The following is a 144,179-nucleotide window of genomic DNA, read 5'->3' as shown; positions in this document are numbered from 1 at the left end:
AAGCGTTTGACACAATTCCCCACACACGGCTAATGTGTAAGGTAAAGTCTATTGGCTTGGAAAGATCGGTTTGTAATTGGATAGAAAATTGGCTTAAAGATAGAATTCAGAGAGTAGTGGTTAATGATTCTTACTCTGAATGGTCTAAAGTTATCAGTGGTGTACCCCAAGGTTCAGTGTTGGGACCCTTACTTTTTAATATTTTTATAAATGATATAGGGTCTGGGATTAAAAGTAGCATTTCAGTCTTTGCAGGTGACACCAAGCTTTGCAGGGGAATAACTTCTTTACAGGATGTCTCCAACTTACAAGCTGACCTCAATGCACTGTTTCATTGGGCAACTATGTGGCAAACGAGGTTTAATGTTGATAAATGTAAAGTTATGCACTTGGGGGCTAACAATATGCATGCATCATACATACTAGGTGGAGTAGAACTGGGGGAATCCATAGTGGAGAAGGATCTGGGTGTTCTGGTAGATCATAAGCTTAATAATAGCATGCAATGCCAAGCTGCTGTTTCCAAAGCAAGCAAAGTCCTTTCTTGTTTTAACAGAGGCATGGACTCCAGAGAGAAAACTATAATTTTGCCCCTGTATAAATCATTAGTAAGACCTCATCTGGAATATGCAGTTCAGTTTTGGGCACCAGTTCTTAAAAAGGATATTGGGGAACTGGAGAAAGTGCAGAGAAGGGCAACCAAACTGATAAGAGGCATGGAGGACCTCAGCTATCAGAAAAGATTAGAGGAACTGAATTTATTCTCTCTTGAGAAGAGGAGATTAAGGGGGGATATGATCAACACGTAGAAATACATAAGGGTCCCATATAGTGAACTTGGTGTTCATTTGTTCACTTTAAAGGTCAACACAGAGGACAAGGGGGCACTCTTTACATCTAGAGGAAAACAGATTTCGTCTCCAAATACGGAAAGGTTTCTTCACCGTAAGAGCTGTGAAAATGTGGAATAGACTCCCTCCAGAGGTGGTTTTGGCTAGCTCACTAGATTGCTTTAAAAAAGACCTGGATTCTTTCCTAGGTGTACATAATATAAATGGGTACTAACATTTTTTTTTAGGTAAAGTTGATCCAGGGAATATCCGATTGCCTCTCGGGGGATCAGGAAGGAATTTTTTTTAGCTGCTGTAGCAAATTGGATCATGTTTTGCTGGGGGTTTTTTTTGCCTTCCTCTGGATCAACAGCGGGTATAGGATTGTGTTTATGGGATTGTATGGTTGGGTTTTCAATACTGTTTTTTTGGTTGAACCGGATGGAGTTGTGTCTTTTTTCAACCTGACTAACTATGTAACTATGTAAATTTGAGAAGGTATGGTACCCATGGGTCACCAATTTCCTACCCCCTAACTTTGATTCCACTTTGCTGCTTCCCTGAGCACTTTTAAGTACTCATCATATAACCTCTGACATCGCCTGTCTGGGCTCCAGTAACCCCCCCCCCAGGGACATCCACCTGCTTCCTCCTTTCCCCTTTTCTCCCCCTCTTCCTTACTTCCCTTCCTTCTTCCTCAAAGCTCTCCCTCCATGTCTACTCACACTCACCGCCTATTCCTCGCTACCTAACCTTATGACCTTATGTCTTCTTTAGCCTTGTTGAGAACTACAATTCCCACATAGAAATTGTAGGACTGTGGGACCTCGCGCTTATGGTGTATATAATCTTTGTGATTAAAGTGCTAAAGTTTTGTGCAAAAATAATAATTTAAGCTGCTTGCTGCAGTGAAAAGTTCTAGACGCGTTTCGCTGTAAGACACAGCGTCATCTGTAGCACTACAGATGACGCTGTGTCTTACAGCGAAACGCGTCTAGCGATTGGTCGAGCGGACAACCACATGATTTCCGGCTGGTGGAACGCACGCTGCGGGAGCAGCTAACTACCGCGCCGTGCTTTGTATTCTTGCATGTCTTTTAACTATGTTTGTGAGTATACCCCTGTTGTTTACCTCAATAAATTCCCTGATAAAACGATCTTCACCATGATCAGTTTTCTTTTAGAAGGATACTCGGGACTTATCAATGCATTTGAGGATCTTTCCAGCAACAATCTTCCCATATACATCGAAGAAGCTGTGTGCAAAGCCTTACCAGCATTTCATGCCTGCTATTAACCACTTGGTGGTAAGTAGATAACCAAAGGGGGTAACCCCGCATACAGCACGGATCAAGCACTCAAGCACCTTATTATTTCGGGAGGATTGATATATGGACATTTATATTTTGTTGAAGCACTTTATATGAATTTTTATGAATTTTCTTACCAATTATTGATTATATGAATTTAAGCATATTTGCACAATTATTTTAAAGCAGCACTGCAATCACTGACTATCAATTCCCACATAGAGCCTGACTTTTTTCACTATGTTTGTGGGCCAAAGCACAAGGGTGGCATTATGTCATTTTTGTAAGCTCTGTCTCAAAAATTACATGCTTTTAATTGTACTTTGTTTTAGGTTATCAATAAAATATTTGATAAAGGAAAACTGCAAGCAGATATCCTACAGAATGACCTGGACAAAATAGCAGAGTGGGTGTCAGGGAACTACCAATATCCTGCAGGTTCTGTCGCCTACTCGCACCTGAGGAAGGTGTTTCACTTGTGCGTGTAGCTGGCACAGATCGACCACGCCCTCAGCTTGCAACAGGAGCTCCACCAGCAGCACCACGACCGGGGGCCACGTCCCTTATTTGACGTTCTCCTCATATTTCTCAAATTTAGGATCTTGCCCTAAATGGGTGTTTTTTGCATAGCAGAATAGAACAACAGTATGTAAAGGGTGTATCTCACAATGACAGATGCAGCAAGGGCTATAAAATTGTGGATTTTAGCCCAAAAAGGGTGTTTTTAAAAACCCAGAAAATTATAGCTATATAGCTTAAAATGCACACTGAATAATGCGGCAGAGGCCCCAGATGGAGGGTATTGCCAAAAATTGGTGTTTTTTCAAAGCCTGAAAATTCTTGAAGTATTTCAAGCTTGTTCTTATCACAGATGCACCAAGCAAGGGCTGTAAAAACTGAATTTTTTTTAAGATCTTACCGTAAAATTCCTTTCTCTGAGTCCTCTGACAGTCGCCGCCCTCTCATTCAGTCTTCACCAATGGATATTGACCTCTTATCCATAGGAGCAAGCTAGGCATAAGACTTCTTAGAAACAAAGCAATTTACATAGACACACCTGTAGGGGGCTGTCCCACTGGTCCAATACCCCCCTGCTATCAGCATTCCCAACTCAGTTTGGTAGCAAGCAGTTAAAGTCAAAAAGAACCCCACTAGAGGGGCGGGGACGGCGACTGTCAGAGGACTCATAGAAAGGAATTTTATGGTAAGATCTTACAAAAATTCAGTTTTCTCTTACGTCCTCTGACAGTTGCCGCCCACTCATTCAGTCTTCACCAATGGGATGTCCCAAAGCAGTGTAGACATGAGGGGTGGGAAGCGCAACCGTCACAAAGGCAACGCAGCACCCACGTCAGAAGGTAAAAAAAGGTAAAAACTCTGGGTAACAGAAAAGCTCAACTGGAGCAAACAACCCAGAAAACAAATAAACAAAAGGGGAAAACAACCCCAACAGACAGGGACAGGCAACGTCCTGACCCCATCAAGGTACTGCCGCACACAGAACTTTGAGGCCAAAGGAGACATCTGCTGATGCCAAAACATCAAGTTTGTAGAATTTGCAAAAGGGGTGCACGGACGACCAAGTCGCTCCCTTGCACACCTGGGCCACCGAAGCCTGATGTCGGAAAGCCCAGGCCGCACTCACCGCCCTGGTAGAGTGTGCCTTGACAGGGAAGGGCGGAACCCGTTCCATAATAGAATAGGCCTGGACAATCGTCTGTCTGATCCATTTTGAAATGGTTGCCGCAGACGCAGCCATACCCTTCCGAGGGCCCTCGGGAAGGACAAAGAGAGAATCCGACTTCCTGAAGGATTCAGTAGACGACAGGTACACCCTGATCGCCCGGACTACATCCAAGGAATGCAAAGCAAACTCCTTAGGATTCTTAGGATTCGCACACAGCGAAGGCAAGACAATATCCTCATTAAGGTGAAAATCTGAAACCACCTTAGGAAGGAAAGTTTTGCAAGACCCCCTTATCCCTATGAACCACCAGGTAAGGGGAGCGGCAGGACAGAGCCGCCAACTCCGACACTCTGCAGGCAGATGTGATCACCACCAGAAAGTCAACTTTTCGTGACAGCACAGGCAGAGGAATCTCCCTGATGTTCTTAAAGGGAGGACGTTGCAAAACGGACAGGACCAAATTCAGGTCCCAAGGAGGCGCTCTCCTAGGAGGAGCCAAATGACGCACCCCCTGAATAAAGGTGCGTATCAAAAAGTTTGACGCCAAGGGGTGCTGGTCCACACCAGTTTGCAGGAAGGCCAGTACCCTCGCCACTGAAAAGGAGTGAGGATGGATGCCCCTGGACTCACACCAGGCAAAATAAGCCTTCCAGGTACGGTAATAGATCTTACCGGACGAGGCCTTCCTAGCCTTAAGCAGGGTAGGAATGACCGCTGATGAGACACCTCGATCTCTCAAGACCTGGCTTTCAACAGCCACGCCGTTAAAGGCAGCGACTGTAAAGCAAGATGGAAGATCGGCCCCTGAGACAGCAGATCATCCCGTAGTGGGAGCCGCCAAGGAGGCTCGACGACCAGTTGCATGATGTCTGCGTACCAAGACCGGCGCAGCCAGTCTGGGGCCACTAGAATCACCAACCTTGGTTCCTAGACCAACCTGCGCAGGAACCTGGACAACAACTGAATCGGGGGGAAGGCACAAATCAGACGACACCGATTCCAAGGCACCACCAGTGCGTCTGAGGCGTCTGCCAGAGGATCGCGTGTTCTTGCCACAAACCTTCTTACCTTGTTGTTTAGCCAGGATGCGAACAGATCCACACCCGGGGACCCCCATCTCGCACACAGCATCTGAAACACCTCCAGGTGTAGGGACCATTCCCCCTGGTCCAGGGTCTGGTGGGTCAGATATTTGGCCTGCCAATTCTCCACACGTGTGTCTCGGCCCAAGACAGAATCTTGGTCACTTCCTGGGCCGCCCGGGCACTCCTGGTGCCCCCTTGGTGATTGATGTAAGCCACCGCAGTGGCGTTGTCCGTCTGCACCCGCACAGGGCGGCCCCGAAGAGGATCCAACCAACGGAGCAAGCACAGTCTGATCGCTCGCAGCTCCAAGATGTTTATCGGCAGGGAGGATTCCTGCTCCGACCAAGTGCCCCGGGCAGACAGAGTGCCCAGAACGCCACCCCAGCCCGACAGGCTGGCATCCCTGGTGATCACCGTCCACAACAACGGCCGGAAAGACTTCCCCTCCGTCAGAGCCGGAGACTGGAGCCACCACAGAAGATACTCTCTGGTCTGGCGACTCAAAGATATCCTCTTTTCCAAGGATTGAGGATGCCTGTCCCACCTGGACAGGATCTCTGCTTGGAGAGATCATGTGTGGAACTGTGCAAGCGGTATCGCCTCGAAGGCTGACACCATCAATCCCAGGGACCGCATGCAGGTCCTGAGTGACAAGGATTCGCTGTCCCTGAGGGACCTGACCTCGTTCTGCAGAGTCCGGAGCTTGTCCTCCGGCAGAAACACTCTTGCTTGGGCGGAGTCCAGGACCATCCCCAAGTAAGGAAGGCGAACAGAAGGAGACAAAGTCGACTTCTGGACGTTGATGGTCCACCCGAATTCCTGGAGCGTCTGAACCGTAGTGGACAGATCGCGTAGCAGGCTCTGACTGGCACTCGACCTTAACAGGAGATCGTCCAGATAACCCAAGATCGCAACTCCCTGCGCCCGTAACAGGGCTAGAACAGGAGCCAGCACCTTGGTAAACACCCTTGGAGCCGAAGCGAGACTGAAAGGTAACGCCACAAACCGATAGTGTTCCTCCGCAATTGCGAATCGGAGGTACCTCTGATGACCCTCGAAGATGGGGATGTGTAAATACGCATCCTTGAGGTAGATGGAAGCCAGAAAATCTCCCGGGCTCAGGGAGGCTACCACCGAACAGAGGGAATCCATGAGGAATTTTTGAACCCGCACAAAGCGGTTCAGAGCTTTTAAGTCCAGAATTGGACGTACCTTACCCTCCTTTCTGGGCACAGTGAACAGATTTGAGTAAAACCCCTGAAATCTGTCCCGATGCGGCACCGGGACTATCACCCCCTGGGCGAGAAGATCCTGAACCACTCGATGAAGATCTTGCAAAAGATCTGGGGTCAAATGAAGATTTGAGGGAAAGAACCTGTCCACTGGCCGTGAAAGGAATTCGATCTTGTAACCTGATCGAATGATTTCCTGAACCCACCTGTCCGGAATCCAGAGCAGCCAAGGTTCGAGAAAACCGCGCAGACGTCCCCCCACCCCTGGAATGGGTGAGGGTGTCCCTTCAGGTCGAGGCGGACTGAGCCGCCGCGCCAGCTTGGGCGGCTTTTGACTTGTCCGCCCAAGGCTTCCTCTGGCCACCATGGGCTTTGAAGGGTTTCCCCTTGTCCTGTGCTTTGAAGGCACAAAAGGAACCCTGATTTGGTTTAAAGGAAGGGCCCCGCTTACCACAGAAAAACTTACCCTTGGGATTCTGAGGCAGCAGAGTGCTCTTGCCCCCAGTGACCCCTTTAACCAATTAGTCCAGGGAGTCCACAAAAAGACGAGTCCCCGCATAAGGGATGTCAGACACCGTCTTCCTGGAAATCTGGTCAGCCGACCAGCTCTTCAGCCATACCAAGCGACGGGTAAGCACCGCGACACCATATAGTCGTGTGGCTAAAGGGACCTCACCCAAGGCCGCGTCACACAGGTACAGAACAGCCTGAATAATCTGGTCCACCATCTCCAAAGTAGTAGGAGGTGCGGAATCAGCCACGAGGGTGCGTCTGATCACCTTGGCCTAATCTACCACAACCTGAGACACCATCATGGAGGCGAAAATAGGTTTCAGCAAAGAACCCGCCACCATATAGGAGTGGCGAGCGAGAGATTCCATCCGCCTATCCGTGGGGTCCCGGAACACTGGAGAATCCTCCGTGGGTACAAGAGTGGCCCTGTTCAAGCTGGACACCGTTTGATCCACCTTAAGGGCCATGGACCAGCGCAAATCCGTAGGAGACGCAAAAGGATAACGAAGTTGAAACCGTTTCGGTACCACAAAGTTGCGCTTCAAATTGCGCCACTGTTCGTTCCCTGTTTCGTGAAGCTCAGCGGGACAAGGAAACACCTGTGCCGCTTTCTAGGTTCTACGGGTCCCAAAGGAGGACCGCTTACCCGGAGGGTTAGGCTCATCCTCCAAATGTAGTGTATCTTTTACAGCGGTAATAAGCACAGACATAGCAGCGCGTTCTCTGGCCGTCCTGGGGGGGGGAATCATCCCCCTCTTCGTCCTCCGCCTCCCCTTCAGACTGGGAGGATTGAGACCCTTCAAAGGGCACACTGTCTATGGCAACCATGTCAGACTCTGAATCAGAGGAGTGAGAAAACCTAGGCCTTTTTCTAGAATCCCGGTCAGCCATCAACAGATCCACTTTGGACGCTAAAGTCGCAAGTGCATCAGTAATTGCAGATGATTCAGATGTACCTGAATCATCCACCAAAGCTGGGGGGAATTTGCTGTCCTGGGACTCCATAAAAACTTTTATGGCGCTGGCCCTTTAAATCACAATAGCGGCAATCCCACCGCAATGCACTGCTAATAGGGACTAGACTGACAAACGGCTCGGGCAGGAATAGAACTGATAGCCAAGAGATATTCCCCCCCAAAAAAACAGCAAGAACAGACCCCCAGGATTGTTACCACACTGGCTGACGATCTCTCTGTATGAGGAAAGGAAGTGATGTCACACCGCTAGAGGCTAAACAGGACTCAGGCTAAGGGAAAATGGTTGCCCATAGGAATCAATGGGAGGCTCCGGGAAAATGGCCGCCGAACACACGTATATGCCACACACAAGATGGCGTCCGAAGGGCGCGATACACTAGCAAGGAAAATGGCTGCTGAAGTGCCCAAAGTGAAGCCAAAGCAGCCGACCACACCCAAAATGGCGGTCCCGTGGTTTTTCACCGCTGTGGATCGCCTACACATGTCTGTACCCAGCATTGCCACAATAGTGTCACCGAGGTTAGGGAACCCAACAACCCCCCCACAGAGCGTCCTGGACGCGGTAGAGCCCCCGCAGGGACCGGGAGTAATGCGAGCCCCAGACACACAGACATGAGGGGATAACACAGACCTAACAGACTGCCATCCCCAGACAGAGGCCCCACACAGAATGTACTCACCGTTCCACGATGGCGTGGGCGCCTCTCTGCGGTGGGAAGCCTCCCACCCCAGGTGGTGGGGGTGACGTCAGCCAAAAAACAGGACTCTAGCAACGCACGGAACCGCGGTTGAGACGTCCAAGCGAGGTGGCTACCTCGCGGGCTTTCATCCCTGAGGACAGGGACAGGTCGTTTGCAAGGCCAGGGCGTACGCATAGCCTGCTAAAAGCTCGATGGCGGGCTGGGATTCCATAAGGTCCTCTGTCCTGGGACACCAGGATGACCAGTCCGACTCCCAGCTCCGCAAACACCATCGTCTTCCGAAGATCCGACTAACTAACCCAGGAATAAATAAAAAGCTAGTAGGGCAAGAAAACGCTTTTGTATAAAATAAAGTAATAAAAAACAGAAGAAAGGCTGAGACCGTAGCCCCAGCACAGGGATAGCCTATCTTACTCCTAACTACTGTAGGCAGAAGACAAACTGGGTTGGGAATGCTAATAGCAGGGGGGTATTGGACCAGTGGGACAGCCCCCTACAGGTGTGTCTATGTAAATTGCTTTGTTTCTAAGAAGTCTTATGCCTAGCTTGCTCCTATGGATAAGAGGTCAATATCCATTGGTGAAGACTGAATGAGTGGGCGGCGACTGTCAGAGGACGTAAGAGAAATTGTGTATTTTGCCCACAAAGGGTGTTTTTCTACTAACACAATATGACAGCAGTACATAACTCTTGAATTCTACACGTACAGATGCAGCAAGGGTTGTATAATTGTGGATTTTTGCCCAAAAAGGGTTTTTTCAAAAACCCAGAAAATTATAGCTATATAGCTTAAAATGCACACTGAATAATGCTGCAGAGGCCCCAGATGGAGGGTATTGCCAAAAAAGGGTGTCAAAAATGTCACAAAAGCACATATGCAGTGCTGGTGCACTGAGCTTGCATAAAATAGAGACTGGGTCACATGCTGCACTGGCCAATCACAGCCATGCCATTAGTAGGCATGGCTGTGATGGCTTCTAAGGGAACACAAGTTAATCGTTTGTTGATTGGCTGCCCTGCAGCTTTTTTCAACACACCATTAAATTGCCGAACACCGAACTCGATACCGAACATACAGTAACATGTTCGGGTTCGGGTCCGGGTACTAAAAACCCTAAAGTCCGGTACGAACTTTACAGTTCGGGTTCGCTCAACCCTACTTGTGGATACAGACCCAACTAGAAGCACACATGAGCGCTTCCTGGAATCTAGCAGAATTGAATTGCACTACATTTAGATAAAGATAATCTTTGTTTTTTGGTGTACTGTACTAAAGTTGTCATGTTTTTTGGATAGCATTAGAATTTCACAAATCCACTTAATTTAAATATTGCTCTTAAAGCTTATTAGCAACCTACCTCCATGGCTGTACTGTAGCCCTTGTTCTAACAATTCATTATCTGAATCCCAGAAGTCAGTGGTCTTATATCTATCACACACAGCTGATTCATGTTGTCCAGGTGTATCATGATGTTCAGGTGAAATCACTGCATCCATTGATGTAACATCAAGAGAGATCTTTGCAGACATTTGTTTACAGGCGCTCAGTGCTGAAACACATAAAACTAAAGAACTGATTTATTCGGAGACATAAAATCCGATTTAAAATATGGGACTAATAAAATCATTAAATATAAGATTATCCATTTTCCTTTCAATAGGGGATGATCTAATGTACACCTTGTGAGAACTGCATGTATGGATGGTGTATAGGAGGAGGTGATGGGGGGAGAACTCATAGCTCCCAACTGTCCCTGGTTTCTAGGGACTGTCCCTCATTTGGACCCTCTGCCCCTCTTTCCTCGATTTGTCCCTAATTTTTGTCTAATCTATATAGCTATATATATACAATGCCCTATTTATTTACTTTAAAAAGTGTTTCTCTGTGCTAAAGCTTTCATCCACTTACTAAATTGCTGCATTTGTGAATTTCACAGGCCAATATAAAGGAATAGTAGTGGTAAAAAAAGAACTTGTGGGTTTAACACATCATTTTTTTGTACAATTCTTCTTTAGGCTACATTCACAACTATGCAGTTTGCTTTTGAGCGTTTCTGCAGTGTTGTTTGCATTTTTACCACAATTTTGCCACATTTTTGCTGCGATTTGCGTTTTTTATGCTTTTTTATTGTCAAATTTGTAGTTGAGCAGATTAAAAAATGCAAATTGCACCAAAATCGAGATATAAACGCACCTTATGCTTTTCTGCAGCTTCGCCATTAAAATCTATTGAACCAAAAAAGCAAAAAAAAAAGCTCTGTTTAAAAAAGTTATGTATGGATGATGTATTGGGGGGGGGGGGGGGGATGAGAACTGCGTGTATGGATGGTGTATGGGGAAGGGGTGTTAAGAACTGTATGGGAGGGGATGAGAACTGCATGTATTGATGGTATATGGGGGGGAGGGGGGGTGTTGTTGAGAACCGTATGTATGGATGGTGTATTGGGGGGATGAGAACTGTATGTATGAATGGTGTATGGGGGGGTGAACTTTATGTTGTATGGTTGGGGAGAACTGTAAGTATGGGTTATGTATGGTGGGAGGAGAACTATATGTATGGACGCTGCATAGGGGAGTGAGAACTTTTGTTATGTGGTGGGGGAGAACTGTATGTATGGATGTTGTACAAGGGGGGGGGGGGTGAGAGCTTTATTTATGTTAAATGGTGGAGGGAGAACTGTATGTATGGATGCTGTATGTATGGATGTATGGACGCAGCATGGGGGGGGGGGGGGACTTATTTATGTTGAATGGTGGGGGGAGAACTGTATGGATGGGGAGGGTGAGAACTTTATGTTGTACGGTGGGGGGAGAACTGTATGTACAGTAAGAATGCTGGGGGGGGGGACTGTGTGTTGGGATGCTGTATGGGGGGGAGTGAGAACATTATGTTGTACAGTGGGAGGAGAACTGTATGTATATATGCTGCATGGGGGGCGGGGGGCTTTATTTATGTTGTATGGTGGGGAGAGAACTGTATGTATTAATGCTGTAAGGGGGGTGAGAACTTTTTTATGTTGTACAGTGGGGGGAGAACTGTATGTATGGATGCTCCATGGGGGGGGGGGCAATTCTTTATTAATCTTGTATGGTGGGGGGAGAACTAAGTATGGATGTTGTATGGGGGGGGGGTGAGAACTTTATGTTGTATGGTGGGGAGAGAACTTCACGTATTGATGTTGTAAAGGGGGGGGGGTGAGAACTTTATGTTGTAATGTTGTATGGGGGGGGGAAACTGTATGTATGGATGCTGTATGGGGGGGGGGAGCAACCTTATTTATGTTGTAAGGTGAGATGAGAACTGTAAGTATGGATGCGTTTTTATGCTTTTTTTATTGTGAAATTTGTTGTTGAGCAGATTAAAAAATGCAAATTGCACCAATATCGCGATAGAAACGCACCTTATGCTTTTCTGCAGCTTCGCCATTAAAATCTATTGAACCAAAAAAAAAAGCACTGTTTAAAAAAGTTATATATGGATTATGTATGGGGGGGAGGTGAGATTTGTATGGATTGTGTATGGAGGGGGGGGGGTTGAGAACTGTTTATATGTATAGTGTATGGGGGGGGGGTGAGAACTGCATGTATGGATGGTGTATGGGGAAGGGGGTGGGTTGTTGAGAACTGTATGTATGGATGGTGTACTGGAGGTGGGGGGGTGTTGGGAACTGTATAGATGGTGTATGGGGGGGGAGAAGGGGGTGTTGAGAACTGTATGGATGGTGTATGGGGCGGGGGACGACGACTGAGAACTGCATGTATGGATGGTGTATGGGGGGAGAACTTCATGTTGTATGGTGGGAGGAGAGCGATATGTATAGACGCTGCATAGGGGAGTGAGAATTCTTTGTTATGTGGTGGGGGGAGAACTGTATGGATGTATGTTGTACAAGGGGGGTGAGAACTTTATTTATGTTGTATGTGGGGGGGGGGACTGTATGTATGATGTATGAATGCTGTATGATGGGGGGGGTAAGAACTTTATGTTGTATGGTGAGGGGGGGGCTGTATGTATGAATGCTGTATGTGGGGGGAGGGGACTGTATGTTTGGATGCTGTATGGGGGGGGGGGAGTGAGAACATTATTTTGTATGGTGGGAGGAGAACTGTATGTACAGTATATATGCTGCATGGGGGCGGGCTTTATGTTGTATGGTGGGGGGGAACTGGATGTTGGTAATGGGGGGTAAGAACTTTATGTTGTATGGTGGGGAGGGAACTGTATGTATTAATGCTGTAAGAGGGGGGTGAGAACTTTATTTATGTTGTACAGTGTGGGGAGAACTGTATATATGGATGCTGCATGGGGGGTGGGGGGGGGTAATTTTATTAATGTTGTATGGCGGGGGGAGAACTGTAAGTATGGATGTTGTATGGGGGGGTGGGTGAGAACTTTATGTTGTATGGTGGGGGAGAACTTTATATACTGATGTAGTATGGGGGGGGTGAGAACTTTATGTTGTAATGTTGTATATAGTTACATAGTTAGTGAGATTGAAAAAAGACATCAGTCCATCCAGCTCAACCTATGATGTGTGTGTGTTTGCTTTTTACCGTACATTGTATACCCCTGTATGTTGTGGTCTCTAAGGTGCCCATCTAATAGTTTTTTGAAACTATCAATGCTCCCTGCTGATACGACTGCTTGTGGAAGAGAATTCCACATCCTTACCGCTCTTACAGTGAAGAACCCCTTACGCACTTTAAGGATTAAACCGCCTTTCCTCTAGTTTTAGTGAGTGGCCACGTGTCTTATTGTATTCCCTTACTCTGAATAGTTTGTTCCTTATGCTAGGGTCGCCAGTACAGTATTTGTACATTGATATCATATCCCCCCTCAATCGTCTTCTCCAGAGAGAATAGGTTCAGTGCTTGTAGTCTTTCCTCATAGTTGATGTCCTCCATTCCCCTAATTATTTTTGTTGCCCTTCTCTGGACTCTCTCCAGTTCCAGCCCATCCTTCCTGAGGACCGGTGCCCAGAACCGGACAGCATACTCCAGATGTGGCCGGACCAGAGTTTTGTAGAGTGGGAGAATAATCTCTTTATTTCTGGAGTGAATCCCCTTTTTTATACATCCCAGTATTCTGTTGGCTTTGCTTGCAGCGGCTTGGCATTGCATGCCACTGCCAAGCCTGTTGTCTACCAGTACCCCCAAGTCTTTTTCCATCCTAGACTCACCCAGAGGTTCCCCCCCTAGTGAGTAGCTTGCTTTCTGGTTTCTGGCCCCCAAGTGCATTACCTTACATTTTTCAACATTAAACCTCATCTGCCATGTAGTTGCCCACCCCGTTATTTTGTTCAGGTCTGCTTGTAAGGTTTCCACATCCTGCATAGAAGATATTGGCATGCCTAGTTTAGTATCATCCGCAAATACTGAGATTGTACTAGGTATCCCCTCCTCTAGATCATTTATGAATAAATTAAACAGGATTGGTCCCAGGACAGAACCCTGGGGGACCCCACTTTCCACACCCGCCCAATCCGAGTACTCCCCATTAATCATCACCCTCTGGACTCTCCCCTGGAGCCAGTTCTCTATCCAGGTACTCACCTTATGGTCCATACCTACCTTCCTTAGTTTGTACAGTAAGGGTTTGTGGGGAACGGTGTCAAAGGCCTTTGCAAAGTTCAGATACACCACATCCACAGGCTTACCTTTGTCTAGGTGGCAGCTCACTTCATCGTAGAAGGTTAATAGATTGGTTTGGCAAGAACGATTTTTCATGAATCCATGCTGATTACTACCAATAATACCGTTTTCATTACTAAAGTCTTGTATGTGGTCCCTTAACATCCCCTCCAAAATCTTGCAGACTACTGATGTTAGGCTGACCGGCCTATAGTTACCCGGGATACATCTCGGCCCCTTTTTAAATATTGGTACCACGTTGGCTTTTTTCCAATCAGCTGGCACCATACCCGTCAGTAAACTATCCTTAAAGATCAAGAATAATGGTCTGGCAATCACCTGGCTGAACTCTTTCAGAACCCTCGGGTGCAAGCCATCCGGTCCCGGTGATTTATTTATGTTAAGTTTCTCTAGTTTAGTTTTAAGTCTATCTTTTGTTAGCCATGGCGGTATTTCCTAAAGGTGTGTTGTATGGTGTATGGGGGGGACTGAGAACTGTATGTATGGATGCTGTATGGGTGGGGGAAGAACTTTATGTTGTATGGTGGGGGGAGAACTGTAAGTATGGATTTTTTATGGGGGCTGAGAACTTTATGTTGTATGGTGGGAGGAGAACGATATGTATAGACGCTGCATAGGTATGGGGGGGGGTAAGAACTTTATTTATGTTGTATGGTGGGGGGGGGGCTGTATGTATGAATGCTGTATGTGGGGGGGGGGGCTGTATGTTTGGATGCTGTATGGGGGGGGGGAGTGAGAACATTATTTTGCATGGTGGGAGAAGAACTGTATGTACAGTATATATTAGGGATGTAACGATATTGAAGATATCGCGATATCGTATCGTCGTGGTCGTCTCGATATCGTCGTGGTCGTGTCTCGATATCGTCGTGGTTGGGTTACAATATTAAAAGGACAGGTGTCCGTCAAAAAGCAAGAGGAATAAACACAGTCTCGCGGAACAAATCATTGTTAACTACATAGACCAGAGTTTAACCACTTTAGGACCGCGCGCGGTAATACTACTGCGGCAGTGCGGCACGATACCGCTCAGCCACGTAGTATTAACGTCATGCGCGATCGCGGCTCCAGAGCGCGCTCCCGAGCGCCGCGGGTCCCGATACCGATGGCATTCGGTAGGGAACCGATCAATCACCAGATACTGACCAATGATTTTTGGTCAGTGTCTGTAGATCGGTCCCCACCAATGGCAATCTGTCCCCTGTCTGTGTAATGTAAACACAGACAGGGGAAGTGATGTCACTGTCCCTCCTGAAGTCCTTTCGGTTCCAGGAGAGAGACAGAGACACACCAAAAACGTGAGTTTCCACCAACACTACACTGACACACCTCACATAGGCACATTTAACCCCTTCATCACCTCTGATCACCCCCTGATCACCCCCAAACCCCTCACAGTGAACACTATATACAGTGGTATACAGATATTTTACTGATCACTGTATAAGTGTCACTTGTGAGCGTAGTTTGCGCCTGCGTTAGGCCCAAATAGGGTTAGGGTACCCGCCACCTATCCCCTAATAAAGTTTTTACCCCTTGATCAGCCCCAGTTAACCCCTTCACTACCTATTACTCTGTGCACTAAATACAGTATATAGGTAAATACTGATCACTGTATTTAGTGTCACTAGTGACCCTAATTTGCGCTTGCGCTAAGCCCATATAGGGTTAGGGCACCCGCCACCTATTCCCTAATAAACTTTTAACCGCTTGATCTTCCCCAGTTAACCCCTTCACTCCATATAAAACAGTGCACTAATATATACAGTATATCAGATAACTACTGATCACTGTATTTAGTGTCACTGGTGACCCTAATTTGCGCTTGCGCTAGGCCCGAATAGGTTTAGGCCACCCGCCATCTATCCTCTATAAAGGTTTAACCCCTTGATCTCCCCCAGTTTAACCCCTTCACTTCCCTGTCACAGTGTTGGGTAGTGAGGAGTAAAATCAAAAATTTACGCCATTAGAAAACCTAAAGATGGAGATTGATTTTCGGGGTCCCGTACACAGCTAGGCTCCCAAAAAGTCTCACATATGTGGTATCCCTGTACTCAGGAGAAGCAGCAGAATATATTTTGGGGTGTAATTACACATATACCCATGGCATGTGTGAGAAATTTATCTTTTAGTGACAACTTTGTGTTAAAAAAAAATTTTTTTTTTTTTATTCATTTTTCAAACACCTGTGACAAAAAAATTAAATATTCAATGAGCTCAACATGCCTCTCAGAACATTCCTTAGGATGTCTTCTTTCCAAAAAGTGGTAATTTGGGGGGGTCTTGTACTGCCCTGCCATTTTAGCACTTCATGAATTGAGATAGGCAGTCAGAAATTAAAGCTGCGTAAAATTTCAGTATTTACACCATAGTTTGTAGACGCTATAACTTTTGCGCAAACCAATAAAAATACGCTCATTGATTTTTTTTTTGTCAAAGACATGTTGCTAAATATATTTTGGCCAAAAAAAATGACATAAATTGAGTATTGCAGGAGATAGTCAGGAGGTAGGCTGGAAGGTGGAAAAAGAAAGAAAAGGTAAGATTTGTTTTCTCTCCTCTTTAAAATGGCAGACTTGGTTCAGTGCAGGAATTGTTGTGCATTTATTTCATGTTCCACTCTTTGGAGATTCGGATGCTGTCAGATCTGTAGGCAATTCTCCTTACTGCAGCAGGAAATTGCATTTTTGAAATCAGAGATATTTAAATTATCTGTTAAACAAACTCCAGCTGGGACTGCTGCAATGCCACTGCCACAGAGGACCCCCAGAAATGGCAGATGGGTTACTGCAGGTTCTGGAAGACTTAGAGTGGTGGATAGAAGACATGTCCCACAGTCGGTGGTTCTCCAAAATTCATTTGCAGCACTCTCAGAATGTAAGGACAACATGGATATGGTCTCAAGCACAGAGGGTGAGAAACCATCGACTCCTATGTCTAATGTATGCAAGACTGCAGCCAAGGACAAAAAAGATAAAGTGAAGTCTCAAAGGAAGCAGCTGTTGCTGGGTGATTCAGTCATAAGAAGTGTGGAGCTTAAAGCAGGGCTTGACAAATTTGCTATGAATCTAGGAGCCAGCTAAAAAAGTTAGGAGCCAGGTTTTTTTTTGGTAGCGTGGGTTGTCAGGGCAAGTAATTTGCGTCCCCTAACTAACTTACAGCAGAGCGGTCAGTCAATAACTCCAATGTAACGCATTACGTCAAGGTTATGGGCTGGCCAGAAAGAATGACATTAAAAACCTGATATAGGGGAAACTCCTTTTTATGTGAATGCATCATGACTGCGGCATGTAAAATACCCTCATCTGCTACCTATTGTAGCTTAAGGGTGGCTGTTGGTGGGTGGCAAAAACATGTCTTTACAGCACATTTTTACCACCCAAACTGCACATCAAAATAAAGCCTTTGTAACATTTAAATAAAACACAGAAAAGGATGAAAGAAGTATCCCAGCGCTGCTGATCTTCTGTTGCCTCTTTGCAGCTACTTCCTGCCTGTGTGTGTGTCACCCTGTGGTGATTGTTGATAATAAACAGGGCTTTATCACAGGGCTTTATCAGAGGACATTAAAAGATAATTTTAAAGCATGCCAGCCTCATCTCCCCTCCTCCACCTCACAGCACACTTAAACAACTTTGCACTATGAGAACAGCGGCTCAGTGTGTCACAGCATGGACACAAAACACACACACAGGCAGCCCCGTGCTCTATCCTCCACCACAACTCTCCCCCCTCCCTCACCGTAGTGACAGTCTGCCTGCAGGGTCAGGTAAAGGCCACACAGGCTGCCGGGTCCCCCTCCTCCTCCTCACTCTTCTCCAAGGTCTGAACTACTGTGCGCTCTGGGGGGAGGAAGGCCAGCCTGATAAGGACGCTATGGACAGCATAGGAGAGCTCAGAGAGCAGCCATTCCGGACCTTACTCTGGCAGAGGAGAGGAGGCCAGCCCCCTCCCCTCATGTTACTCACAGCCGGACTTCAGATTACTGCACGGCTCCAGGGAAAACACGGAGACCAGGGAGGGGGGAGAGCGAAGCATCAGCTGCCTGACACTCTGAGCTACGTGTCCGGGCAGTCAGTCAGAGAGTGGGCTGGCGGCAAATCAGGAGCCAGGACGCGGTTTCTGGTCGCCATGGCGACCTGGCGACCGGGGTTTGTCGAACACTGGCTTAAAGAAAATGGTTTTGTGAGATGTCTCCCTGGTGCTACTGCTAGGCGAGATAGAAGACGTATTATTAATATTGTTAAGCAAGCAAAGCAGGAAGGGGACGTGGACGTTCTTGTCCATCTAGGGACAAATGACCTGGCTTGCAATGAAGTGTCAGAGGTGAAAAAATCTTTTATCACACTTGGAAATGACATACAGGATTTTGCATCCACCATCTCATTTTCTGAAGTTCTGCCTGTGCATAATGTTCAGAATGATAGGCAGAGGCGCATAAAGGAGTTCAACATATGGCTTAGTAAATGGTGTCAAGAGCAAGGATTTGGCTTTGTTTCTCATGATAGCTCTACTTGGAATAGAAAGGAACTGTACAAAAAAGATGGTTTGCATCTTTCTCTCAAAGGAACAAATATACTTAGTGAACAACTCCAAGAATTTGCGAAAGAGTATTTAAACTAGGAAGGGGGGGCAAAAGAGTGAAAATACAAGAGTCCAATTGCCCCCCGAAACAATGCCAGAACAGGTCAGAAGCACAGAGGTTAAGAAATGATAAGCTCAGAGTCCTGTCTACAAATGCTCGCAGTTTAGGTAAAAAAATCAATGTACTTGGGTCAATAATGGCATCTGAGAATGTAGATTTAGTGGCTGTTACGGAGACATGGTTTAATGAAAGAAATGACTGGGACATAACCATACCAGGATACTCTTTATACAGAAGAGACAGAGAAGGCAAGAAAGGAGGAGGAGTGGCCCTGTATGTGAAAGATAGCATTAAATCTAACCTAATACAAGTTGGTGAGGCCAACATAGAGTCAGTTTGGGTTACGTTGCAGTTTGCTAATCATGCAGTAACTCGTGTAGGTGTGATATATAGACCACCTGGTCAAGTTAAAGAACTAGATGATCTACTAGTTGAAGAAATAGCTAAAATGACAATGAAAGGAGAAGTTATCATTATGGGAGATTTCAATCTTCCAGATATAAACTGGAAAACAAAATAGCAAGTTCTACCAGGAGTACAGATATTCTAAATTCCCTACTGGGGTTGTCTCTGCAACAAGTGGTTGAGGAGCCAACCCGGAGGGAGGCCATTTTGGATTTGGTATTCACAAATGGGGATTCGGTATATGATGTCATTGTAGGCGAAACCTTGGGATCTAGTGATCACCAGTCAGTGTGGTTTAATATAAGAACTGTGAAAGAATCACACCACACAAAAACAAAAGTTTTAGATTTTAGAAAAACAGACTTTTCAAAAATGAAATTAGTCATAAATGAGTCCTTATCAGACTGGAACGGATTACATGGAGTCCAGGAGAAATGGGACTACTTAAAAGGTGCACTATTGAAGGCAACAGAAAATTGCATTAGACTTGTCAGTAAAAGCAAAAAAAGGAAGAGACCACTGTGGTACTCAGCAGAAGTGGCCCAAATCATTAAAAATAAAAAGCTAGCATTTTGTAATTATAAAAAAACCCAGAGCAATGAAGATAAGGAAATCTACAAGATTAGGCAGAAAAAGGCCAAGCAAGTTATAAGAACTTCTAAAGCGCAGGCAGAAGAAAAACTAGCTCAGTCTATGAAAAAGGGGGATAAGACATTCTTCAGATATATAAATGAAAAAAGGAAATTAAAACAAGGAATAACTAAATTAAAAACAAAGGACGGAAGGTATGTAGAAGAGAATAAAGGGCTAGCCGACTGCCTTAATGAATACTTCTGTTCAGTTTTTACAGAAGAAAAAGAAGGAGAAGGACCTCCACTTGAAAGGATGACTAATGAATCGTTTGATGCATGTGTCTTTACAGAGGAAGACGTTCTAAGATTGCTGTCTAAAGTGAAGACAAATAAGTCACAGGGTCCTGATGAGATACACCCAAAATTATTAAAAGAGCTTAGTGGTGAGCTGGCAAAACCATTAACAGATTTATTTAACCAATCATTAGTAACAGGAGTCGTCCCGGAAGATTGGAAATTGGCAAATGTCGTGCCCATTCACAAAAAAGGTAGTAGGGAGGAATCGAGCAACTATAGACCAGTGAGTCTGACATCAATAGTAGGCAAATTCATGGAAACCCTATTAAAGGATAGAATTGTGGAACATCTTAAATCCCATGGATTGCAAGATGAAAAACAACATGGGTTTACTTCAGGGAGATCATGTCAAACAAATCTTATAGATTTTTTTGACTGGGTGACTAAAATAATAGACGGTGGAGGTGCAGTAGACATTGCATATCTAGATTTTAGTAAGGCTTTTGACACTGTCCCACATAGAAGACTTATCAATAAACTACAGTCATTGAACATGGACTCCCATATTGTTGAGTGGATTAGGCAGTGGCTGAGTGACAGACAACAGAGGGTTGTAGTCAATGGAGAACATTCAGAACAAGGTCATGTTGCCAGTGGGGTACCTCAGGGATCTGTACTGGGACCAATTTTGTTTAATATCTTCATAAGTGATATTGCAAAAGGCCTCGATGGTAAGGTTTGTCTTTTTGCTGATGACACAAAGATATGTAACAGGGGTGATGTTCCTGGAGGGAAACGCCAAATGGAAAAGGATTTAGGAAAACTAGAAGAATGGTCAGAACTCTGGCAACTGAAATTTAATGTGGATAAGTGCAAGATAATGCACCTGGGGCGTAAAAACCCAAGGGCAGAATATAGAATATTTGACACAGTCCTGACCTCAGTATCTGAGGAAAGGGATTTAGGAGTAATTATTTCAGAAGACTTAAAGGTGGAGGACAATGTAATAGAGCAGCACGAAATGCCAGCAGAATGCTTGGATGTATAGGGAGAGGTATAAGCAGTAGAAAGAGAGAAGTGCTTATGCCGCTGTACAGAACACTGGTGAGACCTCACTTGGAGTATTGTGCGCAGTACTGGAGGCCATATCTCCAGAAGGATATAGATACTCTAGAGAGAGTTCAGAGAAGAGCTACTAAACTAGTACATGGATTACAGGAAAAAACTTACCAGGAAAGGTTAAAGGACCTTAACATGTATAGCTTGGAAGAAAGAAGAGACAGAGGGGATATGATAGAAACTTTTAAATACATAAAGGGAATCAACTCGGTAAAGGAGGAGAGCATATTTAAAAGAAGAAATACTACCACAAGAGGACACCGTTTTAAACTAGAGGGGCAAAGGTTTAAAAGTAATATGAGGAAGTATTACTTTACTGAGAGAGTAGTGGATGCATGGAATAACCTTCCTACAGAAGTGGTAGCTGCAAATACAGTGAAGGAGTTTAAGCATGCATGGGATAGGCATAAGGCTATCCTTCATATAAGATAGGGCCAAGGACTATTCATAGGATTCAGATATATTGGGCAGACTAGATGGGCCAAATGGTTCTTATCTGCCGACACATTCTATGTTTCTATGTTTCTATGAGTATATTGGATATTTTTTAAAAGACAAAGTTGAAAATGTCATTTTTTTTGCAAAATTTTTGCTCTTTTTTTATTAATATCGCAAAAAATAAAAAGCGCAGAGGTGATCAAATACCACCAAAAGAAAGCTCTGTTTGTGGGAAAAAAAAGGACGTAAATTTTGTTTGGGTACCACATTGCATGACCGCACAATTGTCAGTTAAAGTCGCACAGTGCCGAAGCACAAAAAGTGGTCTGGACGGAAGACAGCAAAATCCTCCGGTGGTAAAGTGGTTAAGGATTTTTTTTACTGTTTTTTTTTTTTTTTTCCTTGCAATGTAGATATTTTGATCTTTCTGATGAAAAACGTGAACATAAGCTAAATGATAGGTCAGTGTTTTTTTTAAAGGCTTTTTGACTGACTATTTTATTTAACCACTTGCCGACTGCCTAACGCCGATCTACGTCGGCAGTCAGCCCCTCACAGGCAAAGTGACGTAGGGCTACGTCACTAGCTTGTGAGGGTCTAGGGAGCGAGCGCGCGCCCCCGGAGGCGCGCTCCCGCTCCTGCGTGGTCACGGACCCCCCCACGCGTGTGACCAGCGGACCCGATGTCCGCCGGTCACTCGGCGATCGGAGAGGGAGAGGGAGAAAGGCAGGCAGCTTGTGTAAACAAGCCACCTGTCATTCTCCTCGGTGTAAAGACACTGATCACACGGATCTACTATGTAGATCCGTTGATCAGTGTCCTTACAGCTGAAGCCACAGCCAATCACAGTAGAAAGCACGCCCCTAGGGACACACATAGCCCCTCCCTCCCAAATAAAGTTAACCCCTTCACTACCAGTGTATTTTTACAGTAACAGTGCATATATATAGCACTGATTACTGTAGAAATGTCACTGGTAACCCCAAAAGTGTCAAAAATGTCAGTCAGGGGTCCGATCTGTCCGCCACAATGTCGCAGTCCCGAAAAAAAAAAAAAAATTGCAGATCGCCGCCATTACGCGTTAAAAAAAAAAACAACAAAAATGACAAAAATCTTTCCCTTTGTTAGTAAACGCGATAACTTTTGCGCAAACCAATCAAAATACGCTTTTTGCGATTTTTTTTACCAAACATATGTAGCATAAAACAAATTGGCCGAAAATGTTAAAAAATTTTGATTTTTACATTTTTTTTGGGGGGAATTTCATATAAAAAAATGTGAAAAATATTGCTATTTTTGCAAAATTGACGCTATTTTTTTGTTTATAGCGCGTGATCAAAAATCGCACAGGTGATCAAATACCACCAAAAGAAAGCTCTGTTTGTGGGAAAAAAAGGACGCCAAATTTGTTTAGGTACAGCGTCGCACGTCCGCGCAATTGTCCGTTAAAGTCACGCAGTGCCGAATCGCAAAATACCCCCTGGTCGGAATGGGGTAAAATCTTCCGGGGCTTAAGTGGTTAAGTTATGTTCCTAAATACCAGTTTTAAAAGGCTGCCTTTATTTGCCTTGCACATTTAAACCTGACTTAACTTGATCTTTGTTTTCACTTAAAGGGAATTGCCTATTGTTTGTTTACAATTGTTCTAGCTGCTTCTTAACTTGAACATTGCACAGAAGAATCAGTTATGCAACCAAATATTACTATACAGAATATTGATGTTCCTGACTACAACTTGCACTTTAAAAGCACTATGTGATCAGTGTTTTATGTTGTCATGGATCCATAAATACAACAATAATTTGCCTGTTGACTGGCAAAAGCAGAATAAATGTCGGTATTTTTTCGCTATTATCATCACAAACACTATCATGAGCTATTTAACAATACCATGAGCTTTTCCACAATATCGCAATAAATATCGTACCGTGAGGTCAATATCGAAATTGTATCGTACCGTGAGATTTTGATATCGTTACATCCCTAGTATATATGCTGCATGGGGGGGCTTTATTTATGTTGTATGGTGGGGAGGGAACTGTATGTATTAATGCTGTAAGAGGGGGGTGAGAACTTTATTTATGTTGTACAGTGTGGGGAGAACTGTATGTATGGATGCTGCATGGGGGGAGGGGGGGTAATTTTATTAATGTTGTATGGCGGGAGGAGAACTGTAAGTATGGATGTTGTATGGGGGGGGGGGGGAGTGAGAGCATTATTTTGTATGGTGGGAGGAGAACTGTATGTACAGTATATATGCTGCATGGGGGGGGGGGGGGGCTTTATTTATGTTGTATGGTGGAAGAGAACTGGATGTTGGTAATGGGGGGTAAGAACTTTATTTATGTTGTACAGTGTGGGGAGAACTGTATGTATGGATGCTCCATGGGGGGTGGGGGGGTAACTGTATTAATGTTGTATGGCGGGGGGAGAACTGTAAGTATGGATGTTGTATGGGGGGGGTGGGTGAGCACTTTATGTTGCATGGTGGGGGAGAACTTTATATATCGATGTAGTATAGGGGGGGGTGAGAACTTTATGTTGTAATGTTGTATGGTGGGGGGGGGGGACTGTATCTATGGATGCTGTATGGGTGGGGGGAGGGGGAAGAACGTTATGTTGTAAGGTGGGATGAGAACTGCAGTGTTAATTTCGTCAATGAAAATGTTTGTCAGAATTGTTATCAGCGGCATTCTTGCAGTGATGAAAACGAGATGAAAAGTACATCACATTGTTGTCCAGTGGTGAAAACTATGACGAAAATCAATTCCGTTTTCGTTAACGAACAAAAAGGAAAGTAAAATGTGAGGCAGAAACGTTTACCCGCGTAAACGAACATCCAGTTTCCACAGAGCTCCATCTGCTTCCGCTCCGAGCAAGAAAGCGACTGTGCAACGAGCATTACAGGCCTCCACCCACTGTGAATGTGTACATTACAATTACAGGCCTGAGGCCTCCCCTCAGACCACAGTCCGTCCAGAGCACTATGCATTACAGGCCTCCTCTGACCACCAGCATCCAGGGAACTGTGCACTACAAGTCATCCCTCAAACCTGAGACCACCATCCAGCACTGAAGCATTAAAGGCCTCCTCTGACCACCAGCATCCAGAGCACTGTGCATGCATTATAGGCCATTCCAGTCAGGCCTAAGACCACCATCCTACACTGTGCAGCATTAGGCCTCCTCTGACCACCTGCATCTAGAGCAGTGTGCATTACAGGTCATCCCTCAGACCAGCACTGTGCCGCATTACAGGCCTCTCAGACCACCGTCCAGAGCACTGTGTGCATTACAAGCCTCCTCAGACTATTGTCCAGAGCACTGTGTGCAATGCATTACAGGCCTCCTCTTCAGACTGTCCGTGTCCAGAGCACTGTGTGCATTAAAGGCCTCCTCAGACCACCGTCCAGAGCACTGTGTGCATTACAAGCCTCCTCAGACTATCGTCCAGAGCACTGTGTGCAATGCATTACAGGCCTCCTCTTCAGACAGTCCGTGTCCAGAGCACTGTGTGCATTACAGGCCTCCTCAGGCAGACCACCATTCAGAGCACTGTGCAGCATTACAGGCCTCCTTAAACTGTCCAGAGTGGCTAAATCTGTATCTGTGAGTTTGTTAAAACCTTAATTCCATAAATAATAACATGATATTAGATTTTTTTACTCCAGGAGTTTAGAAATTTGGAAATTCTATAGAAATGCTTGAATAATGCATTACAATTTAACTAAACACATTAGGTTTTAGTTGACTAAAATTATTTTATTCAAAATGTACTAGAGATTTTAGTCGACTAAAATACGACTAGGACTAAAACAATTGCAGATGCCTAAAATTGGACTAAAAGGGAAATTTAGTCAAAAGTCTATAACTAAATCAAAATTTGATGCCAAAATAACACTGCATGTATGGGGGGGGGGCTCTTTTATGTTGTAAGGGTGGGGGATAACTGTATGTATGGATGTTATGTGATGAGGGAGGGGGTGGGGACTGTATGGGGTGGGTAAGAGAAGATATGGTGGGGGTAAAAACTATGTGCATGGATGGTATATTGGGGGGGGGGGGTAGTTAAGAATCGTATATGTAATGCCATACTTGTGTTGGCTGCTAACTTTCTGAAGTATTGATCATCCTGCACCAATTCAGCCCCCCTCCCCCACCAACCTGCTGAATGTATGAGAGTCGGGGAGAATGTAATCTCTGCACTAGGTCCAAGGTCCATGCAGGCTGGGCAATATGAAGGAGGGTTCCAGGCAGGGAAGACATTTATTTATTGATAGATCAAACTGGATCTTTAGCTCTCCAGAATGTTTGCACTGACAAGTTGCATTTTTTTTTATGTATGTTTGAGAAGTGCAAACAAATATGTACAGTATATACCTTGTGCTCTCAGCCTGTCCTGTACCTTTATCAATTGCATTGTTCCCAGCTATGTCAGTGGACTACAAACCATCTCCCCCTCTGTTATGGCAAAAAAGAGAGGGAAGTGTTCTGTAGTTCTAACCCGCTTTCTGTCCTGAGGGGCCTAACACTTCCCTCTCTGTGGACACAGTGCTGTGAGTGAGCGTTGTCACTAGAGGACAGGGCCTGGCAGAATTACCTGATGAAAATAAAAGAAAAAAGCCTTAAAAATAGAACAAATGCAATCGAAAGCATCTATGGACTGCAATATCCGGTATAACATTTTTGTTTTGGGGTTTAGAAATGCTGTACACCTCCAGACCCTAAAAAAATTACCTCAGATAAGGACACCCAGCAACTTCTCTCTGTAGGCCTCAGCCCTGTCTGCTACACAGTGTTTTTTTTTTTCTTTTTTCAATCATCTTACAACTTTATTTATCATGAAATGACAACAAGCAGGGAGAGCAATCCTTTGTTTTACCAGTTAGTTACCAACATTTCAAAAACAATTGGTTATTGCACTTTGTGCTGAAGAAATGTAACCAAAATGCTGATTGTCAATTAGTAAGAAACACTTCTTAACCCTTTCACTGCCAAAGCTGTATTCATCCCCCCCACACACACATTAAAAATAAATGCACATTTTAGTTCTGAAGATTATTTAAAACACAGAAAACATTATGTAGCACTGCCCCCTTGGGAGCTGCTGAGAATGGATTCCCCCGGATTACCCATAGAAACAGTCTGTGAAATCTTAGTACTTTAACCACTTGCCGACCGCTCACATTGAGCGTACTGCGGCAAGTGGCACGATCCCGTCCAGTGATGTAGACCTACGTCGGGCGCGATCACGGCTCTCAGAGCGTGCTCCCGCGCGCCGCGGGAGCCGATCCTGGTCTGATTCGGCAGAGAACCAATCAGTCACCAGATACAGACCAATGATTTTTGGTCTGGATCTGGTGATTGGTTCCAGCCAATGGCATCGTGTCCCCTGCCTGTGTAATGTAAACACAGGCAGGGGAAGTGATGTAACTGTCCCTGCTGGAGCCCTTTCGGTTCCAGGAGAAGACAGAGACACATCAAAAACGTGAGTTCCACCAAGCAGCACACTAACACTATCACACATAGGCACATTTAACCCCTTGATCACCCCTGATCACCCCCAAACCCCTCACAGTGAACACTATATACAGTGGTATACAGATCTTTTACTGATCACTGTATAATGTGTGTATGTCACTTGTGAGCCTAATTTGCGCTTGTGTTAGGCCCAAATAGGGTTAGGGCACCCGCCATCTATCCCCTAATAAAGTTTTAACCCCTTGATCTCCCCCAGTTAACCCCTTCACTGCCCTGTCACAGTGTTCACTATATACAGTGATTACCGATCACTGTATTAGTGTCACGGGTGACATGACTTAGGCTAGTTAGCGTCAGGGTCCCACTACACCACCGTTATTTAGCTTCAGTTACAGTCAAGTACACTAACACACATACACACACACACACACACACACACCTCCATTACTAGTATAGTGTTTGAACAGATCAATATCTGATCTGATCAGAACTATACTAGCATCCCCATAGTTTAGTGTTCCCAAAACGCAGTGTTTGCACAATCAACACTGATTCCTGCCAGCACCTGCGTTTAGCCCCCCTGCCCAGCCCACCCTACCCAGGCAAGTGTAGTAATCAATAGATTACTGTCACTTCCAAAAAACACAAATCACACAAAACTGCTGCGTTAGCAGAGTCAGGCCTGATCTCTGCTAGCAATAGCAGTTTTTTTTTTGTAGCGACCAAATAGTCCTTGACAACCAGGTGCTTTTTTACCTGTTAGTCACACTACTGTACCGGTAAATTTAGTTGATAAAATGTCCAAACGTTGGTACAGTAGTGCAGAGGCCTACAGTATATTGACCATGTCACATAGTAGGTGAGGTTGAATAAAGATAATAGTCCATCCAGTTCAACCTGTGTAGGTGTGTGTGGCCGTAATCATCTCACATACCCCTGAATGTTCTGATCTTTGAGATGTATGTCTAAGAGTCTTTTGAAAGCCACCATACTTCCCGCAGAAACCACCTCTTGTGGTAGAGAATTCCACAATCATGTAGCCCTAACAGTAAAGAACCCCCCACGTTGCCTGAGGTTAAAACGCTTCTCCTCTAATCGCATTGTATGCCCTCGAGTCCTCATGCAATCCCTCCGATTGAATAGCTTTTTTTCTATGCCGAGATCACCATTGAGATATTTATAAATTGCTATCATGTCCCCTCTCAGGCGTCTCTTCTCCAGGGAGAATAAATCAATCAATCATAATTAAGGTCCTCCAATCCCCTAATTAGTTTAGTTGCCCTTCTCTGGACTCTCTCCAGCTCCAACACATCCCTCCTGAGAACTGGCGACCAGAACTGGACAGAATTCTCCAGATGCGGTCGGACCAGAGTTTTATAAAGTGGAAGTATTATAGTCTTATCTCTGGAATTCATCCCTTTCTTTATGCATGCTAATATTCTGCTGGCTTTTGCAGCTGCCGCTTGACATTGCATGCTATTGCCTAGTCTATCCTCTACCAAGACTCCCAGATCTTTTTCCATTTTTGATTTCCCCAAGGGTTCCCCCCTAACGTGTATTGTGCTTTTATGTTTTTAGTCCCCATGTGCAAAACCTTACACTTCTCCACATTAAACCTCATTTGCCAAGTCGTTGCCCACTCCGTTATTTTGTCCAGGTCATTCTGTAGGATATCTGCTTCATACTGTGCAGTTATTGCCCTGCCCAATTTTGTGTCATCTGCAAAAACTGATATAGAACTACTGATCCCGTCCTCAATGCTGTTTATGAATAAATTGAACAAGGTTGGTCCCAGGACTGAGCCTTGGGGGACCCCGCTTACCACCTCAGACCAGTCTGAGTATGCGCTGTTTATTACCACCCTTTGGACACGCCCTTTTAGCCAGTTCCCTATCCAAGAGCAAACCCTGCGGTCGATGCCTGCAGACCTTATTTTATAAATTAAGCGCTTGTGGGGAACTGTATCAAAAGCCTTAGCAAAATCCAGGTACACCACATCCACTGGTCTCCCCCTATCTAGCTCACAGCTCCCCTCCTCGTAGAATGTTAAGAGATTGGTTTGAAAAGAATGCCCATTTGTAAGCCCGTGCTGATTACTGCTGATGATGTTGTTTTCTTTAGCAAACTCCCTTATCATCCCCTCCAGAAGTTTACATACTATCGATGTTAGACTAACAGGCCTATAATTTCCTGGGACATGCCTCTGCCCTTTTTTGAATATCGGTATCACGTTAGCTTTCCTCCAATCCCCTGGTACATTTCCTGTCATAATACTGTCAGCAAAGATCAGGAACAGTGGTCTAGATATAATCTTACTGAGTTCTTTGAGTACTCTCGGATGCACGCCATCCGGGCCTGGTGATTTATTTGTGTTAATTTTATCCAGTCTTTCCCTGATCTTACCCTCTGTTAGCCATAGCGGCAAGTCCTGTGTATTGTAAAATAAATCCGCAAACAACTCCGCAAATCAAACCAAGGCGCACACCGGATTATTAGAGTGGATCCTTTGCCCTTAGGAGTAAAGACCCTAAAACAATAAACAATAATGCCACTACTTGAAAGTGGAATATGTAAAAAGTATATCTCTGTTCCTGCTCTAATAGCAGCAATGCTGGATAATAGTAGCGCAAAAAGGTGATACAAAACAAAAAACTTTGCATCAAGCCAAATGTTGGTCAATTAGCAAATACATACTACACATGTAAAAGTCCATAAAATCAATACAGTGTTGAGTACCAAATTGTGAAACTAATGCTTGGAGCCAAAGATGGTCAGTGGTCTTTAAAGGGCTACACCGTCACACATCATCCTCCACCGTGTGCGCAAATAGAGAAAGTGGCAACTCACCAGCTTTCCATGCCTGTCCACTTACATGGATCAGACTCACCCAGCTTTTCACAAATGATGATAATCAATCGCTATGAATCGCAGCTCTCTCCTATATCCTCAGCTCCTCAAATGCTCATAGGGGTAGAGAAAGAAATGTTGTCCATAGCGTGATACCGCCTCAAACATAATGTTTATTTAAAATAAAAGTGCACTCACATGTGATAAAATCAAATCAGCATATCGTAACAGCAGCTTGGTGTAGCCCAGCGCTCCACAGGTAGCTCCACGCCGACCAGATGGACACCTCCGGGTCACTCCTCACTGTCTATAGTCTGCAGTGGATGCCGTCTAGCAACTCCCGATGCGTTTCGTCCCTTCCGGACTACAGCACGGCATCTCCACTAATATTCTGCTCCGCTGCCACTCCGCCAATGACAGGAGGGCGCTGGGCAGTCCTAACAAGTAACAGCTGCTAGGGATCTCTCATTAGTCCGTCTCCACAGCGGGGAACTTCCAACTGTGCTCGTAATCAAGGACACTCCAAACTCCCGTAGGCCGGTAGATTCACTCAACAGTGTATACTGCAATCCACACATAGCGTGTATCATACCACTTGCAATTGATGAGAATTAAAATTACAGTGTTCACTGAAACAAGACCGATGTCCATTTGTGTCATTAACCCTTTATGTGCTATACCTAATCCGCCCATTATAGTGATTAAATACACCAAAATCACAGGCTATCTCTATTTTAGAGTAGGTAATGCAACATCCATCTAATTTTATGAATTCATCGATCCCAGAAGCTGTCCTTGCTTAAAGGTACAATCAATAGTATTACAATGACTATACATAAATATATATAAAATATTACAAATCAAAACAGCTCAACTAATTGAGTCAGACTGTATAAAAAATACAATAAAACGCAATGCAAATTACACTAAAAATTACAATAAAAATGACTGTAAAAATTAATGCAAACACTATAGCTTCATTAACAGCAAGAAATTGCAGCAAAAGTTGCCACACATGTTAATAAAACAAAAAATACCAAAAGTGCTCGCTCAGAACAATTAATATTATATATATATATATATATATATATATATATATATATATATATATATATATATCCTGCAAGGATAACGTAAACAACCTTGTAGGTTTAAAGCATCCAAATAATCTGTTCAAGCATTGTTGATAAAACAATTCAAGTCCAGTTCGATGTTTAACCCCAGGGGATCCAAAGATTGGGTCAGGAATATCCACTTGGTCTCCCATTTTGATAACTCCCTGACCCAATTGGCACCTCTCCAAGATGGGGTCACCCGCTCAATTCCCCAAAATTGGAGGCCCCGAGGGTCCCTCTGGTGGAACTGTCTAAAGTAGCTGACACATTGTGTTCCTTTTTGCCTTTTATAATATTACTACTAACCATATAGTCGTGGTCAGTGTAACCCTCCTTTTCCTGTGTAAAGACTGACGAGAAAAAAGCGTTCAGCACAGTTGCTTTTTCAGTGTCCTCTGTAACCATCCTCCCATCATCATTAATTATGGGTGCAATATGCTCTGCCCTAGCTTTTTTGCTGTTGATATATTTAAAGAATGTCAGATGAGAGCGATGGGGAAGCCTCACTGGCAGAATCAGGGTCAGTATACAAACCTGATGACAGCAGCAGCTCCCTGACAGTTAGCTCCGGCAACAGAGAGGTCCCTGCTAAGGTCAGGCGTACCCGACCCCATTCTGGAGTTGCTGAGATGCAAGAACCGGATGTTTCTCGTATGCAGCAGAGTGCCAGTACTAGTGCCGCTCACACTTCTGGTAATCTGGCAAGCACGAGCGGCCTAGTACACCCTGCACCTAGTACAACCAGCACTGCAGTATCACTTGGTGACGTGGCGAGTCCCATAAGTGCAGTTGAAGCTGGTGCGGTGGCTAGCATGAGTAGTGGCCCACAGCCACCGCATATTAGAAGACAGGCCTGTAGAGCCCATAGTGTCCTCCCTGAAGCGCTGGCATTTCCTAATTGGCAGCCCACAGATTCCACAGTGCCATTACTTCCCCATTCACTGCCCAACACGGAATCCAAGTAGAAACAGCTGGTTTTAATCCCATTAACTTTTTTGAGCTGTTTTTCACTGAAGATCTTTTCAGATCTATTGTGGATCAATCAAATTTATATGCACAACAATTCATCGCCGCCAACCCAAATTCACCCCTTGCCAGACCGTTCGCCTGGAATCCTATTATGATTCCCAAATTTAAAATCTTTCTGGGCCTTTCTCTCAACACGGGCATTACAAAAAAGAATGAATTGCGGTTATATTGGTCCACTGACCCAATTCATCAAATGCACGTGTTCTCTGCTGCTATGTCCAGGGCTCGATACGAACAAATATTTTGGTTCATGCATTTCAGCGACAATGAACTCTGTTGTCCTCGGGGAGACCCTGAACATGATCGGCTCCACAAAATTTGGCCCCTCATAGACCACTTCAATCGGCGGTTTGCAGCCTTGTTTACCCCCCAACAAGATGTCTGCGTTGACGAGTCCCTGATTAAGTTTACTGGCCGACTTGCTATCAAACAGTATCTCCCCAGCAAGCGTGCCAGATACGGGGTCAAGTTGTATAAGCTGTGTAACAGGGCCACAGGCTATACAGTTAGTTTCCATGTCTACGAGGGAAAAGATAGCTCTGTGGAGCCCCCCGACTGCCCAGACTACATAGGGAGCAGCGGCAAGATAGTTTGGGACTTGGTGTCACCCTTATTCGGAAAGGGGTACCACTTGTACGTGGACAATTTTTATTTAAGCGTGCCACTTTTTAGACACCTCTTTCAATTGCAAATTGGCCCTTGTGGCACCGTGCGATCTAATCGCCGGGGCTTCCCTCAACGGCTAGTAAATGCCCCACTGAGCTTGGGGGAGAGAGCCTGCTTGAGTTGCGATGAATTGCTTGCAGTGAAGTGGAGGGACAAACGGAACGTTTTCGTTCTGTCCTCCATTCACCCAGACACGGCAGTTGAAAATTACTACGGTCACCGGTGTTGTTGTTGAGAAGCCCCTCTGTGTCCACAACTATAACCGTAAAATGGGAGGGGTGGACTTCAACGACCAGATGATGGGACCGTACTTAATTGCCCGTAAGGCCAGACGCTGGTACAAAAAAAATGTCTGTATACCTATTTCAGTTGGCTATTTACAACGCTTTTGTCTTTTACAAAGCGTCTGCCGAAAACATTATCCTTCTTTCAATTCCAAGAAGAGATAATCAGAGCCCTTCTGTATCCAGCTGGTGCTCCTGCCCAAATTCCCCAACCAGATGCAGTGAGCCGGCTGCATGAGAGGCATTTTCGGGAATTCCTCCCGAGTACCCCTAACCAACGATACCCCCAAAAAAGATGCCGTGTCTGCAGCAAGTGCGGATTTAGGCGTGACACCCGGAATTATTGTCCCGACTGTCCTGACCGACCTGGACTTTGCCACGGTGACTGTTTCCGTCGCTACCACACACGAGTGGATTATTAGCGTAGGGTACAGCACGGCACAGTTTAGGGCACATTTCAAAAGATGTTCGATGGCTATCGTCATTTTGAGAGACCCTAACCTGGAACTCTAACGTTTGAAGAAAAAAATACATAAAAACATACAAACACAAAAATAAAAAAGCCAAAATTGTCGTCTAAGTTATTTTTATGTTCTTCTACACTTCCTACTGTACTTTTACTGTACTTTGTTTGTTTTTCATTCTTATGTTAACCTGTTTCTCTTGCAGGTACTCATCGGCTGCCACATTGATTTTATATATTCTGACACAAACAGCGTTTGCGCACAGCATATATGGATACCTCTGATGGCAGCAGCTGTGGATCGGCTGATTTCAGCACTGCAGTTAAAATACCTTTAGGTATACGTGGAATATTGTCATGTATACCCACCATTAAATTTAGTGGGTGGCTGTTTGGGCGGTTAATGGTGTGAAATACTACATAATATTCCTGTGGTGATTTCTGTTAGGTTCTCTTTTTTTTTTTGTTCAGCCCACAGGCTGCATGAAAAATAAGTAAACCTAAACTTTATGCCAAACAAGGACCAGCATGTACTGGTACTTGCTGAACTTTGAGTGGTTATACCAGGATGATGCCTGCAGATTTAGGCCGCTCGTTCACGGCCATCCCCGCGCGAGTGACCGGCGGCTCCGATGTTCGCCGGTCACTCGCGATCTCCCGCTGGAGAGGGAGAAAGGCAGGCGGCTAATGTAAACAAAGCCGCCTGTCATTCTCCCTGGTGTAACAGCAGAGACTATATGATCCTGCTATGTAGGATCGTATGTCTCTGTGGTTACATCAAAAGTCACGCCCCTTGACAGTTAGAAGCACATCCCTGGATCTCTAATAAAGTTAACCCCTTCCCTGCCAGTGTCATTTTTACAGTAACAGTGCATATGTATAGCACTGATTACTGTAAAAATGTCACTGGTACCCCCAAAAGTGTCAAAAATGTTAGTCAGGGGTCCGATCTGTCCGCCACAATGTCGCAGTCCTGCAAAAAAATTGCAGATCGCCGCCATTACTAGTTAAAAAAAAAAACAATAAAAATGACATAAATCTTTCCCTTAGTTAGTAAACGCAACTACTTTTGTGCAAACCAATCAAAATACGCTTATTGCGATTTTTTTTTACCAAAAATATGTAGCAGAAAACAAATTGGCCTAAAATGTTAAAAAAATTTGATTTTTCCTTTTTTTGGGGGGGAATTTCATATAAAAAATGGAAAAATATTGTTATTTTTTCAAAATTTACACTCTTTTTTTGTTTATAGCGCAAAAAATAAAAATCGCACAGGTGATCAAATACCACTAAAAGAAAGCCCTTTTTGTGGGGAAAAAAAGGACATCAAATTAATTTGGGTACAGTGTCGCACGACCGCGCAATTGTCCATTAAATTCACGCAGTGCCGAATCGCAAAATAGGCCCTGGTCTTTGAGCAGCCAAATCCTCCGGGGCTTAAGTGGTTAATACTAGTGTCTCCTCTATTGAATACACGTGTGAATATTCGTGTGGTGTGTCTGTGATGGAGCCATGATGACGGGGATCATGATATACTGGATATTCCTTTTTGGATTTTAATCTGGTGAGTTTGCACTACATGTGGGGAAGAAGGAGCTATGCACCTGGTGTTTCTCTAGGACTCCCATCACAGGTGTGACCTGGTCCCCTGTTCATTATATCTGCTCATCGCATTATCACACTATTGTGGACTTTGTTGTTTTTTATTCACATGCTGACACCGGAAATATTTCTGTGGACTCTCTATTTGATCAGTCGTATACACCTTGGACTATGTGCGGACTTCCCTTGAATTAGGGTGTGAGTACTGCCCAGCTAAGATTTTCATCAACATCTATCAGCGCTGCAATTTCATATATGTATATACTTTTTATAGATGGGTGTTGGCTTTATTATAGCTAGCTGCTTTTTCTATTAGGCCCCTTTCACACTTGTGCGACTTCAAAGTCGCGCGATTTTGACGCAACTTTTTGCCGCGATTTTGATGCGAGTTTGACTGGGCTTATAATGTCTTTTACTCAAAACGCATCAAAATCATGCCAAAAGTAGTGCAGGGACTACTTTGAAGTCGGTGCGACTTCAAGTCACACAGATATGAATGGGGCTCATTGGAAATAATGGAGAACGACTTGTCATGCGATTTTGCAGTCCCAAATCGCATGACAAGTCGCACAAGTGTGAAAGGGGCCTTAGTGTGCACGGATTCTTCATTTTCCTATACCCATAGCAACAGTCTGTGAAATCTTAGTACTTAAACACTTGGCTCAGTCAATGAACAGTCCAGGGGAGTTGTTTTTTTGTATTTTATTTGGAACTGGGATGGGAGAAGAGATGAGTGGGATACTCCAACTTAGTAACTATGCACAACTTGAAGACGTCTAACTGCAGTGCGTGCGGCAAGGCCGCTGCTTCACTTTGCCACTAAGGTGAAGATTTAAAGATGGACTTTACTTTAGGTTTCTCTTCAGGGTCTAACTTGGCACCCCCTTTCTTACTCACTGCATGTGCTGGCCCCTGTCCACTGACTCTCCCTGGAGTGGTCCCCTTCCTGGGCAGACCCCTGGCAAGCTCCCTGGTACTCATTGACACTGGTTTTCCTCAGGTTGCTCTGCCACTTGCTCCACAGTCAGTATCCTGGACTTCCTGGCTCAGCACCCCACTTCTGGCCCACTAGGCCGACTGCCTGTGGCCACTTTCCACACTGACAGGAGGAGAGACAGCCATCACCCTCCTCCTGGGACCTGGCTTCCCGCCCAAAGATGCCCTGTCACATGTGCCCCTGGCTTTTATGACCAATCCCAGGATGCACTGCGGTTGTGCCCTCCCACTGGGACAGCCACAAAAGCCTGTGTGTCACTTGCTGGGTTTCCTCCACTGTCCAACAGGCTCCCCTATTGGATACAGTGGGGACACTCCCTCAGACCAAGTGAATCAAACATGGACACATGTAACAGCCAGAACTAGAAATCCTGCTCCCTGATAAGCAGAAGAGCAAACAAATGCCTTTACCTAGCACCTGACTGTGGAGGTTACTACAATTATATATTTTCTGGAGGCAGAGACCCTGGAAATTAAAATGGGGGAAATTGCAATTTTTTATGTCACACGATATTAGGTAAACAATTTATAAAACCTTATAAAAATCTAACTAAAGTGGCAGGGAATTACATCATCCCAGGCATGCACATGGAAGTCCATCATTCCAGTACATCTGCAGTGTGCCAGGAATGCATGTTGAGCTGAGCATGTGCTGCTCAAAGTGCATTCAATAGTAAAATGTGAGCAGGCAAGTAATAGCATATTATTGCGTAAGAGAAATAGCATACAGTTGTAAACACCATTGTAAAACATTTGCATTTGGCAAGTATCAAAATGAATAGGGAGCAACATACCATTTGCCAGCCCAATCACCATGTGTAGAAAAATGGCTTCAGTTTGTCTCCTCCCAAGCCACGCCCTCTGACGCATTTCACCCTCCCACATGGTTATTCATAGAGGTTGGAGGAACCAGATGTCTTCAGGTTATATGCATAAAGAGCCGTTTGTTTGGCAATACCTAATATGTGTGATTCGATTGTCATATTTGTATGTAGGCAAACCTGACATGCGTTTAAATGCATATCTGATTGTCAATGCATATCATGCGAGTACTGTATTGGCGCTTTTCCACTGCATGGAACCGTACCGGTTCGGCACGCTTTTGTGCTTTTCCACTGCTGGTACCGCATGGTATAGGGTCGGAACGGTTCGGTACGGTACGGTATAGGTTTGCTTTTCCACTGCATGGAACCGAACGGTATGGTACGGTACGGCTCTGAAAAAACAGTACCTACTCGATTGTGGTTCCAACAGGTACCAAACTATACTGTACCGTACCGAACCGTTCCGACACTATACCATGCGGTACCAGCAGTGGAAAAGCAAACCGGGCCAAGTAGGGCCGAGTAGAGCCGAGCCGGTACGAGCCGGTACTTGCAGTGGAAAAGTGCCATATGTGGGGTGAGCAGGGGACTTTAAATTTTATTTACTTTTTTTTTTTTTCAATTTAACTTTACATTTTTAACCTTTTTTTGTTTTCACTTAAAGGAGAAGTTTGTTTTTTTTAAAAAAAATAAGCCTACATACTTCCCTCCATATTGAAGCATCAGTGTGATAACGCAGCTGTTCCCTGCCAGCTCTAATCCTGAGAACTGATCACATGACCACTGTTCGCTCAGTTCTTGGTCAGCATTGAGCAGAGAGCGATGACTATCAGGAGAGAGGTAGCGCGCAGCTGACTTCAGCTCTTAGACAATTGATGAGAGCTAGAGCAAGCTGTCAATCAGGCAGCTGGTTGGATCCCAAGAATATGGTCAGGATCCCTCCAGAGCCTGGAGTGGCTTTGTGATCTCAGCCGACAGTGGACTGTAGCCATTGACTGATTCCAGTCTCAGAAGTGTGAAAGTACCTGCACTCCTGTGACCCAGGAGAGAAGTATGACCAAAAAAGCTTTGGCCATACTTCTCTTTTAACTTTATTGGGACACTATGTGATAGCATAGTGAGAGTGACAGGTTCTCTTTAATGAAACATCAGGGGTTCAATAGACCCCTAATGTCTCCTCTGTATTCTATTGAAGCTAACCAAGCATAGATTGTACTTGACTAGCTTTTTCCTCGGCCACAGCACCTGGGGAATGACAGCGCTGAAACTGGAACTGGACAAACTGCTTCTGTTTTTTTCTTTTCAGTTACTTATTCCTTTACTCCATTGGGATCTCCTTTATCTTTACCACACGACACTAGTCCTTCCTATCCATTACCTATTTTGGTTGTTTTTACAACCTTTGATAGCACATGCTACACTCTTATTACTTCATTATATATATATATATATATATATATATATATATATATATATATATGACAGGTTTGGAAGGTTCATTTTTCCACTGTATACTTACTATCCACCTACCATGGACCCCCTTCTCTGGTTTGCATCCCACCGAGACCCTTCAGCTCCTGGGTCAGATACGGTTTACCGCTACCACACAGAAGTCTAAATTTTCCATTGAGTCTTATTGACCCGTGAGTATTTGGTACTCTTTTGAGTCCATACCTTATTGAACCTTTTTAATTCTTTCACCTTTTACTGCTTACTCCAACATATATATCCTGAATACATTGATCTCTGAAGAAGGGAGTTTTAGCTCTCGAAACGCGTCAGTTCATGATACAGTACATTCTAATATTATGGAACCCCAATATGATGATAAGGCTATTACTGTAACCAAGCTGTAACACCAAGATGTATGCCAATATGTGATGTACCACTTTCTATGTTGTATACTATTTACTATTTATATTTTAGCCACTGAGCTACGTCATGTGATACTGAACACATGACATCATTGTTATAATTTGTTTATAGAGTACAATAAAGAACCAATATTGCTACATTTACCCAATTGTGTATTTTATTGATCGCCAGCCACTAGCACATACCTCATTTAAAGTCCCGCGGGCCAAACTCTTTTTGCTTCTATGCTTCTGGGTGCATTGACTGGAGGGAGGATTGGAAAAACGTTGTTTGCTGATCTCCCTATGCTCTACCCATTGAAGTTTACCATGGACATCCCTGTCTAAAGGAGGGGCAGCAGAGCCCAGGATACATGGTTGAGAGGTGAAGTCAGGCAGGAGGGCGAAGGAGATGGGTTGCGGTGGAATGTTCTGGTGTATGTGGACATAATTGGACGGCTTTACAGACACCCAAATCACTTCCAGTAGAAGAGTAAACAGACTCCTGTCTGTTAGTGCTCATGCACATTGCAGCTAAAAAAAGGCTGCTTTTACAGGCATTTGAGCTTGTATTTCTCTGCCTAAAAGCTTGAAGAAGTTTCTTCTTTTTTTGCTCTCTTATTATTGCATGTTTTTGAGCTTTTTTGAGCTTTTGTGAGCATAAGCATTTTTTTCACAAACCCTCCCCTTAGCTAATTTTTCCATATTTCTTTTTCACACTTTTATGCACATTTTTGGGTGCTTAGGTGTCTTTTTTGCTCGAAAGCTCCCCTCAAAAATGCAAGTTTGGTGGGGTTTTTTTTTTTTTTCAATTTTAATCTTTTTTATTAAAGGCATCATTGATAAACAAACATATATTGACAATAATATAATTCCATAATAATGAGAACATTGTAGTCCCATCTTATTATCCTAAAAAAAAAAAAAAAAACAACCTGATGATGCCTTCACCTATTTTATCCCTCATTTACCCCAAAACAAACCATAAAACCAATAGCAGAACAAGACAAAACAAAAAAAAAAAAAATTGCTCCTTTCCTTCACTTCCCCTGCCCCCCACCTTCCTCTCACCCAATGGCACCAACTTTTTTCCCCATAGGGTCAGTACTCCATGAGAACTTTTCCCTCTTCTGAGAGAATAAAAGATTCCAGGCTTCCCAGGTTTGCTTATATTTTCCCCCTATTATGTCTAGAGGTGAAAATTAAATCTTCAAACTTATTTATTTCCTCAACCTTCATTACCCAATCTTTTACCATAGGTGCTAACTCTTTCTTCCACTTTCTCGGAATACATGCTCTTGCTGCATTTAATAAATGATTCACTATCGAGCTCTTATATTTTTTAGTTGAAGTTTCCGACAATTGTAGGAGAAAGAAAGCAGGGTCTGTTGTAATCTCTAATTCAGTACATTTTTGTGTCACTCTTTTAACCTCTTCCCAGTAATGCCTTATCTTAGGACATGTCCAGAATATATGAATTAAAGTGCCCTGCTCTGTCCGACAGCGCCAACACCTATCCGATACTGTAGGGTAGACCTTATTTAATCTATCTGGAGTATAATGCCAGCTTGTCAGTATTTTATAATTAGTCTCTTGGATCTTGGTACATATTGAAGAATTAAAAACTCGTTCTACTATCTTATGGCGCTGTATGGGAAAGAAAGAGCACCCCAATTCACTCTCCCATTTATCAAACCTAATTGAGCTCAATTGATCCAGATGTGTAATTAATAAGTTGTACATTTTGGACAAAGTATGGGTCATGTCACCTGGGTCTGAACAATATTTTTCGAAAAGAGTCAAGTGTCTGTCAAAGTCTTGGGCTTTGGGGATAGAGTGCAAGAAATTATGTAACTGTATCGCATTACAAAATAGTAGCCTATATCTACCCTCCCTGTCCATCAAGTGTTCTATCGTGGGCCATTTTTTCCCCACCAGAAAGTGTAAAACTTGAAACACACCTGTATCCCGCATATCTCCAAAGGGATGTGCATCTAGGCCTACAGGAAAACTTGGATTCCCTAAAATAGGGAATAAGGGAGATCTATCCATTTGGCCCAGAATTCGAGGGCGCTCACTGAAACTATTTTTAGAGTATTACCTATCAAGGGATGAGTCCTCAACTTAGATGGCAGAATACTAAAACACCAAGCGGCCCTTTTTAGTGGTATTTCCGTTTGAGCTTGTTCCAGCTGTACCCATAGTACAATAGTACCCACTTTATGTTTACACCAATCTATCTGTCTACACAAATGTGAAGCTTGATAGTATTTGTGTACATCTGGTAAAGCTACACCTCCAAATTTTTTTGGCAGGGACAGAATTTTACGTGATAGTCTAGGTTTCTTTTTAGCTCAAACAAAATTAATAAACAGTGTATTGATCTGTCTAAAATATTTAACTGGAATCTTGTTTGGTAATGTTTGTATCAAATACAAAATTTTCGGTAATATTGTCATTTTTGTAAGTTACATCAACCAAACCAAGAATGCATCCCTGTATTCCATTTTTCCAATAACTCTTAATTGTATTAAAAAGAATAGGGAAATTATTCTCATATACCTGTTTTACTTCTTTGGGGATAGATGTACCCAGATATTTTATAACCTTCTCTGACTATTTAAACTTAAAATTTTGTTTCAAATTTTGTAGAGTAGACCGAGGAACATTAATACCCATTGCCTCCGATTTATCAAAATTTATCTTCATATTAGATAAAAATTTATATTGTTCAGTATTCCTTCACTAAATTTGGTAAAGATATTTCAGGTTTAGTAATCGAGAACATCAAGTCATCTGCGTATGCAGTTACCTTGTAGTGTCCAGCTCCGCACTGTACCCCCATAATGTCTGGATTTTCTCTTATCCTACAAAGAAAGGGTTCTAAAGCGATTATAAACAGAAGAGGGGAGAGGGGACATCCCTGTCTCGTTCCATTCATTATAGGGAAACTTTAACCTGAGCGCAAGGTTTAGAATATATAGCATGGATTCGTTGCATCATACAAGGTCCCAAACCTATATATTTAACCACTTAAGCCCCGAAGATTTTACCCCCTTCCTGACCAGGAGTTTTTTTGCAATTTTTTTACTGCGTGACTTTAACGGACAATTGCGCGGTCGTGCGATGCTGTACCTAAACGAATTTGACGTCCTTTTTTTCCCACAAACAGAGCTTTCTTTTGGTGGTATTTGATCACCTGTGCGTTTTTTTCTTTTTGCGCTATAAACAAAAAGAGCGTAAATATTTTTCACATTTTTTATATGAAATTCCCCCCCAAAAAAATGCAAAAATCAAAATTTTTTAACATTTTTGGCCAATTTGTTTTATGCTACATATGTTTGGTAAAAAAATCGCAAAAAGCGTATTTTGATTGGTTTGCGCAAAAGTTATTGCGTTTACTAACTAAGGGAAAGATTTCTGTCATTTTTGGTGTTTTTTTTAACGCGAAATGGCGGCGATCTGCGATTTTCTTTTGCGGTGCTGCGACATTGCGGCGGACAGATCGGACCCTTGACTGACATTTTTGACACTTTTGGGGTTACCAGTGACATTACTTCAGTAATCAGTGCTATACATATGCACTGTTACTGCAAAATGACACTGGCAGGGAAGGGGTTAACTTTATTGGGGAGGGAGGGGTTAAGTGTGTCCCTAGGGGCGTGCTTTCTACTGTGATTGGCTGTGGCTACTAGTGTAGGAACAGTGATCAACCGTTCTACATAGTAGAACCGTCTGATCACTGTTTCTACACAGGGGAGAATGACAGGCGGCTTGTTTACATCAGCCGCCTGACTTTCTCCCTCTGTACCGACGATCGGCGAGTGACCGGCGGACATCGGGTCCGCCGGTCACACGCACTAACTTCCCTGTGAACGAGCCGCGGCGGGCGCGCGCCTCCGCGGGCACGCGCTCGCCCGCTATTGGCTCACAAGGAAGTGACAGGCAAGTGACGTACCGGTACGTCACTCTGCCTGGCCGGGGCTGACCGCCGCAGTATATAGGCGTGCGGCGGTCGGCAACCGGTTAAGAGTAGAAAACATAAACTCCCAATTTATGCGGTCGAACGCTTTTTCTGCGTCCGTTCCTAAGAGAACGCAAGGTTGTTGAGACTTATTTATTAGATGCATTAAATTCAGTATTTTAACCACTTAAGCCCCAGAGGATTTGGCTACTAAAAGACCAGGGGGTATTTTGCGATTCGGCACTGCGTGATTTTAACGGACAATTGCGCGGTCGTGCGACACTGTACCTAAACGAATTTGACGTCCTTTTTTTCCCACAAACAGAGCTTTCTTTTGGTGGTATTTGATCACCTGTGCGATTTTTTTGATCACGCGCTATAAACAAAAAAAGAGCGACAATTTTGCAAAAATAACAATATTTTTCACATTTTTTTATATGAAATTCCCCCCAAAAAAAAGTAAAAATCAAAATTTTTTAACATTTTCGGCCAATTTGTTTTCTGCTACATATGTTTGGTAAAAAAAATCGCAAAAAGCGTATTTTGATTGGTTTGCGCAAAAGTTATTGCGTTTACTAACAAAGGGAAAGATTTTTGTCATTTTTCTTGTTTTTTTTTAACGAGTAATGGCGGCGATCTGCGATTTTTTTTGCGGTACTGCGACATTGCGGCGGACAGATCGGACCCTTGACTGACATTTTTGACATTTTTGTGGTTACCAGTGACATTTCTACAGTAATCAGTGCTATATATATGCACTGTTACTGTAAAAATACACTGGCAGTGAAGGGGTTAACTTTATTTGAGAGGGAGGGGTGGTGTGTGTCCCTAGGGGCGTGATTCTAACTGTGATTGGCTGTCTGATGAGCTGTAGTTACACTGATCAAAGGTTCTACATAGTAGAACCGTATGATCAGTGTTTCTACACAGGGAGAACTGACAGGCAGCTTGTTTACACAAGCTGCCTGCCTTTCTCCCTCTCCCCCGCCGATCGCCGAGTGACCGGCGAACATCAAGTCCGCCGGTCACACGTGCGGGGGGATCCGTGACCGCACGCTCGCTCCCGAGAGCCTCACAGGCTAGTGACGTTAATTAACGTCACTTTGCCTGTGAGGGGCTGACTGCCGCAGTAAATCTACTGACGGCAGTCGGCAAGTGGTTAATTGTATTATCTTTTGCTTCTCTCTGTGGGACAAATCCTACTTGATCCAGATGTATAAGGCTATTTATATAATTTGTCAATCTATTTGCAATAATTTTAGCAAACAACTTCAGGTCCAGGTTTAATAGTGAAATTGGTCTAAAGCTTCCACAAAATATCAAGTCCTTCCCCTCTTTAGGAATAACCGTTATTTGTGCTCCCAATGTATCTCTACAAAAGTTAGTTTCCACTCCCACTTCATTGAACAATTTAGTCAGGTAGGGTCCCAAGACCGGAAGAAAGGTTTTGTAATATTGTAATGTGAAGCCATCAGTACCAGGGGCTCTACCCGGCTTCATTGACTCAATGGCCTCTTGTACTTCCCTTTCCGATATTTTGGAGTCTAATTCCTCAATCATCTCTCTAGTTAGTGTGGGCATGTTTGAGTTAATAATATATTCTTCTATTTTAGAGTTATCTATTTGATTATTTGGTAAGCTGTATAGGGCTGCATAAAAATCTCCAAAAGCTTGTGCTATTTGTTTAGGGAGCATCATTTTCCCAAAGGGGATGTTATCTGGGCTATGTATCTGGATTTCTCGATTTCCTTAACTGCTTTTGCTAACATTTTCCCACACTTATTACCAGATTCATATGCCACCTTTCGACTTCGTTGTATGGCCGCTTTGGCCTTATACTGCAGAAGGTCTGTAATTTGCATACGTATCGCATATACTTTTTTCTCAATTTCTGTAGCTAGGGTCTTTTTATGTTCTTTTCTATATCTTGTAAAGATGATAAAAGTGAGTCTAATCGTTTTTCTCTTTCTTTTTGTATTCTAGATCCGTGTTTAATTAGTGGCCCCCTAATTACAGTCTTGTGCTCTTCCCATAGAACTCCAGTCCCACATTCTGATGTATCATTAGTTTGGAAGTAGTCTTTTAATTATTTTAGTATATCTTCTCTGAATATTGTAGCAAACTTTCATTTAGTCTCCAGAATCTATTCGTCAGATTTGATCTTTCTGTTAATGAGTACCACAGCATAATAGGTGCATGGTCTGACCAGGTTATATTCCCAATTTCAGTGTTTTGGGCAGCATGTAAATGTCTATGGGGGATCAAAAACTGGTCTATCCTAGAATAGGTCTTATGTACTGAAGAAAAAAAGGTGTAGTCTCTCTCCATTGGGTGAAATAAACGCCAAACATCAATTAGTTGATGATCATGGAATGCGCTAACAGTTTTTTTTCCTAATTCTGTTAGGAATAGAGGAGCAACTACTAGAGGTATCCAACTCTGGTGGTAAGGGGATATTCAAATCTCCTGCCAACAGAAGTTGTCCCTCCATTAAATCCGACACTATTTTTAGGGTCTGCAAAAAAAAGACATCTTGTTGGGAGTTGGGTGCATATATTGAACCCAGTGTAACTTTTATTTCCTCAATCAGTCCTTTAACCAGTATGTATCTCCCTTCTGCATCAACTAAAGACTATTTATGTTCCCATGCTAAACTACTTGAAATAAAAATAGAAGTCCCTTTTGACTTAGTTGTTTTGTTTACCGAGTGGTAACTTCGGGGGTACTGTTTATTTCTCATAACTGGGATCTTATTCTCTCGGAAGTGCATTTCTTGAATAAATGCTATATCTGCATGTGTGCGTCTCAATTCATTGAAAAGCATACTTCTTTTTTCTGGAATACTAATTCCTCTTACATTGTATGAAATAACTTTTATAGGTGCCATTGGATAAAAGCAATCAAATAGAAAGAAGGAAAAGGAAAGGGAAAAAAGAAAAAGGCCTCCAAGCAAGGAGACCTTAAATAATAAGTCAATAGGGTATACCTAATTTACAGCACGCCTTCCCCTACTGCGTGCAGTCCTACTGAGGATTCAACCCGGGCATTTACCGGGGTGAGGTTCCCAGACCCTCCCATTCCCACCCTTCTAGACTATATTATGTCTGTTAAAACAAGAAGATTCCCCACACACATATCTTCACCCTTTCTCCTATACTGTTTATATAAAGATAAGGAAAGAGGAGGAAAAGAAAAAAAAAAAAGGGGGTAGGAAGGCAGAAATTCCACTTAACATCCCAGCATATATAATATATCGAATATATATCATTTAAATTGTTGACAGCAAGGCCAATTCTTGCTTTCATTAAGAGTACCTCTATAGGGTCATGGTGTGAAGGCACCACCAACACCCAAAGCCCAATTTTTCCGCACCTGTTACTTCCAAAAGTACTGTGAAACACACACCAGAATTTATCCATAAAATTTCTAATCTTGTTCCGAGTGCACTAAATTGTGTCCTCATTATACAGACTGGCTCCCTAAGCTGTTGTTTTCAAGATAAAAAAAAGCTTGCAGGGAAATTTTTTTTGGCTTTAAAAATGTCAATATTGCTGCAGCAGGTTCTATATTTAAAGAATTTTTCATTTTTTAAAAATTATGTTTTTTACAAACTTTTTTTTCATTGACAAATGTTCTCTAAGGCAGTACCCAGACCCCGCGTAACCATTGTATGCCCAATTACTTGCATATAAGCCTTCAAAATGGGCACCTTTGATTTTTTTCAGTTTGTGTCCCCTAGATTTTATTGGGGTTCATTATTCAGATCCCAACTTTTGTGATGTTCGAAAGTTCTGCAGTGAACCAAACCGGGGGTGTTGAGCCCCTGCTGATGTTTGAGGAGGACTTAGATTTTGTAGGGATAACCGAGACTTGGTTTGACAGCTCTCATGACTGGATGGCGACCATTCAGGGGTATTCCCTTTATCGCAGAGATAGAGAGGGTAAAAAAGGGGGAGGGGTATGTCTGTATATTAAGAACAGCATACAGGTAAATATGAGGGATGATATTAATAATGGAGCTATGGATGAGGCAGAATCCCTATGGGTAGAGCTTCAAAGGGATGGCACGGCGGGGAAGGTAATATTGGGCGTATGCTATAGGCCCCCCAACCAGAGGGAGGAGGGTGAGGCGGACCTCCTTTTACAGATAGGATTGGCAGCAAGGATGGGAAATGTCATTATAATGGGGGACTTTAATTATCCAGATATAGACTGGGCAGAAGGAACCGCGCACTCAGCCAAGGCTAGGCAGTTCCTAAATGTTTTGCAGGACAATTTCATGGGTCAGATGGTGAATGCACCGACAAGAAACAATGCGGTACTTGACCTACTGATTACCAACGATACAGACCTGATCACGGATATAGAAATACGGGACAACTTAGGAAACAGTGACCATAGGTCAATAAGTTTCAGTATTAATTACAGTAATAGGAAGCAGAGGGGTAATATAAGGACACTGAATTTCAAAAGAGCCAATTTCCCTAAACTGCGCTTGCTGCTAGAAAATATCAATTGGGATAGAACCCTGGGAACAAAGAACACGGAGGAAAAATGGGAGTGCTTCAAGAGCATACTAAACAGGGGGATTGACCAGTGCATTCCAAAGGGAAATAAATTTAAAAGAGCAAAAATAAACCCTGGATGGCTAAACTCCAACATAAAAATGCATATTAGTGCTAAAGAAAAGGCCTTCAAAAAATACAAGACTGAGGGGTCATTGGCAGCATTTAAGCACTACAAAGAGTGTAATAAGAAATGTAAAGAAGAAATCAGGGCGGCTAAAATAGAACACGAGAGACATATAGTGGAGGAGAGCAAAAAGAACCCCAAGAAGTTCTTTAAGTATATAAACAGTAAGAAAGCGAGGCCAGAACACATTGGCCCCATAAAAGATGACAAAGGAAATATGGCCACTGAGGACAGAGAAAAGGCGGAAGTGTTAAATCATTTCTTCTCTTCAGTCTTCACAAAAGAATCGGGGGGCTACACGAACCCAGCTTGTAAGGCCGAACTAAATAATACACCTCAGGAAGTGCCGCCATGGTTAACAGAAGATAGACTTAGAGCTAAACTAGAGAAACTTAACATAAATAAATCCCCGGGACCGGATGGCTTGCACCCGAGGGTTCTTAATGAGCTCAGCCAGGTGATTGCCAGACCATTATTCTTGATCTTTAAGGATAGTTTACAGAAGGGTATGGTGCCAGCTGATTGGAAAAAAGCCAACGTGGTACCAATATTTAAGAAGGGGCCGAGATATATCCCGGGTAACTATAGGCCGGTCAGCCTAACATCTGTAATCTGCAAAATTTTGGAGGGGATGTTAAGGGACCACATACAAGACTTTAGTAATGAAAACGGTATTATAAGTAGTAATCAGCATGGATTCATGAAAAATCGTTCGTGCCAAACCAATCTATTAACCTTCTACGATGAAGTGAGCAGCCACCTAGATAAAGGTAAGCCTGTGGATGTGGTGTATCTGGACTTTGCAAAGGCCTTTGACACCGTTCCCCACAAACGATTACTGTACAAACTAAGGAAGGTAGGTATGGATAAGAAGGTGAGTACCTGGATAGAGAACTGGCTCCAGGGGAGAGTACAGAGGGTGGTGATTAATGGGGAGTACTCGGATTGGGCGGGTGTGGAAAGTGGGGTCCCCCAAGGTTCTGTCCTGGGACCAATCCTGTTAAATTTATTCATAAATGATCTAGAGGAGGGGATATCGAGTACAATCTCAGTATTTGCAGATGATACTAAACTAGGCATGCCAATATCTTCTATGCAGGATGTGGAAACCTTGCAAGCAGACCTGAACAAAATAACGGGTTGGGCAACTACATGGCAGATGAGGTTTAATGTTGATAAATGTAAAGTAATGCACTTGGGGGCCAGAAACCAGAAAGCAAGCTACTCTCTAGGGGGGGAACCTCTGGGTGAGTCTAGGATGGAAAAGGACTTGGGGGTACTGGTAGACAACAAGCTTGGCAGTGGCATGCAATGCCAAGCCGCCGCAAGCAAAGCCAACAGAATACTGGGATGTATAAAAAAGGGGATTCACTCCAGAAATAAAGAGATTATTCTCCCACTCTACAAGACTCTGGTCCGGCCACATCTGGAGTATGCTGTCCAGTTCTGGGCACCGGTCCTCAGGAAGGATGTGCGGGAACTGGAGAAAGTCCAGAGAAGGGCAACAAAAATAATTAGGGGAATGGAGGACATCAGCTATGAGGAAAGACTACAAGCCCTGAACCTTTTCTCTCTGGAGAAAAGACGATTGAGGGGGGGATATGATATCAATGTACAAATACTGTACTGGCGACAGTATTTGTACATTGGAACAAACTATTCAGAGAAAGGAGATACAATAAGACACGTGGCCACTCACTAAAACTAGAGGAAAGGCGGTTTAACCTTAAAGTGCGTAAGGGGTTCTTCACTGTAAGAACGGTAAGGATGTGGAATTCTCTTCCACAAGCAGTGGTATCAGCAGGGAGCATTGATAGTTTCAAAAAATTATTAGATGGACACCTTAAAGACCACAACATACAGGGGTATACAATGTACGGTTAAAAGCAAACACACACACACATCATAGGTTGAACTGGATGGACTGATGTCTTTTTTCAACCTCACTAACTCACCAAACTCACCAAATTTGATCACATTTCATAAGGCCCTAACATGTCAAAACAGTACAAATACCCCTCAAATGACCTTTTTTGAAAGTAGACAGTCCAAGGTATTTAGTAAGGCCCCTTTCACATGTGGCAGATCCACTTTAAAGGGCTCAGTGGGGATCACATCCTTGATCACCGCTAAGCAGGCAGATGACAGGTCCATCTCCACTCACTGTGCAGAGATGGACCTGTCAGAGTCCCGCTCCCCTCTATGGGGAGATCAGATGAAAATAGACAGCCTGCCATACATCTGTTTTCAGTGGATCTTGTTGGATAAGATGCCAGCTGGATATCAGCGGACACATGTCTACTGACATCCGCTCCTCCGTATTGGACAATCGGTGGCCCGATCAGGTCTTTCGGAAAAATGCACAGGTGGACCTGATCAGTCTGATCATGTGAAAGAGGCCTAAGAGGTTAGTTTTTTTCAAATTGTAATTTTTTCCCACAACCCTTTGGAAAATAAAGGAAATAAGTAAAATGTGTTTTTTTTAACACAAAAATGTCATATTAGCAACTTATTTCCCGCACGTGGCATAGGCATATTTGCAACTTCACCCCAAAACACATTCTGCTACTCCTCCTGAGTATGGCGATACCACGTGTGAGATTTTGTACAGCATAGCCACATAGAGAGGCGCCACATTCAAGTACTGTACATTCAGGCATTATCCACTTTAAGACCAGGCCTTCTTCTGACACTTTTTGTTTACAAGTAAAAATCTGTATATTTTCTAGAAATGTATTTAGAACCCCCAAACCTTATATATTTTTGTAACAGAGGCCCTAGGGAAAATAATGGTGGGTTCTACAAATTTCTATGTCACACGGTATTTGCGCAGTGGATTTTTGAATGCAATTTTATACACTAACGCATATATACACTTTAATGAATTTCAATGCACACAAAGATATAATTCCAAAATATTTGGTAAAATATGGATTTCGCACCAGGTAAATAGATACCAAACATGTCACGCTTGAAAACTGTGACGTGTCGCCAAATTTCGGTATTTAAAAATCTCCATCTCTTTTTAAGCCTTTAATGGTTCCTAGTTTAGAGTTACACAGGAGGTCTGGCACTATAATTATTGCTCTCTGTCTGACATTTGCGGTGATACCTTACATGTGTGTGTTCGCCTTTGCACACAAACACGGGGGGACGAGGGTGCTTTCAATTTTTATTTATTTTTTGGTGGGACACTGATACAATGACAGATGTTTTTGTCCATTGTACACTGTGATAGATGTTGATCGTTTATGGGCGGACACTGCCAGATATTGATGTTGCAATGAAACACTACTGCAGATGTTTTTGTACACTGGTACAGATGTTGATAGGACACTGGTACACTGACATGTTTTGTGCACTGATACAGATGTTCATGGGTAACTGGCAAAGATGGTCATAGGACACTTGGAGAGGGAAAGTGGTGCTTTGTTTACTGTGGGGGGATTGCTGCCGTCTTTGTGATCTCTGTACTGAACACTAAAATCATCAGTTATACAGAGGCTGCAGCATATCCTGCTCCACCCGTACTGAGTTCAGTGGGGAGAGACGACACAGAGAAAAGTGTCTGTTTACACGGTTTGATGGCTGTGATTGGACAAATCCATCACTTGATCAGGAGGGCCAATCACAGTGCCCATATTTCGATCCATGATGTGCTGTGTACGAAGGACATAGCCATCACAGAATCGTGCTGTCTTGGGCACCTGTTCTGAGGGTACGTCAACTCAGAACGGGGAAGTTCCCACCTGGCCATTTAAGTACATTGAGAGGCAGTTAAAAGCATGTACAAAATGAATGTACCGGACTCCTCTACTAGAACTGGTACTTGAATTTGGCACATGCTGTTCAATATTTAAAACACACACAAGGCATTTTCTCAAAATCTCTCTGTACACCAAAAGAGAGTTGGTCTTAATTAGCTCCACTTTCTAAAGATATGAACTGTTGGTACTTTATTTTTGAATTTGGTGCAGGCATTGCGCCACAAAAAAGTGGAACATTTAGAAACTACCTGAATGTGGGGCACGAGTCGTGGCCAAAACCAAAAATGTTGCAGATGTTTAATGAATTTGGCACAATACATTAACAAGAGGGATTAGGGTCAGAAAAGTCGCACAGCAGCTTTACTGAATTCCCTCCATAGTGGCGGCTACCATGTGTGCTTAAAGGTTAAATGCCCAGATTACCTGCTCCATTAATGGTAATTCTCAGTCTGCTGATATTTAGATTGCTGTCCAAAGTGCTGTAAAATCTCTGTGCAGATTGTGGCTAAAAGTGTTTAATCGTCACATATTAATTCATGATGCCTTGTTCTCACAGTATGAAATTACACCTGATGGGTGACAGTTAACATTAGCCTAGAGTAGTGCTTTAACAACTGGGTTAGTGAAGAGGGATAATTAGTTCTTATGGTGGGATTTTGCCTCAGTTTTAAACTTTTGAAGGTTAGGATATTATTCCTATTATAATTTAACTAATGCTAGAAGTAAATAAATTAGAAAAACAAAATATGCTGAGCTACTGAAGGTAGAAGACATTATTGCAAATATACCCCTTATATATAGCTCAAAACAATGATCAAAATGCAACAAAATATATACCAAAGCTGTAACTATAAAACAAAATCTGTTACTCTAATAAAAACTTGCACCAAAGTATTGGCCCATTTCACTAGCAAGACGTTTGAGTTCTTGGAAATCAACAGGACTTGGGTCATCTGGTTTGTCACCATGGTCATAAAGTTGTAGATTTTCTTCCTCTAAATTATCATTCATGCCCACATTGAGCTGTTCAGTTTTTGCTTCCACCTCCTCAGCTGCCCTGGGAAAGTCAACAAATGCTAAAGGGTCATCTTGACCAGGCCATGGAACAAGATCTGACTCATAGTATGTTAACTCTTCTCGGCGGACCACTGGTTGGAAGAGAGAATCATCCCTGTAGTTTGTAAAATCCATTATGTCTTCAGGCTTCTCACAAGTAGAAATAAGGTTTCTAAAGATGAAAAAGACAATACTAGCATAAGAAGTAGAATACTATAAACAGAGACAGTTTTAAAAAGTGCATATGTTGGGGTGATGACTGCTTGATGCAACAAAGTCACAAGCAGAAAAAAATTTAAATTTTTATGATATTGTCCTACAGGGAAATATTTTAGAGGTAGTTAATCATGCTGGTTCAGCAGCCTTGCCCTAATAACGGTTACTTAAAGAGGTTGTAAACTCCCCATTTTCACTTCAGCTCATTATAATCTGCCTAAAGAAAGCAATCAATAGGTGCCTGTAGAAGATGTCTTACTTCTATAATCTTCCTGTAATCCTTCCTGTAATATGTGATGACGTCTTTGGCGCACGCCCAGTGTGTTTTTCAATCCACGGCACGATATGTGTGCCGTTTCATTAACAAAGGAAATGCCTGTCTCTCCCTGTATATCTCAAAACGGCACAGCTAAGTCTCACGATTAGCTGTGTGCCTTTCTCACAGGGGAGGGGGAGTGAACAAGTGAGAGAACCCAAGGGGAGGGGGAGTGAGTGAAAAAACGGCAGCTTTACAATACAGTGAGAGCCAGTATTAGACAGAGTTTGCATTACAATTAAAAAGGAATGCAAGGAATGCAGTAAGGGCGGAAATGACGGCCACAGGGGGAGCATAAACCAGGAGATGACATGGCGCGGCCGAGACCAGGAAGATGGAAAAAGTTTAACTTTGAAATAAAGGTATTTTTAGACGGTTATGATGTAAATATTTATTGTGTAATGTATTTATATTGCATGTCCTTTTAATACATTGTAAAAGTTAGATTTTTATAGCTGAGTTTACTTCCTCTTTAACAGGAACATGATATCAATTACACAGCAGTCTAATAGCAAAATTTAGCAAGTGACTATGCATCATTGTACTGACTATACATGTTCAGCTAAAGGACATCATCATAACTTATCAGTTACAAACCTCATATATAAAAAAAAAAAAAAAAAGCATAACCTACACCTTCCCACCCAACCCCTAGACCACTATACTATACATTTTAATACAAAAGTCACATTTGAGATGAATGGGGAATCCTACCTGCTGAGCCTTTGTATTCTGACAGCGGGGAGTCTTCCACACAGTCAGAATACAGTAATCAGTTTTTGCGGCTTATAACCAGAGGCACTGATTGAACAGAAAAAAAAACCAACAGGCTGGCTGTACACAAGTCAATTGATAGATCAACTTGTGTACAACCAGCCTCCCTATACATGGATGAAAATGTGTCCGTTCCCTGCTGAACCGGCTGAATTTCACTCCATGTATGGCCAGCTTAAAACACATGAATTACTTTTACTTTTGAAATGCATGTTGCCACTGCTGAGTAATCAGAAGTGGGTGGAATATCAGCAAGTTGTACACCTTGACTGTATCAAAGCCATGGAATCAGGGACCCATGCACTTGCTTGCCCTTTGGGTACTGTAAAGTTGCTATGCCTGTGATCTGTCATCTTTCCAACCACTACAATAAATACTGTAATCAGTAAAGCACTTCCATGTTATTCCACAAAAAATCAGTGTCAAGATTTCCACGGTTTACCCCTTTAGGTCAAATTTTACTCCTTTGTGTTTAAAGTGTAACTTCACCTTTAGTGCAGTTACACCTATACTTGTAAGTCCCCACCTTCTCTGCCAGCCTTGTACTCATTTATCCCCAATCCACTGCAATCTTGGCTGAGTGGCCTCCTCAATGCTGCACAGTCTCTTTTTAGATTGTTCTCTGTTGGGCCCTTACAGCTACAATCTCCATTCACATTCTTTGTAGAGTTCATAATGCTGGCTAAAGATTTCCCAGCACACTTACCAGCTAGCCTAAAAAATAATAAAATTTGCCCTAACAATTTACGTTAAAAACAGAGGTTTTAGTTGCACACTTTTGCAAATATATGCGGAAGCCGCACTGTCTCACAAAAAGTGTGGTCCTAAATCTAAAATTTGAGAGTCTCCAAAGTGGAGAATACTGTACATATGTCAAGGTCTTACCTTTCCCTCCTGTTGGCAGTCATCTTGGACATGTGCAGACTGCTGCCTCTTATAGACTCTGTATCATCACTTCCTGCTGCCTGGGCGTCACACATTGATGATGTCACACATCTGACTATATCTATCACCTGCAGGGTTACAATAATTGCCCTTGTGTTTGTGCTCCAAGGTGCATCTCTGCTAACAGTCTTTTGTTCTCTGTGTTCCTCCGTGCATGACCTGGCCTGGCTGACTACTCTCCTGGCTCTCGAATCGGCATTGGCTGATGACTCTCCTGGCTCTCGACCGGGCATCGGCTGACTACCTGGCTTTGGCAGACGACCCAGCTTCAGCAGACTTCCCACTTATGGATCTGACCCTGGCTTAGAGTACTACCCGCTCCTGGACTTGACCCCTGCTTGCCAGAGGTGTTACCAGAGGATTGACTGATTCAGTCCCCCTCCCGCAGCACTATGGGGGTGAACCAAGTTAGTTTTGTGGCTTCCTAAACCAAGTGGGCATTTATTTTGAGATGGTTCTTTAAGCGTTTCCCTCTGACAGGTCCAAGGTGGGCTTCCTAATCTTGTTTCTCTCGGACAAGGCCTTGGCGAATTCCTTATGGGAGAATGATAATCCCGCGATTCTCGATTGCCCTGGTTTTGTTGCCTCCTTTTGTAGGGTATTCAATCTGCCTGCTCGCTCTGCCTCTGCTGCTAAGCTTCTCCTGTCCATTCAACAGGGTATACGAACCATTGCTGAGTATGCCATCAAATTTCATACCCTGGCGAGCAGAGGTGGGCTGGAATAATGAAGCCCTGGTGGCTGCCTTCTCTCATGGTCTCTTCGATGCATTGAAGGACGAGATTGTGGCCAAGGATCTCTCTGACGAGCTTGAGGCTCTCATTTCCTTCCTGATTTTGATCGATACCAGGCTCAGGGAGAGACCATTGTTTAGGGAGTGTCTGCAGAGGCCTCCTACCAGATTTTCTCCTATGTTTTCTTTCCCACCCATTCCTCCCTCACCTCCCACGCCTACTGGGAATGGTGCCTCTGGCTGTGAACCCATGCAGCTGGGGTTTACTCGCATTTCCAAGGCTGAGCGGGCCTTTAGAAGGCGGGAGGGCCGGTGCTTGTATTGTGGCCTTGGTGGGCATTGATTGAAATCTTGTCCTACCCGTCCGGGAAACGCTCGCACCTAAGGTCCTGTCGGGGGCAGATTTTAGGTGGAATTTCCTCGTCCCCGGTTTCCCATAAAGATAAACCGCTAATCACAGTTGTCCTCTCCTTGGCAGTGGGCTTGTGTTTACTCAGGCGTTGGTTGACTCCAGTGCTGGCGGTTACTTTATTGACAGTATGTTTGCTGCTGCTAATTCCATACCCTTGCAGCCTAGTTTTTCTCCACTAGTTATCGAGGCGATTGATGGCAGACCCCTGCAACTGACACAGGTTACCCACGAGACTGTTGCGGTTGATATGGTGATAGGGGCTGTTCACAGGGAGTTGACCTGTTTCCAGGTTATATCGTCCCCACACTACCCCGTCGTTTTGGGTTACCCCTGGCTTCAGAGACACAATCCGATCTTTAAATGGCAGTTGGTCGAGATCCTCTCTTGGTCTCCACAGTTCCATGGGCCTGTTAAGGTACTTCATACCTCCTTTGATTCAGTGTTGCCTACTAAATATTGTGAGTATAAGGATGTGTTTGAAAAAGGTGCGTGCTGGTACTCTTCCTCCCCATCGTTTGTATGATTGTGCCATAGACTTGCAACCTGGTGCCATTCCCCCTCATGGCAGGGTTTATCTTCTCTCAGTTGCGCAGAATATGGCCATAGAGGAGTACGTTGCGGATGCGCTTTTCTGTGGGCACATTCGCAAGTCCACTTCTCCAGCGGGTGCCGGTTTCTTCTTCATAAAGAAAAAGGGGGGTGAGTTTAGACCTTGCATTGATTATAGGGGCCTCAATCACATCACGGTCAAAAACGCATAGCTAATTCCATTGATTACTGAATTGTTTGACCACTTCAAGGGAGCAACAGTCTTTACCAAGCTTGACTTAAGGGCCACTTATAACCTTGTAAGGATCAAGGAGGGCGACGAGTGGGAGACCGCCTTTAATACCAGAACTGGTCAATAGGAATCTCTTGTGATGCCTTTTGTCTTGTGCAATGTGCCTGCTGTCTTCCAGGAGTTCATCAATGATGTATTTTGTGATATGTTGCAGCAATGCGTGTTGGTCAATTTGGACGACATCTTGATTTACCATTGAATCACACTACCTGGATGTCAGACGGGTGCTGCAACGGTTATGTGAGAATGGGCTTTTCTGTAAGCTTGAGAAATGTGAATTCCACCTGTCTCAGGTTGCCTTCTTGGGCTACATTATTGCAGCTGAGGGGTTCTCCATGGACCCTCAGAAGGTTTCAGCTGTTCTACAGTGGCCTCACCACAGTGGTCTCTGTTCCATTCAGTGTTTCCTTGGGTTTGCCAACTATTATCGAAAATTTATCAGGAACTTTTCTTCTTTGAACAAACCTATTTTAGATCTGACCAAGAAGGGCAGCGGTTCCCACAATTGGACGCCTGCTGCCATCCAAGCTTTCGAGGCCCTCAAGTCTGCTATCACTTCGGCTTCCATTCTGTCGCATCCCAATACTGGTTTGCCCTTTGTCCCGGAGGTTGATGCAACTGAGCGGGAGAAGGCACCCTCCTGTCTCAGCGTCGGACACCTGATGGACCCTTACTTCCTTGTGGGTTCTACTCCAAGAAGCTGTCTCCAGCTAAATGCAATCACGAGATGGGAGACAGATAGATCTTGGCCATTATCCTGGCTCTCAAAGAATGGAGACACTTGCTCAAAGGTTCTGTGGTTCTGGTTCTCATTCTCACTGATCATAAGAATCGGACATATCTCTCGGAGACCAAGAGGCTCACACCCCATCAGGCCAGATGTCTCATTTTAACTATGTGGTCTCCTTTTTGCCCGGCTCCAAGAATGTTAAAGCTGATGCCTTGTCTCGCCAGTTTTCTGAATTGTCCAGGGAGGACTCTGTGCGGATACCAGTCATACCTTCAGGTCATATCCTGGCTGCCATCGATACCAACTTAACCTCTCCTCTTGGGGAACAGATCTTGGCTGCCCAAACTAAAGCTCCCACAGAGAGACCTGATGGCAAATGTTTTGTACCTGAGGGGTTGCGCATCAGACTGTTGCGCACATACCACAATTCCAAGACTGCCGGTCATCCTGGTAAGAACCAGATGTCCTGGGCTATTTCTTGTCAGTTCTGGTGGCCATCTCTCCGCACTGATGTTGCTGTTTATCTGGCTGCTTCTGCGGTCTGTGCCCAGAACGAATCTCGGCACCTTCCCTTGGGCCTACTGCATCCCATTTCCAATGGGGAGTGTCCCTGGTCTCACCTGGCCATGGATTTTATTGTGGAACTTCCCGCATCTCGAGGTTACATGTTTACCCTCATGGTTGTTGACCGATTCTCGAAAATGTGCAACTGTGTTCTGTTTAAGTGGCTACCTACTGCCCAGGAGCTTGGATAGGTTGCCTAAGGAGATTGTCTCAGACCATGGGAGCCAGTTTGTCTTCAGGTTCTGCCGCGTCTTTTGCTCCCAGTTGGGTATTCAGCTCTCCTTCTCGGCCTACCATCCGCAGTCCAATGGTTTCCAACCAAGCTCTGGAGCAATTTCTCCACTGCTATATATCTGACCATCATGACAATTGGGTTGATCTACTACCCTGGGCAGAGTTTGCCAGGAACTCTGCCATCAACTTGTCTTGCATTATGTCATTGTTCATGGCCAATTATGGGTTCCAACCCGCTGTGTTGCCCGAGTCGTTCTTGGCACAGGACATCCCAGCTGTGGAGAATCATCTTTGTGCTCTCCGTTCCTCTTGGGTGCAGATTCAAGAGTTTTTATGGGTCTCTGCACAGTGTCAGAAGCTCCAGGCTGACCGGAGACGTTTATCTGCTCCTTCATACCAGGTCAGGGAGAGGGTGTGGTTGTTGACCTGTAATCTCAACCTCAGGATGCCTACTCCAAAGCTGCCACTCCATTTTGTTGGGCTTTTTTGCATCCTCTGTAAGGTGAACCCAGTAGCCTATGCCTCGTATCTTCCCCCTGGCATGCGTATCTCCAATATCTTTTACGTGTCACTTTTGAAGCCACTGGTTTGCAATCGCTATACAGTACTTCTTCAATTCCCCATCCTCGTCCCATTCCTGTGGGCAATCATGGGGAGTATGAGGCTAGCACCATCTTGGATTCTCATCTGTTCTGAGGTCAGGTTCGATACCTGGTGCAGTGGAAGGGTTATGGTCCTGAGGAGCGCTGGGTTCCCTCTGCTGATGTTCATGCTCCCGCCCTTCTTCGTGCTCTTCATGCTCGCTTTCCTCAGAAAACGTTTTTTTGCTCTGCGGGGGAGGGGCCGTTGGGGGGGGGGGTAGTGTACATGTGCAGACTGCTGCCTCTTATAGACTCTGATTGCATCATCCCTTCCTGCTGCCTGGGTGTCACACATTGATGATGTCACACACCTGACTATATCACCTGCAGGGTTGCAATCATTGCCCTTGTTTCCGTGTCCCAGTGTTTGTCCCCCAAAGTGCATCTCTGCTAACAGTCTTTTGTTCTCTGTGTTCCTCTGTGCATGACCTGGCTTGGCTAACCACTCTCCTGTCTCTCGACCCAGCATCGGCTGACCACTCTCCTGGCTCTCGACCCGGCATCGGCTGACGACCCGGCTCTGGCAGACGACCTGGCTTTGGCAGACTACCCAGTTCTGGATCCGACCCCGGCTTGGAGTACTACCCGCTCCTAGACTTGACCCCAGCTTGTTCCTGCTCTTATTTCCTCACTGTTGCTGTGCGATTATTATTATTATTATTGTTTGTCAAACTGCTTAATTTTACCTGCATTCCCATGTGGTCTGGTTTCCTGGCACCCTGACAACATAGCAGTTGATCAATTAAAGCAGGTATGTGTGGATGGAATCAATTCCGTCTTAACCTGTGCCGACTGCCCCACGTACACTAATTGCGGGGCAGCGGCAGCTCTGCGCAAAATCACTAACCTGTACCTGATCAGCGCTTGCAGGCAGGGGACACGTGCCCGCCAGCCCGGTGTTGCTCTGATTTGGTTCAGAACCGATCAATCTGTAGGTTCAGGCCAAGGATTTATGGCCTGGACCTGCTGATCGGTTTTGACAAATCACAAAACCTCCTGTGTCTGTGTTTACAATGCACAAAGACAGGAAATTATGTCATTTTCTCTCCTGGAGTCCTTTTCGGATCAAGCGTGAGAAGCGATAACAGCTAGAGTGAGCACAAGCACTACAGTGACACAAGATCACATGGTTGGGCACATTTAACCTCTTGATCAACTCCCCCAGGTAACCCTATTACTCCCTATCACATGGTCATTAGGTACAGTGTACAGATTTTTTACCGATCACATATTCCCTAATTAAGTTTTAACCCCTTGATCACCCCCAGTTAACCCTTTCACTGCTCTGTCACAGTATCATTAGTACAGTGTACAGATCCCCAATAGTAGAGTGTTCCCAAAAATTCAGCGTTAGCAGGATCAGCCCGACACCTCCCAGCACCTAGTTTTAGCCCCTCTGCACCCCCCCCCCCCCCAATGAGTGCAGAATCAGTAGATCCCTGTCACTTCTGATACACAGTCCACAAAACTACAGCGTTAGCAGAGTCAGGCCTGATCTCTGCTAGCACTAGCAGGTAAATTTTTTTTGTGGTGGTCAAGGACTGTTTTTTTCAAACAGTCCTTGACTGCCAGGTGTTTTTTTTTTTTTTTCATATATTTTATTTATTCAAAGATGGATGAACCAGTACAAGTAAACATGAGCTATAAAAGAGAAACAAAAGGTAATAATAACAGTAATAAACAAAGATATGCCCAAATCAAATACAAATAGCATGTATCACAGCATGGCTTTCATATCTATGCAGGATAACAGTTCCAGGTTGAAGTACAGGCCTCTAAGGCATAGAGAGCCAAAGTAATGTTAGTTGCTGCTGGAGCATCAGCATCCGTTTCATCCCTCTTCCTATTTTCAAGAGTGTGCAGACATTCAGAGATAAGAATAGAAAGCTAGAGGAACATGGAGTAAACAAGAGATAGAAGGAAAAAATAGGGGACAGAGAGAAAATAAGGTAGGAGACAGAGAGAAAATAAGGTAGGAGACAGGGGAGTGGAGATGTACATGTGCACAAAGTGATCAAACACCCAATTTTCCTCGTACATAATCAAATATTAGACACTAGACATTTCAGGGCATAGCAGGTTTTGTCCCCTGTCAGAGAAAAGAAAAAGATTCCATAAACTCCAAGTCTTATCATATTTTTCCCTATTATGTTGTGCCGTCAGGACAAGGTCTTAAATTTTGTTAATTTCTTCAATTTTACAAATACAGTCGCTAATGGTAGGGGGGGATTGCCTTTTCCAGTACATTGGTATACAAGATTTGGCCGCATTCACAATAAGGTATAACACCGATTTTCTGTATTTTTTCAATGGGATATTGGATACATGCACCAAGAAAAAAGCCGGATTATTGGGAAACACAAAGTGGGTGAACTCTTGAGCTAGGTCCCGGACTGCTCTCCAAAAGAAAGACAGCTTCGAGCAAGACCAAAAAACGTGCAGTAACGTTCCCGACTCCCTCTGGCATCTCCAGCAACGATCTGTGTTATTCCGATAGAATTTGTGCAGTAAATAAGGGACGTAATACCATCTTGTAAGAATCTTATAATTAGTCTCATGAATTTTCGCACAAGAGGGTGTTTTCAGTAAAAGCGTATATATGCATTGTTCCTCCTTCTGTGTGAATGTGCGATTCAGATCCATCTCCCACTTCCCTAGACAGGGTAAGCGACTACCCTCCGACGGGAGCATCAGTAAGTCATACACCTTGGATAGAGGTCGTGACAGAGTGCCCTCATTCGAGCAGTACTCTTCAAAGTGTGTGAGATCTCTACTGAAAGTTCTCGGATTCGGCAATGAGTGTAGATAATGGTGTAATTGAATGGCTTTCCAAAAAGTGAGTCCAACAGGACCCAGCACATCAGTCAATTGCTCTAGCGTGGGCCAACGAGTTTCAAGCACGAGGTGGGAGGCTTGAAAGCACCCCCTATCCCTCAGATTCCGAAACGACTGGTCTTCCAGACCAGGAGAGAAGGCAGGATTACCTATGATCGAGAACAAAGGGAAATTGTTTGTGGATAGTGGCAGTTGCATCAATAAAGAGGATGCTATAGGTATTGTGGTTACAATAGTAGGGTGTTTTTTAAGGTCCCGTGAAAGAGATCCGTAGCACCAGGGTGCCCCGCACAGCTACATATCAGACTGCATTTGTTCAATACGCGCCCACGATTTGTTGCGAGAATGTCGTCTCCAATCTATTAATCTGCCCAGGTGAGACGCTTGGTAGTATTTTAAGGAGTCAGGCAGGGCCAGGCCTCCATAGATTTTGGGAAGAGAGAGTTGAGAGCGAGGGCCATGTGGTTTAATTTTCGCCCAAACGAAGCTGGTAAGTTGGCCGTATATTTAAAATTCACGCAAGATATTTGGTACTGATATTAGTGGATTGGTGAGGGAAAAAAGCAGGTCATCAGCATATGCCGATACCTTGCAATGAGTATCTCCCACGCGAAACCCCGAAATGTCCGGATGGAGGCAAACTCTGCACAGGAAGGGTTCTAAGGAGAGCGAGAACAACAGGGGAGACAGGGGACATCCCTACCTTGTCCCATTAGTGATCGGGAAAGGATTAGACAGGAGCCCGTTAGATTTCACTTGTGCGGTGGGCTTGGAATATACAGTGGGTACGGAAAGTATTCAGACCCCCTTACATTTTTCACTCTTTGTTATATTGCAGCCATTTGCTAAAATCATTTAAGTTCATTCTTCTTCCTCATGAATGTACACATAGCACCCCATACTGACAGAAAAACACAGAATTGTTGACATTGTTGCAGATTTATTAAAAAAGAAAAACTGAAATATCACATGGTCCTAAGTATTCAGACCCTTTGCTGTGACACTCATATATTTAACTCAGGTGCTTTCCATTTCTTCTGATCATCCTTGAGATGGTTCTACACCTTCATTTGAGTCCAGCTGTGTTTGATTATACTAATTGGACTTGATTAGGAAAGCCACACACCTGTCTATATAAGACCTTCCAGATCACAATGCATGTCAGAGCAAATGAGAATCATGAGGTCAAAGGAACTGCCTGAAGAGCTCAGAGACAGAATTGTGGCAAGGCACAGATCTGGCCAAGGTTACAAAAAGATTTCTGCTGCACTTAAGGTTCCTAAGAGCACAGTGGCCTCCATAATCCTCAAATGGAAGACGTTTGGGATGACCAGAACCCTTCCTAGAGCTGGCCGTCTGGCCAAACTGAGCTATCGGGGGAGAAGAGCCTTGGTGAGAGAGGTAAAGAGGAACCCAACGATCACTGTGGCTGAGCTCCAGAGATGCAGTCAGGAGATGGGAGAAAGTTGTAGAAAGTCAACCATCACTGCAGCCCTCCACCAGTCAGGGCTTTATGGCAGAGTGGCCCGACGGAAGCCTCTCCTCAGTGTAAGACACGTGAAAGCCCGCATGGAGTTTGCTAAAAAACACCTGAAGGACTCCAAGATGGTGAGAAATAAGATTCTCTGGTCTGATGAGACCAAAATAGAACTTTTTGGCCTTAATTCTAAGCGGTATATGTGGAGAAAACCAGGCACTGCTCATCACCTGTCCAATACAGTCCCAACAGTGAAGCATGGTGGTGGCAGCATCATGCTGTGGGGTGTTTTTCAGCTGCAGGGACAGGACGACAGGTTGCAATCGAGGGAAAGATGAATGCGGCCAAGTACAGGGATATCCTGGACAAAAACCTTCTCCAGAGTGCTCTGGACCTCAGACTGGGCCGAAGGTTTACCTTCCAACATGACAATGACCCTAAGCACACAGCTAAAATAACGAAGGAGTGGCTTCACAACAACTCCGTGACTGTTCTTGAATGGCCCAGCCAGAGCCCTGACTTAAACCCAATTGAGCATCTCTGGAGAGACCTAAAAATGGCTGTCCACCAACGTTTACCATCCAACCTGACAGAACTGGAGAGGATCTGCAAGGAGGAATGGCAGAGGATCCCCAAATCCAGGTGTGAAAGACTTGTTGCATCTTTCCCAAAAAGACTCCTGGCTGTATTAGATCAAAAGGGGGCTTCTACTAAATACTGAGCAAAGGGTCTGAATACTTAGGACCATGTGATATTTCAGTTTTTCTTTTTTAATAAATCTGCAACAATGTCAACAATTCTGTGTTTTTCTGTCAGTATGGGGTGCTATGTGTACATTCATGAGGAAGAAGAATGAACTTACATGATTTTAGCAAATGGCTGCAATATAACAAAGAGTAAAAAATTTAAGGGGGTCTGAATACTTTCCATACCCACTGTATCTGAGAAATCCAGTTGATCATATTTTTCCCAAGGCCTACATGGTGTAATACGAAAAACATAAATCGCCAATCAACTAGGTCAAACGCCTTCTCAGCGTCAGTACTTAGAAAGATACTAGGCGTATTAGACGTATTTGCAACGTGGACCAAGTTCAGGACTTTGGTCGTGTTGTCTCTGGCCTCCCTTGATGGTATAAACCCCACTTGATCTAAGTGGACAAGATGGTGGAGATGTGGAGCGAGACGCATGGCTAGAACCTTAGTAAATATTTTAAGGTCAGTATTCAGGAGCGATATAGGTCGATAGCTACCACATGTAGCCTGATCTCTGCCGTCTTTATGAACAAGAGAGATATGCCCTTTAGGGTATCCCAAGGAAAGGTGGTGTCTGAACCTAACCCATTAAACAGTCTGACCATATGGGGGCCAAGCGTGGATAAGAAAACCCTATAATATTCTACAGTAAAGCCATCAGGGCCTGGCGGCTTACCCAGCTTGAAGGAGCCAATGGCCACGCACAATTCTTCCATAGAGATGGGGGCCTCTAACTCTGTCAGTACCTCAGTCGGAAGTTTGGGGAGCTGAGAGGATGTAATATAGTCCTCCATATGAGACTGGGGTACCTGATGGTCAGGCAGCTTGTACAAGGAGGCATAAAATACCCTCCAAATTCCCACACTATATGTAAGGGAAGAGTTATCTTCTGTCCAGTTAGAGACCAGATGGGGAATATAACTCGCCTGCCTCTGTTCCCGCACTGCCCACGCTAAATGTTTCCCACACTTGTTCCCCGAAATGTAGAATGATTTACGACATTTCTGTAAGTCCGCTTTGACTTTAAAATACAGGAGGTCGGTAACTTGTTTGTGAAGCAATAACAATTCTTTCTTCACCACCGGCTGCGGGCGTCGTTTATGGAGAGTTTCTTTCAAAAACTTTTTATTGGGTTTTTGATAAACGCAAACATGTAAGTAACATATGTCACACTTTGGCTAAACAAATCATAAAGAAATTTGAACATATAACATAGCCAAATACAATAACGCATATATAATACAAAATTATCAAAAGGTTGTATCATGTGTGGTTTTGAGGTTTGTATTATAGACCTAGCATAGTCAAAAGGTAAGTTACGTCGGGTTATTCCACGGTCAGGGGGGCCTAACCCGTGCTCCGGACACCCCCCAGGGGATCATGCTGTGTTCGGACCATGGAAGCACCTCCTCACGGGAAAATAGTTTTTTTTCTTTATCATTTAAAAGGGTGGTTAAGGGGGGGGGAAATCCTCTCTTTTTGTTGGATAACTGTTGGTGATGATGAGCGTAAAATTGGGAAGGCTCACTGAACCTTAAACCTGTTAAAAGTCATTATATAAGTGTATCAGGTTTTGATGGGGAGAAGGTATGGGAGGGGGGTAGGAGGGTAAGGAATGGCAGCGGGAAGAAAAAGGGGGGGTAGTAAAATGAAATGTGGAACTTAATATAATATGGTGGAAAGCTTATTGGGAAAGTTGTGGCAGAGTATAAATCGGGTCTGAGGGGTGTAGTTTCGGGATTTTTCAAGTAGTAGAGGCAGTTGTGTAGTTCTGGAAAACATTAGAAGTGGTGAAATCAAGCCATGGTGCCCATTGTTTGTAGTATTTTTGAGGGGTTTCCCTAGCTTGGTGAATTAGTTCTTCCATCTCTGCTACTTTGTTTATGCGAGAAAACCATTCTTTAAAGGAGGGTGGGGTTGTTGTCTTCCAGTGACAGGGGATGCACATCTTGGCTGCATTAATAAGATGGAGAGTGAGTGATTTTCTTTAGGCAGATTGAGGAAGTGTGGTGTGGTGAAGAAGGTACTGTGCAGGGGAATATTCAATTGTGTATGTAGTGATTTTCGGGATTATTTCATGTACTATTTTCCAAAAAGGTTGTATGAGCTGGCATTCCCGCCATATGTGTAATAATGTGCCTTTCTCCCTGCTACATCTCCAACATAGGGGAGAGTTGACAGCATTAATTTTGTGCAATTTATCAGGTGTCAGATACCATTTTGTGAATATTTTCTTACCATTTTCCTGTACTGATACGTTAAGGGAGCCTTTGTGTATATGCGTAAAAATGTTTTTCCAATCTGAATAGGAGAGGTGTATTGATAGTTCTTCTTCCCATCTTTTGCAAGTTTTATCTGGGCTGGTATCATTTTGTGGTGACAGGAGTGTGTGAATACTTGAAATCAGATGACGTTGGGGTTCCGTCTGTAGGCATAATAGTTTGAAGAAGGACAGAGGTTTGGACGACGACGCAATTCTTTTGGGAGCAAGTAGGAATTGTCTGATTTGGAGATAGTTGAAAAAGGTTATACTGTGTCTAGGAAAACGGGTTTTCATGGATTCAAAAGAACAAAGGATACCATTGTGGAAGAGATGTTCAGCCCTCTGAGGATTCTCTGAATCAATGATATGGCTGTCATGGAGTTTAAGACCTCGTGGGAAGTTGGGGTTATTGGAGAGGGGGGTTGGGGGTCCAGGGGCTGACGCCAGATCAAATTTCTTACACATCATCCTAAAAACCAACAACGTTGCATTGATCAAGGGGTGTTTTGTATGTGGTTTGTGAATTAGAAGCGGGTCAATCCAAGGAAGTTGTTTCGTAGGGATATTTACCATTGAACTCTCAAGAGTGACCCAATCTTTGGAAGATGCATGGACATGCCAATCCACTACTCTAGTAAGATGGCAGGACCAGTAATACTTGAGCAGGTCTGGAAGTCCCACACCTCCCTGAAGTTTTGGAGATGTGAGTCGACTCCAGTTTAACCTAGGACGTTTGGAGGACCAAACGAAATCTGAACAGATCCGTTTGTATTCTAGAAAAAAAGAAGAGGGGAGTTTGGTAGGTATTGGATGTAGAAGATATAGCAGTCTTGGTAGGATGTTCATTTTAACAAGTGCGATTTTCCCAAACCATGAAAAGGGGCAGTTCTTCCATTCCAGAAGATCGCGTTTAATGGAGCGAAGTAATTTTGCATGGTTTAAGGAATACAAGTCCTTAAGAGAGGTGGGAATATGAATGCCTAAGTAGGTAATTGAGTGTGGGTCCCATAAGAATGGAAAGTTTGCTTGACACAAACGGAGGGTGTTTGTTGGGAGGGATATATTTAAAGCATTAGATTTGGCATAGTTAATTTTAAGATTTGAGATTGTTTGAAAGGTTGTGAGTTCTCGGAGCAAGTTAGGGATTGTGGTAAGGGGTTCGGTGAGGAAGAGGAGAATATCGTCCGCATATGCCGCTACTTTATATTGTTTGTCTGCAATAGTAACTCCCTTGATGTCGGGGTGCGCACGAAGTCGACGTAGAAAGGGTTCTAATGTAATGATGAAAATGAGCGGAGAGAGGGGGCATCCCTGTCTTGTGCCGTTCGACACGGAGAAGGCGTCCGACAGGTGATTATTTACCCTAACACGGGCTTTAGGTTCGGCATATAGGGCCATGATAAATTGGAGCATTTGATCGCCAATACCGATCGCTTTTAGTGCTTCGGACTTATAGTCCCATGCCACTCTGTCGAACGCCTTCTCCGCGTCAAGGGACAAGAAGAATCCCTGTGTGTTTGAATTGTTAAGCCAATGATGTATGTTTAACGCTTTAAGGGTATTGTCCCTAGCCTCTCTTCCTGGAACAAATCCTACTTGGTCAAGTGAAATGATATCTGGGATAAAGGGGAGCAACCGATTTGCCAGTATCTTAGCGCACCATTTAACATCTAAATTTAGGAGGGAGATGGGTCTATAGTTTGTCACTAGGGTGTCATCTTTACCGGGTTTGGGAATAACTGTGATGTGCGCTTCAAGTAAATCTGGGCATGTCTTGGTTGCGGCTATTTTGGAATTAAAGGTTTGGAGAAAGTGTGGGGTCAGTGTGTCGGCAAAAAGCTTATAGTATGACGCAGTTAGACCGTCGGGACCAGGGCTTTTACCGGGTTAAATTTGTTTGAGCGCTATAGTAGCTTCCTCAGCTGATAAGGGTTGGTTTAGTGTTTTGATTGTTTCAGTAGAGAGGGGACCTGGGGCATATTTGGTTAAAAAGGCTTTGATTTTATCGATTCTAAGGTTGTCTGTATTGTTAATACTAGGGTCTAGATTATATAATTCAGAATAGTATTTAAAAAATTGTTTGGCAATACCTTCGTTAGAAGATATTCTATTGCCGGCGGGATCTACAATCGTGTGGATGGTTCTTGTTGCTTTCTTGGCTTGAATGGCCCTGGCTAGGAGTTTGCCCGATTTATTGCCAAATTCGTAGTAAAGTTTATGTTGTAATGAGAATTTGCGTTTAACTATTTTACCCATAATTTCTAAGAGCTCGGTTCTTACCTGTGTTAGTTCTGAGAGGGATTGAGTAGCTATTGATTGTTTGTGAACATTTTCAAGTTTGCAAATTTTTTGTGTAAGTTGCATAATGTGCGCTTGTTGCATTTTTTTCCTTTTAGATGCCAAGGAGATTATTTCCCCTCTAATCACACATTTGTGTGCAGCCAATATAGTGGCTGGGTGGAGATCAGGGTTGGAGTTCTCGGCAAAATAGTGTGTTACAGTATTTTTGATAGACTTTACATATTCAGGGTTAGAAAGCAAAGAGTTGTCTAGGCGCCAGATATTAGAGTTTGATCGTTGAGAGGGGAGCGTCAGGGAAAGGTAAATGGGATGATGATCTGAGGTAATCATTGGTTCAATATCCGTTTTAATCAGGGATTGGACAAAATTTTGTGAGATAAAAAAGTAATCAATTCTTGTGTAGCTATTGTGGGGATTGGAGAAAAAAGTAAAATCTTTAGTATTCGGGTTCATAGTGCGCCATGTATCATGTAGTGTCAATTTGTGTAGTTCTGTTTTAATCGCTTTGAGAGTTTTGTACGATAAAGCAGAAGAACCCGAAGAGGTGTCAAGAAGAGGATTAAGAGCTACGTTAAAGTCCCCGCCCACAATCATGAGTTCCGATTGGAGATTAGTCAATCGTCCTAAAACGTCTTGGAAAAAAGATACGTGGTCTGAGTTGGGGGCGTAGATGTTAACCAGCGTAATAGGTAATGTAAAAATGGTACCTTTGAGAAGAATAAATCGGCCTTGGGGGTCGGTAATGGAATCAAGAATCTTTAAAGGGCAATGTTTGGAAATTAGGATTGAAACTCCTTTTGATTTAGATTCGGAGTTTGGTGCATGGAAGACCGACGTATATTGTTTGTTATACAGTTTAGGGATATTATCCGAGCGAAAGTGCGTTTCCTGTACAAATATAACATCTGCTTTGGATGAACGAATGGATAGGAAAAATTTTGTGCGTTTTTCCGGTGTGTTCAAGCCATTGGCGTTAATGGAGTATAATGATAATACTCTGGGAGGGGGATCTGGAGGTGGGGGAGAAATTAGGTGCGAAGCCATCTTCGATATGTTAAGGGATATAGGTGTGTGCGTTGGAGAGAGGTTCAAGTTGTTGGGAGAGTGGGGAAAAAGGATAGGGAGGTTGAATGCTGATTAATGGGGGGGGCTGAGCCTGATACTACGTGATTTGCGGGAGAGAGGTGAGAGGGGAAGATGGGTAAGGAGGTAAGGGATCAAGGTCTGGGACCAGGAGGACCTGCCTACCTGTCTGTCCTTATGGACCTTTGGGTAAAAACACTGAGTGAAATGTAATCAGGAGTCTGTTAGTATGAGTACTGAAAAAGAGATTTCTCTGTTTGGGGGTTGGAGTTGTCCTCGTCAGGGGATACCTGCGGTGACCGAATAAACAGGGGCCGCCGCCACGAATGTTCAATATCATTAGTTTTTAACCTCGGGAGTATGGTGAAAAAACGAAGTGGTGTGGTCAAGGAGTTTAGATTACCCGTAATGGGGTAAGTGTGAAATAAAGTCATTACGTGATCGGGTTTTGAGGGGAGGTGGAAATTAAGACTAAGATCAAGAGGATTTATTAGCGTTGTCGTAGGAGTCTCGGGGATCACCGTACCTTTCGGTGTATTGTATACAATGAGAAATAGCGATGGAATAAATCATATGATTAACATTAACCGGAAACAGGGTTAAACGTTATGCAACAATAAACATTGTTAACTCGAGTTTAATTGTGAACTATCAACTGATATTCATGGTGAGATCAGGTAGATATGATACACTAAAGAAGGATGTAACAGGTTTGTCCTCCTCTTAGGCAGTTGCGTATAATAGTGACTGTTAGGAACCTGTCAGGAAGGCTCTGGCAGAGGATGAGTTAAGACTCACAGGCTATTCCGGCTCCACCCCTCTCATCTAGAAAGAGCTCTATTTAAGCTGGATCAGCACACAGGTTCAGTGCTGTCTTGTCTTCAGCTCCTGCCGTTGTTCCTGAACCTGTGACCTGTTTGCTGCTGATTTCCTCTTGACCTTTTGGCTTGTTCCTGACTCCTCGCGTCTGCTGCCCATCCTGACCCCGGCTTGTTTGACCATTCTCTCGGATCTCCCTTGTCTGTTTACCCGCCTTCAGACCTTGATCGGTTCACCCTTGGTGGGGCGACCCTGAGGACCGCGACCTGGTATCCACACGCAGCGAACTCCATCCTTACCACTAGAGGCTCTGGCGAAAACCGGTGGATACTTAGACTCCGCACCTCAGGCTAGCCTGTGTCACTTACCTTGGGGGTTCCGTCCAAGCTCCGCCCTCTAGCGGACATCGGGGCCTATCTCTGTCGCCAGGTTACCACCAGCACCCTAACAGTACAAGACAGCCCTAAATCTTTACTTGCATGCTAATCTACCATGAACTGAAGCTACATCACCGAATCCTCAAAGCTATTTCAAGGGTTCTTTTGTGTTCAAAAGGTTGATAAAACCTGGCCTAGGCACTCCCGTGTCTACAGCCTGATAGCTGTACATCTGCAGTGTGAGATGCAAACCACTGCTACCTGACTGTTAGTCTCAGGACATTTGTGGTGAGATTTGGTGATGTCACTACTGTGCTGCACACTGTTCTCTGACATAAGGAAGCAAAACCCTGCCTCTACCAAGATGGCCGCCTCCAACCAGAGATACAGTGCAGCACAAAGCATGGTAAGTCAGTAATGGGAATGGTGGGAGAACAGAGGCAATATTGGTGACTAGTCCTCTGCCCTCTCTGCCTTTTTTTCAACACAGCTTTAATGGCTTTGTTAGGGGTTAAAGACAAGATCTTCGTCCCGGAAGAGGTCAGAACAGCAATTCTGGCTGCCTGTCATGATCACCCTCTGGCCGGTCATTTTGGCGTCCATAGAACCCTTGACCTCCTGCAGCGTTCTTTTTGGTGTCTTGACATGGAAGAGAGCTGCAGGAGTTGTGTACTCTCCTGTACCACCTGTTCCCGGTGTAAAACCACCAGAAGTAAGGCATGGGGCCTTCTCAGACCTCTTCCCATCCCTGATCGGCCCTGGCAAACAATTGCCATGGATTTTATCGTGGAACTTCCACCTTCTGCAGGGTGCTCTGCCATTTTTGTGGTGGTAGATTGACTCTCTAAAATGGCCCATTTTTTGCCCCTCAAGGGTACTCCCTCTGCAAGGGAAACTGCAGAGATCTTCATTAGGGAGATCATAAGACTCCATGGGATTCCCAGGAACATCATCTCTGACAGAGGGGTACAATTTACGTCCCGCTTCTGGAAGGCTTTATGTAAACTGTTAAAGATCGAGCTGTCTATGTCCTCAGCCTACCACCCACAGACCAACGGACAAACTGAGAGGACAAACCAAACCCTGGAGCAGTACCTGCGGTGCTTTACCACCTTTGTCCAGGACGACTGGGTAGCCCTGTTACCATTTGCAGAATTCTCCTACAACAATTCCAAGCACTCTGTTACTGGCCAATCTCCCTTCTTCGCTAATTACGGATTTCATCCCTCCTTCTTACCAGATATTCCATGTGAATCTGGAGTTCCTGCAGTCCAAGACACCGTCAACTTCTTTTCCCGGAATAATAATCTTCTGCGGGAGACCTTAGCCAAGGCCCAAAGTGCGTCCAAAAGGATCTTTGATAAGAGAAAGAAGGGAGAGTTGATTCTTCAACCTGACGATCGGGTCTGGCTTTCCACAGCTAATCTCCGCCTAGCCTGTCCGTCCAAGAAACTGGCTCCCAGATTTATTGGTCCATTTCCAGTTAAAAGGAAACTCAATGATGTGTCCTATGAACTATCCCTACCCGATACCCTTCGGATCCATCCCATATTTCATGTTTCCTTACTGAAGCCCGTGATCCCCGATAACTTCCCTGGTAGAAGTTCAGGTACCCCAGAACCTGTGTTCATGGATGGAGATGTGGAGTATGAGGTTGAGGCTGTGGTGGACTGTCGAAAGAGAGGCAACCAGCTACAGTTTCTCATCAAATGGAAGAGTTATGGTCCGGAAGAGAACTCCTGGGAGCCTGAACAGAACGTCCATGCTGCGGACCTAATCCAAGCATTTTTTCGTGCTCATCCACAAAAAAGGAGCTTGTTGGGCACCCGGAGGTTGCCCTTAAGGGGGGGGGGCAATGTTAGGAACCTGTCAGGAAGGCTCTGGCAGAGGATGAGTTAAGACTCACAGGCTATTCCGGCTCCACCCCTCTCATCTAGAAAGAGCTCTATTTAAGCTGGATCAGCACACAGGTTCAGTGCTGTCTTGTCTTCAGCTCCTGCCGTTGTTCCTGAACCTGTGACCTGTTTGCTGCTGATTTCCTGTTTACCTTTTGGCTTGTTCCTGACTCCGCTCGTCTGCTGCCCGTCCTGACCCCGGCTTGTTTGACCATTCTCTCGGATCTCCCTTGTCTGTTTACCCACCTTCAGACCTTGATCGGTTCACCCTTGGTGGGGTGACCCTGAGGACCGCGACCTGGTATCCACACGCAGCGAACTCCATCCTCACCACTAGAGGCTCTGGTGAAAACCGGTGGATACTTAGACTCCGCACCTCAGGCTAGCCTGTGTCACTTACCTTGGGGGTTCCGTCCAAGCTCCGCCCTCTAGCGGACATCGGGGCCTATCTCTGTCGCCAGGTTACCACCAGCACCCTAACAGTGACATTCCGCGTTTGATCATGGTGTTTCCATCGTTCTCCCACCTGGCTGTAGGAGAAGGAGCGAGACCCCGTAACGGAGCAAGCTATGGTGTCGTATTAGAGGCCTATCATGTATTAATCGTGTAGTGCACTAAGACACATCCTCCCAGGGAGCTGCGTGTAATGATGACATTCATCGTTTGTTTATGGCGTCTCGATCACTCTCCCACCATTCATAGGAGAAGGAGTGAGACCCCGTAACGAAGCAAGCTATGGTGCCTTATTAGAGGCCAATCGTGTATTATTCGTGTAGTGCACTAAGACACGTCAAATTCTTATGAATAATAAGAATAACCAATCATGGAGATAGACAAATACTCATTGCTATATGCACGGGTGAGTAGGTAATGATTCAAATAATATGCACCTTGGCAAAGGAAAACGAGACAAAGTAGGAGGGCCTGTGTGGTTGATTTCAGTTGCCAAGGTGTAGGAGTTATAGCTCAAGTTAAGAAAAGAAAGAAAAAAAAAAAAAAGGTCGCAGTCTCTTAATGACTATTTTGCGCAATAAGAGGTAGGATCCTAGTGGCCTGCTAAAAGGGTTTGACATGTTTTCAGTTGAACAAATTTTCCTGCGAAATTCAAATTAGTTCAATACAAAGGCTGTTCCGTCGGGTAAGTCATTTGATAACCAGAGATGGATATGAAAAAAACAGCAGAAAAAGAAGAAATGTATATAAAGTTCAACCAGTAATGATATCAGCTCCCAGGATTTAGGTTTGGTGGTCCTTACGAGCTTTGCGTTGTTGCGGGGGCTTTGTTGGGCTGAAGCCGAAAGGTAGATTATGTGGCATGTTCGGGGCCCTTGCAGCTGATGGGGACCTATAGCGACTTTTAGTAATGCTGTGCGACCTTGGGTCGTGGCAGATAGGCAGATTGGAAATTTCCATTTATATATTATTCCTTTCGTGCGTAGAACTTCAAGAAGGGGTCTTAAGTCTCTACGTTGTTGGAGGGTAATACTCGATAAGTCTTGGTATATGTGGATAGTTGCGCCATCATATTCAATCTGATTTCTGCTTTTTGCCTTTCTCAGGATATCCTCCTTTAATTTATAGTCAATTAAGCAGCACACTACGTCCCTTGGGGGGTCGCTCTCTCTCCCTTTAGGTCTTAGGGCACGGTGTATACGTTCCATATCTATTGGTGATGGGGGGGGGCGGTCAAGAAGTGTGTTAAACAAGCCTGTGATAGCAGAAGATAAATGTTCTGTGTCCACAGCTTCTGGGAGCCCCCTGATGCGAAGATTATGGCGCCTCCCCCTATTGTCAAGGTCCTCCAGGTGACGTTGGAGGTCTCTCATTTTTATAGTATGGTGATCGAGTTTATAAGTGACAGAGTGCAGGGTCAGGTCATGCTGCGCTGTGACTTTTTCAACATCGTGCATCCTGCCTGAGAGAGCTTTGATATCAGCCTTCAATTCAGCTTTCAGGTCTAGGATGGCTGCCCCCAATGTCTCCTTAATATCAGCGGCTATGGCCCTGAGGTCTGACATGTTTAGCTGAGGAGATTGAGAGGGTGATGTGTGAGCTGGGAGAGGTTCTACTGCGGCGATAGAAGTGGAAATGAGGGCGGATGGCTGTGGATTGTGAGCCTGTGACAGTACCTGGGCGTATGTAGCGGTCGCCATCTTGGGTGTCTGACTGCCTTGTGTCTCTGGCTTGTGCTGAGTCGCCTTCGGTCTGGGCTCCCTCGGGGATCGCGATCTGGAGGCTGACGAGTTGCGGGAACGTGACCCCAATGGTTTTAAGACTGTGCAGCGGGCAGTAACTCCGTCGGGCTCGGCTGTGTTATCGTGGCGGCGGGAGCTCCGTGTCTATGCAGCCATCCAATAGCGAGGCCAAACCACGCCCCCCCATGGAGCGTTTCTAAGTCATAAATATTATTTAAAAGGGAGGCAAGATTCTCCAAACTAGCTTTTTTAATACGAGAATCATGTTTAATACGGACCCCTCTGATCACTGCCTTTTGGGCTTCCCAAAGGATGCCCGGGTCCCAATCCGGCATCGCGTTGATTCGAAAGAAGGTATCCAATTCCTTGCCTATGTCCTCAAGCATGTGTGGAGTCTAGAGGAGGCTGTCATTGAGTCTCCAGAAACGTGTGCCTGATGAGGGCACTTCTGATAAGGTGTAAGTTAGAGAGATGGCAGCGTGATCCAAAAACGGGATCGGATCAATGAGAGTAGATTTAACAGAATGCAATTGACGATGCGGGATCAAAAAAGAAGATTCTAGAATAAGATTTGTATGGGGCCAAGTAGAACGTATAGTCCCTTTCGCCAGAGTGTTGTAAGCGCCACACATCCACTAATTGGGCTTCATGCAGTGCCTGCAAGATCAGTTTACGAGACCCAGGGGGAACAGAGGAACATCTGGAGAATGTATCAACAGCAGGGACCAAAGGCACATTAAAGTCCCCACCAACAATCAACTGTCCCTCCGAGAAGGACATCAGTTTTTTCAAAGTTCGCCTGAGAAAATTATCCTGCCTTTCATTTTGAGCATAGAGTGTGGCGAGGGTAATCACAATACAGACCCTTAATGAATAGAAAACGTCCATCAGTGTCTTTAAGCATATGGAGATGTATCCACAGAAGTTTGGCCCGCAGTAGTATGGACACCCCTTTAGATTTTGCCACAACATTAGTTGAGTGATATGTCAATGGGTAATATCGATTTTTAAGGACGGGGAGTCTGTCATCCCTGAAGTGAGTTTTCTGTATAAATGCTACATCTGCCTTGTGGCACTTTAAGTAATTTAACAATACACTATGCTTTTCAGGAACATTAAGTCCCTTAGCATTGAGCGCAACCACTTTCAACAAGTCCATGAGACAGATGGAAAAGGACAGGGATAGGAGAAAAAAAAAAAAAAGGGGGGGGGGAGGGGAAGAGAAACCCAAGGTGGAGAGAAAAGTAGGGGGAAAACAAAGTAGAATAGAGGGGAAAAGAAAGATACAAAAGTACCAAAGAGAGAGAGAAAATAACCAAGAAAAAGGGAGAAGAGAGAACCCTCACAAGCCTTAATTAGATGATCTGCACTAGCGCACAGTGGCCACAAGCCAACAACGGTGCGCAGGCCTAAGTGGGGGAGTGGATGGAGAGGAAACGGAGAGAGAGAGGGACCGGACCTCCCCACCCAGCCCAGCAGGCAGGAAACCAAGCATAATCATAAGAGAATGCAACAAGCAAAGCGGTACATATAAGAACGGAAAAGAAAAAAATACAAGGCAAAAATAGAACCAATACAAGAATGGAGTGACTGAGCTGCTCCGCCATAGGTAGTGTGAAACAGGACAACCCAGCACCCGGAGATGCTATGAGTGCCACATGGCAATTTAACAGAGCCCCACATGCAAATACGCTACTGTCCCGAATGTGACATGTCATTCCCCATCTATCTCCTCCCCCCCTTTAGGCGGGAAAACCAGTAACAGGGTCAAAGAGCAACTCAGTCCCCCAGTTAATGCAGCAGCCCAACAAAAATATTCAAAGGAGTCTGATAAACGAAATGTAACCGCACACCAGGCATCAAAGATACCACCAAGATGCGTAAAAAAAAAAAAATACCCTCAACATTTGGGCCAAAGCCACCAAGTAAAGAAGTCAGTAAGGTACTAGATGCCTGAGCCCTAAAGAGAGAGCTGTAGTATGGCTATATGATGAATAATCAAATAAAGCAAGGTGCATTGATCACAAGGGCGAAAAGTGGTAAAAAGTTGCAAAATGATAACCAGCAGGTATGTGCTACAGGGGGTACCACCATTGTCGTGAATTACCATCTGGTCTCCAACCCTGGGGAGGGGGGGGGCCCAACATTGTCACCCAAAGGGGACACTTATAGCACTAAAGATATGCCATCAACCCTGACATAATCTGCCAGCAGGGCAGTCGTCATAAAGAAACTGTTCCACAGCCAGGAGGGTAGCACCCACATAATAAATTGGGGTAACCAATTGCACCAGCGGGGCGCCACAAGTCATTAGATGTAGTCCACAGTGGTCAGATACGCAGCAGGACAGGGCAGCAGCAGTCACTTACATACAGATTGCAGTTAAGGCTCTCGAGGTCCGTACCGCAAAGGTGCTCTAGAACGACAGAGGGGCCGCTGAGGTCGCGGTGGCAAGCTCCTCCATGATGGCGGTAAACGCTGGCAGCCAGCTTGATGCAGGAGAAGCTGCAACCAGTCAGGGACATCAATGGGGTTGGACTCCATGAAAGTGAATAATGCCTCCAAGTCTACAGGAGATCTAAGGCTGAAGTAAGAGTTATTTTTTTGGAAAGAAGCCGAGAGGGGGAAGCCCCACCTGTAGGTAATACCCTTTTGTCGGGCTAGGTCCAGCAGTGGTCGAAGCAAGGCTCTGCGATGTAGGGTAGCTTTCGAGATATCTGGCAAAATCTTGACCAGGGCACCGTCAAAGTCCACCGGTCCCGCATCCCAGGCTCTCCAGGACGGCCAATTCCTTGTGTTGGAACCAGATGACATCACTAGGTCTATTAGGTTCCGCAGATCTAGGACCAATGGCTCTGTGCACCTGATCGAATTCAAGATTATTACCAGATTGCATCACCCAGCAATCTGGTAATAATGGCGGTAACAGTAGCAAACAGGCCTTCAGTCCCTGTCGCCTCAGGGAGACCCCTGCCCATTTCTGTCCTCCATGTCCTCCACCTGTATCTGTAGAGCTACAGACACATCTAGCTGGGATGTCTGTGAGGTCTCAATTTTGGCCAGTCTCTGCTCTATGTCTGTCAAAGCCGCCTCTCCTGTGGAAACCCGGTCAGCCAGAGTCCTTACCTCTTTGCGGACCGCCTGCACCTCCCTCCGATGTGTCTCCTATATGCGGCCCACCATCGCCTCCAAGTCCGCCTTGCTAGGTAAAGAGGGGAGCAGAGCGCGCAGCTCCTCATCCGCACGCAGTGTCAGCGGGCTCTGTAACGATCCAGAAGGTCGAGGGAAGAGGGCAGCAGAGGCGTCCGAGAATGCCTCCGACACTGAGGAGGGAGCAGGTGAGGCTGGGGAGACCTGGACCTCTGGCGCCTCGTAGAGCAGTGCATGTGACTCTTTAGCCTCGGGGACGGCGTCTAGGAGGCCGCTAAAAATTGTGTATTTATGCCTTAGTGGCTGGCTTGCCGGGTGTCCCTGCGATCCTGGGGATGCCCTTAGTCTTCATTTTCTTCGCCAATGGCATTCCCACACTTTGTAAGCTTTAATAGCCTGGCTGGGTGAGATAGGAGACGGAGCTCACTGGAAGTGCGACTTCACCCGTCCATGTCCAGGCCACGCCCCTCCGCCAGGTGCTTTTTAACCTGTGAGTCACACTAGGTACCTATACATTTAGTGGGCAAAATATCAAATGAAAGGTACACTAGTGAAAAGGCCTACAGGATACAGAGTATGACAGATGAGAGCAATGGGGAATCCTCACTGTCAGATTTAGGCTTAGTACCTCAGTACACGAACCTGTAGAGAGCAGCGGCAACTTGACAGATAGCTCTGATGATAGAGTAGAGGTCCCTGAAGTACACGACAGGGAGCTGGCAGGGACCCTGGTGAGGGTTCTCTTTGGGCTAGAGGCTTTGGCAAAGCCGGGAGATTGTAGCCACTTGCAGTCAGGCAGCACCTCTGTTACCTCCCCTTACTTGCAGGAAATTTTGAGCAACTTCCAGAAGAATAGGAGGGAGGTTAGGAAGAGCTGTCCAGAAAATTGATGAGGGCCTTAACCTGTCTCAGTGAGCCTGGTCTGTTAAATGAAGTAGCACAGATATGAGCAAGCTGTACATGAAATCGCACTGCTTTGAAGTCGCACTGAAGTAGCGCATCTACATCTGTTCTACATCTGTCTAGCTCTTTTTTTATGCCAGTATTATTGTATGTTTTTCAACTTTTTTAATTTAATACAAGTTTTGTAAAATCTAATAGGAAAGGCTTCTGGAGGCAAGAATATTACCTATCAGAAGAACTTTTTAGGTTGGTTTACTAAAGAAATTGAACATGTTCGCTTTGCAAAGTGAATGTTCATTTTCCAAGGAGTTTTTTCCTTAATTGACTTCAATCATCCAATCATGTGCAAGAAAAACTAAACATTTTTAATTTTCCTTGCAAGATTGGATATTCTATACAAAGTGAATTTCTACCAAAATCTGCTAAGCTAATTGAAAATTCCCCTTCAAAGTTAAAAATCCCTTGCAAAGTGAACATGATCTACTCATTTAGCAAATCAACCTAATGGTGCCACTCACAGCTGAAAAGAATGTGTTTATGAAAATTGTGAGTGCAACATTAACAATTCATGTTAATGCAAATATAAGTTTGTATTAGAGGTCTGCAAATAGAAAAATGCTTATTGACATTGCTCACAAAGTAAGCACAAATGCTATACAGGTGCCCTGTTTATTATTTATGACCTAACAACAGTGTGAATCTGATGGTGCAGGATTTTTTTGTAGACATTACTTGGTACCTATGATTGGAAATATAAAAAAACTCTTCTAGTATTATCCTGGGCATCTGGGTGATGTAGGCTATTTCCAAACACCAAGGGACCTCCTCCTTAAACATTTCAAACCTGACAGAGATTCTTACCTTTTCCCACTGTAATAAAATGTTTTTTTCTTTGCAGCCTTTGTCCACTTTGTAGATATTTAAAAAAATGAATTGCCCTTCTGATCAGGGCAGAGAGTCACAGGCAGAATTTAGAAACCTAAAAAAGTTCTAATTCTTCCACACCTTTTCCAAAACTGAGCACAAAAAAAATGATTAGAAGTGGGTTTTGCTATATTTGTGGACATGGATATTTCAGACATTTTCTTACCCTCTAGTGGAGCACACTAGTCCCTCCGTACAAGGACAATAGTTGAGAATAGTACCATAATCTTCATCATTGGTGATCACTTTTAGTAGGTTTCTGGTCTGACTGTGGCACTGTTCTCCTTCAGATGGAAGTGGAATACACACTGGAAATGGATATGCTGTCAACAGAAAAAGGAATTGCTGAATTTAGTGCACAGTTGAGCTCAAGGGAAAAAAAGACCCTTGCAAGCTCCTCCAGCACTGCAAGGGTTAAAGTATTACCAACCCTCTTTTATTTTCAAATCAACAAATCATCATCCATTACAGTTTACTTGTATGCAAAATAGTTTCTGTAGAAACGCTTTGAAAAAATCTCACTTTAAACCATTATTCAAATGCATTGTCTGATTCCTGTGCACTGCTTCTACAAACTACAAACTTCCTGTTGAGGAGCATGCAAGGTCATTTTAAATAATTCAGTTACATTCACTGGGAATACATGTCTCATCATAACTAGAGCACATATGTCCACTATCATTATTAAAATGCTAATTAGGACTCTGGGCCAACGTACACATTGCCCTTTAATCAGATCCTGGAAACTTGCACCAAAGTGTGGCTCCATGGGACCTTGTAAGGAAAAGGAGCCACTCTAAAATTGGGATGTTGGGGACAGCATTTCTAAATTATGACTGGATGGACAGACAAATGCATGCTTGACAGACATATGAACAGACAGACAGACTGATGCAAGCTAATTTCTAATTGCTTTTTATAGGTTAAAGCCCCGTACACACGAGTAGAAATTCGGCCGGGAAATTTCGTCCGACGACCGACCTGCCGATTTTCGGCTTGTTAGTATGGTGCTTCCGACAACCGACTCCGACTTTTCGGCCGAAAAAATCCTGGTGTGCAGGCTATAAAATTTTTGCCGACCGTCAAAACACGTCCGATTTTCGTCTCATTAGTACAGATTTCGATGGGGAAAAATCTTATGAGCAAGACTAGGCATGCTCAGAGATGAAAGAACACAAAGAAAGCAATCCAACACATGACATCACTTCTGAAGTAGAATTCTGTCGTGCGGGAAAATTTGTGTGCAGTCTAGAGCACATTCCAACCAACAGACACCACTCTGGACAAAAGATGGATGACCGGTCGGCGGAAATTTGTTGCGTGTGTACGAGGCTTAAGGGGGTCTTTCAAATTGATCTTTGTGAAAGGGGTAGTCTAAGATCAGCTCCTGTATTCTTGTTTCACTCTGCAGGCAGACATAAATTATCTCTTTATTATTTTAACTCACATACTTTGTGTTTTGGAGCAACAGAACCCAGAGGGGCATTGTTCTTCTGAAGGATCACATCTTGTCCTGCCAGTGCCAGACACCAGGCCTTTTGTACATCTGCCCCTGGAGCACGCCTGCCCTGAGCAACACTCTTCATCTTGCTGACAGTCCTGATTTGAATGACACAGCGCTTTAAGACAGTGTATACTGGGTAGGTTCGATTTTAACATATCTAGGAAAATCAATCTTAATGACAATATACACACAGTAAGTTCTCTGCACAAGAATAGAAGGAAAATGCATCAATTAACCTAATAAAATAATGCATTTTTTGCCATAAAAGGAGTTTGTTTTAGAAACCGTGCATTAGAAATAATGAATAATATCAATACCATATAAGCATTATGTACAAACACACGCACACACATACTATAGATATGCATATAAAAACAGATCATATTGTCATGGCCAAAAGTATTGGTACTCCATCATCTTTTTCCAAAGTGTTCACATTTGCTGTGAAATACGGTTCATTAAAAATGACATAATTTAAAGCACATTCATCATTCCTAATTCTATAGTCCACACAACAGCCACGTTGGTTTTTCTTTATGATTTAACATATTCTTGTAATTATTAAACCAAGTGAACATTGCATGTACATCATTTTTGATACACCTAAATTATTTAATTGCATATCCCTCTGAGGCAATAAGTGCAATCAAGCATATTCTTTAGCTCTGAATAAGCCCTACTTACTAAACTTCTCCAGTGACAACATGCTGTTCTTGAGCAAACTGCCACATTTGTCTTACATTTGATGTTTTTCTTCTTCCGGGTGAGTTTAAATTCTTTCCTGTAAAAGCAGAAACTGGTGTTCAGTGGGCTGGAAAACCAGCCATGAAACCACCAAATGATGGGACTTTATAGGTGTAAGGTTATGGCACAGACAGAGCAAACAAAAATTGAGTTAAAATTATTTATTGAAATTTATTAATTAACATTGTGAATTAAAAAGATACAGGATATGTATCCAAAAGTTCATGGTCAAAATTCATCGACAGAGATTACAGTAAAAGTACATATAAATACTACGTTCGTGTAGACCGAGGAGATGCAGGGGGTCATCGGGGTCCTACATGTTTCGCCAATTCAATGGCTTCGTCAGGGACCAAGTGACTTGTGACCTCTCACAAAGGTTCTAAACACAACACGTAATACACAAAAGTGAAATAACTGTAGACTGCATAACTGGACGTGCGTATAACTTGGTGCCGGACCCTTCCCCCAGGTCCTAAAATGGACGCGGGGTAGTGAGTGCCCTGATAGGCCAGCCAATGCTGGACCAGGCTGGGACAAAACAGTCGGGTAATTTATCGATTGCAGCAGAGCAGGATAAAAAATTCCAGCCTCCGAAAGTCAGATCTAAGTTGCATCCGTCCCGCACACCGCAGCGTCAGGTAGTGATGACCAGAAATTACATTTTAATTTAAATTCTTTACATAAATGCTCTATTGGAAACAGAACAGGGTTTATAGCAGGCCACTTCACAACACTTCAATGCCTGCCTTTCAACCACTTTTTGGGTTCTCTTCGATGTATACTTTGGGCTATTATTTTGCTGCAGGGTTGATGACCTGTGACTTAGATAAAGCTTTCTAGTATTAGGTCTGATTCCAGAATGCCTGACAGTCTTCAAATATCATAGTGTCACATACAGATTTAAGGCACCTTATGTCAGTGGCAGCATTGCATCTCTTTAACATTATGAAGCCTTTTTTAGGCATCAAAGTAAGAATGGTGTTCTTTTCCTCTGTCAACATATAGCTGCTGTAACTTACCAAAGCACACTAATTTTATTTCATAGGCCCAAAGAACATTATTTCAGAGGGACTGTGTCATGTTAACATATATTGTGGCGGGCTTGGGTGTGACTTTTTTTTTAGTAACTTTGTTTCAGATGGTAATAGATTTTGTGACATGAAATTGTTGTATATTGATGCTGAAAGTCAGACATGCCCTGTTTTGAGGTTTTCCTTGATTCTTTTTATGCCATTTAAAAAAAAAACATCAGTGGTGCAGATATATAAAGGGAGATTGGCTATAGTTCTATGGACCTTAAACTTCTTGATAATATTAGCAACTATGGTCAAAGCGACAGCTCTTTGGAGATGGTTTTGTAGCATTTACTAGTCTTGTTTTTACACTTGTGGTTGGGGGCCATAAAAACACGAGGTTGAGACATTTTTATTGCCAACCCTTAAACTGTTCCCTTTTAAGCTGCAAAGTCAGAAGATGGGGGTGTACACATGCCACAGATGTGGAGGTGTACATTGCAGCTATGCAAAAATGATCCTCGCTGTTGTTTTCGGTGGGCTGTGGTGCAACCCATTTTACTGAATAGGGCTGCCCTGCAACCACATGCAATGCATGCAATTGTGGTACAGTGGTGTAGGTTTTTAGGGGTTTTAATAGGCAATGAGGAGGCAACATATTGCCTCCTTACTGCCTGTTAAACACCCTCTGAAAAATGATCCCACAACAGATCACTTGTCAGAGACAAAAAACTAACAATTACTGTTCTATGACCTTCTCCCTTTTTAATTCTCGTGTTGCTGTTTACTGCACTGCACAAATTGTGAGTACTTTTTTCCATTTAAATAGACTAAGTAACTTATTCTAAAATGTTAAACACCTGTGGTGCTAATTAATGTGAATAATCTGCTTGGATGATTTCTAAAATCCAAAAAGGTCTTTTAACTTCTAAGGATACCCGTAATTGGGTTCATGCCATTTACATTTGTTTATTAGTTACTAGACTATGTTGAGTCATAAAACAAAGTTTCTCCTCTTTGTACTATGGAATAAAGAATGATGAATGCAATTTACCAAAATTGTTACCAAAAGCTTAAATTTATTGAACAGGGGGAAAAGTGAAAGGGTACCAGTACTTTTTGGACACAACTGTAATTATCAAAACAAAAGTAACCCCCAACACCTAAACATGTAAAGAAATGTAAATCAGGGATATACATTTATACCTTTCTACATTTATACCTTTCTATAAGGGGAAGAGCTAGTAGCAGTTAAAAAAGCATTGGTGGTTAGAGATGGCCTTGCGGTTCGCCTGGCGGTCGGTTCGCGGAGAACTTTGCTCGTTCGCTGTCCACCGATCATGCGAACATATGACGATGTTCGCGGCCGCCATATTCTTTTACATTGTGAAGAACTTTGACCCATGACACATCCATCAGGTGGTACAGGACAGCCAATTGAGACATTTCAGCACATTGACATACCCCCTACCTTATAAATAGACCTTATCTGGCTGCCATTTTACATTCTGCCGTTTGTCGGTGTAGGGAGAGGTTTGCTGTGTGGAGCAGGGACAGATTGCCAGTGACACAAATCGCTAGCAAATAGGTCCACAAAAGTCCTTTTAACCACTTCCCACCTGCCCTATAGGCAAATGACGGCGGGAAGGTGGTTGCATTATCCTGACCGTACGTCGGACGACGGCGGCACACTGACGTAGGCTCTTTACCATGTTACCAGCTGTGTCCAATCAAGTGCCAGGTTAACACTGATGCAATCACAGAGATCGCATTTAATTCGGAGCGAACTGCTCCTAAAATTACATGCGATGTCTGTGCGGTGCAAATTCAGCCATACAGTTTGTAAGGCTGAATTTGCACCGCAATCGCAGTGAACACGGCACAGGGACGTTTTTTGGTCCACAGCAGAATCGGATCGCATGGTGGTTCACACTAGTGCGATCTGGTTCTGTGCGAACTGTCAGATCGCACTGCGATATACGATCTGAGCTGGGGGTGTCGTTAACTTTGAATTGACACCCCCAACGTATCGCATATGGCAGTGTGAACTGCCTGTGCTGTGGATGCAATTCGGGAACACGCAGATATATTCGCAGTGTTCCCGCATCGCATCAGTGTGAACCGGCACTGAGTGACAAAAATCGCTCGGTAATAGGTCCACTAAAGTCCTTTAGAGGACTGGTATAGGTGTACTATTCTTTGGTGCTGAAATTTTGCCTCTTTCACTGCGTTAACTCTGCTACACACAGTAACAAAAGTTACTAGAAAATATTTTTCGTAACTGGTGTGATAAACCAGTGGCCCCTCAAAACGACAGATTGAAGCGGGGTGTTTTATAACAATATACTTTCATAATAGTGTATTTGGGTACTGCAGAAATTTTGCTTCTTTCGCTGCGTTAACTCTGCTACACACAGTGACAAAAGTTACTAGAAAATATTTTTCATAACTGGTGTGATAAACCAGTGGCCCCTCAAAACGACAGATTGAAGCGGGGTGTTATATACTTTCTTCCACATATACTGCGCTTCTCTAGAGACTTTTGTCACAGGGTCATTTAAAAAATGACAGGCAGAGGAAGAGGCAGGCCCTTCCGCAGGGGTGGTAGGGGTAAGGCAGGAGCACCAGGCCGGAGCCAAAGTGGGAAGTTGCAGAAGGTGCGTTCGATTACGTCAAAGGACGCACCAGACTTGGTTGAGTGGCTCACTCAGCCTTCCTCTTCTGCACCCTCCTCATCCTCTCTATCTGCACCCTCTTCACTCTCTGCTGTGTGCACCCCCAAAGACAACACCACCAACACCACCACCACCATATATCCTCCGCTTGAGTCACAGGAATTATTTTCTGATCCATCACAAGACATTTATGATTCGCAGCCATTCTTGGCATCGGATCAGGAAGAGGAGGTAGCAACAGCCGCCACTCAGCCCAGATCAGCCGAAGGAGGTTGGTCCCCTGTTGCTGCATACTCCGAGATCTCTAATGTGAGTGGTGGGGAAGGTGACGTCAATGATGCAGAGGCAAAATTTCTGCAGTACCCAAATACACTATTATGAAAGTATATTGTTATATAACACCCCCTCTTCAATCTGTCATTTTGGGGGGCCACTGGTCTATCACACCAGTTATACTACATTTTTCTAATTGCGTTTGCCACTCTTTGTAGTTGTAGAATCCTTGCAGAACCGCTCACCAGTCACAATGCTGCACAATACAAATCCACTATAATATGCTTTCTATATTCATCCAATATTGCGACTTCCTCATCTTCCAGCTCCTCGACGGCTTGATCAATGACACGACGCAATGCGTCGTAAGAAAGAAGGCGTATGGTACAATGTCACTGATGGCGCCCTGGCTGCGATTGACCAGTTTGGTGATCTGCATGCGTCACGCATAAGGAGCCACTGGTGTGGTGAAAAAAACCCAAGCTCCCCAGAACCTGTCCTGCCGCAGAGTTCGTACAGGTAGTCATTAACTGCACGTTTCTGCTGAAGCAGCCTATCAAGCATATACAAGGTTGAGTTCCATCGCGTCGGGCAGTCACAAAAAAGACGTCTGACGGGCAGGTTGTGTCGCCGCCTAATGTCAGCAAGGAGAGCCATGATTGTGTAAGATCTTCTGAAATGGGCCGAGATTTTCCTGGCCTGCTGGAAGACGTCCTGGACCCCAGGGTATTTGACAACGAATCACTGCACGACCAAGTTCAGGACGTGTGCCATGCGTGGCATGTGTGTAATTTTGCCCTGTTTCAGCGTGTTTAGCAGATAGGCACCGTTATTGCACACCACTTTACCAACTGTCAAATTAAAAGGCGTTAGCCACTGATCTGCCTGTGGCGCAGCGGAAGAGACGGTAGCAGCGGAAAAGGAGGAGTCAGCCGAGGAGGAGAGGGAGGATGGAGTAGGAGGAGGAGAAGAAGAGGCAGGCCTGCATGCAATCCGTGGCGGTAAAACCAAATCTACACGGGTGCCACGGGTTACATGCTTGACTGCTGTCAGATGGTTCCCCCAGTGGGCAGTAAAAGTTATATACCTTCCCTGCCTGTGTTTGCTAGACCATGTGTCTGTGGTCAGATGTATCTTGGCACCGACACTGTGTGCCAGAGATACAGTCACTTGCCGCTGAACATGGCCATATAGCTCTGGGATGCTCTTCTGCGAGAAATATTTTCTTCCTAGGACCTTCCATAGTGGTTTTCCAATGGGCACTAATTTTTTCGAAAGGCCTCCGAGTCCACCAGTTTATATGGCAGTAGTTGGCGGGCCATCAGTTCCGACAAGCCAGAGGTCAACCGTTGGGCAAGAGGGCTATCCGGCATCATCATTTTTTTATGCTCAAACATTTTGGCCACAGAAGCCTGCCTTTTTCTAGAAAAACGTGAGGACGGCATGACGGAAGGTGGAGAGGAGGACAACTTAGTTACATAGTTACATAGTTAGTAAGATTGAAAAAAGACATCAGTCCATCCAGTTCAACCTATGACAATTGTGAGGAGAGAGGAGAAGAGGCTGGGCGGTGAGAGCCTGGAGTGAGGCTTTGTGGGTTCTGACAGTGTTGCTCCCACTGGGCTTGGTGATGGGAGTCCAGGTGCCTTCTTAGGCCCCTTTCACACAGGCAGACTGTTCATATCCACCTGGCTGTTTTTTTGGCGGATGTGAACGGTCCCCCCATGCATGTCTATGGGGCATCAGATGTCAACGGAGACATGTCTGCTGACATCCGATCCGATCCGTCAAACCCTATTTTCCATCCGTCCAGCGGATCATCCCTAGGTGAGTGTTGGGCTTACCGCGACTTATGCGTTGACTGCAAAGTCTCCAGCATCAGGGAACACATAGACCGACAGGTGTCCGACTACATCAGGTTAACGGCCGATGTGGATGCTCTGAGAAGTGATGAACCCCTGGGCTACTGGGTGGGCAGGCTTGACCTCTGGCCAGAGCTTGCACAATTTGCTTGCCCCTCATCCAGTGTTCTGCCGAAAGGACGTTCAGCACAGCAGGGGGGATAGTGACCGATAAGCTCACTCACCTAGCTCACGACAGTGTTGACTACCTCACATTTATAAAAATGAGGCATGGATCTTGGAGGAATTCAACACATGTGACCAGTAGACCATTTTTGATTCAAATTCTTCATGACAGGCCACAAATATCCGCCACCACCCATAACAATTCATGGTCCCTGTCTTAGGTAAATACAGCGGCATAAAAGGCATTTTATGTCCATTGAATGCCTACTTACTACAGTCTGTCCCAGCTCCACACAGCAACCTCTCCCTACACTGACAAAGACTTTTGTAGACCTATTAGCTAGCGACTTGTGTCACTATACAGTCTGTCCCTGCTCCACACAGCAACCTCCAGCCACAGAATACAAAGTTCTTTGCTGTCAGGTGGGCTAATTTTTGGGGCCTGTACTGGCCGACACTTACTTCTGTATCCTGTGAATGCCTAATGTACCTCCAGCCACAGAACACAAAGTTCTTTGCTGTCAGGTGAACACCTGTGGGCTAATTTTTGGGGCCTGTACTGGCCGACACTTTCTTCTGTATCCTGTGAATGCCTAATGTACCTCCAGCCACAGAATACAAAGTTCTTTGCTGTCAGGTGAACGCATGTGGGCTAATTTTTGGGGCCTGTACTGGCCGACACTTACTTCTGTATCCTGTGAATGCCTAATGTATCTCCAGCCACAGAATACAAAGTTCTTTGCTGTCTGGTGAATGTCTGTGGGACAATTTTTGGGGCCTGTACTGGCCGACACATACTTCTTTATCCTGCGAATGCCTAATTTTTCAGACTGGCATTGAAAATCAATCGGTCTGTAAACGTTCTGCTAAATTGTGAAATGGATGCGGACCCATTTTACAGACGTGTGAATGGACCATATATGTATTTGACATGTATTTACCGGCTCCTGTCAGTTCTGGCTGATTTAGAAAAAAAATAAATACATTTTTTGGCTGAAAAAAATAAATAAAAATTTTATGGCAACTTTTCCAATAGCGATACTTCTGGTATGTCAGTGTCCATGTTGTCGGACTATGTGTGCACAGCTAGTAAGTATTTTGTGGCTGAAAATATGACCTGGAGGTTTTTAATGTTTGCCTGCCATTAAAGTGAATAGGGTCCACCGCAAACTTGCGGTTTGCAAACATTTGAGACAGTTCGCGGATCGCGTTTGCGAACCGCCCCGTCTGATGTTCATCCATCACTATTGGTGGTAATAAGGACGGATTATCTGGAGATAAATGATTAACTGGAATTCAGAAAGTAATGGAAAAAGCACATAGGCAGGACTAAACTTGAAAATAGATTACAAAATTGTTGCTCATATGCATAAGTGTAGCTAAAATGAATATGTGTTTGTTGGGAGAAACATTAAAAAAAACTAGTCAGAAATGATTAAATAATAGAAATTATAGTTATTACAGATTATTAGAAAATGCACACTGATAACTGTTTCTATTTAACATTTGTGAACAACAGAAGTCCAAAAATGTACCATGATTAGCTTTAGGCCTCTTTCACACGGCCACTCCGTATGTCCGTATATCACCCCATCCGTTTGCGGGTGATATACGGACATAATGCATGTCAATGGGATTGCGGATGTCAGCGGATGACCATCCGCTGACATCCGATTTGCATCCTTTCAGTTCTGTTCCGTTTTTTGGAATGGAACAGAACCCTATTTTTCTTCCGTTTAAAAAACGGAACGGATGCAAAATCGGATGTCAGCGGTGTCATCCGCTGACATCCGCAATCCCCATAGACATGCATTATGTCTGTATATCATCCGCAAACGGATGGGATGATATGCGGACATACGGACCGGATGACACAAGTGTCATCCGTGTCCGTGAAAAAAAAAAAAGTGCCGGAGCGGAGATAAAAAATGGAGCGGTCGTGTGAAAGGCCTTACAAAAATACACACACAGTGCTTTGCAACAATAAATCTTCCATTCTTGAAAAACAAAATACGGCCAAAAATAAGCTCAAACCTCAGTATACCTTGATGACACTCATTTGACACAAGCCATGTTTTGCCTACTCCTATCCCCACCCAGTTTACACCAAACACATACTTTGAGGCTGTAAAAATTCATAAATGAGACAATAATGAGGTATGAACTTCCTAAAGTGAACTTTCCATTCTCCAAGCATGCTAACATTGAACAGCTGATGTGCAAATTCAGATTTTTTGTCAAAGGGTGCAAAGAGTTTTCAAATGTATCATCTATGGACAGGAGTCGTACAGCGTTAAAGTGTCACTAAACCCACTGTTCTGCCCTCATTACACGTGGCTGAGGTATAATTGGACAGACAGCTAACTCTCCTTCCTTAACAACTCATTGAGGCAGGCGCTAGGTCCTTTTTTCAACTTTTATTGCAGGGATGTTAGAGTAAAACTACAAATAAAAAATAACCTTCAATCAGTATATACAATATACAGTCCTGACACACTAGTCTAACTAGGGAAAGGGGTTATAAACATATCAGCGATGTTTCCATTAGGCTGATGATAGAATTGGAGCTGAGTAGATGTGGGGTCCTCTAGAGAAGATGGAATAATGGAGATGGAGAAAAATAGGATGGCTACTGGGGGTTGTCTCTCAGACCTCATGGTCTAGTCTACCAGAATGATGGGAAGCTACGATGTCTTTCAAGCAGCAATCTGTGTACCTACAGTAATTCATCTATAGAACTATAAGTATACAAAAGAGCCACTAGATGGCGATATTACATTTTACTTTACATAAAATTAGCATATTGAACAATTAACAAAAGAACATAAGAAGCATATGCTGAAAGGCATGACACTCCCTGCCTGGTATCCTGTGGATACCAATTATGATGGTCCTTCTGGGGAGAGTAGTAAAATTAGTTTGGACGCAGGTCTGAAGAAAAGTTTAGGCTCATCTTGCCTAATGACCTTAGCGTCCAACTTTCCTGACTTTCCCATCTTCGCTTGGAAACACTTGGGTTATCAGACCCAAAGGCCATTTTTTTCTCCTGGGCTGGGATTGTTTTAGGAGAACAACGGGGCCAGGTTCCAAGTTGTCCTTGCTGTCTTGCCATTTGTTGCTTATCTGTAGACTGAATAGGTACTGCTTCCTCCATATGTTCCAGAAGATATCCGCCAAGGCTTGCACTCCTCTCCACTGGCATCTGTATAGGTCTTTAATGTCAAAGTTGACTGGAGGAGCTGTGGTTACCCCAACTTTCTGGGAAAGTAAAGTGGAAGGGATGAGCAAGAAAGGATCTTCTAGGTCATTGGGTATTGACGTCAGAGGTCTGGCATTTATTATAGCTGCTACTTCAGCCATAAAGGTCATCAGCATCACTCAGTGTGAGTCTTGCATTGTATATGGTGGATACATATTGGTACTCCTGTACAAGTACCCTGCTATATGCAGGGACCCTCATGGGATAGGCCAAAGGGCTTGTGTCTCCCCCACCCCGCTTCTCTCCATCTTATTTTACAGGTTGCCATTGGTTTTGACTCGGTTTTCACCCCCAGCAACAGCAGCTGATTGGACAGTTTTGGCAGTTCAGAATTCCCGCTGTTTCCCTGCCTAAAAAACAGGCTCTAAGCCACTTGGACTGGATCTGACCGCGCTCCTCGTGCTGCCTGCACTCTCACCTCAGGATGGAGTCTCTGCTTCAAAAGCTGACTGAGAAGGCCTAAAGTGCAGGAGGAGAGGAGTGGCTAAGGTGGTGCTTGAATGAAGACATGCCTACTTGCTCTTCTTTGCCCTCCTCCATGTCAGCACAGCCTGTGTCTATCCCGGAGGTGTCGCTGAATACTGAAGGCACTGATAGCCCCCTCCCTCCAGACAGGAAGAACAGGAGAAGGAATGTTGATACTGCTGCCTCACCATATGCCCGCAACCCAAGCAGTCGTCAGTCTAGAGCAGGGTTTCCTAACCAGTGTGCCGTGGCACCCTGGTGTGCCGTGAAGGGTCCCCAGGTGTGCTGCGACAAAATGACCCCAATTTGGGCAGCTATCCATTCATTAATCACTGCTAGCCAGTCGGTTGTTACAGCGGTGCTGGTCTGCTGTTTATAACTCACTTCCCGCTGCCACAGGCACTCAGAAAGCTGTGCAGGCCTCCCGACCATGTCTTGCCAACAAATGACGTCATTGGTTGCTTTGGGCAGGTCGGGCATACAGGCAAGGGCTTGTTGGGATGTGCAAGCCAGGAGACGCTGGTTGGCGCGGTTTTCCCTAGGGGAGTCAAGGCTGAGTGTGAGGAGGGGAGAAAAACCAGGGTGAAGGCTCTTCAATGGCTGCATTGAGCTCCATGAGGTACAAGATTTGTAACCTTTGAATGGTGATTGCTTTGCTTGTTATATAAATATATGTGGCTATATATAAAAAAAAGATAAGATAAAAAAAATATATGTTTGTTTTAATTACCGTTTTATATTACTGATAATGTTAACTGTACTTCTTTTTTTTTAAATATTGTATTCCGTTTGCACATTTTTTTTCTTATTGTATTCCACTTGCACATCTTCTGTAGTTTGGCCACAGCAGATACCTGCAGTTTTCATGTGCGTTTCCTGCAGTTTCCCATAGACTTCTATTATGTCCCTCATTTTTTGTGTGCTTTCAAAAAGTGCACCAAAAATGTAGGACATAATAGAAGTTTATGAGAAATTGCAGGTAACACACATGAAAATCTCAGGTAGCCTGCGCTACCCCTGCACTGCTGCCAAACTGCAGTGAGTCAATGTGAAAGTGCCCTAATTGTAACAAGTGTTATGTGGGTTTTTTTTTCCATTTCAAGACCATAATACGTGTGTATAATATACGTTGCGGCTTTGAAATGGTTTACCAGGGTTATGGCTGAAGATATTAGCCATAAACTCTGTATTGTTTTTACAGCCGGCAGCTGGCTTTCTCATGAAAGCGTTCCAAGCGGCTCATGAGCCACTGGAACGCTTTCAGAAGCAGCGGGAGGGAATGTCCCCCCTTTCCACTGGCTCACCCGAGAAACAATCCAATTGTGTGGCCAGCTAGTCTCAGAGGCGATGAAAGAGTAGATCATCTTTGATCGCCTCTATGGCCTTGCCGGAGCAACGTCATGACATCACTTCTGGTCCATCCTGGAAGGAGTAAAACTTTTTTTTTTTTCTTAAAGCAAAAGATCAAAACATTTTTTCTTTGTCATTTGCTTTTAAAAGGTAAAGGATAGATTTGGGGTATTTTTAACCCCAGATCCCTCCATAAAGAGGACCTGTCATCCTTATTTCTATTAAAAGGGATGCGTGGCGGTATACGCAAAATTTTGGTGCACCTTTTAGCACACCTTTGTCTTGGTGCAATACAAGGTGGACAGTCTTCTGGTACCATTCAGGGAGCACAATTAATTGGTGCATTAATAGATACACAGCCTGACGGCATTTCACAGAATGTACAAACAAAGTCTGATATGAATAATGCACTACTTGTTAGTGCCACACAGGGTGCACAGTCACTTGGTGCTTTTCAAGGGGCACAATGGTGCTTTGGTGCTTTGCAGAATCACAATATTGGTTCTTTGCTTAATTCTGTTTCACAAGATGTTGGTTCAGTTTGGAGCAATGTCTGTCAGATAAATAGGTAATTCTTTTCTTACTGATGTGCCTTTAAATACTAACCTTCGCTCTGCTCATTCAATTAGTTCAGCTCCTTTAATTAAGGACCCTTCTTCTTTTACTTTGCAGCCCGCTTTATCTAATCCTCTGATTCAACCTAAATCAATTATAACTGAATCATGCATGAAAGAAGCATGATTCTTTACAGAGCCTCCCGATTGCCACAACGACATGTTCGCTCTGTAGAAGCGAGCGAACACCTTCCTCCAGCTTCCCCGGCCTCCAGGTGATTCCCCCGCCGGCCGCGGACATACATCCGGCCGACAGCGGTGACGTCATCAGTGTGCGATCCCTCAGCGCTTACAGCAGGCATTAGTGAAGTACAGCGTGGGCTCCGGTCCAGGAAGCGGCCGCACACCGGACCGTGTGAGCCCCCACCTCCGCTGGGACCCGCTCCTCTTCTCCACTGACCTACGCTGCTTTTTCTTTCCACCTGCCAGCTTTCTCCCTCCCCTGGGACTGACATCAGGGATTCTTGCTGAGGCAGCGGTGACACACAGAGGCTTCATGGACTGGTAGGAGGATTTATTTTAATACATATTGCTTCTTCATTGTGGATCCATAGAATAAACTTTTATTGGACTATTTATCTATGTCTCTTTTGGGGTTAATTGTCAGTTATTAATACACTTGAGCGCCATCCTTCAATTTTTTCTTCAAATTGCTTAATGATGAAGTCCCTGATTTTGAGGCTTCAGTTTGTTATGCATCTTTTGATGAGGCCTTAGCTCTTCAGAGACGTTTTGGTAAGGGTTCTCCTATGGTGAAAGCCGATGTTAAATCGGCTTTCTGTCTCCCACCCGTTCACCCACAAGGCTTCAGTTCCCTTGGTTTTCGTTTGAACACATTTTTCTTTTATGATAAATGCATGCCGAGGGGTTTTTTATTATCCTGCTTCTATTTTGAGGCATTTTCCTAATTTCTGGAACGGGTTTTAACAATATTCTTCCAAGAGGCTGGTTATATTCATTACCTGTCATTTTTTGTTTAAAGGTCCTTCCAATTCTCCTATATGTTCAGAGGCTTTAAACTGCTTCTTCAACATGTGTGATTCTTCTGGCATCCCTTTGGCACAGGAAAAAACTGATTTTCCATCAACAAATATTGAGTTCCTGGGCATCATTATTGATTCTGTGGCCATGGAATTTCGCTTAACTCCTGCCAAATTAGCCAGCAATTAAACCCTTAATATCCCTTTTCTTGTCCAAACGTAAAGTTTTTCTTAAGGAACTGCAGTCGTTACTTGGCCTTTTTGCCTTCGCTGCATGGGTTATCCCAGTTGCCAGAGTTTTTTCAAGGAAATAAGCTATGGCTACTAAGGGCCATAAACACCTTTATTGTCATGTCAGCATTTCTAGAGCCATTAAAAATGCCTTTGGGGTTTGGGAGGAATTTTTGATTGGTTTTAATGGTTCTACAATCTGGCGACAAGGTTTTATTGAGGATTATGATCTAGGTCTGTTCACCAATCCATCAGGCTCTATAGGTTTTGGTGCCTTCTTATTGGGTCATTGGTGTGTGGCAAAGTGGCATCATTCATGGAAAATTCCTGAAATTTCTCATAATTTAGTCCTTTTGGAATTGTTCCCTGTGGGGCTATCAGTGGTTATTTGGCATAACATATTTCAGAACTATAGAGTTTTTATCTATACGGACAACAAAGGTTTTTTTTTTTTGCCATAAACTGTTTGTCTTCCAGATCAGAATAAGTTGTCAAGCTTCTTCATTTCCTAGTCTTACACTGCATGAAGTTTAATATATGGTTAAAAGCTAAACATATCTGGTGTGACTAATAATATTGAGGACTCGTTATCTCATTTGCAGTTTTCCAGGTTCCGGGAGTTGGTACCAGACACGGACACGGTGGGATTCCAATGCCCAGATTCCCTCTGGGGCTTGATCTGGGACTGATCTCTACCAATTTAAAAAAACGCAGTCTCATCAAGAACTTGGGAAGACTATCTACAGGCCTGGTCAAGATGGTGTATCTTTTACACTAACAATAATATTGATGTTACCATTGTTAATTCTTATACAGCCCTGTCATTTCTGTCTTATTTAATGAAGTCTGATCTGAGTGTATCCTCTATTCACAGGATTCTTTCCGGGGTTAGTTTTTTTCTTAGATTTTCTGGCCTTGCAGCCATATTATCATTCTTTCAAGTTCGTCAAATTCTGAAAGGTTTTAAACATTTTCATCCAGTCAAGGATGGCAGGAGACCTAATTCAATTGAGTTATTAGCTAGCTTAATATCTTCATTGAAATCTATCTGTTTTTCTTCTTTTTAAGTTTGCTTGTTTAGAGCTGCCTTTTCAGTGGTCTTCTTTGTCGCTTTAAGGTTTGGTGAGTTTTCTGCTCCCAATAGGTCTTCCAGCTCTCTTCTGCTTCATGACGATGTCTTCATTTGTGATAGTTGTGTTAAAATTCTAATTCGCAAGTCAAAAACTGATCAGGCTGGAAAGGGTCACCATATTATTCTGCACAAATCTCCCTTAAGCAACATCTGCCCTGTTTTCAATATTTTGAGTTATTTTTCTATTAGGCCATCTTTTCAGGGGTCTTTATTCATTCATTCAGATTTTTCCCCTCTTACCAGATATCAGTTTTCTGAGGTATTCTCATCTTGCCTCAAGCATTTAGGGCTTTTCTGGCTTCCAATTTTCCTCCCATTCATTTATAATAGGGGCAGCCATGGTTGCTAGCGCTCTTGGTTTTTCTCTGGAAGAGGTTATGAGATTGGACCGTTGGGATAGTGTCAGATATAAAATGTATGTTAAAAAAATTATGTTATAAAATTGTTTAGCTAGTTTAAATGTTTTTTCTTACCGTCACTTAGATTTAGAAGGGTTTCTTCCAGGTCTTTATCGATCTGACTTAATTCATTTATCTAACATAGGTTTGAATATATTCAATCTGGGTTTACAGAACATTATTGATCAAGCCACAGTGTTTGAGGGGCCTCAGCCAAGTGTTTACTTGGCTTCAGCTGGTGGGGTTAGTCATCCAGTGAGTCTGGATGGACAGCAATATTGTTTTTACTGTATTTGGTCATTTGAAGGCAATGAGGATTTAAGTTATGCTGACATTTGAAGTTTAATAGTGTTACTCTTATATGTTTAACTGGGTTACCCCATAATAAACACCGTGGCCATAATATGACCATTTAATTAAAGTGGTGTCTGTCTCCTTTATTTTATAGTACTATTATTACTCCTTTGTACTATCCCATGGATAGACACATCTCATCTACATTCCTTACAATAATTCTTGCCTCTTTATCATTAAAAGGTGGGGATCCTCTTTTTTTGGGAGACTATTTTCCGATGGGTGGACGCAGTCTTTATTGTCAGACCGGTATAGTAAACAAATTATGTGGATATAACAATGTTTGCGTGATATTGTTTTGCTTTCTGTTTATTATGCCAGTAGTATCAATTCACCACTCCTTTTTCTGAAGAAGCCTTAATAGGCAAGACATATTGAATAACATACGCAATGAATGACATTATATGACTGTACAGTATGCTTTTGATCTAAAATTTTTGTAATTAAATAACATTTTGTAACTAATTTTTATACAAAATATTTTTCTGTGTATTTGTGCCCATTCCCCTGAAAAGATTAAATTACAAAGTTATCCTCAAATAAGCAGGCCCATTGTGAAAATGTAAAAATTGCTCTGGTCCAGAAAGAGTATAAATGTATGAGAGTTGACATGATTAAAGAATATCTAAACAAAAGAGCAAAGGATTTAAAATGGCAGTAAAGCCTAACTCAAAATTTTCTTAACATTTTTCCATCCTACTTCCTTGTGTCAGAGAGCAGCTGCTGCAGGGGAGAGGAGAGCGAGCCAGCAACGGCTGGGCTATGGGAGCCTATGGGTGATGTCACAGCATCAGGAAATCACAGCTGTTGTTGGGCACTCCCCTAGAAGGGGGAGCCAAAGCTGCTGAATCATGTGACTGGGCCATACTGGATTACAAATGAGTAAGTGCACAACTCTTTCCCTTTTTTTTTTTTACTATTATTTAAGATTTTTTGAATACAAGAAAAGAAACAAAAAATGCAGTGCAGAAAAAAAACCCAAAAAACAAAAAAAAACAACAAATAATATGACCTAGATAGACAGGGAAAGGAACAAATACATGCATTTATGAAATCGTGACATGAATAGGCAGATACGGTATAAGCTGGGGGATCGTCCCAACTGTTATCACAAAGTGCACACAGAGTTATGCTTTACTACCACATAGGTCTGTTTATTTGGTGATAACTTTGTAATTACCTAGGTATTACATGGCTGCTTATAGAGATCCTGCTTATTCAACAGCAGAGTTACCCACACTTAGTTGTTACTTCAACTCCATGAATGGAACTTGAGAACCAGTACAGTGCTACTGCAGTTTTCTGCTGCCTTCATTATGGAGTTGTATTAATTCAGAGCCTTCCCCCTACACAGAGAACATATGGATGACCTCATCCTGCCCCTTTAGAATTCTGTCTTGTCACGGTTGGAGTACAAGTGGTACTCCTTTAACTAAAGGATAGAAAAATTAAATCAAGAACCTTACTATGCTGTCTGGTAGGGGGTGACTGACTCCCAAGTGTGACCAACTAGAATCACATAACTTTTCGCAGGTAAAACATAACACATACTGAATGTATTTCAAGCTACTTGCCCATAGTTCTATTTAAACTCTTTGTGGGGTACCAGATTAGTTTAATGCATTATGTCTGTAAATACAATGAACACATACAAAATGCATGTATATTATTTTTATTTTTTAATTTTAATAAAATAAAATTGAATAGACTCCTCACCAATTCATTTTGTTTACATTGCCGGCATTCACTAGACAGGGAGGTAGAGTGACAATACTGGTTCTCTGGACAGTCACTGGACTCATTACATACCTCCACCTGTAAAAAAGGGGCAGGAATCAAATGTATGTCATGACATAAAAAACATTTTGCACTCTATGAAATGTCATAGGAAAAAGTGGGCATGAAACTGTGTAAAAAGGTAAAACCACTACTTAACCATACTACAACATGCTGAAGTTCTTCTCTGTGAATCGGGTTAGATGGCTCCCAACCGTTTTTCTCTTCCATGAATTTGATCAGGCTGAACCTGCCATACTGACATCATTGTATGCATCTTGAAACCAGTATCATCTGTATAGAGCAGGTTTATCTGTACAAGTTACAGATTTCTTACAAGGATCCTCAGACTTTTGTACTTTTCTGTGATAGGTAAAGGGAGAAGTTTGCTATGGGCACTGCCAACTCCTACTTGTTGGAGTTAGTAGCTTAGCACCTTCCTGCAAAACAGGAAGATAATTATTTGATGTGCTTAAGGGAGCCGTTATCTTCACTAAGCTTGACCTCAGAGGGGCTTATAATCTGGTTCGAATTAGAGAGGAAGATGAGTGGAAGACAACTTTCAACACCCTCAATTGGCACTATGATTATCTGGTTATGCCATTTGGACTCTTAACGCCCTTGCTGTCTTTCATGAATGACATTTTTTATGACTTCAGCAACAGTTTTGTGATAATCTACCTGGATGATATTTTAATTTTTTCTAAGACTCACCTAGAGGATTGCTCACATGTAAGACAAGTATTGCAGCGACTGAGAGAAAACCACCTTTATGCAAAGATTGAGAAGTGCAGTTTTCATCACAACCAGACATCTTTTCTTTAATACATCATAAATAGTGTTGGTTTCCAAATGGACCCACAGAAACTCTCTGCTGTCTTGCAATGGCCCCAACCAACCACTTTGAAGGGACTCCAAAGCTTTCTAGGGTTCGCAAAATACTACAGGCACTTCATCAAGGGTTATAGCTGCCCCCCTTACTGCTATGACTAGGAAAGGCACCAATTGCAAACTGCAAAAGCAGAATTAGCTTTCCAGCTTTTAAAGGGTATGTTCAGCAAGGCTCTAATTCTTCAGCATCCAAACCCTGATCTCCAGTACATAGTTGAGGTTGATGCCTCTGAGGTAGGAGCAGCAAGTAATTGTTCACTATGCTTCGGTGTGTGGGTATATTGCTTACAGGACCCTGAAATCTGAACATGTGGAATAAAAGGATATGCCAGCATAAGTTAGTATAAATTACATAGAAAGAGATAAATCTTTTAGGCAGATAGATACAGTTAACTCGTTACAGATCCAGGACAATCTTTTAGCTAAAATAGAAGTAATATATAAGGGAATCCTGGATATATACCATTAACTTGTTATATATCAGGTGTAGTACCCTTTAGCTGGTGTCAGAAGTATTGGGTTGGGGCTTTGCCATCAAGCGACGGACAGCTTGAGTGCATACTGTCGGGCGCAGCTGGCTGCTTAGGAGCATACTGTCATCCCCGAATATCCCCCCCCCCTCCATTTCGGACAGGAGCCTTGAGGGATTAGCCCTTGAGCTGTGGGAGCTCATGTAGATATTGTTGAGCCTAGGCAGTAAAGTTAGAAATTGGGTAGAGACAGGGCCGGTGCAAGGATTTTTGACGCCCTAGGCAAAACCTAATTTTGCCGCCCCCTTGGATCTGCCCCCTTTGCCCTGCCCATGTATTCCCCTACCCTTTCAATCACTGCTACCAGGGGGGAGAAGGAGAAGGGGTGGGGAAGAAGGAGAAGGAGGAGGGGGGAGAAGAGGGAGGAGGGAATGGACATTCAGTGCTGCTGGGGGTTTTGTGATGGACAAAAGAGTGCGTCTGTCCACAGACTCCGTTGCCCAGCTGACTTTTATTAAAATGAATCAGTCCTGGATCAACAGCAGCTATCAAGCCCCTGATGCTGATGTAACTGATTCAATTTGCTAGGGGGTCTGCCTTTCCTTGAAGACTGCATATGCTGCCTATCTTATTCCTCAATCTTCATAATGCTAGCTTCCGACAATGTTTTTGCTTTAGGGCACTATCAACACCCAAGGCCTAATTTTTCTGCTCCTGTATGACAGGTGCATGCAATTTCAATGTTGTACCTATTTTTTTACAGCAGGGCTCATTCCTGCGCCCAGCAAGAGTAACTGCGAGGGGTTGCAGTGTTCAGGCATACCAAACCCAAGGCCTAATTTTTCTGCACCTGTATGACAAGTACATGTGATTTTAAATTGGTATGGAATTTTTCACAGCAGTGCCTGTTTCTGCGCCTAGCAAGAGTAACTGCCAGGGGTTGAGCTGTTCAGGCACCACCAACACCCAAGGCCCAATTTTTCTGCACCTGTATGACAAGCACATGTGATTTCAAATGTGTATGGAATTTTTAACAACAGGGCTCGATCATGCGTCCTGTGCGTTTTTTTTTGTTTTTTTTTATAATTTTGGCGTACCAGATCCTAATCCATACCAGACCCGAAGGGACTGGGGGGGGACCCTATGCAGTTTTTTCTCTTTTTTTTTATTTGTATTGCAGGGAGCCGACTATACATTACAGCGGCGAGCAAGTTTAAATGACATTTTTTCCTTTAGAAATGTCAGTATTGCTGTAGCAAGATCTATACATCATACAAATGCGCCACTTTTCAGGCACATTAGGGGACCCCCCAAGCATGATATATAAAGGAATTTTTATTTTTTCACTTTAAGCATCATTAAAATCACTTCTTTAAAACCGATCATTTTTAAGAAAAAAATTAGCATTGGTACATATCAGTACCCGGACCCCCATACACTTTTTTTGGCAATAACTTGCATTTAAGCCTTTAAAATTGGGACTTTTGATTTTTGACATTTGAGTCCCATAGACTTCAATAGAGTTTGATTATTCAAACTAGCTTTTCCTCCATTTGCGGTGTTCTGGTGCAAACCGAACAGGGGGTTTTCCGCTTATCACTAATTCTGATCCGTCTGACTACTCTTGTACTCTACCTGAACCGACACCTGGCTTGCTCTTCGACCATGTCTCTGCTTGATCCGTCTGTCTGTCTGTTTGCTGTTGCCAACTCCAGCCTGAACCTGCCTACTGCTCTGTTCCTGACGTGCCTGCTACTGACTGACCCGGCTTGCCTACCCTGCTCTGTGTCCAGCCATACTTTTACCTGCTGTCTGCTACCTGCCAGCCTGCCAAGTAGCTGCTGTCTGCTATCTGCCAGCCTGTCAAGCACCTGCTGCCTGTGACCAGCCAGCCTGCCAAGTACCTGCCGCCTGCCAAGTCTCTGCTGTCCTGCATCACAATCCAGCCTGCATCCAAGTACACACAGACCTCTCATTTTCAGCCTTCACCATTTGAACTTCTAGGCACTCATGCCACTTCAGGCTTCCTCGCCTCCTGTTTACTTTATCAGGGGTACCAGAACAAAGGTGTAAGATCACCTTCTTCTCCACATCAAGCTCCATCTTCAGGTACATTACAGCCGAATAGTGCTTTTAACATTGTAAATGTCATTCCACTTTATTTTACATTAAAATTGTAATCCTTCTACACTTTGATGGCATTGCTCTTTTTGTTTGTTTTGTTTTGATGCCTCTAAGTGCTACATTACACTTTATACTGTATTTTGTATTGCCGTAGTTATTTTTTATATGAATAAATTGTTGTGAAACAAATCATCTGAGTTTCCTTTATTTCTTATGGGGAAATTCACTTTGATACACAAGTGCTTTGGATTACAAGCATGTTACAAGTGCGCAGGGGGTTCTTCACTGTAGGAGCGGTAAGGATGTGGAATTCTCTTCCACAAGCAGTCGTATCAGCAGGGAGCATTGATAGTTTCAAAAAACTATTAGATGGGCACCTTAGAGACCACAACATACAGGGGTATACAATGTACGGTTAAAAGCAAACACACACACACATCATAGGTTGAACTGGATGGGCTGATGTCTTTTTTCAACCTCACTAACTATGTAACTATGTAACTATGTTTCTGGAACGAATAATGCTCACAATCCAAGGTTTTACTGTATTCTAGTATCCTCTTCTACCATAGACATAAAAACTTCTAGAAATTTATTGAATGATTTTTTTGGGTTAAAGTATGTCTATTTCTTAGACCGCTATTTTTAAAAACTGGAATATTGCCATTTTCAATAGTTGGTTATTCAGCTATTTTTTTATGTTTAACTTTCTCATAAACTTTTCTGTATCTATGTATGCCTTACATTTATTTAATACTTTACCGGGGTGAATTTTAAACCTAGTTCCAAGGCTCTTAGTTCATTGGCAGTAAATTCTAAATCACTGAGATTAAATATTCCTCGCCCGATTGTTCTTTTTTCCTTTTGGTTCTTTCTCCCTCTCTACATCCTCTCCTAAATTTCTTGGAGGTTCTCTGGGTTTCCAAACTGTCTCTTCCTGTTGCCAGTGATTATTATCCCTTTATTGCCAATAGGGGGAGATCTCTTCGGGCCTTGCCAGGAGGGACCCTGCCAAAAGAAAAAAAAAAAAAACTTTTTAAAAAACTGGTTACATTTCTGGACCAAACTGTTTTTTTCTGTTGTGGTAGATGTGTGGGGTGTAGGGCTATAAAAGAAAATAAAACAAAATATGTTCAAATTAAATAATTTGGGTAGAGAGATAAAAATAAAGAAATGTTTAACCTGCCAGACCACTCATGTAACCTTTGTGAGTTGCCTTTGTGGGTTACAATATGTAGGTCGTACGACAAGAAAATTGAGAGTAAGAATTGATGAACAAATAAAGATCATCAAAAAAAGGTTCCCAAAACATAGTCTATCAAACCATTTCAGATTATATCATGACAGAGATCCTAGTTTATTCTAATTTTGTGGGATAGATAGAGAATCATTGGAAGGGAAATAACATGACCCAAGCTACTTCGACAAATGAAACCAAGTGGATATTCAACCTCGATACTTTGTCCTGCAGGTTTGAATATAGAAATAAATTTGAATTGTTTTATTTCAGATTTTTAATTAAATTTTTGATGGCATATTATATTTTACAGTCTGGGTTATTTCTATCAACTCCAAGACATTATATGTAAATTGTACAGGATGTGTTATCAGTGGCCACTAGAGGTCCTTCTTATGTGGCTAATATGAGGATAAATTATTGTCATAACGACGTCAAAGTATTCGCCAAACTCATTGCAAACAAATTAGCCTTAGTTCTCCCCACGTTGATAGCAGAAGATCAGATGGGCTTTATCAAGGGCGGACAAGCCCCAGACGCCACTAGGAGAGTGGTAAACTTGATCCACCATGCGGAACGTACTAAAACGCCTTCTCTGCTTCTGTCTATAGATGCAGAGAAGGCGTTTGACCGCGTCCACTGGGGGTACATGAAAGCAGTATTGCAAAGATTTGGCTTCTCTGGTCTGATTCTATCTGCTATACTTACCCTCTACTCCTCCCCATCGGCCAAAGTATTGTCAGCCGGGATCCTCTCCAAACCCTTTCCTATAACAAATGGTACCCGCCAGGGATGTCCTTTGTCGCCCCTCATGTTTAATCTATTAATTGAACCCCTAGCAGCATCTCTCAGACAACATCCTCTGATCTCTGGCTTTAAATTTCCTCGGTCACACCATGTTATCACGCTGTTTGTAGACGACGTAATTCTCAGTCTCACTAACCCGGTCATCTCACTCCCCGCAGCCCATGACATTCTACAAACCTTTAGTGGTATTTCGTACTACAAAGTAAATTTCAGCAAATCCTAAACATGGGCTTAAACAAGACCACCAGTTCCCACTTAAAATCCGCTTTACCATACACATGGTCATCTTCACCCTTACACTACCTAGGAATCAACCTAACCTTTCCCACTGCCGGCCTAGTTGCCTCCAATATAACACCCCTTGTTTCGGATATATCCAAGGACATCGCCAAGCTCAAATCTACTGAGCTGTCGTGGACTGGCAGAATTGCTGCATTCAAAATGGTTTGTCTCCCCAAAATTCTTTACATATTTCGTACCCTTCCAGCACCAATACCCCGTAAATACATCACGTCCCTTGAGAGACTCTTGCGCACATTTATTTGGCAAAAAAAAAGCGCGAGATGTGAATATGCACACATGGTGAGGCATAAATCGGTGGGTGGCATTGGTATCCCTGACATTCTTGACTATTATCACGCATCTCGCTTGGCACCGCTACAACACTGGTTCTCAAATCACCTCAATCTCCCGTGGATCCCTATTGAATCCACACTATCTAAAGTGGAGGACCTCGGCACCCTGATATTTGCAGACAATTGGAGGCAGATCCCCCTACACTCTCTTCCCTTACCTACCCAAGCGACATTGATTTCATGGAGGCATCTCCTTACCCAACTTCCCCGATCAACGTTAACCATCCCAGCTCAAGTACCAATCACAGTCCCTAAAACCCTCCTCCCCTGTGTCAACATCTCCAAATTCACCTCAGCAGGCATATACAAAGTAGCACAGCTGTGCCAAGGAGACACGATCAAACCATTTACGGCCCTACAACAAGAATTCCAACTATTTCCGCAGGCCATCTTTCCTTATAATAGCATTTCCAGTTTCCTCCGTAAATCTCCCCCACCCAAGTTGCACCTACCTTCATCAATATGGCAATTCCTCTCCAATCCCTTACACCATACGAAAGGCATCTCCATGTTTTATAACTCCTTTGGACAAAAAACCACGTTCCGCAAAACACCGCACATGATCGCATGGGAAAAAGACCTTAAGATAACCCCCACAGAAGCACAGTGGAAACTGGCTGTCCGAACATCTTACAAGCCAACTCAGTGTGTTTCCCACTGGGAACAGGCACAAAAGGTCCTTACCCGCTGGTATTTAACACCATACCGCTTGTCTAAAATATATGAATCTCAGAGTCCCTTATGCTGGAGAAATTGTGACCAAGTTGGTACCATTCTCCATATTTTTTGGATGTGTAAAGGCTTGACCAGCTTTTGGGGAAAGGTATTTGAGATTATCTCTACTGTTACTGGTATATTGACGCAACCTAATCCTGCCTTGGCCCTTTTTAACCTGGGAATTGACCTAATACCGCACCAAATGAGAACGGTCGTAGTACATGTGCTGATAGCGGCTAGAACCATTATAGCACGTTATTGGAAACAATCCATTGCTCCATCACACTTGGAGGTTATTAGACAGATTAATGTTCAATATTCTCTAGAAAAGGCATACGCATTCTCTATCCTCAGAGGCCCGAAATTCCACAAAGACTGGTCAACGTGGACTCAAAGTAATTATTTTGTTCCCTCCTGTTGATTACTCAAATGTTGTTTACTTGATTCTGGTTCTGATTTTACACTTTGGCAGTTGTTATAGTTCTGGAAAAATACCCTGTACCATGGTATACTCACCATTGCTATTTTTCTTTTTTTTTTTTGTCTGTCTGTTAATTGTTATATGGAAAATATTCAATAAAAACTATTGAAATTAAAATTATTGTCATAACCTCTTTTCGCCAAAAGAGGCTAATTTAGAAATCAGTACATAGTCTCTATGTATATATTTATAGTAGCCACTAGAGGTCCCCGGTGTCCTCTTATGGCCAATAGAGGCTAGTAGAAATAAGGGTACTTTATTACATTTACTATAATTGATTTCTCTATATACTGTAATTACAAAATAAGACCATCTAATGTTACAATAACTTGTATAGAATATTATTTGATGATTCGATCTGTAAAACTAATGAGGATGGCTTAGGATTTGATTGGATTGGCCCAGGTTGGTTGGAATTGTGTATACACGTATCCGACCACGTGATCCCTGATGACATCAGACATTGGCTGACGAAACAGCGTTGGGTGGAGTTTCTCGAGATACGTCATTTCTGGTAGTTGGAGCGCAAGTTGAACACGAACCAGCTTTCCCATTACTTTACATGTTGATCTTTAGCTACTTACATGTAAGTGCAATATTACTGGTTATAAATAAATCTTTTTTAATTACTACACTATGAGAGCCTTCTTCTCTCTTCCTCCTTAATCCTTGGGGATAATCCCTCTTGCGCATTTGACTCCCTGTAATAGGGGTAAATAGAGTTAGTGTGGACTGCATCTATCTACTCACAGTGGATGTTAATCACATTGGGACCATTCTGGATTTTATATGTACTTTATATTTTACACAAACATTGTTTTGCTTATTGAATGTTATCACTTTCATGGTGTTTAAAAAGTTGTATGTCAAATGTATTGCCGATATGTGCCTTAATTGAACTTACTGTATATCACATTAAGAAGCGCGATTATTTTATAGTTTGATTAATTGCAGCTAGTTAAACAAATACATAAATCATTTTATTAATGAACATTGTCTTCTTGGCTCTGTTTCTATCCTTAATTTTGCAAAAGCTTCCTATACGCAGTATTTTAAAATGAAATTGTACAATAGGTTAACAAAATGCCCCTTTTACGACCACGCCCTATTTTAATGAATAATCACCTACAGTGGCTTACTGAACCCATAGCAAAAAAGGTCTCCTGGAAATGTTTTTAAATGTTGGCAACTACGGTAAAACAGGAAGCGGATATGGATATACCTATATACTAGTCAAACAATAAAGGCCTTTTTTCATGTATAATGACACTACACTTACATGGGCAGATCTTTCATAAAGAATGACAAATAATGAGAGATTTGTCATCCATCAGACTTCTTTCAACCTATCCTCAATAATAATTGCATATTTTTCTCGCCATTACTATAGCTTAGTGATGCTCAACTAGGAAAATAGTTATTGGTTGGAATTTTAATGAACTCCTGTCCTATAGGCCCATATGCAGCACTGTTGTAGGCCTCCTGAAAATTCTAAATACTTCTGCATCACAGGCCACAAAAAGGAAACTGCTAATGAAAATCAGGGTTAATTCAGTATTTTTCTAGAGGCATTATAAACCTTCCTACCTAAACCTTTCACCTACATAAGATGTGCAGGGATTATGTAGTTTTATGGTGTCATCTGTTGCCCAGTACGTACAGCCTATAATAAATCTGATGTCAGACATTTCTGTATGTGTTCAAACATGAGGCACAGGTTAATGCATGGCCTTTGTCTGTAGCCTGGAAACTGACACTTCCTGTGACGAAACCATATCACAATCCCTGGGTCTCTAAATCTAGAAGTAGTGCAGGTGAGGGCTAAATAATAGTTATATCTGACACAGACACAAAAACCAAGAAAGTAACTCTCCTGCATATAGGTGTTATGCTTGAGGAAAAAGGTGTGTCTAATCCTTATAGACAAAGCCTAGGGTCTTGCTGCCCACTCAGGACCATGGGTATCCAAATATACTGAAAGACAACGAAAACAAAAGAAAGGAGAGAAAGGCACACCGACCTAGTGCACTTCTATTATAAACATTTATTAAAAGATAAAAAGTAGCTCACATAATACTCAAACGCATGATGTATACAGGCATGTCAAAACAATTTGATGTCAATTCGCCTCCAGGACTTCTGGAATGTTTCAATGAGGCAAGGAGACCAGGTGGCATCTGTGATTGCTTGGCTGATGCGTTTCAAGGGAGAACCTTCTTCCTCAAAGCCATAAGGGGAAATGACCCTCCATGCATCTATATATGCATAGACCCACAGTACATACCACCCTAATTTGTAAGCTTTCCCCCCCAATTAACATGGGCGGGTGTGTGTCCCTCCAGGAGACACCCAGATTGACACTCACCCTCTGTGAGCAGGTAACAGAAGTGGCACCAAATACTACATAACATATAGTATAATGCTTCATACTACATACATGATATTACATATATACACATATAAATACACATGTGCATCTCAATCAAATTACATTTATAAAAGCATCTAAGCCAAAAGACATAGGACATTATCTGCGTACCCACCACCTTATCCTCTGAAGATAATTCCTATATTCCTGTAGTTAGTATTAGAGGTATCTCTGGTACTGCTATTTTATGCCTGTTTGGTAAGACCAGTGAAGAGGCAATTTTTGTGCTGCCATTTCAGGTTGCTTTTCACATAGCTGGCACGCATACTCTTGGACCCGGAAGTGCAGGTGGATGTTCTACAGTATACACGTCACTTCCGGGAGTCCTGTGGCATCAAATCCGGTTTCCAGGTTGTCTCACACACCACTGGGACGCACGCCCGCTCAGTGAACCCAGGAGTGCTGGTAGATGTGCTTTCCACTGGTGTACAAGTCCCTTCCTGGAGTCATATCCAGTTTCATCTGAAACCAGGCCATAGCCAATAGTATGCACAGCAAGCAGCAGAGACAGACCTGTAAACACCAACCAATGCCTATTCCTAATAATTCAATGTATATTAAAATTCAATAGCAATTTAGAAAATATTGAATAATGGACAAATTCATAAGAACTAAATATCTTAACTTAAAACAGTTGAAAGTGGGAAATTAAAAAAAAAAAAAAAAAAATAGTAATAAGAAAATCGTGCTGCATGTGCCCATACATGCATATACGAATTAACCCTGTGAGGAGGCGGGACTAGCTTACATTAGAGATTGTACTAATATATCTTTTTTGAGTTTTATTTAACATTAGCATTACTAACTTTTTTATTACTTTTTTATTTTATTGATGGTTTTAGTATTGTCTTTTAATAGGCCCATTGTGGCTAACCATTGCTTCAAAGGAGCTCAGTAGTAGGGATTTGGCCCAATGCTTTGCATGGGCAATATCTGGATATAAATGACCACCTTATTTTCACTTTCCCCCTCCTCTGAGATTCCCTAGTTGCGGAGCCCCTTAAGGTGGATTGTAGGCACATATTCCATCTAGCCTGTGCGTTGCCTGAGCGCGCACACATCTGTGTGCGTGGGCATGTTTTTTGGCTGGCTTGCATGCGTACACAGTTTCTCGACTATACTTTTGTCAAACCACATATGTATGAGTGCCCTTACACATACACCCATTGGTAATGAATACCACTTACTGGCATCCCTAAGCCCACCCATTTCTATGAGGATTCATTACCTCAATTCTCAGTATGACATATTTTACAAAAGGCTCTATGAACATTATATATTGTATTTCTTGTACATTAATTGTATATCTGTCTATACAGTGAGCCTGTCATAGCATAATTTGTGTATTGCCTCTTTCAATTGAATTTTAATATACATTGTAGTATTAGGAATAGGTATGGGTTGGTGTTTACAAGTCTGCCTCTGCTGCTTGCTGTGCATACTATTGGCTACGGTCTGGTTTTAGATGAAACAGGATATGACACTGTGTGCGAGGCAACCTGGAAATCAGATATGACGCCGCTGGATTCCCGCAAGTGACGTGTATAGCGGTGGAATGCACATCCAGCCGCACTTTCGGGTCCACGCAGCAGGCGTGGGTCCCAGCTATGTGAAAAGCAACCTGAAATGGCAGCACCAAAAGTCCTCTTCACCGGTCTTACCATGCTGGCATAAAATAGCAGTACACAAAAACACAGCCACACTATAGAGTCCTACAAGGTACAGAGCAAATTACCTATAACTGATCAGAAGGCAGCTCCCCCACTTAATTTAACACAACACATATACTCAAACCCAGTGAATGTGAGCTCTACCTTCTCCCATATATTCAAAGACATATGGATTCCTATTGCTATAATTATGTCAGAAGTCCCTTTACATATGAAGTTGCAGGAGAGTGGATAACAAATAAAATGTGGTTACTCCCATCAGCATTTGAAAAAGTGATCATCTTTAATTGAAACCAAATGTTAAAAACCACATGTATATTAACGGCAAGACACATTAAAACATGTCCTACATAGACTTCTCCCCTCTGACCTACCTATACCTGCATGTGTACACATGGAATATAGCATGCTAACTATCTGTTTGAAGAACATATATACAGGCGGTCCCTGGGTTACAAACAAGATAGGGACTGTAGGTTTGTTCTTAAGTAAAATTTGTTTGTAAGTTGGAGCAGGAACATTTTTTAAGTGTAGCTCCAGCCAATAGACTACATTTTTAAGTTTGTTGGATAGCATAGGGAAGGGTTACATAGTTACACAGTTACATAGTTAGTGAGGTTGAAAAAAGACACCAGTCCATCCAGTTCAACCTATGATGTGTGTGTGCGTTTGCTGTTAACCGTACATTGTATACCCCTGTATGTTGTGGTCTTTAAGGTGCCCATCTAATAGTTTTTTGAAACTATCAATGCTCCCTGCTGATACCACTGTTTGCAGAAGATAATTCCACATCCTTACTGCTCTCACAGTGAAGAACCCCCTGCGTATTTTAAGGTTAAACCGCCTTTCCTCTAGTTTTAGTCAGTGGCCACGTGTCTTATTGTATTTCCTTTCTCTGAATAGGTTTTTTCATATGCTAGGGTTGCCAGTAAAATGTTTGTACATTGATACCATATCCCCCCTCAATCATCTCTTCTCCAGAGAGAATAAGTTCAGTGCTTGTAGACTTAACACTCCTGTATGATTTGCTTTGCTGTCTTTACCCCTGTTCAGAAGATTTCACCTCACTTTCTGTCCCTATGACAACTGGATTTTGGAAATTGTGGGTTGTTGTGGAAACAAGGATTAGTGATAAAGCTTCAGTGGAGACACCTTTTTCCCATGATAACTCTTACAGGAGAAAATTGCCCTTCCTAGGGCTAGATTTCTCCGTCCATTTGTAAGTAAAAGTCTTTTGTTAGTCAGATGTTTGTAACCTGGGGACCGCCTGTATATATATATATATAGCAGATAGGTGATCACCCAATGGCATTGGCTAGTAATTTTATGTAAATACAATAAACTTGGGCGCCCTGAATCTAATGATGTTTCCCTTATGCATGCTCCCCCACGGGTTTGGTGGGTATAAAATGTATAAGTCGTTTGTAAGCTGCTGTAGCCCTGCCCCCTGGGGAGTGGCTAAGTGTATACACATCCTCCTGACACTTCTGTTGCCCGGAACATTGTCCAACCCACTTGACACTATAGGTTCAGACATATTGAATAATTAGACACTACCAGATTGCGATAAAATATCAAATTTACTATCTTTAACTTGTGATTAGAAGAATGAGCAAACAGTTTCAATAAAACAATCAATATAGAAGATCAATAATGCAAAAGAGATCCTGAATCCTCAACCCAGAGTTGTATAAGATTCAGCACTCAGGATCTAATAGAACAACACAAATGCATATATATATATATATATTGTGCTATATAATTGAGGATTATTGTATCAATAATCTGTCAATAGATTACTCCTCAAATGTAATGCAAGACTGACCATAGAAATCAATGCTTTACTGTAATAAAGAATAACACCACAATATTACTAACTTATCTCAGTGACTCTAGTAACCTTAAACTAGGCTATGTATCAGAGTGCACTCTGTATACTATAGCGGGCTCCCTTTACTTTAGATTGCAAGAGTCTCCTGAACGAGCAAGGCCTTCCTAATCTTCGCCGGCAAGGATGTCCTTAACCACTTTACCACCGGAGGATTTTGCTGTCTTACGTCTGGGCCACTTTTTTGCGATTCGGCACTGTGCGACTTTAACGGACAATTGCGCGGTCGTGCGACACTGTACCCAAACGAAATTTACATCCTTTTTTCCCACAAACAGAGATTTCTTTTGGTGGTATTTGATCACCTGTGCAATTTTTACTTTTTGCGCTATAAACAAAAAAAGAGCGTTTATTTTGAAAAAATAACAATATTTTTCCCATTTTTTTATATGAAATTCCCCCCCAAAAAATGTAAAAATCTAATTTTTTTTAAATTTCTGGCCAATTTGTTTTCTGCTACCTATGTTTGGTAAAAAAAATCACAATAAGCGTATTTTGATTGGTTTGCGCAAAAGTTATTGCGTTTACTAACAAAGGGAAAGATTTCTGTCATTTTTGGTGTTTTTTTTTTAACGCGTAATGGCGGCGATCTGCAATTTTTTTTTTTGCGGGACTGCGACATTACGACGGACAGATCGGACCCTTGACTGACATTTTTGACACTTTTGGGGGTACCAGTGACATTACTGCAGTAATCAGTGCTATATATATGCACTGTTACTGTAAAAATGACACTGGCAGGGAAGGGGTTAATGTATGCCTGGTGCTTACTAACGTGCGGGGGGGGGTGACTGTGTGACACAAGGACAGATCGAGGGTTCAACTTTGCTGAACCCTGCAATCTGACCCTGCCTGTCACTTCAGAGATCCGCCCGCTTGTGTTTACACAGGTGGGCGGATCTCCACACTCGATTCCCCGACGATCGGGGAAGAGCAGCAGCGATCGCCGCTGCTCCTCCCCTGGCCCGACTCCCGCTGTGACTGAAGGTCTACGTCGTCAGACGATAACGAACAACTTTGCCGCAGTAGGCTCAACGTGAGCAGACGGCAAGTGGTTAAGCATCCAAGGAAAAGTATTTGTAATCCACAGTAAAGGTGATGATCAACTGTAATCCAAACTAGTACTCCTGTACCTAATCAACTGGTACCCAGTCTAAGGAAACTGGAAAGGTTGGGGGAGGCCTTCTGATCTGCCACGCACCATCTGTTCAAGCTAAACTGCATCACAGGCCCACCCTGGCTCAGTCCAGCAATTACAGTATATACTTTCAGATTGAATCTCTCTCACCCAATGTGATGAACTCCACGTACCGCTGTCTGTACTGCCAGCATCTCACTCACCTCAGAAGCACTTGCAGTGTCTCTGAGTCTCCACCCGGTCTGTCACCGAGCACCGTCCCCACACCGCTTTCTCTCTCCGGTGCCTTTCCTCTAGGCGTCCGGCCTATCCTTCTCTGCACTCCGCAGCAGCTCTTTCCCTCCTCACAGCATGCTGTCCTCGAGGCAAGAGAGCGAAACTTGGTCCTGCCCCCCTTTTATAGACACTCCCATCTGCCCCTGTGAGTCTCAATGCTCCCTGGGAAAATAGTCCAATCAAACAGGTGATCCACAATCTTCATTCCTTCCAGGACTACATTTCCCATAACCCAATGTTCTGTTGGCTTGCAGAAACTTTAATAGTAAAAAGACAGAACAACCCCAAACAACTTTAGATGAAACCTGCAGCCGGGTTACATCCTCCCCCCACTTGAACATCTTTGGTCCCCAAAGATAACAGAGTCTCCAGGAGAGAGTTTATCTCACCCACGAAAAGGTATAACTAACAGCAACCTTGTGTAGAGCTCATTGCAAATGATAACTGGCTAATAAAAGCACTATCTAACAATTGATTATACAGATCATCTGACAAATTTGGGTCACTTTCGCAAAAGGCCAACAAAAGATCATTGGCCAACCTGATAGTGTCAGTAGGTGGAATAGAACTTCCTTCATTAGGAACTTCAACAGAAAATGTAGCTGTTAGAGCAGATCGTTGAGCTGTTGTGATCTGTTCTTCAGAACTTTCTCCCAATGCACTATAAGTCAGTCTTTTTGGTGGGTGTATTTCTCGCTGCAACCTGGATGATATCCCGCAATCAGGCTCCTCTTCCAGTAAACGAGAAGTCTGAGAATCCTGTGAAGGCTGAGGCCCCAACTTGAGGGCTCTAGGAGTATCTTCTTCTTCTATCCACTCCATAGATATCCTAACTGCTTCAGTGATGGGTAACAAATTATTTCTATGCCATGCTTTATCTTCTGGATGAATTTGATAAACAGGCAACCCATCAAGCTTCTTATGGACAATGAACAGTTGTGGGTTCCAGCGATCAGCCAATTTGTGTTTTCCAGGCACTCCCAGATTTCGCAGGAGTACCCTATCTCCTGGCTGTAGATTTTGTACACTCACCTTCAAATCAAAACTTTTCTTGTTCCACTGCTCTCGGCTGGCGGAGGCCTCCACAGCTTTCTCATAAGCCAACTTCAAATTTCGTCAGAGTCTGTCAACATAGCTCTTATATGAAGTTTGTGAGGTATGATCTATTGAAGTCCCAAAAGCCAAGTCTATAGGTAATCGGGCCTCTCTTCCAAACATTAATAAGTAAGGTGAAAATCCAGTATAGTCCTTAACGGTACTGTTGTAAGCATGTACCAACACCAGAACATATTCGCTCCACTTCTGTTTCTTTTCATGGGGCAATGTCCCCAACATGTTCAGCAAAGTACGATTGAACCATTCTGGCCGAGGATCTCCCTGGGGCTGATACGGTGTGGTTCTCGACTTTTGTATATTTAGCAATTCACATGGTCTCTTGATTAATTTACTTTCAAAATCTCGACCTTGGTCAGAATGCAATCATTGAGGTAGGCCATAGTGAACAAAGAACTTCTCAACTAGAGTCTTGGCTACGGTGCTGGCCTTCTGGTCCCGAGTAGGAAAAGCCTGAGCATACCTAGTGAAATGGTCAGTCACAACCAGAATGTTACTATGCCCACCCAAATCAAGTTCGAGACACAGGAAGTCAATACACACCAGCTCCATGGATCCGTGACTCTGTAGATGACCCATGGCAGCAGCTCTGCGAGGCAAAGTCTTCCTTTTAATACACTGGATACAGGAGTGGCAATAAGCCTCTACTTCTTTCCTCATGAACGGCCAGTAGAATCTGTCTCTCACTAACTGAAAAGTCTGGTCAGGTCCCAAATGGCCATGAGAATCATGTAGGGCCGCTAAAACAGTCAACCGGTGTTTCTCTGGTAACAACAACTGACACACTACGTTCAAATCTTCAACAGAGTTAATTCGATAATTTACTCCATCTTTCATCTTCATCCTCTCCCAGTCCAGATGGAACACTTTAGCCCCCACAACGGAACTTGGAGTTATTGTCTTCAGGGCCCTCTGCACTACTGCTCCCAGAGGATCTTCTCCTTGAGCTCTCCTTACATCCTCTTTGGACAGTTGAGGAAGTTCCTCACTCCTCACTTGAGTTAAATCACAATAGTATCGGAGCACCCTGAAGGAGAAACCCCTGCTACCTCAGCTCCCATGGCTCCTTTTAGATGATAGTCTATTCCCTGACAAGTGGCCTGCACTCCTTCCAATGTTAAGTGCACCCATTCATGCTCTCTTCTGTCTGCAGGATGCGGGCGCCTAGATAATGCATCCGCATCCAAATTTCCTTTCCCAGGCCGGTACTTCAAGCTGAATTGGAATTTTGAAAGTGCTGCCAGCCATCTTTGCCCTGTAGCATCCGACTTGGCCGCTGTTAGTAAATAAGTCAATAGGTTATTGTCAGTCTTGACCATGAAGTATGCTCCATAGAGATAGCCCCTCAATTTGTCCACCACAGCCCACTTAAGGGCCAGAAATTCCAACTTATGAATGGGGTAATTCTTCTCAGATGGGGACAAACTGCGACTGATGTAGGCAATGGGGCGCAGCCTCCCTTCGGCTTCTTGGTATAACACCCCCCCCCCCCCCAGTCCATCTCTATTTGCGTCTACCTGTAACTCATAGGGCTTGGCCGGGTCTGCATATGCCAAGTAAGGACCTTTTGTGAGATTCTCCTTAAACTTCCAGAAGGCCTGTTTGCATTTAGTGTTCCACTGGGCTTGAATGGACTCTTTGGACCCCCGAGTTCCCTTCTTGGATATCTCGGCCTTCTGGGGAGGAAAACTCTCTTCCTCAGTTTCCCTCTTCAGCAACTCATTCAATGGCCTGGTGATCTGCGAGAAATTCTTCACAAACCTTCTGTAGTAAGAGCAAAATCCCAGGAAGGATCTCAACTCAGTAATATTGGTGGGCCTTGGCCAAGTGGTGACAGCCTCCAACTTCTTCAGATCAGTGGACACTCCTGCTGCAGACACCACATGGCCCAGGTATGTAACAGATGTGTGGTAGAACTGACATTTTTCCAGGAATAACCTTCTCCAAACGGGCCTCATATTCTTCAAATGTTCTTCCGAAGACAATAATGTTGTCTAAATACACAAGGACTTTAATCAAATGCATGTCACCCACAGTGTTTTCCATGAGCCATTCGAAGGTCGCTGGGGCTCCTGCCAGCCCTTGTGGCATGCGATTAAAGATAGATTTTAGTAAGGCTTTTGACACTGTCCCACATAGAAGACTTATCAATAAACTGCAGTCATTGAGCATGGACTCCCATATTGTTTAGTGGATTAGGCAGTGGCTGAGTGACAGACAACAGAGGGTTGTAGTCAATGGAGAACATTCAGAACAAGGTCATGTTACCAGTGGGGTACCTCAGGGATCTGTACTGGGACCAATTTTGTTTAATATCTTCATAAGTGATATTGCAAAAGGCCTCGATGGTAAGGTTTGTCTTTTTGCTGATGACACAAAGATATGTAACAGGGTTGATGTTCCTGGAGGGAAACGCCAAATGGAAAAGGATTTAGGAAAACTAGAAGAATGGTCAGAACTCTGGCAACTGAAATTTAATGTGGATAAGTGCAAGATAATGCACCTGGGGTGTAAAAACCCAAGGGCAGAATATAGAATATTTGACACAGTCCTGACCTCAGTATCTGAGGAAAGGGATTTAGGAGTAATTATTTCAGAAGACTTAAAAGGTGGGAAGACAATGTAATAGAGCAGCACGAAATGCGAGCAGAATGCTTGGATGTATAGGGAGAGGTATAAGCAGTAGAAAGAGAGAAGTGCTGTACAGAACACTGGTGAGACCTCACTTGGAGTATTGTGCGCAGTACTGGAGGTCATATCTCCAGAAGGATATAGATACTCTAGAGAGAGTTCAGAGAAGAGCTACTAAACTGGTACATGGATTGCAGGAAAAAACTTACCAGGAAAGGTTAAAGGACCTTAACATGTATAGCTTGGAAGAAAGAAGAGACAGAGGGGATATGATAGAAACTTTTAAATACATAAAGGGAATCAACTCGGTAAAGGAGGAGAGCATATTTAAAAGAAGAAAAACTACCACAAGAGGACACAGTTTTAAATTAGAGGGGCAAAGGTTTAAAAGTAATATGAGGAAGTATTACTTTACTGAGAGAGTAGTGGATGCATGGAATAACCTTCCTGCAGAAGTGGTAGCTGCAAATACAGTGAAGGAGTTTAAGCATGCATGGTATAGGCATAAGGCTATCCTTCATATAAGATAGGGCCAGGGACTATTCATAGGATTCATATATATTGGGCAGACTAGATGGGCCAAATGGTTCTTATCTGCCGACACATTCTATGTTTCTATGTTTCTATTAAACTCGAAAAATGGGTAATGAAGACGGTCTTTTCTCGATCATCCCGGTGCATAGGTATTTGATAATATCCACTCTTCAGGTCTAACACACTAAACCGTTTGGCCCCAGACAGGCACTGCAGGGCATCTTCTATCCGAGGAGTGTACTGATCAGGGATAGTCCTACGATTCAGAGTGCGATAGTCAATACACATTTGGATAGTCCCATTCTTCTTGTGAACCACCACTATGGGTGAAGCATAAGGGCTGTGAGATTCCTGAATGACGCCCGATCTCTTTAGCTCAGCCAATTGCTCCCGAAGATCCTCTAAGTCACTCAATGGTATCCTCCTGAGCTCTTTCTCTAAAGGGTTTGTCTTCACTGAGACTAATTTTGTGGTGGGCACTCTTAGCACAACCCACATCATAATCGTTTTTAGAGAACAGCTTCTCCCATCTAGACAACTGTGTCTTCACCCGCTACCCCCAACTTGAAGGGAATAGCCGGGCATCGAGGGGAAGTACCTTATGACCCTTTCACCTTGTCTTCCTCTTCCTCCAATTCTGACGGAGTTAACGGTGAGGCAGCGCCCACATGCCCCAACACCATCCGAGGCTTCAAACTGACAGGCTGGGTCGTGACATTTCGGACACTAACAGGAATCTTCCCACCGTTCTTCAGTAGGACCTTTGTCGGGACTATTTCCGGGACTAGCTCAATCCCGTTGTCTTCTCCTAGTAGGTCCCCTTCCAGCATCACAAAGGGGCCTGGCTGGTCCCAGGACAGCTTCACCACAGCCTTCATGCAGGTCCTCTCTCCTGGTTGTAACACCCGTTCTCTGGTGTCCAACCGCCAGAGCTTCCCTACCCCCTCAGCAGGGGTCCTCTTGTCCTCTTGCAATACTCGTTGAAAAGCTTGTCTCAATTTAGGATGCACCTCTTCCTCCGATGAACCCTTTGCTACCAATGGAGTGAGCATTCTTTGGACCAAATCTGTGTTGGTCCCAATGATCAGCGAGTTCTGTTTAGCACCCGGGGGTCAGGGGAACACCACAAATAGGGTGTCAAACACCTACATTTTCACCTCTACAGTGGGCTGAAAGGAAATCTTCACAGGAATGTAACCGTCATAAGGGAATTTTTCAGGGCCCAGACCCCAGATTTCTAACTCCTCCAACTTGCACAGAGGGATATCCTTCAAATGCTTCAAGTAAAAATCTCGATAGAGCAATGTCACTTGTGCACCTGTGTCCAACAGGGCCTTAGTATAAATGCCTTCCACTTGGAGCGGCACCACAGGAGACGGTCCCACACATTTTTTTGGCACAACTTCTTTAGTTGACTGAAATAACTTCAGACGGGCCTTGGCCTTGGGGTCTCTCACCCTCCTGGATTCAGTTTCTTGAGGAAACTCTATTGTCTGTACCTTGACCGACTTGGTTCTCTGAGTTCTCCATACTTGAACTGGAGTGGAGGTACCAACCCCCTGTGTCTCTCTGCCAAACTCAGGTGGTCCCCACAAATTTACGGAGGCATTGGGGAGGGACAGGGAAGCAGACCCCGCCCCGCAGTGACCGTGACCATTATCATAACTACTGGAGCTCAGGCTTTCAGAGAAACTCTCAATTGGCTCCTTCACTGAGGTCCCCTGAAGTTTTCCACCTTCTTAGTGAAGAAGAATTTCTGTAAGGCTCTCAACAGTTCCTCCATTACTTCAGGGCTTAGATTTTGTTTTGGCCACTGGGCCCAAAAGTGTCCCATTTCTCCACAAGCAAAACCTCACCTCTCTCGGGGAGGGAAAAGGTTGAATCCTTTAGAAGTCCGCCGTGTCTCAGGGACCTTTCCTTGGGTTTCCATCACTTGCATGAGGGTCTGTCACTTATGAGTCTGTGCCTGGGCTACCTGAAGCATCAATTCTGCAGAATGAGAACCATCATCTGACTTTTTTTTTCTACAACGTCTTCCTGGTGAGTCACCTCCAATTCTGCTTCACTTTCGTCTTCCGAGAGGCTATTTTCTACTCTCACTAACCGGGCCGTGGCTCTCTCTCTTTTTCCTTCATTGTTTAACAACTCCTTCACCCCTTGGCTTTTCTCCTCCAACAGGGCTTCTTCCTCTCTCACCTCCCTCATGAGTTCAGGGTATGTGGGAGTGTCCCTTCAACAATACTTTCAGGACAATGGGGTGGTTGGGCCGAGCCCCCTGTAGCACCCGTTGCAACCGTACCCGGTCGGCCTCTTTAGGGTCAATGCCCTTTTTCAAAAGAATCTGGTGCAGCATCTTATCGACCCCGGGAGATGTATTCGGACAGTCTCTCCCCCTTCTGTTGATGGGTGTGGTTAAATTTGTACAAAAGGTCAGTAGTCTTTTCCACCCATCCAAACACGTCAAAGAGGGCCTTCAGATAATCTTTGGCTGTGCAGTTTTAATTTCCCATTCACAAATTCCGAATCACTTCGGCGGCAGGACCTCTCAGACTCTCACTCAGCCTCTGCCTCTTCACCGCTTCGGAAACGCTCCACTCATCCACTGCCTGAGTGGCCTGGCTCATCCAGCTTTCGAAGTCCTCTTCTCCTATGGGAGTAGGTAACTGCCCAGAAAAGAAACACAACTTGCGGTAATTTTGCCCAGCTCAGCTGGCTCCATTGAGGAACAGAGTGTCCACCAATCTACCCATATCAGCATAGAAGGAGGCAGGGGTATGGCTGCTTTATCCCCCTCCTTGTTGATAGGGCTGGGCCCCAGACTAGGGCTGGCTGGAGGGGAGGGTGATCTCCCTTCTCTGTTCTCCTTCTTCTTTAAAGGGAAGAACACCTTGGCTGGAACCTTCTCATCCAGCATCACTTCTTCTGTTTGGAATACTTCGGGCACATCTTACCTCCATTCCATGAGTGCTTGAACAGTGTCTAGGCCATAATCTGCCCGAGCATTCAGGATATAGACCCCTTGATCTAGGGCCCGCACCCACCGTCGAATTTCAGCTTCTGTGCATTCACTTCCGGTTATCTCCAAAACTACACTTCGGTCCAAACTAGCTCCTTGGGACCGTACCCAAGGCCCGGGCAAGAGTGAGGTTCATAGCTTCTCCCATGACTGGCTCCTGGGGAAGGACATTCAGGGCTGAAGTGGCACCGATGATCCTGGACGAGCCCCCAAATGTAGCCCTGCCCCCTGGGGAGTGACTAAGTGTATACACATCCTCCTCACTTCTGTTGCCCTGAACATTGTCCAACCCACTTGACACTATAGGTTCAGACATATTAAATAATTAGACACTACCAGATTGTGATAAAAGATCAAATTTACTATCTTTAACTTGTGATTAGAAGAATGAACAAACAGTTTCAATAAAATAATCAATGTAGAAGTTCAATAATGCAAGAGAGATCCTGAATCCTCAACCCAGAGTTGTATAAGATTCAGCACTCAGGACCTAATAGAGCAACACAAATGCATGAAAATCAATGCTTTACTGTAATAAAGAATAACACCACAATATTACTTATCTCAGTGACTCTAGTAACCTGAAACTAGGCTATGTATCAGAGTGCACTCTGTATACTATAGGGGACCCCCTTTACTTTAGATTGCAAGAGTCTCCTGAACGAGCAAGGCCTTGCTAATCTTCGCCGACAACAGTGTCCTTATATGCATCCAAGGAAAAGTATTTGTAATCCACAGTAAAGGTGTTGATCAACTTTAATCAAAACTAGAAAGAAAAATAGGCTCCTGTGCCCAATCAACTGGTACCCAGTCTAAGGAAACTGGAAAGTAGGTGAGAGGCCTTCTGATCTGCCACACACCATTCAGTACTGCAGCGTCCTGTGGCAACCGTTATATGACAAGTGCAGCCCTCTGTTCAAGCTAAACTGCATCACAGGCCCACCCTGGCTCAGTCCAGCAATTACATTATATACTTTCAGATTGGATCTCTCTCACCCAATGTGATGAACTCCACGTCCCGCTGTCCATACCGCCTGTGTGTCACTCTCCTCAGAAGCACTCACAGTCTCTCTGAGTGTCCCTCCACCCGATCTGTCACTGAGCACCGTCCCCCACACTGCTCTCTCTCTCTCCGATGTCTTTCCGCTAAGCTTCCAGCCTATCCTTCTACGCACTCCGCAGCAGCTTTTCCCCTCCTCACAGCGCGCTGTCCTCGAGGCAAGAGAGAGAATATTGGTCCCGCCCCCTTTTTATAGACACTCCCATCTGCCCCTGCGAGTCTCAATGCTCCCTGGGAGAATAGTCCAATCAAACAGGTGATCCACAATCTTCATTCCTTCTAGGACTACATTTCCCATAACCCAATGTTCTGTTGGCTTGCAGAAACTTTAATAGTAAAAAGACAGAACAACCCCGAAACAACTTTAGATGAACCCTGCAGCCAGGCTACACTGCGTTGGGGAATTTTGGTGTGAAATTCCCTGTTTGAAAATAATGAATGGAAAGGCAAAGTTCAATGGTTGTAGCATCACTGCACTTGTTGTCTAGAGCAGTGATCCCCAACCCACGGGCCGCGGACCGCTATCGGTCCATGGATCAAATGGTACCGGTCCGCCCAAAGAACATTACATTATTTCCATTTTAGAAAAAAACAATTTTCAGAAAAAGGGTGGACCCAGGGCGCAGAGCAGTGCGCCCTGAGCCCACCCATTTGTGTGACAATAGCGAATGAATATTCGCTATTGTCACACGGATCCTCCTCCTGGCAAATCAGGAAGCGGGTCCTGATTGGCCGAAAAGGCAAACCCATGCCATTGGCCAAGGAGGAGGAGGAGGGAGGACTCGAGGAGACGTGGGGAGACTGAGGAGAAAATTGGAGAGAATGGAATGGACTTTCTAGGCACAATTGGAATAGAGTAAAAAACTTTTTTATTGATTGACATAAAATCAAGGGAAGGGGACCCCCTATCACAGGGGGATGGTGGTTAGACAAAATACATAAAAAAAGAGAAAAAACACAACAAAATGTACCTTAACAATAAGGCATAAACATGCAAAATGATTTACAATAATTGCATGACACATGAAGAGTGGTGGTATGAGGATACTATACATTACATCCTACATGACTCGAGGACGATGTCAAAGATAACGTAGAACGTCCTCTAGAGTGTAGTTAATGCAACTCTAAACGTAAGGGAAAAGACTGAGGAGAAGCCGCCGCTGCAAATCAGGTAAGTGCACTTGTCACTGTGCATTGCTTGGGAGCATGCTGGTCACTCTGCATTGATTGGGGGCATGCTGGTCACTCTGCATTGATTGGGGGCACGCTGGTCACTCTGCATTGATTGGGGGCACGGTGTGGCACTCTGCATTGATTGGGGGCATGCTGTGGCACTCTGTATTGATTGGGGGCACGCTGTGGCACTCTGCATTGATTGGGGGCGTGCTGTGGCACTCTGCATTGATTGGGGGTGCGCTGTGGCACTCTGCTTTGATGGGGGCACGCTGTGGCACTCTGCATTGATGGGGGCACGCTGTGGCACTCTGCATTGATTGGGGGCATGCTGTGGTACTCTGCATTGATTGGGGGCATGCTGTGGCACTCTGCATTGATTGGGGGCACGCTGTGGCACTCTGCATTGATGGGGGCACGCTTTGGCACTCTGCATTGATGGGGGCATGCTGTGGCCCTCTGCATTGATGGGGGCACGCTGTGGCACTCTGCATTGATTGGGGGCAGGCTGTGGCCCTCTGCATTGATTGGGGGCACGCTGGTCACTCTGAATTGACGTCCCCCCCCCCCCTTCCTCAGTGGGCCACAGAAAAATTATCAAACGTTGACCGGTCCACGGCAATAAAAAGGTTGGGGAGCACTGGTCTAGAGGAGGTATACTAGAAAGATAAATGGTATCCTCTCAAAACCAAATGATGGAATCCTTGCCTCCCTCACACGAGTGTGTTTGCAATGAACAGTCCCAGTGGAACTGTAAATAAATGAGTGTTCCCCACTCAAGAAGCATGTCCCCTTCATATCATCTTCCAAGGATATGTGTGTTATGTAATGTACATATAGGCTATATATAATAGCTTGGATTGTACATTGCCAGTGACCCCGATCTCATGCTGGTCTTCCTTGAAAGCAACATAATATTAGGTGAAAGCATGCCATAAACAAGTCCTTATGCCGGAAATAAACATAGGTGCATTTGGTAAATACCCATGGGAACAGAAAGGTACTTATTTTCAGAGTCACTACTGGCAAACGTTCCTCCAAATAAATTCCATCTGTTGATCATAAGAGCTTCATATGCAAGGGTGTCAAATGGTCCAGGGGAGCAGATGAAGGACAGCACACAGAGCCTGACCGGTTTTGCCGGGTGTCCCTGCTGCTTCAGAGACCGTTATGCATTGACTATATTACTTCCTGTTTATATGCTCAATATGGCCGTAAACCGACACTACCGCGCATGTGTGGTGCATACTGATGTCCTGACGCTGCGCCCCACATAAATAAGAGAAATGACTGCGCTTGCACAGTGTGCCACGACGTCATGACGCAGCGTCTGCCAAAATACATAGCGCGAAATCGTCACCACTCTTCGCCCTAGATAAACGAGATGTGCATATGAAGAGGACAATTGGAAAAGAAGCTGCCATTTCATCCGTTAATGCAGATAATATTGTTATTGAGCGAACGTCTACTCTGATTTGGTTGGACATGATTACTGCCACGCATTATATCCTTGGTCTACTTTAGCAATAGTACACACACTGTTTGGCCTAGTTCACTCATGGTCTTTATTATTTACTTTCAATAGTTTTTATTGGAAAATTTTCAAGTACAGAAATCAACGAAAATAAACAACAATAAATGCAACAAAGTAGGTATGGTGATACATGGAATAATAAGCCGGAAGAGTAAGTGGATAAGAAGGTGGTGTCCCTCCAGGGAAATCGCATCAATGTAAAAAGCCATAACAGATGAGTGGGCATGGTCATGAAAGGTAATAGCTTAAATTGGAGAAACAACAATACAATGCCCAATTGAATAAATGGGAAAGACCAAACCCATATTAGGGTACACGTATTCAAGCGAGATATGGGAGTACCCCCCAGCAGAAGGAACAGGAAAGGACGCCGTGCCCCCCAAGGGTGGCGATACATCCGGGTCCAGTCCGGTCCCCCTCCGAGGGCCAGTCCGAAAATCTCTGGGATGGTCGAAGGGAGCCTGGGGGAGGACAGAAGGGGAAGAAGACACAGAGGGAAAAAGAAACGAAAGAGAAAAAAGGAATAGAGTGGGAGCAGGAGAAGGAATGAGAGGAAAGAGCAAAACAGTCCCGCATAGGGTTTATAAAGATACTTGCACATATTTGGCCCAGGGTTCCCAAACCGCTTCATATTTAGGGACCGTGTCATTTAGCACACTAGAGAGCTTCTCTTGTGACATGATCCAAGAGATTTTTAGTTTGCCTTCCCGGAGAGAAACCCTAGGCTTTTTCCAGGCCCTGGCAATAGTAATTTTGGCACCGATGAGGATGAACTGTAATAGCATGCGGGCCGGTTTGGGAAGCTTGGGAACCCTGTCATTTAGCAGTGCGATAAGGGGCGATTGCTGTATAGGACGGTCGAGCACTTTGCGAATAATCTGGAACAACTTATTCCAGAAAGGTCTAAGCTTAGGACAAGACCACCAGGTGTGTAAATAGTCCCCCCTAGCGCCACAACCCCGATAACAGAGGGGACTGGCACCAGGGAACATAGTAGCAATACGCTTAGGGACTAAGTACCATCTTGTGAGCAGTTTAACGTTAGCTTCTATAAGAGACACGTTCATGATACCTTTATAAGAGCGAAGAAGACAGGAGCCCCAGCGGTCCAGATCCCAGTCCATCTCCAGGTCCCTCTCCCAATCGAGGGCATACTTAGGCTTCACCTCAGCGCTAGCTAGAGCAGAGTAAATTAGAGAGATCCCACCTCCTGTATCCTGAGCCTCGGCACACCAACGTTCGTAGCCTGTGACCTGCGGGGGTTCCGGCTTGTTGTACCAGATAGAGTGTAAGAAATGAGATATTTGGGAGTGCCTAAATCTTTCCGTAAGTGGCATTTTGAGGGGTCTTTATTATTTAATTAGCGCTGCACTCTTTACGTCCTCAATGAGGAGGGAGAGTACCTTTGAGCCCATGCTCTCATGCACATCACTGGATCAAGAGGAAGCTCAGGTAGGTTTTGAAGGGGCTGGGGCAACTGCTGCACATGGGTATAAAACTATAATCCTGCCACTTTATAAAATTCTGGTTCAGCCACTTCTGAAATATGCCAATCAGTTCTGGTCACCAGTCCTCAGGAGGGAACTGGAGAGAGTTCAGAGAAGGGCAACAAAATTAATAAGACAACTGGAGGACCTCAGCTATGTGTAACCTCTACAAACAAAAAACGTATTCTCTCTGGAGAAGAGATGCTTCAGAGGTTACATACTGTAAGAGCGATAAATAAACACCTCAAGGGCGATTCTCAGGGAGTGTAAAAAGACAAGGTCAGGGTCACTTAATAAAACTGAAGAAGCAGTTTAACCTTAAACTGAGTAGGGGTTTTTTACTGTCAGAGCAGTAAGGATGTGGAATTCACTTTCACAATCGGTGGTGTCAGTGGGAAGTATTGATAGTTTAAAAACTCTTTGATGGGTATCTTAGGTAACACAGCATACAGGAATATGATAAAGGATTTTTGACATGTACACACACACACATTCACACAGGTTAAACTGGATGGACAGGATGCATGAAGGTAAAAACCCTTCAGCCTTTAGAACCACTAAACAGAGGTAACAGATTAAGTTTGCAAAGTTTATTGGTATTCCTTGGTATACTATACAATTGAATGTATTTTAATAGTATGGTTTACTAAAATATTCTGTAATTAAACTTGTGATGGAGTTGCTCCTTTACTGCCTGAACCAATGAGATTTCACTCTGTTGTTGCTCGGAAGTTTGCCTGCTGATGAGTGCCCCATAATGCACTGCGCGATTGCAGTGCATTAAGTGCTTGTGATTGGCCAAAGAATGCACCTGATTATTATTATTATTCAGGATTTCTATAGCGCCAGCAGTTTACGCAGCGCTTTACAATGTTAGAGGGAGACAATACAGTTACAATACAATAAAATACAAGAGGATTAAGAGGGCCCTGCTCAGAAAAGCTTACAATCTAAGAACTGATCTGTATGCTTTGGCCAATGACAGCACAACGTCCTGTCAGAGCTATGACTGGCCAAAGGCAGGGTGCTTTTTTTTTAAATTTTGGTGTGGAGTTCCCAATTAAAATCTATACCAGACCCAAAGGTATAATTCTGTCATAGGATTCCCCTTAACCACTTAAATACAAGGCACTTTCACCACCTTCCTGCCTAGGCCATATTTCAGCTTTCAGTGCTCATTGGCATCTATTGGAAATATTGGTCAGCTTGACATGGCACTACTCCCCATCTTTAACATTGGCGTCTATAGGAAATATTGGTCGGCCTGGCGTGGCACTGCTCCCCATTTTTAACATTGGCGTCAATGGGAAATATTGGACAGCTTGGCATGGCATCTGTATTGCTGGGAGCCGACAATACATTCCAGCCGCAAGCAAGTTTAAATTACATTTTTTTCTTTAGAAATTTCACTACTGCTGCAACAGGCTACATACAACATACAGATGCGCCACTTTACAGGCACATTAAGGGGACCCCAAGTCACAATATTTAAGGGGACCCCCAAGGCACAATATTTAAAGCATTTTTTTTTATTTTTATTGTTTCGCTTTAAACATCATTAAAATCACTGCTCCTGTAAAATCGTTTTAAAAAAATGTTTTTGCATTGATACATGTCCCCCAGGGCAGTACCCAGGTTCCCATAAACTTTCTCTGGCAATAACTTGCATATAAGCCTTTAAAATTAGGACTTTTGATGTTTCATGTTTGTGTCCCATAGACTTTAGTAGAGTTTGCTAGAACTTTTCTCCTGTTTGAGATGTTCTGGTGTGAACCGAACAGGGGGGGCGTTTGGCCCCTCACTAGTGTAGGGCTGATTCTTGTGTAACACAGTGTAGTGCAGTCAGTGTAGTGCTGTGCTGTGATTCTTGTGTAACACAGTGTAGTGGGGTCACTGAAGTGTTGTTGTAGACAACACGTCTGTGTCACCCCACTGATCCCACTTTCTTTTTCTTTTTTCTTCTTCTGTGTCACAAGTGCTATTCCTTCTGCATCAACAGCGTGTTTTTTCTTTGGTGGCGCAGCAGCACTAATTTTATTTAGGGCGTAATTGCTGTCCTCCCTTTTGTGTCGCAGGTGCTATTCCTTCTGCGTCAGCAGTGGGGTTTTTTGTAGCGCAGCGGTACTAATGTTATTAAGGGCATAATGGCTGTCCTCTGTATTGCGTCGTAGGTGCTATTCCTTCTGCATCAGCAGGGGTTTTCTTTTTTTTTTTTGGCTTTATTAAGTTTTTCCTTATTAAATAAAATATATAATAAAATGGTTTATAGTGCACTAATACAAAAGTATTGCACCCAAGCACCATATTCCCTTCCCATACTCTATAATAAAAAGGTATAAAAATCCCCCCCCCCCCAAAAAAATAAAAAATAAAGTACACCAAGCAAAAGTATTGCACACAAGCATCATATTTCCATCCCACATTCTATAATAAAAAGTTATAATAACCCACCCAAAAATCCCTATCATGTCAAAAAGGCCAACAAGGAGAGGCAGACGCTCACAGGCCACTAAAAGAGGGCAAGCAGCCTCTGTGTCCACATTGAAAAGTGGTGTCGTCGAGGACATAGTGCATCCTCTGAAGGCGGAGCACGCTTGTCCTTTTTTTCCCAGTGCTTCCGTGTTATTGAGCCACAACATGCAAAAGAGTTGGTGAAGTGGATAACTAAACTGTCCTCATCCTCCTCATCCTCCTCATCCTCTGTCACCCAGGCTCATACTAGTTTGCCTTCCACCATAGCTGCCAAAGCGGCCTATTCCACAAGCTCCTTGTCCACAGCTACGCCTTCTGTAGCCTCACCATCATGTATGGAGGAGTCACCTGATGTATTCGATCATAGTGTCAGTTACATGATGCTGGAGGATGTGCAGCAATTTGAATGCTCCGATGTTGGTTCCCAGGTTGAGGAAGGGAATAACGTGAGCCTAGAGAGAGTGGGTGACAATGACGAACAAGAAAATAGCAGTTATGTCCCCCCAGCTGCAGCATACTGCCAAGTTTGCTCCAGTGACGAGGAGGGAGGGGATGATGAGGTCACTGACCGCACTTGGGTGTCTGAGAGAATAGAGGAGGAAACTGAGGAGGAGGCGGCACAATTCCAATGAGGCAGGATGTCCTCCAGGGGCCGGCTTAAGGGCAGCCACCCTATTGCATCACACCACAAAGCTCCACCTGTGCAGGGCGCTGCTAACTCCCTGCTGACTTCTAAAAAGTTCATTAGTGTGGGCTTTTTTCAGCACATGTGCAGCAGACCGCAGCATTGTTGTTTGCAATCTCTGTCTGAAGCGGATCAAGCGTGGCCAGAACACCAGCCGTTTGGGTACCACATGCTTGATAAGACATGTGACGACCAGCCATGCAGTCCATTGGCAACAGCACCTGAAAGACCCACATCATAATAAAATGCAGACTTCTCCTTGCTCCTCATCTGGGATCTCTACCCCTTCTATACCTCAAGTCCTTTTAAAAACCTGCACTGAGAGGGATGATGGTATAGCAATGGGTGCCACAGGTACTTGCACCCAATCTGCTAGCAGTACACCACCTGTTGATTTGACCAGCAGGCAAAATTCACTACCCCATTTGCTAAACCGTAAAAAAAAAAAAAAAAATACCGTCCCAGCCATTTCATCTGGTAAACTCTGCCCCCTTTGGTGAATTTGCAGAATGTGCTGTACCCCAGTGGCAGGTTCCAAAAAGAAACTATTCAAGCTCTGTACCATCATGTGGAAGGCAATGTTTTGGCCTAGTTGGACAGAGTGGTCAGCAGGAAGGTTCACATTACTGCTGACCCATGGTCTAGCAGGCATGGTCAGAGACGTTACATTTCCTTCAGGGTGCACTGGGTAACTCTGCTGGCAGCTGGAAAGGATGCAGGACAGAGTTCAGTGCTGGAGCTTGTTCCGCCACCATGTCTCCAAAACGTTGGTGGTGATTCTTCCACATCTGTCTACTCCAGCCCCTCCTCTTCTTCTTCCTCTATGGCCTCTTTTGCTGTATTGTCCTCTGAACCAGCAGTGCTCCCTAAGCGTTCAAGGGGCTACGCAAGCAGTCAGGCTAAAAGATGTCATGCAGTGCTTCAGTCTGTCTTTCTAGGGGACGAGAGCCACACTGGGGCAGAGATTTTGTCAGCTCTGCAGGGGCAGGCTCAGAGGTGGTTGATGCCACGGGAGCTTGAGCCAGGAATGGTTGTATGTGACAATGGCACAACCTTTCCTCCCCCCTCCGACAGGGACACTTGACACATATTCCATGCTTGGCATAGAACTGCTGGTATAGATTTAAAGGGGAACTCCATGCCAAAATGTAAATAAAAAGCAACGTGGGGGTCTCCCCCAAAATCCACACCAGACCCTTATTGGAGAATACAGCCTGTCAGGCCAGGAAAGGGGGGTAGGGGCGAGCGAGCGCCCCTGCTCCTCCTAAACTTTACCAGGCTGCTTGCCCTCAACATGGAGGGTATGCTTTGGGCTGCTTATCGGGATCTGGAAGCCACCTTTAACACGCAGCAGAGAGCCATCAATGAGTACCTGTGTGAGTATGGCACAAGGACAGGCTCAGGGGAGCATGGCTTCTTTTCGCCACGCCAGTGGCAGCTAATAAAGGATACATGCACTGTCCTGTCACCGTTTGAGGAGGCCACAAGGATGGTGAGCTGGGACGATGCATGCATCAGTTACACTGTCCCTCTAGTCTTCCTGCTGGAGCACACGCTTCATGGAACCATGGACAGGGCATTTGAGGCAGAACAGCGTGAAGAAGAGGAGAACTTCCCTTCCTCACAAGGCCCCCTTTATGCAGATACCATTCCTGCGGGGCCACAAAAAACACAGGAGGAGGAGGAGGATTGTGGTAGCAAGGATGTAGAGGATAACATACAGCTGTCTTCAAGGGATGGTTTTCATTCTCCAGAAACCCCAGGAGTTGTACGCGGCTGGGGAGAGGTTGGTCCTGACAATGTCCTCCTTAGTGACCCAGAGGACTCAGAATCTCATGCCTCCTCAAACTTACGCTGCATGGGCTCCCTGATGCTGCAAAGCCTACGAAAGGACTGGAGGATGCCTTGAAGAAAAATTTGTGTAACACCTTTCCAGACACTGGGAGGCTACCATTTCCTGGACAACACGTATCTGAGGCTTTGTTTAGGAGAAGCGGTGGAGAAGGGGGTCGGCTGACTGATGCCTTTAAACAATTTTTTAGTCCTCTGCGCCCAGGGCTGTTAGGTTTAAGCAACCATCGGCAGTGTCTGCAGCATATTGTGCAGGATTATCTAGGGGCAAGAGCAGACTTGGAGACATTTCCAACTGAGCATCCACTGGGTTACTGGGTCTTAAAGACGGACCACTGGCCAGAACTTGCTCAATATACAGTCGAGCTACTGGCCTGTCCTGCTTACAGCGTGCTTTCCGAATGGACATTCGGTGCTGCTGGAGGTTTTTGTGTCTGTCCACAGACTCCGTTGGCAGGATGACTTTTATCAAAATGGCAGTCCTCAACCAACATCAGCTATCAAGCCCCTAATGTTGATGTAACTAACTGAATTTGCTAGGGACCTGGGATCCCATGAAGACTGCCTATGCTGCCTATCCTATTCCTGAATCTTGATTATGCTAGTTTCCAACAATGTTTTTTGTTTACGGCACCACCAACACCCAATGCCCAATTTTTATGCACCTGTATGACGAGTATATGCAATTTCAATGTTTGCTTCTAGTTTTTAACAGCAGGGCCCAATCCTGCGCCCAGCAAGAGTAACTGTGAGGGTTTACAGTGTTCAGGCACTACAAGGGATGGGTGAACAGTTTGGGCCGAGCATAAGTTTGGCCTAACATTACCCATTCAGGTACTCAAATAAAAGTGCAACGTGCAAAAAATTGTGTTGTGATAAATACAGCTATAAATCACATAAATATCACACTTAAAAGTGAATAATAACAAATTTCATGTGAAAGTCCAAAGAATATATAAAAATTATACATATAAAGTGCATTCAGCAAGTGGCCAGTGAAAAATAGTCCAAAGTGCTTAAGTGGCGATAGATATGTGCAAAACCAGGCCAGCAATCCAGTGCAGTGTTGGTGCAGATCCACCCACTTTGGATTTTCCACTTACCGGACTAAAATGACCCCTAGGCAGTATAGTATAAAGGGTCAAAAAGGCTTGTGCCTTGGAAGGAACCGGATGAATATCCTTAGAGGACTGGTGAATAATTCTCCCAACAAATATAGCAGCACGGTATGGTCTGCATGCGCTCGCCCAGCCTGGCACTTGATTGTAGGTCATATAAATTCTGTGTCTTTAAGAAGTCTTTTGTCATTTGTAGCAATTTGAATGGCAGCCTTATAACTGGTCAGAATTTTCTAGGAGAGTCCCGATTCTTGGACTTCCTCTCCTCTCCGTGCTGAATGCGCTTTATATATATAATTTTTATATATTCTTTGGACTTTCACGTGGAATTAGTTATTATTCACTTTTAATTGTGATATTTATATGTGATTTATAGCTGTATTCATCACAACACAATTTATTGCCCTTTTTTTCTTTTTTTTTTTTTGCACGTTGCACTTTTATTTGGGTTTCATATCATTTACAATTTTACATGCATATTATTGATTTGGTATTTTTATTATTACTGTTTAATCACGACCTTTTTGCGCTGTGTATTAGCACTTTCATATTTTAGGAATTTTATAATATTTTGAACAGCAGCATTTTGGTTTTTAGCACATATTTTTATCCAAAGGGCAGAGCACCTTTATTAGTTCAACACCATTCAGGTACTCGCCTAACAACTGAACTTTCTCCACAATTAGCGGGATGTTCATCTGCCGAGCGCACAGACAATATGTCACAAACAGGGGTCAGGCTTGAAGACCAGTTGCTATGGCAGTGGAAGCTCACACAGGAAACAGCAGGAAAAGAACCCAGGCAGGTCACCCTGGCAGATGACGCAGGCTCATCTGAGGTGCGTAATCTAAGTACTGAATGGTGTACACCAGAGCTCCTGATGGTGGAGATGTACTTTGCTGCATGTTAGCACCAGGTTGTGGTCTTCAGGATCGACCAACCAGGAGATGAGCAAGCTTTGGTTCCAGTAGCAGATATAGCAGGTAGGGGTCAAGCAGAAGCGTAGTAGAGGAAAAAGCCAAAGGTCGGTAACAAATAGTTGCAGGTAGAAATCAAGCAGAAGCATAGTCGAGGAGCAAGCCAGATGTCGGTAATGAATGGTAGCAAAGATACGGACAGCAGCAGGAGAGACAAGCAAGATATTGGCTGGTGAAGGCACAATATCCTGGCAAACAGAAAGTGCAGAGACATGGCTTAAATCAGGAAGTTCATATGGTATGGATTTTGGGGGGGATCCTACGCTGTTTTTTTAAAAAATCCCTTAAAATCCATACCAAACCCGAAGGGCTAGGTATGGACTGGGGGGGGGGGGGGGGACCTACGCCATTTTTTTTTTTTTTTAATCTGTATTGCCAAACAATACATTATAGCCGCAAACAAGTTTAAATTACATTTTCCTTTGGAAATGTCAGTACTGCTGCAACAGGCTACATACATCGTACAGATGCGCCACTTTACAGGCACATCAAGAGGACCCTCCAGGCACATTTTTAAAAGGAATTTTTCATCTTTATTGTTTTACTTTAAGCTTTATTAAAATCACTGCTCCTGTAAAAACGATAGTTTTAAAAACATTTTTTTTGCATCGATGCATGTCCCCCAGGGCAGTACCCGGGTTCCCCATATACCTAACTTAACTTGCTTATAAGCCTTTAAAATGAGGACTTTCGATTTCTCATATTCGTGTCCCATAGACTATAATAGGGTTCGAATGTTTGCTAGAACTTTTCCCTTGTTTGAGATGTTCTGGTGCGAACCTAACCAGGGGATGTTCATCCCATCACTACTGCTCTCATAATAAGCTGGGGTAGCATACACTTTCAAGCAGAAGTAAACTCTACCAATTTATTTTTTTTTTTTTATGGTCCTCCTGCAGACATATGTCATAACGTACTAATATACACCACATACCAACACATTATGACAAAACTACCTTATAAATGACGTCCTTCAGCAGTGTGCATCCCCCGCCCACACTTCCATCACTGCCCGGTCTTTCTCCCGTGTTCATGCGATCTGGCCGTTTGAATGGCAGGGCCGCAATGATGTCACTCCTGTGCATGCGTACAGGAATCACCATCACAGCACTCTCTGGATTGACGGCATGCACACACAGTTTGCCCTGAATGCAGAGCTACTGTGCATGAGCTAGTGACTCCACCGGCTGCAGCTGCAGTGATTTTTTTCTAAGTTTAGAAGATTATCACAGTACTTACAGGTAAGCTCCATTATAACGCTAACTGTAGGTATATATATATATATATATATATATATATATATATATATATATATATATATATATATATACTGTATGTATATCAAGACTTTACTACCACTTTAAGAAAAGATTACTACTCACCTAGCATTTTTCTAAATAATTATTAGTTTCACCGCACTATCAATGGTTATGAAGTGATCATTATAAGGAAATAGCCTTTACACAAAGTGCCTTGAAAGAGCTTGCTTGTAGTTTTACAAACAGTCAAGCTATCCTATTAAAGAAAATGTATTTCACCTTTTCAGATCCACCTATTATGTCTGTTAATACAATATGGTGAATAAAATGCTACTTACTTGGCTAGAGCTGTTGAATCCTTCCATAACATTCCTGCCCCCATCGAATCTGCTGTGGTCCTCAGGAGACAGGGAGGCAGGGGCGGATGCTGTGCACACAATGATGACAAAGAAAGCCAGCAGCAGAACAGTCATTGCTGGGCTGGATTGCAGGCAATAGATTGTAAATTATCATGCATATGAAGGATGGAACAGGGTGCAATGATATGAACAGAGAAAAGCTAACAGCAATTCTCTGTACTAATATTATGGTGTACCCAGCTATGCAGCCTTTCAAAGAAATGTCATTCTAATGGAAAATAGTGAAGGAAAATCTTCTAGGCTAGAGCATCCCCTAGTGGGTACTGACTATTAGTGCAGGCATTTCTTAGTACAATGGGGACCGAATAGGGTCATTATTAAAGTACAATACTAAATACTAAAAAAATAGATTATTTAGTAAATGAGTTTGTGGATTCAACTAAAGCTATGCTAAAGGTGCGAGAAAACATGTTATGTTATGAGTGATATTAAATCCAAAAGAAAAAGTATAATTTATTTCAGTTTCTTCATTGTTTAATGTGGTGGCTGCAAAAGTTTACCTTTTTTAGGCTTTTATTGCTTTTTCGCCTAGTAAACTGTCTTGTAAAAGTGAAAGTAAGGCAGCCCATAGATGATTCCTTATTTTACTTTTTTTTTTTTTTTTTTTTGTTCAACCAGCGAGTTGAATGAAAAAAATGACTTTTTTTCCCCAATCCACACACTTAATGTGGATGGGGAGATCCTCCTCGCTGAGCCTTTTGTATTCTGACAGTGGGGAGACATCTCGCCATCAGAATACACCGATTAGCTCTGCAAGCTAAAGCCTGACTGAGCAGGGAAAACCTGACAGTGTGGTTGTACAGAAGTCGATCAGTAGATCGACTTCTGTACAACCAATGTGCCCATTAATGGATCAAATTTTGACTGGTCCCTGCTGAACAGGCCAAATTACAATCTATGTATGGCTGGCTTTAGAATGTTGAGACAAACCGTTTTAACACTGAAAAGGATGCTTACAATCAGGGCTGCCATCAGGGGGGGACAGCCCATACATATGTAGGAGGCCTGGACGTCCCGAGGTGCCAAGAACCCAACCAGGGCTGTCATTTAATGTGGAGCAGCTACCCCCAGAGGGGACCTGCCAGGATGCAGAGGAGGCTGGAGTGGTGGGCAAATCCCTTTTTAAATCAAAAGGCACTCGTTCTCAGCAGATCCTCACCGGCGCCGGCCGCCACAGCAGAGCAGAGAAGGACCCCTGGAGAGTTAAGACACATTCACAGACATGAAGGTAGGTAGGATAAAAGCAACAATCTTATGTGAAAAAATACCTGGTAACATGACATGTGAATAAAGTGTCAAATGTGCTCAGGTGTGACCATAAAAAAAAATGTAATATGTAAATATAAATAAAGTGCAAGGTGTAAATAGGTATGATAAATCCTTATTATACCAGATAGTATAATTAGGTTTTATCGTACTTATTTACACCTTGCACTTTATTTATATTTACATGCAAAAAATGTAATATGGTCTCACCTGAGCACATTTGACACTTTAGAATTGCAGGGAATTGTGATGAGAATTTTAAACTTTAGGCAGAAGTAGTGCAGCTGAATGGGAGAATTATTCCAACTCTGCTACTTTAAGTCTTAAGTTTGCCTTAAGTTTGAAATTCCCCTTTCAATTTCCTGTAATTCTCTCTTTATTGAGTAGACCCTATAATCTGATAAGTAGGCAGAGATTAATTATGCGGAGTGCCCAGAGCTTCTGTGAAGTGGGAGTGGTAAGTAATTGATTGCTGTGCTGCAAAGTGTCCCCGGAATTTTTTTTCCAAATGTTGGCAACTATGAAAGAGTCTTAAACAAAGTGTCTCTGTGAACTAGGGGTTTCCACCCTCCCAAGTAGCAGCCCTTGGCTTTAACAGGAGAAGCCCTCTGTGTCAGAAGTCCTTATACATATTGGGCTAGGTGGGACTTTAAATGAGACCCAAGCTGGTGTTGCCTGGCGTCTCCATCCCTATAACAAAACACAAAATGAGGTTGAAGGATTGTAAGTGGTGCATGAAAGTCAGCCAGCCCCCAGTCTGATGTACTCACCCTCCAGTCTGTCACCAACCAAATAAAACCTGTCTCTTGGTACAAAGAACAGGGGTTTAGTTGACACACATTTGCAAACACATGTGAAAGCTGCAGAGCCACTTCACGGCACCCTGTTATATCTGCAGTCCTACACTCTTAATTTAGTGTCCTCACACTGGAGGCACATGGCCGCTAATGGGTGGATGGGGGACAGGTGAGAGGGAGACAGCCCAACCCCTGGAAAAAGGGCCTTTACCCCCAATAGCAACATATCAACGGTGGTAATTCTTTGGGCTAAACAGCCCCGTTGTAACATGCAGCCCACTAACAGACCAAGAACTCGGTGCACCTTAGTAGTAATGGTCAGGATGAGGTAAACAAACCATCTTGCCTTCAGGACTCAAGATGCCAATGGTCCAAGCTTGGCCTTTTCTGTCTGGATGGTTGACTTCCACTCAATCAATATATATCGACCGCCCCAGATTCCAATTTTCTTTGATAGAGAGGAAGGTTTCCCACAACTGAGGCCTGGACGGGTTCAAATGTAGTTTGGGGACATAGAGAAAGTCCCAGACAGCTTCTTTACACCAAGCCTCCCTCCTTGCTTTCAATTTTCTCCATTATTTCCCGTAGTGCATTTAGATAATCGTATCCATATTCCATGGCCACCTTCGTCTGAATGAGCCTTTGAAAGTAAGAGAACCTGGGAAGTTTCTGCCTATCTCCTCTCCCAGGTGGGGCATATGGGGTCTCCACTTTAGAGATCAGCTTGGAATAGGAGTCATTCTGTGCTCCGTCCCAAGCATACTGTGGGTGTGGGGTGGGGATAAGTCTGGGACTCTTGTGGCGTAGGCCTCACAGAACCTGAGATTCTTTGCACACTTCATGCGAATGACCGCAGCCTCTGTCTCTTCATTAAGTGAACTGGAACTTGGAGGACTTCTTCTTCCCTCAGTTCCCCAGTCCCACAAAGTTTCCACATCTGATCCCTATCCACCGATTCCCTCTTCCAAGGATCTGAATTGGAACTCAAATCTGGGTGACCCCACATCAATGATCCCTCCCTCATCCTCACTGGACGAACTAGAGGACCTCAGCTTCTGCATCCATTGAAGCCCCTCTGCCCGGCCTTCACGACTTGTGTGCATTGCACCTCTGAAATGTGGAACTCCCTGGTTTGGCATATGGTTGTGCGTGTCTGCACCACTGGTAACCACCTGTGTTCTCAGCACTCCCTGTCCTCTTCCAAAAGGAATAGCCACTGCAGGTGTTAACAGTTCAGAAGTGGTCCCTGCCTCCCAGTTTACATATAATCTTCTGGGCTGATACTCTGCTCAACCTTTAGCAACGTGCCCGCACTGGCCCCATGGATACATTTATGCATCTGCCCCATACCAGTCCAAGATGCTCCAAGATACCTAGGAGGGTGCTACATATCTCTTCCTCCTTGTCTTGCTGAATGAACCTGTTTTAGTGATGTTACACTCACCCCATATTGCTGGTATGGACTTAGGTTCTTTAGGGATGCACCAATACCCTACTTGCACTCCTTGAATAACTTCAGACCAGGCTCTGAGCAGTTGGATCAACTATTACTGTAAACTTGGCACAACATGTATGACATGCAATAACGTCTTTCACCTAACTAAACCTAACTGTGGCTACCCCAGGTTACCTGTATGGGTATTGCTTCCATACTTTGAAAATGCAGGAACGGACAAGTCCAAGTTCTTGAGGGTGTCCCAGTGAATCAGCGCTCCAGAGCGAGCAAGTTTCTGCGCGCATCCCTAGTTGCGTGTGTCCCTCTTAGGATGCGGACATTTTCACTTTTATAGAACATGGGAGGAAGGCTGAACCCCAGAGAAAGCCTGCAAACACATTCAGGAAATGTGCCCCATTCCGCTGGCCTGGTCAGCTGGATGCTAACTGAGCATGCAGTAGGCCAACTGTCTACAAGTCTGCTGTCTTTTTAGGGTTCCTTGAGATGGTCTCCTGATAACATGCGGGGAAGTTTTGACTGCCCAGTGCATGCGCAGTGTGGTGGAGAGTGACCCAAAGACCCTGCAATACTGACATCATGCATCCAAGTAGCTTTCGGGTCAATCTCTGCCATGCTGCATGGGTGTGTGTGTGTGTGGGGGGGGGGGGGGTGTAGGTGCATCATTCTCACCTAGATGAGTAACCCCTAAGTGTGAGGTCAGAACCTGCTCAAAAAGTACCTAATCACCTCTCCAAAAAAAAAAAAAATATTCAGTTGTGTTAGGACTAGATCCACCACTAGATGTCTCCAACTATCTTTAGTTCCCTAACTGGAATTGTTTAAAGCAGTAGTAAACCGCTGTGTTTTTTTATTTTATTTTTACAACCTGCGAGGCAATGTCATAATGTGCTATCGCATATTACCACATTGTTTGAAACTTACCTTAGAACAAAGCCTTCCCCTGCCGCACTGTAACTGCTAAAGGCGCTTTCTTATTGACTCGGTCTCCCTTCCGGGTTCGCGGACTCCAGCTATGTGAGTGGCCGGGGCCACAATGACGTCACTCCTGCACATGCACGTGGGAGCTGCTGTTTACGGGATAGGACTCTGATGGAACAGCCCAGGTGTCCGTTATTTCAGAGTGCAAGCGCCGGTGACATCCCTGGCTGCATCTATAGTAAACATCTCCTAAACAGTACAGATTTAGGAGATATTTACAGTACCAATAGGTAAGCCTTATTATAGGCTTACCTATAGGTACAAATAATGCATGGGAGTTTAGTCCCACCTTAAGAGAAGTTCTTCCCTTTTGTTCTCTCTTCTAGGGGGGAAGTCAGGCATGGTACCAGAGTGTGTTTTGCCATGGCCTCTGGGTGCCATCTTGGAGAAGCTTGTTTTGGTTTAGACAGAACTCTAGAATTTGGGTGGCCATTTTTGGGACAGAAATGTTTTATATTGCCCTGCTGTGTCATTTTTGTGAGCCCTACAATGTGGGGAATGTAGGTAGGGTCAGAACCGCACTTGTGAAGGAGAGATAGGCTGAGCCTAGGGTTGGGTTCCTTAGACACCTCCTGTTTGTACCTGATGTAAGGAAATAGGATTTTCTCTGTATGTAATCAGCATACCAGTCTTGTGTAAACTTGTGCACCAGACAGTGGGGCATCCCTCTCAGCAGGACACAGTGATGGCCACAAGCAAATACTGACCTTTTATAGAAGTACGCTTACCTGCTCCAGGATCCTGCGCTGTCCTCAACCAAGCTGATTCTTCAATCGGCTTTGGGTCCAGGTGCCAGCATCCTAACTAAAGGAAACCAGCAGTGAATCCTTGTGGCTTTACAGCTGGCTTCCAACTGTGCATGCGTGAGCCGTGCTTCGTGGATTGCCATGCATTCGGGGACCTATGCTGTGTCCAAGAAGGTTGTAAAAAGAAAGGAGGGGGGCAATCCGACCAGAAGTGGGGAGTGGGTACCTTTCAAAATAAGGTACCCAATCCCCCCTCCCAAAAAATAAGGTGCCAAATGTAAAGGAGGAGGGGGGGGGGGAGAAACAGCGGAACTTCCCCTTGTTAGTGAAGTTCCGCTTTTAAGAAAGCAAGCCTCCAACAATGTACTGAATTAAATACCTGTATGGGTATTACACTACTGAAACTTATATTTGATGTGGATAAGTTGATTCTGAAAGAATGATGGACATTATTTTCCACTGCTGCTTACTCAGCACAGTAAAAGAAATATGCTGAAACAAAACAGCAATCAGTGCATTTGATTGCTAGCTGTTGCACGTAGGCATGAATAGCTACAGTTGTCAGCAGCCTTTCATTGTAATGTACGGGTTTGGTGGCCAGCGCTATCCACACACAGCTGTCAATCCTAGCAGCAGGAATCAGTAGATTTTTGACGCTGGGATACACATTGTGGAAAAAGCCTGTGTGATAGAAGTCCAAGACATCCAGGAAAAACTTTTCAAGAAAAGAGATCAGGCATGGGGAAGTCTGAGATTAGATACAGAAGGTAAATACAATAAACAAGCAAAAAATTGGGGGAGAAAACCCTGAACATGTATATCTAAAGCCAGTGCAGCTATGGACCAAGCAACATGTATATTAAGAAAGAATAGTGCACACATGCAAAAGAAATGACTTTTAAATATGGAGACAATCCATAAATAAAAATGGGGATTTAGTCCCACCATATGGCCATATCGTGCTCAAGCCCACCACTGTGTCAAAGTACCCCATTATCAGTGGGTCCTACACTATCCATAAAAAAGGGGTGAATCCAGCATCTCTTACCCTTGGAGACAACACTCCTTGCTGGGAAAGATCATGTGCTAATGCACTACAGGGGACTCCTCCTATATCTACTTGATAGTGGACACCAATAGAGTACAGGTGTGTGTGGGGGATGGGATGCTCAACCCCAGAAGTCTGGTCAGACCGAATACATAATAAACAAGCAAAAAATTGGGGGAGCAAACCCTGAACATGTATATCTAAAGCCAGTGCAGCTATGGACCAAGCAACATGTATATTAAGAAAGAATAGCGCACACATGCAAAAGAAATGACTATCAAATATGGAGACAATCCATAAATATAAATGGGGATTATGTATTCGGTCTGACCAGACTTCTGAGGTTGAGCATCCCATCCCCCACACACACCTGTACTCTATTGGTGTCCACTATCAAGTAGATATAGGAGGAGTTCCCTGTAGTGCATTAGCACATCTTTCCCAGCAAGGAGTGTTGTCTCCAAGGGTAAGAGAGGCTGGATTCACCCCTTTTTTTATGGATAGTGTAGGACCCACTGATAATGGGGTACTTTGACGCAGTGGTGGGCTTGAGCACGATATGGCCATATGGTGGGACTAAATCCCCATTTTTATTTATGGATTGTCTCCATATTTGATAGTCATTTCTTTTGCATGTGTGCGCTATTCTTTCTTAATATAAATGTTGCTTGGTCCATAGCTGCACCGGCTTTAGATATACATGTTCAGGGTTTGCTCCCCCAATTTTTTGCTTGTTTATTATGTATTCGGTCTGACCAGACTTCTGAGGTTGAGCATCCCATCCCCCACACACACCTGTACTCTATTGGTGTCCACTATCAAGTAGATATACGAGGAGTCCCCTGTAGTGCATTAGCACATCTTTCCCAGCAAGGAGTGTTGTCTCCAAGGGTAAGAGAGGCTGGATTCACCCCTTTTTTATGGATAGTGTAGGACCCACTGATAATGGGGTAAATACAATACCTTTTAATTTTTGCAGAATGGCAATTGAAATGAAAATGTTTAACCTCTTCCTGTCTACATAACACCTATGGTAGGAAATGGGGACTTCGAGGCTTAGTCGCTGGCAGTCTGAGGCTGTGTACAGAAAGTGCACTCCTATCAGACTGACAGAGCTGTCTCTGACAGCTCTCGGTCACGGCTTATGACCGGAAGCCAGCGGAATGGGCTAACGATCATGTGACCGCTGTGGGGACCTAACACAGTGGTCACATGATAGGAAAGCTGCCCTGTTTCTCGGCATTCCATCCCCTGTAAAGGGCTGCCGGAAAGGGGTTAACATGATAGAGGATTCATATTAAATTACAACAAAATTAAATTTGTTTTAAGCTTATGAAAGTGGAAGGAGAATAATACACAAATAATATTGAAGCACATGTACAACAAACATGCACAGTGTATGATCTTCCTGTGGGGTTTTTTCAGGGTAGTAAAGTTTTTGCACTTGTATGATATTTAAGATCAGGCTAAGCCAGTCAGACAGGAAGCACCAGTGAGCATTAGCTACGGGGATTGGGAAGGTCACCGCACAAGGCAAAATGATAACATCTCTGGGCGGGAGCATATATATAATTATAATTTCTGCATCATCATTGCTGACATATAACAATTAAAGTTGCTCATAGATTATTGTAAAAATACACAAAACAGGAATTCCACAGCAGGTTCACAGTTATATGTTAAAAAGGATATTTTTTTTCCCTAAAATTAAAAAGAAGTTTTATTTACCTGCTCTGTGTAATGGTATTGCATAGAGCATTCTCTTAACTCCTTTTCTTGCGACCTTTTCTGGCGCTTTCCACACTTCCTCTTCTGCAAGTGCCACCGTAGCAAGCCGACTGCTATGGGGGCACTGATGCAAGTGATTCCGAGGCGACGTGTGTGTCCATAGGTGCGACAGAATTATTGGGACATTTTTTCCCTTAATGCATTGAATGCATTAGGGTACAAAATATCTTGACTTTTGAACCTCTCTTTATCCACTTCAGCTCAGGAAGGTTTAGCCCCTTTCATGGCAAGGCCATTTGTTGCGATACGGCACTGCGTTACTTTAACTGACAATTGCGTGGCCGTGCGACACTGTACCCAAATAAAATGTTTGTCCTTTTTTCCCCCCAAACAGTTTTCTTTTGGTGATATTTGATTCCCCTCTGCTTTTTTTAAAAAGAACTGGTCTTTAAAAAGACCGACAATTTTGAAAAAGCAATATTTTTTTACTTTTTGCTATAAAACATATGCAAAAAAAAAAAAAAAATTTAAAAATCAAATGTTTTCATCAATTTAGTCCAATATGTATTCTGCTACAAATTTTTAGTAAAACAAAATTCCAAAGGGTGTATATTGATTGGTTTGCGCAAAAGTTATAGCGTGTGAAAGCTAAAGGATAGTTTTATTTATTTATTTATTTTGTTGCTAGTAATGGCGGCAATCAGCAACTTATTGCGGAGATGTTATATTGTGGTGGATAAATCGGACACCTTACACTTTTGACACTTTTTTTGCACCAGTGACACTAATACAGTGATCAGTGCTAAGAAATATGCACTGTCATGTACTAATGACCCTGGCAGGGAGGGGTTAACAAATGGTATGGAGAAATAAGCACTGCCCTGGGGGACATGTGCCAAAGTAAAAGAAAAATGCTAAAAAATTCTGTTAGGCGGGGAATGGGAGCAACAATTTTAGTAATGCTTAACATAAAGCATGAAATATGCAAAACTCTAATAATGCCACGACTCTACCTGTGAAATGGTATATCTATGTATTCAACCTACTTCAGCAACACTGATATTAACAAAGAAAAGGGGGCGTGGCTTGGACCCGATCCGATATGGCCGCTTGACTCTGAGCTCCTGCACTGAGGGGTCTGATATTACCATCCTGAGCCCTTTCCTTGCGCCTACCTCAGCCAGAGACATGGGAAGCAAAGCCAGAAGTTCTTCTGCCACCCGAGCGGGAACCCCGGGAGAAATGGAATCACAACTCAGCCGCAATATCCCGGACATCTTCCGGACACAGCGGCCCTCTCCGTCTCCCTCATCCTCTCAATCCGCCCGCTCACGTTCCCGCTCGCCGAACAGGCAATCCGCAGAGCTTAGGAGCCTCCTTGCCCACACCCTCGCACGATCCTCCGAGAGCACCGGTGGCCCCACCAACCCTTTCCATGGCGGATTTGCAGTTTGTTGCCGCTGACATTATGGCGGCGGCAATAGCGGAACTCCGCAGCGACTTTCAAGCTATGTCAGCGAGGGTGGAGGAGGTCGAGCTGATCACCGCCCACCATGACACTTCCCTAGGGCATGTTCATCAAGTGACGGAATCGCATGCCGTCCTCCTGAGAGATCTTAACCGACATGTTGAGGACCTTGACAATCGGGGCCTTAGGAACCTATGGGTGAGGGGAGTTCCGGAAAGCATTGAACACCAAAACTTACCTCAGGCCGTCACCTCCATATGTAATGATCTACTCGGCAGGCCCCCTGAAGCACCCGTGGTGTTTGAGCGCATTCAC

General features: G+C 43.9%; 1 protein-coding gene across 1 annotated transcript; it reads right to left on the bottom strand.

Moving 5' to 3' along the window:
- Positions 1 to 51,908: 51,908 nt before the first annotated feature.
- On the bottom strand, positions 51,909 to 134,606 carry LOC309568688 (dickkopf-related protein 3-like). Its single transcript, XM_082274428.1, has 5 exons — positions 134,297 to 134,606; positions 98,224 to 98,322; positions 80,937 to 81,084; positions 79,652 to 79,808; positions 51,909 to 52,274 (listed from the first exon to the last, which is right to left on the bottom strand). Exons 1-5 carry the CDS (start codon positions 134,429 to 134,431, stop codon positions 51,917 to 51,919), a joined length of 897 nt encoding a protein of 298 aa, XP_082130554.1. The 5' UTR covers positions 134,432 to 134,606; the 3' UTR covers positions 51,909 to 51,916.
- Positions 134,607 to 144,179: the final 9,573 nt, after the last annotated feature.

Source organism: Pelophylax lessonae, assembly GCF_965119305.1.
Source record: "Pelophylax lessonae genome assembly, chromosome: 12".
NCBI lineage: Eukaryota > Metazoa > Chordata > Amphibia > Anura > Ranidae > Pelophylax > Pelophylax lessonae.
The sequence above is the reverse complement of the archived record's forward strand: the minus strand, read 5'-3'. Positions and strand labels throughout refer to the sequence as shown.

Bases quoted from the DNA above. Each gene is read 5' to 3' on its own strand.
- LOC309568688 (XM_082274428.1), bottom strand. From the start codon at position 134,431: ATGACTGTTCTGCTGCTGGCTTTCTTTGTCATCATTGTGTGCACAGCA. The intron at 98,323-134,296 runs GTAAGTAGCATT...CCTTTTTTACAG, and splicing joins GATTCAACAGCTCTAGCCAA to GTGGAGGTATGTAATGAGTC. The intron at 52,275-79,651 runs GTAAGAAAATGT...TTTCATCTTTAG, and splicing joins CTAGTGTGCTCCACTAGAGG to AAACCTTATTTCTACTTGTG.